The sequence below is a fragment of the Manacus candei genome, unplaced genomic scaffold (assembly GCF_025592945.1).
Source record: "Manacus candei isolate 608988 ecotype Guabito, Panama unplaced genomic scaffold, ASM2559294v1 h1tg000008l, whole genome shotgun sequence".
In the NCBI taxonomy this organism is placed as follows: Eukaryota; Metazoa; Chordata; class Aves; order Passeriformes; family Pipridae; genus Manacus; species Manacus candei.
In genome coordinates, this window is record NW_026138056.1 from 23,605,564 (window position 1) to 23,727,459 (window position 121,896).

At 39.3% G+C, this 121,896-nt stretch overlaps 4 protein-coding genes and 1 non-coding gene across 20 annotated transcripts; 2 read left to right on the forward strand and 3 right to left on the reverse strand.

Moving 5' to 3' along the window:
- The first annotated feature begins 10,244 nt into the window (after positions 1 to 10,244).
- Positions 10,245 to 66,183, forward strand: SGK3 (serum/glucocorticoid regulated kinase family member 3). Of its 3 annotated transcripts, none has more exons than XM_051768883.1 (17): positions 10,245 to 10,382; positions 38,520 to 38,724; positions 43,491 to 43,574; positions 46,010 to 46,082; positions 48,862 to 48,937; positions 54,430 to 54,517; positions 56,357 to 56,406; positions 57,521 to 57,578; positions 58,390 to 58,473; positions 58,570 to 58,701; positions 59,898 to 60,010; positions 60,217 to 60,253; positions 60,358 to 60,444; positions 62,131 to 62,226; positions 63,036 to 63,191; positions 63,942 to 64,031; positions 64,521 to 66,183. In XM_051768883.1, exons 2-17 carry the CDS (start codon positions 38,647 to 38,649, stop codon positions 64,689 to 64,691), a joined length of 1,473 nt encoding a protein of 490 aa, XP_051624843.1. In that variant the 5' UTR covers positions 10,245 to 10,382; positions 38,520 to 38,646; the 3' UTR covers positions 64,692 to 66,183. The 3 variants fall into 3 exon arrangements, with proteins under 3 accessions (XP_051624843.1, XP_051624854.1, XP_051624834.1); XM_051768874.1 differs by lacking the exon at positions 10,245 to 10,382 and adding an exon at positions 31,080 to 31,315; XM_051768894.1 differs by lacking the exons at positions 10,245 to 10,382; positions 56,357 to 56,406; positions 57,521 to 57,578 and adding an exon at positions 31,079 to 31,315.
- A 1,321-nt stretch (positions 66,184 to 67,504) lies between these two features.
- MCMDC2 (minichromosome maintenance domain containing 2) lies at positions 67,505 to 79,653 on the forward strand. 11 transcript variants are annotated; one of them, XM_051768494.1, is made up of 16 exons: positions 67,601 to 67,626; positions 68,872 to 68,960; positions 69,637 to 69,778; positions 69,867 to 69,997; positions 70,091 to 70,150; positions 70,466 to 70,661; positions 71,586 to 71,708; positions 71,868 to 71,975; positions 73,031 to 73,159; positions 73,667 to 73,898; positions 75,655 to 75,860; positions 76,611 to 76,777; positions 77,116 to 77,292; positions 77,997 to 78,139; positions 78,642 to 78,751; positions 79,260 to 79,653. In XM_051768494.1, the coding sequence occupies exons 3-16, from the start codon at positions 69,679 to 69,681 to the stop codon at positions 79,424 to 79,426; spliced, it is 2,049 nt and encodes a 682-aa protein (XP_051624454.1). In that variant the 5' UTR covers positions 67,601 to 67,626; positions 68,872 to 68,960; positions 69,637 to 69,678; the 3' UTR covers positions 79,427 to 79,653. The 11 variants fall into 11 exon arrangements, with proteins under 11 accessions (XP_051624539.1, XP_051624500.1, XP_051624454.1 ...); XM_051768483.1 differs by lacking the exon at positions 67,601 to 67,626 and adding an exon at positions 68,124 to 68,150; XM_051768513.1 differs by lacking the exon at positions 67,601 to 67,626 and adding an exon at positions 68,307 to 68,339.
- Positions 79,654 to 80,888: 1,235 nt separating this feature from the next.
- Positions 80,889 to 80,968, reverse strand: LOC127465516 (small nucleolar RNA SNORD87). The gene has a single exon (XR_007902246.1). It is a non-coding gene; the product is annotated as a small nucleolar RNA SNORD87 (small nucleolar RNA).
- Positions 80,969 to 86,296: 5,328 nt separating this feature from the next.
- On the reverse strand, positions 86,297 to 93,357 carry TCF24 (transcription factor 24). 4 transcript variants are annotated; one of them, XM_051769287.1, is made up of 4 exons: positions 93,037 to 93,357; positions 90,922 to 90,996; positions 89,628 to 90,037; positions 86,297 to 87,310 (listed from the first exon to the last, which is right to left on the reverse strand). In XM_051769287.1, exons 3-4 carry the CDS (start codon positions 90,009 to 90,011, stop codon positions 87,197 to 87,199), a joined length of 498 nt encoding a protein of 165 aa, XP_051625247.1. In that variant the 5' UTR covers positions 90,012 to 90,037; positions 90,922 to 90,996; positions 93,037 to 93,357; the 3' UTR covers positions 86,297 to 87,196. The 4 variants fall into 4 exon arrangements, with proteins under 4 accessions (XP_051625247.1, XP_051625238.1, XP_051625257.1 ...); XM_051769278.1 differs by having other exon boundaries at positions 90,922 to 91,000; XM_051769297.1 differs by lacking the exons at positions 90,922 to 90,996; positions 93,037 to 93,357 and adding an exon at positions 90,852 to 90,864.
- Positions 93,358 to 99,542: 6,185 nt separating this feature from the next.
- PPP1R42 (protein phosphatase 1 regulatory subunit 42) lies at positions 99,543 to 121,138 on the reverse strand. Its single transcript, XM_051769081.1, has 9 exons — positions 120,918 to 121,138; positions 119,553 to 119,753; positions 117,494 to 117,660; positions 116,919 to 117,057; positions 114,185 to 114,301; positions 109,082 to 109,199; positions 107,671 to 107,799; positions 106,339 to 106,490; positions 99,543 to 99,693 (listed from the first exon to the last, which is right to left on the reverse strand). Exons 2-9 carry the CDS (start codon positions 119,679 to 119,681, stop codon positions 99,655 to 99,657), a joined length of 990 nt encoding a protein of 329 aa, XP_051625041.1. The 5' UTR covers positions 119,682 to 119,753; positions 120,918 to 121,138; the 3' UTR covers positions 99,543 to 99,654.
- Between the last annotated feature and the right edge of the window lie 758 nt (positions 121,139 to 121,896).

Below are 121,896 nucleotides of genomic sequence, written 5' to 3' on the forward strand. Positions count from 1 at the left end.
TGAAGAGAAGGCAGAGGAAAGATGGTGTGACTTTACTATAGAGCACTGGATACGGAAGATTCAGGGAATATAATTTTAAGGGGAGGTTTTCAAATAAAATCATACTAAGGTCCTTCATTACCATCAAGTTCGCTACTCAGATTAAGAGATATCTGCTGGTAAATGGGTACAGTGGGAGAAAGCTCATTAACAGATAGAAGGTATAAGAGAGATTCTGTCAGTACAGAAAACATAAGGCATCCTATAGGGAAGGCTTTCTAGATTTGAATCTGAGTAAATCTAGCTGAGTAAACAAAAGTATCAAACAAGTTGCACAAGAAATCACAAGAGAGCAAAAGAAGAACAATTAACTTCAATAAAACATCTTTGAAACTCTCCACATTGCTAGATAATATTGCATGTGAAGAAAGTAAAAACCAAAAATCATTCCGAAAAAATCAGAGATTACATGTGCCCAAACCCTCCTGATCCAAGGAATAGTAAAGTATAGAAAAATCAGCTTGGTTAAACAATGACATTGACCTCAAAACTACAAAAAAAATCCAAAACAAACAAACAAACAAACAAACAACCGAAAAACCATCCCACAAACAAAAGAGGACATTCTGCAAGCTCTCTATTACAGTGAGGAGTGCTTGACAATGCCAGCCCAATATTTTCTCTCAGTGAGGGCAGGCCACAAACGTGAGAAGTGATAGCTGCCTGGTCTTGGCATTCATGAGTTTTGGTATCCTCTCACATTACACCTTACAATCAAGCTGGCAGAAAATGCACTGATCTGATACTGCTGTGCTAGATAGAAAAGCCATGATTGTAGCAAACTTATGTAACCACAACATATGCAGAGCAGCTGGTCACTACCAAACTGTAAAAGCATATCAAAATGAGGTTATGCAAGCATCTGTCCTCAGTCTGTTCATTAATTACATGCAAGATTATACTTATTAAACTTGTGGGAAACACTAAGCTGGAAAGAGTTGCAAGCACTTTGAGGGAGAAATTTATAGTTCAAAATTATCTTGACAATCTTATGAAATAAATAGGATTAGAAATCAGCATATATAATATTGTGTTCTCACTTGTAATCATAAGATAAAGGAGTAAATTTATTAGAAGCATTCTTCAGAAAGGATCAGAGCAACAGTGAATCACAAACTGATTGTGAGTCAGCCATGTCATATTGTTATGAAAAAGCAAAGCCTTTTAGAGGATTCAGAGAACGACTCTCACAGGTAGACAAAAGGATCAACATGGCAACTTGCAGCAAGCACAATGTGTGTTAGTACCTCATTTCATGAAAACCAACAGGGAAAAGTCTAAGCTAAATGAACAAAAAAATTACTCATCGTCTAGAAAAAAAAAAGGCTGAAAAAAAGAATGGATGTCCTCATGCAAGAGCTAGGTAACTGAGGCAGGTATCACACACAGACTGGAAGTAAGAATCAAGATCTCAGTAAAGAATGATGAGAATATGAGAAAAATATGTTAGAGATAATACTGCTTCATGATAAATAGCCTGCTCTACTCACAAACCTTTCCTATCTTTCTATTTGTGTCCATGATTGATAAATCCATTCCTCTGATGGTTAAATTTTGTTAACCTCCTGTTTATACCAGGAGCAGCCAACCCAGTGCTCAAGGTGAACTGTGAAATCTGGGGGAATGCTCCTGATGAAAACAAATAAAAACATGCTGACTACACTGAAAACTACAGAAAAAAAAAAAAAAGAGTTTGAGAAAAAGAGACCGAGAGCTTACCTTCCTGTATATGGGTTAGGAAAGCTGAGTTTCATCAAATCCCTATTTTAAATATTGTGCCTTGGTCACTCCCTAGGACTATAGACACTTCCCAAACAGACTTTTTGTGAGCAGCCATCTCCTATCATGTGTGCAAAAGGATTTCTCATAAACTTCCAGCAGCTGCCACCAGCAAAGAAGTAACTTCAGAAGCAGATAGCTACTGGTGTTTTAAACACGCTTTACTGACAGCGGATCCATGTACCAGCTAGTCAGCACACCTGGGGCAGCAGATCCTTGTACCAGTTAGTCAGCACATCTGGGACACTAACTCTGTCCTTCCTGCTGGAGGTCTGCAAGAGTTGATTACAGAATGGATGTTTTTAGAATAGAGTTACTGAAACCCCAGGGTTTGGTAACACAGATATCTCTTCTTCACTTGCCCAATTCATCCATCCTTTCATTGAATATCCATCGTATTTCACTCCACTTATTTCTGTGTGTGAGTTTATTTAAAAAAAAAAAAAAAAAAAAAAAAAGAGTAACTTCATGTCTTTCCCTTTTGTCCTACAACAGAATTTCATCCATTTCCCTAATTGGTTGTATCTGTATTGCATTACAGTGTGGGAAAGTTCATAGAACAGAAGACAGTAAAGATGAGAAAGCAGAACAAAACGGAAGGAAAACAAAAATTTTATTTAACTTTTAAGTTGAACTCACAGTATCAGCAGGGCTGAAAAGAGTGCCTGCATTACTGACGCGTGCACATTAAGTCAAAACACTTCCAACTGACACATATATGAAAGATTTCAGATCACTTTTGCAACCCCTCCACTTCACTTAGAAATGGCTAACAGCCTTCTACTCTTGCCTATTCAAAAGGCTTATTCTCTTCTTTTAAAGATTTTATACCCTAACTCCTGTATTAAGACAAATAAGAACACCTCTGTGAATTTGTGGTAGATTTTGAGGTTTTATTTCCATGTAAGCTGTTGCCTCATTGTTGCTACTTCCTGATAACTCATGGGAAACATCTGAGGCAGGGACTTTCTTGTTCCCCAAAATGGCAACCGCAGCTGGGATGAAAATGAAAAGGGAGAAGAAACAAAAAAACCCACTTCATTAAATAAATCTGTTTTCTAAATGGGGTATTTTCTTACATTGAAACTTTGGTTAGTTAATTCAATCTCAACTTCTTGGAAACTTTCATTGCTGTATCACATGATGCATTTTTTTCCTATACCACTAAGATTAAATCTCAATACCCTTTTACAAAAAAAATGAAAAGAAGCAAAAGTGGACTTTGGGTTTCACTTAGGGTCTCTAATTCAACATCTGTTTAATTATTATATCTCGCTTTGAGTAAGATGACTATTTGTCCTCTCATGTTTTCTTTGGTCTGTTTTTTGGATTTCCATTTGGAGGCAGCTTGTGTCCTAGTTAGGACAGCTGAGACCAGTTCATCACTGGATGGGTGTAACCCAAAACTGTGTATTCTATAGCCTTCCATGCCATTTCCCAGAAACTGTTATCAATGAACCATTTACACCATCTGCACATAGAGCCTGACTCCTCAGGCTATTAAACTAGGTGCTAAGAGGCCTGTGAGATAGGGGTTGCTCTTGTCTTCACACCCATTAAGGAACCCCCTGCCCTGAGGGAGGTACTGAGCATTTCTGCCTGAACTGGAAGATATATAATCTTGGAGTCTTGGGACCTTTTTAACCACTCGTGGGATCCAGAGCAAGACTGCAGACCACCACTCTCAACCAGACTGCAGACCACCACTCTCGACTGGACTGCAACCACCACTTTTCAACCAGATTGCAATCACCACTCTTGACCAGACTGCAACAGCACTCTCACCAACAGGTTTTCCCCTCTCCTTTTCCTTTGGACTCAGGGGGCCCAAAGAACACCACTCTGTTCATGCCCCAGGGTGCTGGGTTATACATTTGAGTTTTGTGGGTTAAAACCAATTGTTTGTCTGTATAATCGTACTTATTGTATTATTTTATTAAATTGTTATTCTGACTTATAATCTCTCTTTTGAGTTGAGTTCATTTCCCCTGCTGGTTTACCTTTAAACCAGCACATCTTGATACAACAATAATGGAGCACCCTTATAACACGTCATCTGCCCTTTTTCTTGTATTTTTTTCTAGAGAAATAGCTTCTAATTCTTGGCTGGATGCTTGAAAATTGTTATTTAATATATTTTAAATAAATAGCTTTAAAAATCTAAAACCAACTTAAAATTTAAAAATAATTTTTTAAAGAAGTTTACAACAGATTTAAAGAATATATTGTCTTCCATTATTTTAGTTGATTGTGCTTGCAGAGGTTGACTGTTAGATGCTGCAGCCAATGTTACTGGTGTTTCATATGACAAATAGCTCAAAGCAGCAGGGATCCTGAATGCAAAAATGGGATCTGCTTTGAATGCAAAAATTTAACAGGCTTGTGGTGTGAATGAATGAACCTTACAGTGTATCCAGTAACAAAAGCTAAAGGGCTTTTTGGTCTAATTAACTTTGAACTTTACAGAGAAAGCACTTAAAACGTTAAACAGAAGCACAATATGCCACAGCAGTTGAGTAAGAGGATATGATCAAGGAATAACAAATTTCCTTTTTGGAAGAAGGGAAGAAAATTATGTGTGATTACTAGCTGCCTGGACAGAGGATCCCATGATTAACTGCTTACCTCTCACCATTTCAGGAACAGAACTGTACTTACTTGAAAGTTGTTCCTAGTTAGGGGCTAAGCAACAGTGCTTACATGTTCTGAAATATCAGAAACTGGCAATATCTTCCTCCTATTCAATTCAACAGTATTCAATTTGACTCAAGATCAAACAGCTAATGACTATTATTTAATAACAACTAAGACTTAGAAAAGTCTCTGTTTACACTTTGGACTGGGGCACCTCACCTGAATATCTGTCCATGATGAACTCCAATTCTGCAAAAATCTGATCTAGATTTACTCATGGCACGGATAAGTACAAACTAAAGTACAAAACTCCAACAATGTAGGAAATATAACCAACTTAAAATGGTGGCTATGAGAAGGGTGACCTCCACACCTCTGTACCTGTTGTGATTTGGGTATTGATGTGAAAGCCTAATGGCAATGCTTTGGAGATCATTTTTTGGAGGCACAATGAGAGTTAGATAGGGATCCCCAGATGTGATTTTGCAACTAAGTTCCAGGAGTTCAACAAAGCATTTAAGTTTCTTCTTATTTAAGATTTCTGTTGAACTTTCACCTTAATTGCTGTAGACCATATTTCAAATGTTCAATAAAATGTGTTATACTACCTTACTGGAATAAAGTAAAATGAATACCTGTACCTTGTAAATCTCTATGCTAATTAGAAATATCACACAATCACAGGATATGCTGAGTTGGAAGGAACCCACAAGGATCACTGAGTCCAACACCTGGCCCTGCACAGGACCTTCCCCAAGAGTCACACCAAGAGTGCCTGAGAGTATCATCCAAATGCTTCTTGAACTCTGTCAGGCTGGTGCTGTGATCACTTCCCTGGGGAGCCTGTTCCAGTGCCCAACCACCCTCTGGGTGAAGAACCTTCTTCTAATATCCAACCTAAACCTCCCCTGACACAACTTCAGGCCATTCCCTTGGGTCCTGTCACTGGTCACCACAGAGAAGAGATCAGTGACTGCCCTCCCTCTTCCCCTCACAAGGATGTTGTAGACTGTGACAAGGTCTCCCTTCAGTCTCCTCTTCTCCAGGCTGCTAGTCCCCTGAAGAGGAACTTTACAATTCCTTTGTGACCTTGCTCCAAAAAAAATGGAAATTTGTGTGCCTGAAGATAGAAACCTCCTCATGAACATGGATTCAGTGGCAGATGAATGCCATGTCACAACAAGCCTTTCTCATGCTACGTAATCATTAATCTATTTCCTTGTTAGCATGTGGTTGTGGGGGATCTAACCAGCCTGAACGTGTCCTGTCAGGTCTGCTGAACAGACAGTCCTAGGTGAAAGATCATCTTATATAACTTTCTGCTCTCTGCTTTAAAACTTTCTTAACTTTATTTGTTCCACTTGCCCTCAGTCTGTTTCTTTCCTCCCTACTTTGGCTCATAGCCTATAGTCCTAGAAAGCCTGCTGTAAGTCTACATCAGCTAACGACCATTTGTCTTTGCATTTTCCCCTCTGAAGTTCAGCCCACACTATTATGGGGCTTCCTTATGTGGGAGGAGGCAGAAGTAGGATGCACGAAGGCAGAGTTGCTACAGGGAAAGAAGTGAAAAGGGAAGAAAGGCAGAGACATGCAAATAGGTGAAGCAACAAAGAGAATGGAAGAAGGTATAGCAAAAAGGGAGAAGTCATGGTGGCCTCGCAAAAGATGTTTCTACCCTTTGTTTGGTTTCTCTTTATAAGGTGGAGAATGCATCATCTCCACAACTACTGAGTTACTGCACTAAGGGTTTACTCTGACCTTAGTCTGTGCACCAGATTGCTGATACTAACAGGAATTTTGTTATGCTTTAAAAGCAGTATGTCATCATCATCTGGGTTTTTTCCCCCCATTTTCTCTTTCTGTGTTGCTGGTGCTTCTAGGTGTGCTGTTCAGACATTGGCCTGTGTCTAGTTAAATAAATCAACCTGTCTGCAAGGAAATGCCTAAGAACAGAAACCGAACAATGGAGCAAACATGAGGGAACAAATGAGCACATCTATTAGCTTTGTTTGCTCAGCAGCAGGCCTGAGACTGACCTTTTAAAGATTTTCTAGATTTAGTGCTGCCTAGTATGGATGACATAGCATTAGGGACCTTGAGTGTGTACTTATGTCCTCCCCGCAGAATACCAGAGCAAGAGGAAAACGTGCCATTCTTACAGGGAAATTACAATGGAAAAGAAGGCAGAATGTACCGGCAAGTAATTTTTCCCTTTGTCCTTTTTTTTTTTTTTTTAAGAGGCTTTTACCATAGGTGAAGTTTGCTTGCATTGAAGGGAAGACAGTTCAGATTCTCTTTGGTATTTAGGTCTTCTGCTCTGGCTGTACAGTAGGACAGTATCCTGAGTAGCAACAGAAGAGTCTCTGGTGCAGACAAATGAACATGGAAAGAGCATGAATTTACAGTCACCCAGGGACTACACCACTATGGCAATGTCATGGAGGGGCCAGGGCTGCATCTGCAATTGTGGTCTAAACTGGAAGCTTTTCCCCAGGCTGTCAGCATGACAACCCAGCACTTGCAAGAGGACTATGTCTTTCTCAAGCTGCCTAGTTTGTGCCAAAGAGCATGTGAAGCAGGAAAAAAAATGGATCATATCAGGTCAAAGAAAGATTTGTGGTGTTTTTATACACATACACACACAAAAAAAGGACGAGAAGAGACTTCCAGTGGTTCAGACTCCTCAACTGATAAAATGCTGCTATTTATAGCTGACCTTTTGTGTTCCTTCCTACCAACTCTGTGTTTTTTTAAGTGGCAGGAAAACTCTAGAAAGAGTTGTGTATTATTATTAGCTAACTGAAGTGGTTTTCACTTTAAATTGATGTTTTCCACAATTTTTAATTTCAGATAAGAAATAAACAATACAAGAATACCTGGATAGACCTTTGGTAGTAGAAATCCCAGTGACAGTAGGCACTTTATCCAGTTTTTAAGAAGTAGAAGTATGTTGTGATAATACATCAGGTTATAACCTACTTTGGGGTAGATCTTTCCTTTTTTAGGGAGGGGAAAGAAGCATTTCTTGTTGTGTTTTTAATTTTGCCCTCATATGGGAAAAAGACCTTCCAAGATTTTTTCATCATTCCGGTTATTTGGAAGAGAAAGGAAAGGAGGAATGGTTACATATATTATTCAGTCTTGCTCTACTAATTTAATCCAATGTAGAAATAGGTGAAAAGATGAAAGAATAATTCCTGTTAAATATATGCAGACTTAGGAGGACAGAAGGTTACGATGATCATAGAATCACAGAATCATAGAGTAGTTTGGGCTGAAACGGACGATTAAAGGTCATCTAGCCCAACCCCCTGCACTGAGCAAGGACATCTTCATCTTGATTAGAGCCCCATCCAACCTGCCCCTGAATGTTTCCAGGGATGGGGAATCTGCCATTTGTGGGCAGCCTGTTCCAGTGTTTCTCATCGTAAAAATTCTCCTCCTTATATCTAGTCTAAATCTACCCCCTTTCAGTTTAGAGCCATTGCCCTGTGTACTATTGCTACATGCCCTTGTAAAAAGTTCCTCTCCAGCTTTCTTGTAGCCCCTTTAGGTACTGGAAGACTGCTTGGTGTCATCTGTAAACTTGCTGAGGGTGCCTTCAATGCCTTTGTCTGTGTCATTGATGAAGACATTAAACAGTGCCAGTCCCAATATGGACCTCTGAGGAGCACAGCTTGTCACTGATTTCCACTTGGATGTTGAGCCATTGACCACTACCCTCTGGATGTAATCATCCAACCCATTTCCCATCCAACGGACAGTCCACCCATGAAATTCCCATCTCTCCAATTTAGAGAGAAGGATGTTGTGGAGGACCATGTCAAAGGCTCTACAAAGTTCAGATAAATGACATCTGGAGCCCTTCCCTTGTCTGCTGCTGTAGTCACTCCATCATAGAAGGCCACTAGGTTGGTCAGGCAGGACTTGTTCTTGGTGAAGCTGTGCTGGCAGTCTCAAATCAGCTCCCTCTTCTCCATGTGCCTTAGCATAGCTTCTAGGCAGATCTGTTCCATGGTCTTCCCAGGCACAGAGGTGAGGCTGATAGGTCAGTAGTTCCCATGATGTTTAAATGTACTTCAACTTTCTATTTTAAATTATCTAAATAATCTGGCAATTTTCCGAGTTCATATTTTTGACCATTAGCACAGTTTTAAAGATGCTGTCAGTCAGAAAGAAAAATGTTTGACACAATAGCAGTTGCAGCAGTTCAAGTGTACAATTCCAGTGAGTGGTGGTAGACTAAAGAAAAGACAAAGACCAGAAGTGAATTTTAGGTATGGTCAAATGACTGGGCATAATTATGGGTTAAATCAGCATTCCCACTAAAAATGTGCTAGCAAAATCTTTAAAATTAAGAGAGTGAAAGTGAAAGCTTGCATGAAAACATATCACCTTGGCAAGAGCTGTTTATTCCTACCTTTCCTCAAAGATGTGGCTTTTAGCTGTAGTTTTTCATTTCACTCCTTTGCTTGGGAGTCCTTAAAAGCTGGGAAGTAAGGTACTATCCAAACTGTATTGAACGGACACTGTAATGTAGTGATGATTCTTTTAAGATATACTATGACATCAGGTTAACCATACCAGACCATCATATTAAGCTCTTTGTCTGGTATTCACTTTTACCCATACTAAAGTCTGTTTTATTTCCAGCATCTCAGGATGCAAGAGCTGTTACTTTCTCAGTAGTCTCTTCCTCTTACTGCCGCTCAGCAAATTTCGCCTGCGCCCTGAGTGTGCTTGGAACAACCTCCCTTGTCTCACATCCCGTCTCTGAGGCCTTCCTGAAATTCTCCTTGTTTTGTGAGGCCTCCAGGCTGGTGCCATCTTCTAAGGTGTGCCACATGGGAACCGCAGCTAGCCATACCCAGAACCATGAATCTGATAGACAGAAGTGTTTTGAGGCAGAATTGCACAAATTAAGGGTGGGGTGGGTTTTAGTGTGCTGCACCCTGTGGTATTATGTGGTGAAGAAAGTGTGTCAGGAAACACAGAAGAAGCAGCCAGAAAAGAGACAGCAAATGTTGCTTCAGACAAACTGATAACTCTATTTTTACCACATCCTGCTGTGAGAAATGAATACTGAAAGCGATTATTGAACTAAAAAGGCAAAATAATGCCTAGAAGAGAGAGGGGGGAGGATACTTCTGCACCCTAGATGACGTCTCCGATGTTTCTTTCCTCCATCCAGCCCTATTAATCTACTTTTTTTGCCCAGATGGATGAAATATTGGCATCGAAAATCCATCCTCGCTTTCCGTGTCCGGCAGTGACAGCTTTGCAGGGGACAGAGCGGCTCGGTCCTGTGCAGGCTCCGTGTACGTCCCGATGAAGCACAATCCCTGCCCGCGGCCTCACAGCATCGCCAGCCCTCGGAACCCGCTCCCGAGGCGCGGCCAGCGCGCCCGCTGGGCTCTGGATGTGGGGAGGACCGCGTCGCCCTGGATTATCCGTAGGTTTAGCGGGAGGATCGCGCTAATCCGCCCCTGCATCCCACGTCTCCGCGTTAGCCGGCAGCCGCAGGCTCTGCGGTCCCTCAGGGAGCTGCAGCCGCGGGGCCCCGGGCGGGAGCGGGGCCGGCTGCGAGTCCCCGCCTGACCCCGCGCCGGGCGCGGCCCGGGGGCCGCTGGTCGGGGCGGGCCGGGGGCGGGGGCGGCGAAGCGGCTGCGACAGCGACACCGACAGCGACACCGACAGCGGCCCTGCCTGCGCCAGCGGGGAAGCGGCTGCCGCCCGTGGCCGCCCGGGGAGGGGGCAGCCCCGCGGCGGGACCGCGTCATCCCGCGGCCGCGGCGGGAGGAGCGCGGCTGACGCGGCGGGGAGGAGGAAACGGGAACTCGGGCGGGCGGACGGACGGACGGACGGACGGACGGACAGACACCACCGGCCCGCCCCGGCCAGCGGAGGGACGGGGGGTCGGAGGGAAGCAGGTACGCGGGGTCCGGCTGTCCAGGGGTCCGTGCCCCCCCCGACGGGCATGGGAAAGAGAGGCCGTCCGGCGCCGCGCGGTTCGGCGGCCGCGGGGATACGGGACACGAGGACGTTTTGTTTCCCTTTTGTTGCAGCCCGAAAACGCCTTCGTGCTTTGCCCGCACCTCCGGCGCTCCCGTGGAGTGTGTTCGGTGTGGCTCTCACGGGGGGGCTCCTGCGGAGGGGGACGGGGGAACTGAGAGTGTTCCGCAGGAAAGCGCTGCTCCCCGCGTGGGCGTGCGGCTCCAGCGGCAAGGATCCACTTACGGACACGGGGCAAAGTGCTCACAGACGAGTAAACAAACACGGAGAAACTTCTGCTTTTCTTTTTCCCCCAGCGACTATAATTTTAGATATTGTACTTGCAAAGAAGTTGCAAAGTCATTCAGCATTTCACATTCTTCTCTCCTGGTTTTTTTTTTTATTCCCACCCTTCTACAGTAGTGTTACTTGGCTCCTGCTAGTACTCTTGCCCGAATGTTTTTATGGGTTACTGCATGTATGTGTAGTTTTACTTATTATGCTTTATTTTGCATGGCTGGCTGGGTGTGGGAGGGTTTGATTTCTGGGTTGCAACCACAGGCACCACTAAACTCCAGTTCCACTACTTAATTCAGTAAAGACAGTAATGCTGTAGACTTTTAAGAGGTGAAGGATGGCTTGGCATTTACATGTAGAGCAGGTGAAGGGACTCTTGCCCAGAGAGCCTTTGCCCCGTGCCAAAGTAGGATGAAGAGATCTGACTCGCTTTGCTTTGTGCCTCACAGAGGAAAAGAAGTGGACATAGTTCATGTCTGAGGTCCCTCTTTTTAGTGGTCTGTGTGCTAGACAGGCAAGGGCTGGAATTGCCTCTTCCCCCTTCCTTTAAACACCTTCAGTATGAGAGACGGTTGGAGGCAGGGAGAGAATTAAAATGTTTCCTCCTCTTGTGCAGAAGGACTTGCAAAGTATTGGTACTTCCTGCACAGGTCTTTTACGGGAAGGTAAAATTCTGACGCAGACTTTGAGGATTTGCATTAAGGGGAGAACTGGTCGAGCTTGAAAGGGTATCCCATAAAATTCACCTGTGTGACTTTGTATTTGCAGGATGTCTTTGGCTCAGGGCTTTCATGAGCATTGGTCAGAACTCCTTGACTTCTCCTTGCTGACACTTACCTGCTCCTGCAAAGCTCTTTTTTGATGTGAATTCTTCCAGGCTCTTTCCCTTAATTTTTGAAAGTGTATGAAGAGCAGGAATATGCACTAGTTGGCGTCAAAAAACATTTGGTGATCTCTGTATTTCTGTCTAGTAAGTACTACAGCCCCTTTGTTACATACTCTGAGCGTTGAAATAGCATTGACATTTATACTGGGCACTCAAAATAGATGTTGGCAGCCCTTGCATTTAATTTCTTTCATGCTAATTTAATAAATTCAGTACCTATTATAATCTGAAAAGAGGATTAAACATTTCCTGAGGGAAAGGAGAGTTATGCGGACTGGTGTATACATGCTGCATCCAGAGTGCTGCAAGACTTGCAATGCATTGGTTATGCTGTTCAGAGTGAATCTTCATTCTGATAATCAACAGCTCATAGCCGTTGCTGCTTTTTACTATTGCTGTCTGCATTCTCATTCTCTAAGGACAGGTATCTTTTTAAAGAAGCCTGACAAAGCTGGATGTTCAAGTCTCATTGAACAGAAGTCTTCAAAGGACCTAAGAGGGGACATTAGTTATATGGTTCCTAGCCCACTCTGCTTATAAAAGAATGTATTGCAGGGAGCTCGTAGTTCAAGTTTTAAGATGTGGGCACTTTAAAATTACTACTCTCTGCATTTTTTGACTTGTTTAAAGTCAACCCACTAGTAGGTGGATAATTTGACTGTAATGGCATGTGTTTAAAATAGTGATTGCTGGTTTTTAATATGCAGAATTGCTTCAACCTAGCTAGCTAGAATAGCTGTAAGCCTCCAAAGCTGACCTGACCCACCAATAAGATAATTCAATTGGGTATGCTGAGGGCCAAAAGTAAAGTATATGAAATAAATTGTCCTAGGTATTAGCAAATAAAAATAGATGCAAAGCATCTCTTGCCTCTCCTAGGATCTAGGGTTTATGATGGAAATCATCTGTCAATCTATAATGCCACACATGCTAATTGCAGGTTCATGTTAATCATCACTCTCTAAGAGGGTATGTCAAATCTTATTTTCCATCCCATCCATATAGGATAAGCTTCTAATAAGCTGTGATCCTTCAGCCACATCCACACATCAGTTCTCTCCTGGGTTATCCTGCCTATAACCCAGATCATTTTCCAGATGGTTTCAGTTTTATAATTTGCATGCAAGTTACTGGGGCTTTTTTGTCCCACGGCTACAAGCCATTTTGTACACAAATGCCCTGCATTTCTGCATGGAAATAGAGCTCAGATTACACATATTTGCAGTTGCAAATTAATTTTTTGTTTCAACTGTCTAATTTGTCATTTAGAAAAATGTTATTTCAAAGGAGTGTGCACTTCCCAAAAGGAAAGTCACTATTGGTTGGTTTCGTGACTTCATTTTTGGACATCCTTAAGTCAGTGCAGACTTATTCTGCTATGAATTTTTTTTTCTGTAGACCAAGGAACTAGAAACTAGCATAAGTAATGTATGCATTTGTATAGACTGAGCTGTAGTAAAGCAATATGTTGTTTTTATTTGAATCCAGCTCTATGAGTGTTTATATTGAAGGATTCATTTTGTTCCAGTTTAAGTAGTATCCATATGCTAGAATATCCTGCAGAGCAAACACTTACACTTTCCAAAGTAGAACCAAAAGGCTTCAGCATACTGTAAGAACATTTTAAAATGTGTTAATCAGGTTCCTTCTTGCATTCCTAGTTCTCAAACAGAATTTATTCCCCCGTCTTCCAAACCACCTAACACTGTGCCTGCCTGACTCTGAAAGTGTCTTAAATGTATTGGATCTCCCTTTAAGCAGAAAGTTCTTAAGCGCCTTATCTAGAGCTGCTGCAGTTGAGCATCAAAGCCCTTAGGAGATGAAGAAACTAGGACACCTGGCAAGCACATTGTAAACACACACCCTGATGGGATTGGTTGTGTCTTGAAATGCAGTTGTTTAGGCTTCCTTTTTTAAAACATTGCCAGGAGAGGAGCCAGTGCTCACCTTTCCCTGAGAGCTCCTGGTGGTAAGACTTGTCTGAAGAGTAGACCGTGTTCTGGTAGTTGAAATCTGGGCTCCTGATCCATGTGCCCAAGGGGTTCGAGCCCACATCTTCTCCCACCTCTCTAGCTGTTGAATAGGCTGAAGGAAGCAAGTGAGAAGGCACATTTCTTTCCTTGTGTTCAACCTGGGCCCTTGTGTGGAAGATGCAGCAGGTTGCCTGAGGCTGACATGAGGGAGCACTGGAACCTGACTTTCTCGCAGCAGTTTGTGTGTTCCACTGGGAGGAGGGCTGGGATCTAGTGGTTGGTTGCTCATGATGAGACTGTTATCAGAGGTGAACATTTTCATGACATCCTCTACGTTTCAAGACTTGACTGATTGCTCTAGGAGAAAACTGGGCCTAGGAGAAGAATGGGCTCAGAGATCTGCAGTGAGTGGTGACATCTGTTCATAGTCCCGGTTTAGAAGTTTAAGCCCTCAAGCTGAAGTGGGGAAAGCGTCCAGTGTTTCCTACCAGAAAGCCCCATTTCCAGCACAGGAATTTTCACCTCTCTTGCACAGTTACACCTATCTGTATGGTGATAAGTGTCAGCCTGCCAGTTCTGTATTATGCAGATTTTTAGGTGTCATTGTAAGTAATCCGTACCACAGATTTGGGTGCTTGTGACCTGACCTGTAACTCAATTCCCTCATCCAATTCTGTGCTGAGAGTCTTCTTCCCTAACCTTTAGCAAAGGAAGAAGTAAGGTTGTATCTTCATGTGATCTTTTCACTAACATTTCTCAGACACCCTGCAAGCATCATCTGATGAGGAAAGGGAACTTCTTATTTCCTCGTATTTGAAATGCTTTGCTTTGCAACTACAGTCTTTTTTTGTTTTAGGGCAGGAAAGCACCTGGTTGAAGGGAGAGTGTTTATAAGCAAGATTGGTGTCTAAATTTGATTCAAAGCTCCTTTATTCAAAGAGATGTCACATCTTATTTCTTGGCAGTCTTGTTTGAAACTGTGAGGGCAACTGGCAAGCTGCTAGTGCTAAGTGCCTTGCCAGATACTATTGCAAAATGCTGCCAGCGAAGAAGTTGCATAACTTTACAGACCGTTATATTTCTCTTGGAGTAAACCAAAGGGGTACCAGCTTCTGAACCCTTGCCTCTGCTGAGAAGCAGGATGGACACGTTTCCATCAGCTTATGAGGCACCAACATGTTGCTTTGCTGCTGCTGTCTCTTCCAGCTCTTGCAATCAGTTTTCCTTCAGTGGTACTTCTCTGTCTCTTGTTTACTGTTGTGAAATAACCAAGGAAACAGAACTATTTAAAATATCTTCACTGTATTGTTAATTGCAAAATATTTTGGAACAGACATCAGACCAAGAAAAGCTTTGCCTCTGATTCTGGACCCAATATTGCTACTGTAGCAGGTCCGTCAGAATAGATTTGCAGTGCCCCACAGAGTTATAACTCATATTTCAGTGCTTATTGAACATCTATGGAACTGAAGTCATTCCCCAAGTATTTGTATTTATCAGTATAATGTAGGATGCAAAATCTGATGTCTAAATATATGCAAACCATGTGCCAATTTTTGAGAATTTGTAACTTTTCTCTTTGCTGTTAAAACAAGGCACCAGTTGGAAACACAGTTCTATTTTTCAGAAACTGTCTTGATGGCTATTTCAGAGCTTGGCATCATTAATCGGTGCTCAAATTGATATTTTAATGAGAAAATATAAGTGCTTGGGAACTTGCAAGAATTGTTGTCCTGTGATGTTGCTTATAACATTGCATTACAGTGAAATTTCTGGATTCAGCTAGGAAGATAAGCTGAAGGGGTAAGTGCTGCTTAGGGCTAAACATCTTAAATCATGCTGTTATTCCAGTTAGAAGAAACCTTGGGAGGTGGCAAGTGTGACCCCCTGCTTGAAAGAAGGTTAACCCCAAGTTCAGACACGGCTGCTCAAGGCTTTGTCAAGCTGGGTTTTGAAAACCTCCCAAAGACAGAGACTCCACAGCCCTGCTGGGCAACCTGCCTCAGTGGTTAGTTATCCTCGTTGGATTTTCCCTTCTCATGCAATGCAACGTCGAGAGTCTATGTCTGCCTTGGTACCTTTCTTGAAGACATCAGGAGGCTGCTGTGCCCCTCAAGTCTCCTCTTCTCAAGGCTAAGTCCAGTTGCCTCCAACTCACCTCCTAGACCATGTGCTGCAGCCCATGACTATCTGTCTTCTCGCCTCTTCCATGCCCTGTGTAGTTCCTGCTTAAGAGCAGGAATGTTGGATGTATATATTTAGATTGAAGTGTGCTCGGTCTGCAGGACTCTGAACAACTGTATTTATATTGTGATAATTTAGGTTTAGAGGGTTTTTTTTGTTTGGCATCTTAGTGTTAGGTATTTATGAACTGGGATCACTATCAAGGCCTAAAATATATTTCATGCTAAGTTTAGTAAATAAGTAAGGACTGAGCATTCAGAAAATGAATGCTTTTACTCAAACTCAGTGGAATTTCCACTTTATGGTATGTGTTTTGCTTTAATTGTGGGAAGAACATAGAAGATGAACAGGAGGCAATTAAGGAAAAAAAATGATGGGACATAACCATACTTTGCAAAAGCAAGATGCATTAAGTCTACGAGTTTGGAAAGCTACCAAAAACTACAAACCAGAGAAAACTTAGGATAGTTCAGAAATAAAAGCTACCTGGCAAAAATACCCAGACTGTCAAAGGTCTTGAAGACAAATGCACCAAAGAACTAGAAGACTTCTGCTTCTTTGTTGCCGTACTAGTGGTGCATCTCGAATATATTAGGGGGGTGGGGAAGGGAAAAAAAAGAAAAGGGCTATGTTTTCATAAAAGGTAAGTAAAAAGAACATGTATTAAAGAGTATATAGCAGTGTTTTATGAGAGGTAAGAAGTGAAACAGAAGAGGGTTATCTGGAGTTATAGTAGATACTGACAACCTAGAATCCAGTTTGCCTCCTGATTATTTTTCTCTGTTTTTTTCATTTAAGCATTTAATTTAAATAATTAACATAATGGTATTAATTTATTCTCCTAGTATTTACAATAAATTTCTTGTAAATAACTAACTTATCATTATCAATTGATCTTTAAAAGGGGTCCTCAATTTTTCAGACTAGCATAGAAATGGTTAAGCACCATATTAATATTAAAGCATCTGAATTTCACATTCCCAAATTCTTAGTAAGAGAATATCTGGTGTCTTTGGAACTGTTGGGACTAACAACTCATTCCTGCCATCCTTTTGTTTTCAGAGCCCTGATAGAAAACATACGGAATTTCTGTCAGGGGACCAACAAAACTGTCCCTTGGTTGTGTCCCTTGAAAATAATGTCATACTTCCAGCTGTGACAGAAAACCTGAGAAATTACACTGCTATGGTGAGAAAGCGTGGCCAGTGTGCTCCAAAATTTTCAATTGTCTTGGTGCAAAGTGTTTGTATCAAGAATGAACTGTGCTATTTCCAATGCAGATTTAAGTCTTGTGTATGTGTCCACACACATTGCATGTAACTCTAAAGGCATATGCCAGATAGATTGGTTTAACTTCAATTTTATTCAGAATTTTTTGGAGGTTGGCTGTCTCTTTGGTTCTCTTTTCATGTTAACTAATACGTTACGTAGTGGATGAATAGGATTCTTTATAGAATTATCTAAAACCAGGCACTGATTTATTTGAAAACAAAGGGTTTCTTTAGAGCTAAGTTTAAGCTGGCATTGCCATGAATCCTAGAATTATTCTACATTTAAATGAGAGAACAGTGATGCACTTGTACTTGGGCTTTGAACAGCACAGAGCTGTTGACCAGAGACTCAGAGACCGCTGAGCAAATGTGTTTAGGTTCATTTGCTGGAGTTTCCAAGCCTACTTTTCTCTCCTTACACAGATGATGAGAAGCAAAGCTGAAAGGACACTAGAAGCTGCACTGATCAATTTGTTTGGAGGTAGACAAATTGTTCGTTGATGTGCGATCAAAAAATGTATAAAACCCTGCTCTGTAGTGATCTGAACACATACTTTTTCTCTGATTTGCTTTGGGGTGTGTGGGGTCTAGAGCACAGCAGCTAAACAATACTTCACTTGTTTATAAAAAACCTTGGGAAGAAGGGGTGAGAAAGAAGAAAATATTTACAACAGTTTTCCACCCAATTAAAATCAGAAGGCATACTAAAAAGGAAAGAGTTCATCTGTGGTCCAAGCCAATTAAAAGTACATTTTGCTGCTTGGATGTTAATTTACACATTCAAGGCAATGTAAATTTAAACTAGAAGTTTGACTTAACCTCACCAGTTCAGATGAACTTCAAATTTATGATTCATTTGGTTTTGGTCATGGCATCTGGGTGTTTAAGCACATTTTGTGTGAATTGACATTAGAAATTCATAAACTGCCTTAAAATGTTAAACTTGTGGAGTACTTCACCAGAATGTGTAAATAATGCCTGTCTCGCAGACATAGCTGTGCAACATGAGCTGGCTCGGATCCTCAGTTAAGATATTCTTACGTTTGATACCCTCAGCCATTCTTCCTGTTGTTTAATTAGCTGGGAATAAAACCAGAATTCTGTCGCTTCTCTCGTGTATTAAAAGGTATCTCAAATTTCTGTGCAAACATTTTAATTGTATTTGTTGGTATTAGTTGAGGTTGTTTGTAGGTTTTTTTACACTATAATGTGTGTTTATTTATAAAGAATTTGACTAGAGGTGGAAGGAGGACTCTCATAACACAGGGTTTTACTCAGAAATTAAGCTGCAAACTTGTCAATATGTGCAAAAATCACTTTAGTGTTTTAAGTAGGAGCATCACTTGAAGTGACCTGAAAGAAATTTTATTATCAACCACCCAGCCAAATCCCAGATGATTATTCAGGGAACCATGCTGGACGAGTGATGTGCACAGAGTAAGAAACAAAACCGCCCTTGACAAGGAATCTAAAGGGACTGAATATTTCAGAAGCTACAGAGCATAAGGAACAGAGGATGGCCTTGCAGCTCAGAATCTAAACAGGCACACACACAGACGTGCACAATTTGACACTTCTTTAGGAAAAGAAAGTTGACAAAATGAAAATATGTTGATATTAGAAACTGCCAAGGAGAAACTGGAACATTCTTTGTCTTGGTTACTGCTCTATTACTCGGCAGCTGGAAAAGATTGATGGCTTGGGTGCTTGGCCCTTTTTTTTTGGTTCTGCTGTTTTAATTTATGAGGCAGAAAGTCCCCAGACATAGATCCTCATTTAAAGAAAAGAAAGAAAAATAAGCATTGTTATTTTAAAGCAAATGCAGTTGAAATATTAAAACATTGTGATGATTTGTTACAGTTTATTTACAGATCTGCCAAAGATGTCCATATGTCACATCAGATGTCATTTAAAATGGTCAATATGTTGTCTTGAACCAGTCAGTGCCTGGTGCCCAGACACTTCACGCTGTCACTCCAGTCATGCTTATTGCTGCATAGCATTTAGATCAGTCTAACAGTTGAGTAAAGCAGTGTTGTTCTGGTCTGCTACAGCTGATGCCTCCTGCCTTGCTCTCTGCCATATGGATGCCACTGTTGGTCCCTGGATTCCTCTGGTTTGGCTTAGGGTGAGTCTCTGTTATTAGTTCAGTTCAGGAGCTGCTTTTGGAGTACATCTCTCACCATTCCCTTTGCTGGGTGATCTCAGGGAGCATGAGCTGGATTCCTTTCAGGTGAAGCAAGACTGGAAGATGTTCTTCTGGAGTGCTTTAAACACCCACTGACCATGTGGGTGTCCTACCCACAGGACGACACTGAGATAGGTTGAAGCAGAACATACAAATCCTGCCATGCCAGCATGGGTCATGTGAATGCTGCATCTTCAGCAGCAACTGTTTTCCTCTCTGTGGATATGCTTTTCTTGCACTGCATTACTTGCTAAGGTAGATGTTGGAACGAAAACTACAGCAAGGGCAGATTGAAGCAGCTGGAGCCTGCCTTTTCTCTTGATTTCAGGTGCAGCCTCATTAGTTGTTGCTCTTGAAAGCTAACACACCTCTGAAATGACTCTCCCTGCAAATGAGAGTCTCATTTTTTGTCTTTCTTTTTCTCAGTTTCCTGCCTGGCACTTGACTTCCCTCAGTGCTTCTCCTCTCCATGCTTTCAAAACTCTTTTCCTTCCTCTTACTTCTGGTTTGCCAGCATCGCTTCCCTCGAATATTGCTCCCAGCCATAAGGTCTCAGTCTCAAGAAGTCATGTAACTGTCTCTGCCCCAAAGATGTAATCTGTCTTTTATGAAGAAGTATTTGCTTCAGCTGTATTTAAAGTTCTTTGCTGATGAAGTCTCTTCCAGTGCTTCACTGACCATCAAATATTTTTTTAATGTTATCTCCCCTCCTCCATTGTTTAACCTGAACCTTTCCTGTGCTCATTTTAAACTCATTAGGACTTGTCATATCCATAGAGACAATTCCCTTCTCTTTGAAGCAATCTGCCAATGTAACAGCTTAAGTGGATTACCCCCTACTCCCCTCCCCTACTAACAACTAGGTTGTCCATCCCACTTCCCCCTAAGTCATATAATCTAAATTAGTTTGCATTCTCATTTCTCTTTCATAGACCCTCTGAGGTAGGCCCACATCTTTCATCTGTATTCAGACACAAACAGAGTCAAGTAGAAGGATTTTTTTTTTTAATTCATCAGATTATGGACAGGCTTTCCGCTCCCAACACTTTTATTTTATATCTCATAGTGATGTTTGTCTTTCTTAGAACAGCATGACATTTGTCTCTTGTGACTTGCTGTAGTCTGAGGCCTTGTTTCCTATCCTGTCTTTCTATATTAGGTGTTTCCTGCCTGTGGGCAGTATCTTGTACATAACCTGCTACATTTCACTCCATCCTTCCAGATCACTACTCCATCCTGACAATGATATATTTAACCTTTGTTTCTCACATCCAGAACTAATATTTATTCTTCCTGCATCTGTAGCCTGGTTGTTAAAATATCTCGAGGTGATTTCAAAGCCTTTCTAAAGAGAAGATGTGACATCTGTGATTTCTCTCCTACCTATCTGGAAGGCTGTCAGAGGAAGTTAGCAATGTGATTTAACAAATGTCTTTTAGCTACTACTTAAGATTATCTTCCAGGTGCTGCTAATTGATCTGTTCTGGATTGTTTTCCCAAGCAATTTGAAGTTAAACTGACTCACTGGGTCTTTAATATCCTTACCTGGTTTTTTTGTTGCTTTAGTTTGTTTGTTCGTTTTTTTTTCCATTGTGCACACATGCACACATTTCCATTCACATTCTCTCTCCCTTTCCCCTTGAAATTTTACCTGTCATTGCTGTTATTTGTGCTAATCACTGCTTGCATTTGACCCTTTTGGTGAAGACTGATGTCCTAACCATGATAGCTTTCTGGATGTCATCTCTCATCAGCTTTTCTTTGTGTTGTCTAGGGTAGCAAGATTTTCTTGCTCTTAAGCTATAAACAATTTTTTTTCAGTAAAATTCTAACTTAACCATTCTTATTCTCATAACTATGTACTTCTTACTGCTAGCAATTTGACCATGTTTTCACATTCTGTGTCTGTCATGACGAATAAATCTGCTGCACTGTGTTCCACTCCTGAGAGAGAACTGAACCTTTGCATATTCACCCTCGGTGACTCCAGTGATGCTAAAGGCTTACCATTGACTTTCTTCAAATCTATGATGAGTAAAAAAGTCCGAAAGTGTGCTCCCACCCTGATGTGGGAAGCCAGTCAGTGCAGCACATCCTCTGAATTAAAGCTGCGACATGTGCTGCCGTGCTTTGAAAAGAAGGGGATCTGGTTAAAATTCTTAAGACAAATTCCACAATTTATGTGTTCAGTAGATACTGACAGTTATTCTCTGAAATAACTTTTTGTTAGTATCCAATTTACTTACTGTCATACCTCCCTACCCCCATATATTCTTGGGGGTTTTTATTGGGTGTTTTTTTTTTCCTTACAAAAGAAAATCTCAAAATAATTATTATATTTTTTTTAGTCATAAAGGAGTGTAAGTTCTGCATGTTTTTCTACCTCCTCCTCCAGGCACTACAGGAAGTCATAGTCTCTGTTTCTCAACTTTCCTGGACATGCAATAAAAAAACTTCATATAATCCCTTGTAAATCTCACTAGATCCCTGCTTTCATACTCCCACAAATCTAGCAAGCACACAGGTGTAGTTTGACTTTATACCTGTTCACCATGGTAGGGATACTAATGCTTTCAAATTTGCATTTATGTGAAAAGTCCAAAATCTCTTTTTCTTTGGTATTATGTTGGTGTTTTGTTTGTTCTTTTTTTGTTCTCTTTTTGTCCTCTTCAACCGTTGGTCCTTTTGTTAGCTGATGGAAACTCTATTGTCACTCCTTTATGCCATGAATTGCTAAGGTAATCTGACTTGTGTGACTTGAGACATCCTTCCCTTAAAGCGGATTTGAAAATGTGGTACTAGTTTAACTGTGCAGAATCAGAGAAGGGTAAAACCCATAGATTGAGATAAGAACAGTTTAAGAATTGAAATGAAGTAAAATATAATAATAGCAACAACAACAATAATAATGAAAAAGGAGAAAACAGAAACACATGAATAAAACCCAAGAGAAAGAAGTGGTGGACAGTACAATTGCTGACCATCCACTGACTGATGCCCAGCCCATCCCTGAGCAGCGATCAGCCCCTAGTTTATATGCTGAGCCAACACCCTAGTTTATATGCTGAGCATGATGTTCTGTGGTACAGAATATGCCTTTGGCCAGTTTGGGTCAGCTGTCCTGGCTGTGCTTCCTCCCAGTTTCTTGTGCACCTGCTCTCTGGCAGAGCATGGGAACCTGAAGAGCCCTTGACTTAGGGTAAACACTGCTTAGCAACAACTAAAACAGCACTGTGTTATCAAGATTATTCTCATAAGGAATCCAAAACAGCACTGTACCAGCTACTAGGAAGAAAATGAACTCTATCCCAGCCAAAACCAGGACAGTTCTCAACGAATGCAATAAAATGTGTATTAAAAACTTTACTGAGCAATTATGCACGCTGGAGTGCTGGAGATAGGAGTCAGCAGTACAAAGAATCATCTTGCTTGCTCTGACTTGAAGAGAATCCTCAGTACTTCCGCATTTCTCTTCTCAAAATTAGGCATTATTCTTATAATAGCGAGAAATGAGCAGTACTTGTATTTCCTGAGTTTGGATGCTCTTCTGAATCAATCAGTGGAGGTAGATGGGTGAAGGATGAAAATACCCGTGCTTACCCCAACTTTATTTTAGTAGAGGTATGTGGTGAGGACCCCTTGGCTGGACATCTGCCTGCCACCCCAGGCTCCCTAGGGGAGGTGACCACGGCAGCAGCGCAGGTGTCCCCAAGGCTCTGGCCTGCAAACAACTGTGTGTGGGTAGGCGTAAACTGGTGACAAACAAAGGGGAAAAAAAGGAGCAGCGTAGGCCTGGGAGAACCACAGTTATGTAAAGGTGAACAATGAAACATTATTTCTGAAGTGGGTATTTTGAAGGGCTTTTACTGCAACACTTTTTATATAAATGAAAGGTACATTTGAATCGGAAGCAATTTGATGTAGAAAACTGCAAGTGACTCATCCCAAACCGGAGGGGAAACAGAGCTAGTGTGGCATGGAGAGATTTTTGAGTGCTTGCATGGTATCTGATTCAGACTCAAGTTAAATTTTCATCAGTTAATCTAATAGTGAGAGATATTAGTACCCTCCTCCAACACTGCTCCTTTTAGCATCCATTAGCATGGTGCATATTTCAGTTAGGATATCCTCATCACCATCACAGTTGCATCCAAAGAGAGATTGTTGTTGGTAGATTCTTGAAGGTTGCACAGATTCTGCACAGATCCCATATTTTACTACCAATGCAGTAACAACGTATTTATCAAGAGCATTAGTTCAGGAAGTGTACAGCATCTTGAGTTCTCATGGCTTTACAAAATCTTTATCTTCTTTCTAGAACAAACTTTTTTCTTGGTTTAATTCAAAGATTTGTAAAAAACATTTAATGAACCAGGCTGACACAAAGATTGGCATGTAATTAACAAATGTTGACATTTTGCTCCTTTGTGTTCTTGTGCAAGCATAAAACTGTGCTGTCATCTACGAAAAATAATTTGTTGGAGAAAACTGTAGATAGAATAAGATTTACTCTTGATAGATCCAAGAGTAGCTTTAATTGTGTGCAGGATCATTTTCATAAGAAACATTTGAGTAATTTGAACGATGAGTCTAAGAAAATACTATGTCTTTTAAATAATCTGGTTCTTATTGTCCTTTTTAAAATGACTGTGTGTACATCAAAGCTAAATGTCAATAGATACAATTTTGTGATAACTTCTCCTACTTAGCATTCATGTTCCATGCTGTAACCTACAATATCTTTCCTTGTTCATGTGGTCCTTACCACTCAACACCAGCTAATATCAAAAAATTGCTGGCCTGAAAGATTAAATACTGCCTTATTCCTTTTTTAAAACTGCATAATGGAACACTGGTCTTGAGCTAATATCGAGATTAGAGGGATTTATTTAATTGTTGCTTATGCTTCATACTTATATTTACAATATTCCATTAACTGGCTTCTGATAGATTGCCATGCTATAAAAAGAAAAGCAAGTTAAAGAAAAAATTAGTTTAGTAGAGTCCAGGAGTTGATCATCTCTGCTCTGTCCCCGCTTCTTCTTCTTGTATTGGTTTTACTTGATATAAGAGGATTGGATGTATCTTTATGTAAATGTGTCGCTGATGTACCTGTATATAAATCTATTGCTGAAACTCACTTAATAGTTCAGACCCACATGCACCCTTCAAGCTCCCAGGACTGAAAATTAGAGAATATGTTCTTGGAGAACAAAAAGCAGATTCTGGTTGGTAGATGGAAATACATCTCCTATGTGGATCAAGAATAGGTTGGGCGTCTGGCAAATGTGAGGAAATTACTAGATAAAAGTAAACAAAGTAAGGACAGCAAATAATAAATTCTTAGAACATTTTTCTTAAATCTGTGTCTCTTTTGGATTATAAGATACAGCTTCTTGCTTCGGTAGTTGTTTTTTTAATTGTTGTTACCTTTTTCTTCTACTCTGAGTTGGTGCATAACAGTACTTTAGTGAAATTCGCATGTCTTTTGCTGCACACAGTTTTTAGAAGTATTATTAACAGAATAGCAAAGCCAAATCTGGTCTATTCTGTAGATCTTAGACTGCCTTTAAAATGCTTATATTTTGGAAAAAGGCTGTGAGCCTTTTGTGAAGGGGCGTACACACCCCAAATCAAAGCCCTTGTTCAGTTTCATTGAATAGAATACCAGTAAATAGCTTGAAAATGCAAACATGGTCCTTGTGTTCATGCTCATCTCTACAATTTGAGGAATAACTTTTGACATTCTGGGTAGACCCCACCTACATAATATTGTGTGCCAGAGAACTTGTTTACCAAAGCATGTTTGTTCACCCCAGCCTGTATTTGCAATTCTGGTAGAACGTGCTGTAGCTGGGATTCGGGAGTCTGAAATAAGAAACATCCATACAGAATTACCACTTAGAGAGCTTTTTGTCTTTTTTACTTAGCTTAGCTTTGGTATACCGTCCTGCACAAAATACTCAGATCTGGAAACTCAGAGACTTGATGTATTTTATAGAACTGTATTTCTTAACAGAATTCCCAAAAGTCTTTATTAAGAGCAAAATGCAGGTTGTACAGTATTATCAGTTGGGAGTTTTTAAATCAATTTATACTTTATGAGCTGCAGTGTCTAACCTCAGGTTCACAGTGTTTAACAGTTTATTAGTGTTTTATGCCAGTCTGCTGAAACTAGTCCCAGAACATGACAGCATATACCAACAAGCTGTGTATTTGGCATGTCAAGCACTTCTCTTGCTATATGCCTATAAAGCAGCCGGTTATCTTTGTCTTTTTGTTATGTGGGTATCCACCCTTGGAGGACTTGGTGGTAAGTCTGGTCCAATGTATTTTTTTCCTTTGTATTCTTGGAACCCATGTAAATCTTTGTGCCTCCATGTAAACAAGTGGAGGTGTCTTGAGGCAGTATCCACACTGTAAATCTCCAAGACAACTGATAACTAAGGTAAACTAGGCTATCGTGAGTTTGCATTTATACTGTTGTTCTGTTTCTGGTAGCTGAACTAGTTTGTGGAAGTTTCACTTGGTACCTGCTCCAGCACACTTGCAGTGAGTGAGAGTAAGTGCAGGGCAAAAAGAGATATGGGCCACATGCCCTCCATGAGTGGTGCTTCTCCTATGGACATAGCTGTGTTTGGATGACGTCTCCTGTTGGAACCCTGCCAGCTATTGCCGTGATAAGTGAACAGGATGTAAACAACAGGGTTTGGGTCAGACAGTTCATGTGCACTGAATTCACCATTCACTTTAAATGCCTTGCATGCCATGTAATTTTTAGAAACTAATCTTAAGTGGTTTGCTTTATAACAGAAATACATTGCTCAACGTGCCCTACCTGAAAAAAGCACTCCGTGTTTGGCAACAATAATACATTTTAGTGTGCACATGAGGGAAACAAAGAAATTGAAGAGGATGAAGTGAGGAAAACAGAGATGCTTGTATTGAAATTGCAGATATGGTATTTCACTGCCTGACACTGCTTTTTTACATTGAAATTTCATCATGCTTGTGTACTAACATTCCTCTTTAGTATATGCTTTAATTGATCTAGACCAGTTTTCTTCTTAGCTTCTGTGAAGAATTTCTTTGATGTGGTGCTGCTGTCATTTTTCTGGTTCATGTTATATATACTCTTGTGATATTTGTGAAATGATGCAGTTTATTATGGTTTTTCTATAGTTTTCCATCATTTTGGATTGTGGTGTTTGCTATGCTAAGTGAGAGTCCATGTAGTGTTGTTGCAGATCCTGGTTTTGATCTTCATTAGCTTCTGTGCTCCTGGACATTCTTCTTGTAATATGTGGATCATGTTCTTTGTGTTTGGAGTGCTGGAAACTGGCAATTCACTATGAATGTCACTATGAATGAAGCTTCCTTTTACGTGTCAAGTTCTTACATTTCGTCAGGAGCATATAATATAAAATCTTTCAGTCGTACTTGTTAAAGTGGCTTGTGGTAGTTTCAGGTGGGTTGGTTAGTTTGTTTGGGAGAAGGGGTTGAAGGACATGTTTGCAATGAATCAGTCTTTTAATTATTCATTTCATTCTTTCAAACTGAAAGACTGTAATCTGAAGTCATTCTGTAGTTGATACAGTGTACCAAAAGAAAGTAGGGGAAAAAAACATTTCCCCTGCACAGCTCATGTAAAACAGAGCCATTACTCAGACTTCTCTAATAAGCCCAGGCACACAACTATGAAAATGAGTTAAATGAAAGCTATTAATATGCATACAAGCATTAAGTGTTACAAAACCAGCTTTGGTGAAGAACAGTTACCTGGTGATACTGTTACTTTCACATGCACTGTGAGCTTTAAATCTTGTCCATCTGGCATTTCTTCCACAGTTTTAACTCTGAGGCTTTCAGCTAGATCACCTTCCCACTGAGTGTTTTCTCTTATTTGATTTTGTCCATGGTAGCCCATGTGTCTAGGGAGTCTAACAGAAGACTGTTTTCTCCAGTACACAACTTCTGGGTATCACACTTTGTAGTGCTGAATGCCTGGTCCCAAACTGGCCCATTGCCAAGCCCCTTCATCACCCTGTTCCTAAGCAGACAGTGGGGTATGAATATGGATTAATTAGACTCCAAACAGGAGGCTGGAAAGTGAGGGTAATTGATAGAACAGGGCAGATGCGTATCTGTCTTCATACCTTTTATGAGGTCTTTGTGGCTGCCAGAATCCCAGGTGTTAGACAATATTTGCCCAGAGTTGCTCTACCTGCATGATTGTGAGGCCCATCCATTGCAGCCCGAGGCTTTCCAAAGAGTGATATCCTCAGACTGCTCAATGCTGTGTAGGTGGATACACCCTGCTGGGAATTGGGTTCTTTGATTAAAACAATGGGCACGTGCAAAGTTAACTACAGTGGCCATCAGTTGTCTCCTGAGTGCAGTCTGAGTTCAGGGCTTGATAGGCTAAAGGCTAACAATAATTATTTAAAAGATCACTTTGCATGTATTACTGTGTCACGTTAATGCCTTTTGGAGGGTTCTAAACAGACAAGCATTTTGTTTAACTTGAGTTGCCAGTTGGTGGGACACTGCCACAGAAGAGTTTACGAATTCCAAACATCATCTCATCTTAGTGTGCAAACCTGATGACTAATTAACGGACTGTTCTGGGGCAAGGAGGTTGTGTTGTCCTTGAGTGTGAGGAGTAGGACAGTGATAGGCTAAGATACTCCTTTGCAGATGTAGGAACTGAAACGGAAAGCTGTGGTGGTGGTGTTTGAAGCTGATAGTGTTACTCTGTTAGCTGATTTTGTTACCCAATGACCCACTATGTTTTAGCAGTAATTACAACTATTGGACTACTCTTGTCGAGTGGCTTGACTGTGCTTTTTGTGTGAATATTTGAATATATACTAAAATTTCCCAGTATATACATATGGAACAGTGTTCACTAGTAAAGGTACTGGCTACATTTAAGCAAGTTATCTGCATTCCTGCTTTTCATTGTTTTACAAATTTTTTATGCTTTATTTTTGTCTGTATAGTTCTCTTGATGTTATAAAACTAGACTTTTGATCTTTGGTCAGGGTCAAGGTTTTCATACTGATTTAAGGACATTTTCAGTAAAAATAGAACTGAATAGTTCAGATAGTTGTTACCCACTCATGCTGGGCTTGGAGAAACATGTTAAAGGTACTGTGCATTTCTGTGACCTCTTATATTTGCAGTGGATTGAGACAGGTCCTTAATTTCTCTTCCCTTTTTTTTGTCTTTTCCACCCCCACCACCCAGTCACTGATATTCCTCCGCAAAGACTTAAAATACTTGGGATGACAGCGCAGTACGTGGATTTGTAACATTCTTTAGAAGCAAAGTACTGCAAAACAGTGGAAATGAGATTCTCTGTGTGTATTACTTGCCCAGGAAATGTAAATGGGGAATGTAGGGGAGTTCCTGGGGACAAAAATGTCAGAGTGAACGCTGACCTTTAACTTCACTAAAAGGCAAGTTGAGTTCCATGCATTTCTTTTGTGCTATGCAGTTAACCACCAGGTATCCACCTTGACATTAGAATATTAGCCTTTAAAAGCTCATCAAGTAAATCTGTAAATCAGGATTTATTTAAATTTTAGGACCTTAGCAGTGTTTTGCATAGGATGACGCACCAGATAGATGAACATGCTGCAGATTTTATTCAGGCAAATTACAATGTAAGGACCACATTCCTGATCACTAGTTACTTACTCCGGAATAGCGAGAGGAACTGCATAAAATGAACCACTTGACAGCTCAGTCTTCAGGGAGATTTTAACTGTGAGGAAGGGCAAATAGCCGCTCTTTAGTCAAAGGTTTAGGGCTTAGACGATGTGGCCAGGTAGACAAAGTTAAATTATCTCTAGGCCAGGGTCATCTTCTTAGCTTTCCTGGGTTGAGGTCTTTTCACTCACTGTAAATCAGTCCAGTAGCTCCATTCAACTGATCTACTGGCAAGTGAATGATTAACCAAAAACTATCAAGCCGAACACTGCTAAACAACTGCAACATAAAATAGCTCTTGAGTACAGATTACCTGATTAAATTATTTGCCGATGAGTTATTCTGACTGAAGTTCAGAAGCATTCTGCTCGGGTTCACCGTGAGAAGTGCTAACAAAGCTTCTTTCAAACCTCTCTATGAATGTAAGGCAAATACCTTGCCAGATCTGAACAAGCAAGAGAAGGCTGTTGCTACAATGTAGAGCCTCAGGTTTAGCAGTGCCTACCCAAAAATACAGGTAAAAATACAAAACTGAAAAATCAGGAAAGGGGAGGGTAGAATGAGAAAATTCCTCATTTCTTCCTGTGCATACTCTACTGAAATGGAAGCTTGTGATCCAGTTGACTTGTAACTTGTGCGTACACAGTTACAACACACTAATCCAAACACTGACGTATTTTAAAAACTGCCAGACTGCTTCTCTGATTTGTTTTTGGAGAGTGCTTGGATGACTGTCAGTGCCTGACACATGAGTGTAGTATTATGCAGGAAAACTTATGCAGCAGGAGTGCTCAGAAACAGGATCTTCGGAATCACTCCTTGCCAGATACTTGCCAATACCTGTGACTGTTAAAATGAGCATTGTCATGACCCGTCAGGCCCAAATACAAGTCTTGCGAAGACAGGCTTGTAGAACATGAGGCTTCTCCATAATCAATAGAACAATTCCTGATGAAAACCTGTGGGGTTCTGGAGGCACCCAGGTGTTACATCAGTTAAGACAGTGAAATGGGCTGCAGTGTTTTCATACTTGCTCACTCTTTACATGGCAGTTGAAATCCCAAGAAACATTTCAGGTATTTATAGGGAGGAAGCTAAAATGGCACAGGCTTTTAACTCATCCTGAGTGTTACCATTTGTATTAGATATTCCCTGCCTCTGAAGCCCTGTCTGAATGTTTGAAAGCATAGCAGATCCTCAGTAAACATGAGGTTTTAAATTAATGGGTGTGGTGGTCTGTTCTGTTAAACCGAATCCATGCTAACTCCTGTCTGTGCCACACTTCTAGATATAGTTAACAGAATAAAGCGTGAGTGATACTGCCATTGAAGGATCTTTTTTTTTCCTGGAATTTTTATTTTTATAATTGTTTTATGGCCTCAGTTTGCTAAGGAAAAACTTACCAAGTTACACTTTATTGTAAGAGGTCTAGTTGAATTTTAACTGGGGCATTGAAACTTATCCAAAATTTCAGAGGGTGCAGAAATAGTTCCCTAAATAGTGCTAGATATTACACATACCTATCTCATTTTTCCTGTGTCATTCCTTCTGCACTTACAGAGGCTGGCTGGTTTAATGACGGCCTTGCCGGTGCATCGTGGGCACCCCTGAACACGTTGAAGAGTTAGACTGAAACCCCTCGTGTGCGCAGCGATGTTTTTAGGTTATTTTTACAGGAGTGCTGCTGATTTTCCAGAGTTTCTGGGGGGAGCCGCCCAGCAGAAGCAGGAGCATCCCCCAGGGACTGGTGGGAAAGGGGAGGGACTGAAACCTAGGGACTGGGGAAAGTGGAAACTTGCCCTTAAAAAAAATATATATCTATTTTCAAAGGTTTTGGTTTTTGGTTTTGGGGTGTTTTTTTTAATATATAAAGGGCTGGAGGGGGGGAGAGGACCTCGCCTCCTGGCCTCGTCCTGCAGCCCAGGGCAAGCCGGGGTCTGGGCTCCGCGGAGGGTTGCGCGGGCGGGCGGGCAGCCTGGCGCCGCGGGGGCGGAGGGGCGCGGGAGGGGCGGGAGCCGGGGCGAGAGGGAGGGAGGCAAGGAAGGAAGGAGGGAGACAGGCAGGCAGGGAAGGAAGGAGGGAGGGAGGGAAAGAGGGCGGTAGGGAGGAGGGCGGCCGCAGCCTCCGCGCCCGGGCGGAGCTGCCTTTCCCTTCCCCTCGCCGCCGAGCCCCCTGCGCGTTATCCTGCGGGGCTCCGGGACGGGAGATGGCCGCGCGGGGCAGCGCCGGCCGGCGCTGGACCGGCAATAGGAGAAGCGTTTGAACTTCCTAGAAGTCGGGGAGCCGAGAAATTGTGGTTGGGGTGAAGGTGAGAGCGGGTTGGTTTCGTTCCCGAGGACCACGAGGAGCAGCGGAGCCGGTAAGGAGGAGGAGGAGGAGGAGGAGGTGGTGGTGGTGGTGGTGGTGGTGAGGAGGTGGGTACGGGTCTGTGGTACCCGGGCCGAGGAACGGCCCGGGGCGGCCTCTACGTCGTCTCGTTCGTCCTTCCCCGAGTGGTTCGCAGCCAGGATATGCTGGTTTTTCGGGAGAGCAGCACTGAGGTCTGGTCCTGGGAAACTGAGGCTTTTTAGGCAGCGGTGTCTTGTCGGGATTCAGGTACCCTTGAGGAATTTAATTTTGTGGAGGTTAATTAAAAGGTAGTTGTAAAGTATTATGGCTAAAGCTGTTTTGACAGCTTATCCTTTTTTGTTTTTTTTTTCTTTTTCCCCCAACCCTTCTGTGAGTTTTCCTCCTCTTGCGGCTCATAAAGGTGTAACTGTGCTGCTTCTGGACGCGCGGTAGTTTTGCAGGATGGAATGGTGCCTTTCTTACTCCCCTGTCAACTTAGGATACGTTGTCGTGCTGGTACTGCATTTCATCTCAACACAGCAGTGTCACCTGAACGCCCTTAGCGGTTCTTCTTTGTTAATTGGCACTGAAGATTTCTGTGAATATCCCTTGCTGCAGTATTCTTGTAGCTAAGTTTTTGGGGTTTTTTAAAATTGCTTTCAGACATTTTAAGTGTTTTTATAAACAGACAGAGAATGAATCTGTATTTTTAAAGGTTGCTGTTGCTCTATTTTGGAGTCTTTTAATATTAGTGTTGTTTCAGTCTCAGTGTCTAAGTATAGTTCTGTTGGGTTTTTTTTTTGTTTTGTTCTGGTCTTCACCTGCACATCAATCTCTTCAATGACTATAATAGAAGCTAATGGTAAAAACAGAAGCTGCACGTGGAGGAGTGTTCTCCTGAAGGCTTTAAGATACTTTAGATTTCAGGAAAAATTGTTACTAGCTTTTGGAAAGCATTTTGGAAAGTTCACTGTTGTTAAGATAGTCTCCGTGCATGGTATTTCTAATAGCTTAAAGTTAGAAAACTGACCTGTTTCTTAAAAGATACTTTGAGATTGTCCTGGAGATCAGAAATGCAGCGTGATTGATTTGCCCATGTCAGTGAAAAATACTGGTTGTTTTAACAACCTCGACAATCTTAAACCTGAAGACACAGGCACCTAGCGGTTACATGATAATGTAACATAATAATAATAACAACATAATGTGTTTAAATTGCTTTCTAGCCTGAATTCCCACCTGTGATGTAAATTGCAGCCTCACCACATCTGACATTGTTGCACCAGATTGTTATATGTGCATAAACAACTGATCTCTGAATCCTTGTGGAATTGAACCTTCTCATTCTCTGTGCAGCACAGAAATATGTGAGAGGTCAATGTGTGTTCTTACCTGCAGGAATCTCTAAACTGTCCTTGAAGAATGGACATAAAATACGAGTAGTAATTCCACTGATGTAACATGATGAATCAACTGGTGGTGAACTGGATGTGCAGTTTGTATGTTGCTAAAGACTCTTTCTCTTAATTGCCTTTTATATTCCAATATTTAAGTTGTTGCCTTTTCATTCCAACAGCTTTATGGTTCTAGGCAGCCATGAATTCTGTAAAGCACAGACTTCAAAAGTGTATTTTCTAGATTACAAACTCTAGCTTGGATTTTCATATTTCATTATGTTATTATCCAGTATATTCTATTGTGTGTATTTTATCCTTTTGCCAAGTATAGAACATAAAACCCAGTAACTCTCTGCATGTTCAGTGTGTTAGCAATAACGTCAGTCTTAAATAGATTGGAATTCTCCTGTGTTTATGTAGTGAAACAGGGAGAGCAGTCGGTGACTTTTGTTGAAGGTCATGTAAAAACATGTCCAGTATACCTGGAATTGAAATGTGGTGTACTCTCATTTAATTTTCATCAAGAGGGGTAAAATGAGGCTGGGATTATTTGCTTTGTGTTTACTGAAGTCTGACTGCCCTCTTATGTAGAACTGACTGTGTTGCAGGGAGCAGCTGTCAGCTGTCCTTAAGACCTCTTGAAAGTAGCTCAGAGTGCTGTTGCTACAACCTTTGAGCTGTGCTATCCGTAGGCATCTACATTTAAACTTTAATTGGACCTAGTGTGTAGGCAGGCTGAGGAAGCACGCCAAGAAATGTGCAGGTAGCAAGTGTAATGCAGACTGGATTTTTTTATGTGCCCTGTTGTTTAAGTCATACCATCAGAGGCACATGGTGACCCTTCTGGATACTGTGGACGCAGGATGAAGTTGAAATTATTATGGACCTGTGTTCGGACAACTGCCTCTTATTGGCAGTATTTGTTCTTAAGAGCCATTTTATTATTCAGGGTTTTCTTGCCACAGCAGAGAACCTGTGTTCTGCATTGTAATAAACATAAATGCAAATAGGTCTAGTCCAAGGCACAAATCTTGTTATATGTCAGTTAATTTACTGGAGCTTCTTTTGGGAGGTGGGGCAGAAGGGATGTTCTTGTGTGCAGTAGGATTGTGGGAAGGTAATGCTTGCCGGACTTCTTCAAAGTAAATTTGATAGAGACAAAAAGAGAGTAGTTACTTATTTCTTTCCCTTGATTGAGTTTTCACTTTACCTGCTGTCTTTTTCTCTAAGTAGAAAGATTCAGTTGAATTGGACTTTGCCCATGTTGCTGCAGAGTAGTGGTTTGCTTTCCCCAGTGGTGCTACTAGAAATTTTTAAAGCTGCTAGGTAGTGGGTGGATGTGTAAACAGGGAGCAGGCTTTTTTTTTTTTTTTATACCAATGGTTGAATTCTCAATTCTCCTCTGAAATGATAGTTAGAAGGGACTGTGGAGATAAGCCAAGGATTGATTAGAGTATTTTGGTTAGTGGTCTCTTTTTTTTCTTCGGGTGGAATATTAACAGAGGTGTTTAGTGTCCCTGTATTAAAAGTCAAATGGATGTAATATTTAAAAAGATGGCCTTTTTGAATGAAACCTGTTTTATCTAGAACCCAGTTATTCAACTGCTTCTGGCCATCCCTCTCTCTTTTCAGATTAGCAACCTGTATTTTACTATTGGCTTTTTCTAAAGTGTCTGATCCAGTCCCTGGATCTCCTCATCCTGTATTTCTGTTGCATTGGATTCTAAATACGTTGTCTCCTGTTTCCTTTGTGTCAGCTGCCTGTCTGGTAACGAGAGTGGGACACTATTTCTTCATACACAGGTTGAGAAAAAGTTGACTTTCTGGGTTTTCTCCAAGATTGTGTAAGGTCCAGTGATATGTTGAGCTATTTATTACAAGGATATTTGTGGAGAAGACTGAGGAAGTGATGAAAAGTGTGCCAAAGTTGATACTTTCTCTAAAGTTAGAGGAAATAGGGTGGTGTTTATAGTGAATAATAGGACTGTCTCCTGTATCTTGATTTCTGTTTCTTTATATGCAGGTTCCTTCTGTAACTGGAATCAGGTGGGGTTTTCACCAGTTGCTTTTACTGGTTACTCAGTCCCAGAGTAAGTCTTTCTAGGCAAATAATTAGTGTATAGGGAAATGCCTGTTCTGATCCAATGGGTGATTATGGATCCCGGTAATTCCTCCAAGTGTGCTTGTAGAGAGACAGTCTTTTGGGTTTTTTTACTATTCTTGTCTCTGCTTCCCTTGTGTTACTCACAATCAGAGTATGATAGCTGATTTGCACTGGCCTTAGAGGCATTTAAGGCATTTTGTCTGCAACCAGAGAGGCAGCAGGTGAGTACACAGTTTCCTAATCTAATTTTGAAAATTCTGGGCAGAGTTTGAAGCATAAGCACCTGTAACAGGGGTCTTTGGTTATGCAGTGGTATCATCTTCAGGCCATTACCACTGAAAAAAAAAAAGGTTTCAGTGCAGAATAAAATACTCTGATTAAACTTCAAAAACCTTTTTAAATACAGTTTGAGCCAAAATTATTTAGAAAGGAGTAAAAAGAGGTTGCCACATATCACTAAAGTACGTAATATTTTCCTGTTGCATGCAGTTATTATGAGGCTGCAGAAAAAGTTTTATTGTAAGGCATTCATTTTTGGGGGTAGTAGGTTGGTATATGTTCTTTTGGTGTCAGGGTTCTGTTACTGCCATGCTCTTGCTTCACCAGAGGCAAGGGTCAGCCTGAAATTTAATGTTGTTGTGGCTTCCTGCTGGAAACAGTGAAAATACTGCTTGCATTTTGACAGCCTCCATTGGGAGAGTGGACAGAGTAGATGTTGATAAGCTTGAAACTGTGCCAAGAGGACTAGCAGCTTCTGTTCTCCTCTAACTTTGTCCCTTCCCCTGTTCCAGGCCTAGATACTGTAGCAGCTCAAAAGTTTTAGCTGTTTCTAGACAACAGTGGTCTCAGCATTAACCTGTCTTGCATAATTTACATGCTCTTTCACTAGTGCCCAAGCATGATTTGAGGGGATTTATTTTGCTACATGGTTTTCTAAAGTTCCTTTTCCTTTCTGCCTGTTGTCAAAGATGAGGGCAGGAGCTCCTTGTTCTTAGTTACAGGAAAAGCAATAACCAGAGGTAGAGACTTCTCAACTGACAGTGTCTGTTAAATTCACTGGTATCTGGCATCCTCCAGGACACCACAGTTTTCACTTTTGAAGCTGTGGATAAAAATATATTTCTACTGTTTTCTCTCTGTTATTACTTGATGTAGTTACCACAGCATTTGTGGTTTTACCTGCTACTAAAACTACAGCTGTCTTCCTAACTACAGCATGGTAAAGATTAAGCCAAGTCTATCCCTATTTCTGTAGCCAGACTTACAGTTCACATATAAGTAGCTCTCAAGAACTGATACGCTCAAGGCAAATAGAAATTGAAAGCAAGTTCTGATCCACTGGAGCTTAGTGACAAACTGAAAATGCATTTCTTCCAAGTTTGTCAGTTCAGCTTAGTGTTGGTGACCCAGGCACATATCAGAGGAGATGCCTCAGGGAAAAAATAATCACAGCCAGTGATCTTCCAGGCAGCTTAAAGAAAGAAATACGAACATTACAGTTTCGGCTCCTTGGATGATTTATTCTTCTCCACAGTAAGATGAATAAACCCTTCCTTGAATTAATCTGTTTGACGCTTCCTCCTTTTGTTTTTCAGAGATATTTCAACTTTAGATCTGAAATAGAGCTCAGTCTTCCAAGACTACAACTTTTAATCCATACTGCTCCTGTACTGTCATTTAAAACTCTGACACTAAGAGTGAAAAATGGAAGGGATAAGAGGAATACAGCCTATATTGTGAGAATGAGTGCAGGCATGCCAGGAACCTTTGTAACAAATGTCCGTTTAGAAGAGGAGAAAGACAGTGAATGATGTTAATCAGGGAACACCTAATCCATTTTAAGGCTTTACTTGTTTTTCTGTGATGAGCAGGAAGACAGATAAACACAGCGACTTGTGCTCACTTCCTGACCCTGGACCTGAAGTGGCTACAGATTGACACAAGTGCTTTGTAAAGTATAAGCTGAGTGAAATACTTACTGGAAGTGGTGCCTATTGACAGTTTTAGTGGATGGAGAAGAGCTCAGTTAACCTTCATATCTCAATTTTAGTGTGTGGCAATGGGTGAAGAACGCTCTTAATGTCATGCCAGTATAAAATTGTGGAAAATGGGAACTGTGCCTTGTTGTAATAAAGCTTTTAACAGTGGCTTGCCAAAGGAAAAGAGAAATCAATTTGAAGCTCCACATCTGTGTAACTGGCTTGGATGAGCTGTTTTGTAGTCAAATAAAGGTAGGGGAGAAGCTTAACCCTCCTTAACCCTATATTTCACCCTTGGTGAAATAGAGAACAATTGAATTAAGGTAAATGCACATGTCACTAAAAATAATTTCCTGAATGTGTTGCAGTATGGATGATCTATCACTTATTTGTGATTACAGTGGGTTTAAACATTCCTTTTTTGTTTAGAGTCACCAGATCAATCTTTGAAAATCACTCAATTTTAAATGGCTACAGGAGGAATAACAACATGAAGTTTGGTAACCTGGCTTTTGAGAGCAAGAAAAATAGTCATTTGACTGACTGAGAGTGGTTGGGTATCAGGAACAAATCTTTTTACTGGATTCCAGGGGCTTTGGCCTTTGTGCCAACGTAAATATGGGTGTCTCTCTAATGGCAGAATTGCAGTGGATTAGTTTGTGCTTTTTGGAAATTTATTATATAAAATATAGAGTTCACTTTTATACTTCCCTGTTTTAAGAAAATAGGGAGTTAATGTTGATTTGGGCACTCCTTTTTCCTCTGGCTATTTTGAAGAGAACTGACATCCTCTCTTTCTAAAACAATTTTCTCATGTTTGTAAGTTATCAGACACGTATTGTTCTGCATTCAGTAAAGCACTTCAGGTGGCTGTGCTATGCAGGCCTGGACAGAGGGTTTGAACTATGTAGCATTAACTTCAGCTGCTCTTGGGCACTGCTGAAGTTCCTGTTCTTTGCACCGGGGTCCAGTGAACAGTTTTTGTGTGCTCAAGGCAGGTGTGGAAAGTACTGTCCCTCAGTGAGTGAAGAGGCATCTAGTTAATACAAGCTCTCTGCCTTTTTGATGGCTTTATTCTCAGCCTCTTGTGTTGTGCCCTTCTCACACTCTGCAAGGAAACTTAAGTGTTCCAGTGAAGGGGATGGATGACCTTACACCCTGTGTTCTGCTAAACACAAAGTATGTCAAGTATGGGGAAAGAAGGGCAGAGAAGGTAAATATTAAGACAGGCACATGATGCTCCCTGTGTTCCTCTCTAAAATTCACATGAAAAATTAGTTTTTCTCATGTTGTCTTTAATCTCTGATGTGATATTTAAGTGCCCTCAGCATGTTCTGGCAAATCCGAAGTGCCCTCTGGTACACACTCATGCAGTTGAAAACCTTTTGGTTTTGAAGTAAACTGTTCTGAATATACAAGTTGGTGGCATTTGTCAGATGTCTGATACCAGGTTGTCATCTTCAATTATTTCTCCATACCCTGTCTTTGTTCCTTTGAAGTATTGTCCGTAGTGGGTCCAAATCTGTTTCCAGTATGTCTACACAACTCAGTGATTTTTTGTGTTGTTGAAGAATGTGATTTCAGTGAAACAACAAAGGACTACAAGCATGAAAGTTTACAAAATAGTAATGATTGTGGTTTTATATGTGCATATTAAAGTGCATTTCCTGCCAGGGAAAGTTCTTGTCACACAGGTTTTTAGCAGTGCGAGTTAAGTGTTCCTGCACTTAATTTTCCTTTTATGTTCACTTTAAGATTGCACGATGGAAGTCACGTTTTCTCAAGAAAAGCTGCGTTTCTTGGATCAGTACCGTTGAAGATACCTTCTGATTGCAACACCCAGAACAGGGTCCTGTAACGAATTTGTCAAAAGAAACATACAATGGATCTCAAGGAAAGCTGCCCAAGTGTTAGCATTCCCAGCTCTGACGAGCACAGGGAGAAGAAGAAAAGATTTACTGTAAGTATATAAGAGCATAAGCACTGTGGGCAAATCCATAGGCTGTTGGTGCCTAGAAGTGCTGCTTGCTTTTTTTCCCCCACTCCTGAGCTTGGTATTATTTTCAATAGGTTTATGGAAATGTTTCCTTGCTCTTATGAGTACTGACCATAGTCCAGAGCGAGAATTTGTGAATATTTTACAGTGTTTACCTGTGTTGCTTTCTGCAAAATGAACTTTGCTTTACAAGTTTCTGGTATTTTTACCCCTAAATAGCGGCATTTCTCACATAAAATACCTAAGTGTCCAAATGCAGGGAAAATATTGTGGTACCAGTTTTGGCATTTTACATGATTTTTTTATGACAATGTGTATTTAGTAAAGGAGTAAAGTATGGATTTGGGTTTTTTTCAGAAAAATATAATTTTTCATAAATATCCTATTATACTATTGTAATTTTTTGTGTAAAATAAAACAACTATAAACCATCAAATTTTTTCAAAACCTTTTTTCTGTCTTCCTTCCTGTTTTCTGATTCTAATGCCTATGAATTTTTCCCTATCCTGTTTCCATTTCCACTCCTTGTCATTCCATTCCCTCTTCCTTTCTTTGCCTCCAAGTTTGACTTTCTGGTTGTGAAGTCTTTCCATTGTGTGCGAAATTCTTTGCATTGCACACTGAAAAATAAAGTAGTGTGGTATGGATTTTTGTTTTGCTTACGTATAGCCCTAAATGACAACATCATCATACTTTCTTTAAAAAGTTCAACTATTTCATTCCTCTTGTGCAACTTCCTCTAAGCTTTTTTTTTTTTTTTTTTTTTTTGCCGAGTGAATTAGTCACTCTTCAGATGTGGAATGCAAACACCCTTAGACTGAGTTGCTGTCTGAAGAATACAACAAAAGAGAGGTTTACTATGAATTATGCATCTACCTTTCCTCTTCACCTCCCTTCCTCAGAGAAGAATAATGACATTTGATTCTTCAAGTGTATCAAGATGTAATTTTGGGAAGGATTGTGCTGGTAAAGGGAGCAAACAAAAGAGAACTTTACTAATACTTTAAACTACTGCATGCATGTGAAACTCAAGTGAGCAGGGAAACCTTCATGAAAGTCTAAATTTGAGCAAAACAAGTTTGTTTCATTGCCTCAGTGCTGACAGTAATGCTGTTAGTAAAGGCCAGTGTGTTATATTGTGATATGTAACTAGTGTTGTGATTGCCAGGTCAGTTTACCCAAAGATCTGTGAGACAACCTGAGCAATGCAAAGGCACTTTGTTTGGCTACATGAGCAAGAGTAGGAAACTTCAGAAACTGGGGGGTGAGGGAGGAGGGGAGCAGAAATCCAACCCAGTTTACACTGTGCAGAGCTACACTTCATCTTGCTGGCTTCTGCTTTCTGCATCACGGAGCAATTAGCAGCTTGACAAGAACTGCTTTTCACAACCAAGCTTTTGAGTACTATCACATGTATTTTAAGATTTGATAACAGAAGTGAGGGTCATACTAAACTTCATGGTAGGAACTGTGAATTCCAGCATGTGTCAGTGCTTTTACTGTGTCTGCTCTTTTGTAGCTGTGTTGTAATGCCTGGATCCCATAAGTACTTTGTCAGGGAGAGAGAGAGAGGTGTGGGGAGAAAGAGTTCTTAATAAATTTGTGGCTCTTTGATGGCCATACCAGTGCCATTTCCACAAAGAGCAGTAAGAACCTTAGGGTGAAAGGAAAGGTTAAAGTGAAAAAGGCTAGGAAAGACTTCAGGTGACTGTATAATCTTCACCTTACTGTTGCATACAGTGTGTATCACTACTGCTTCTGAGACTGTTCTAGAATAATATTACTGTTCTGAATAGAAATTGTGAATTCCAGCTCAAACCTTTCAGTGTCTCACTCAATGCTGGCATGGAAACAAGACAAATGTGTGCAACTTAGTTTTTGCTAACTCTTCTTTTTCTTCTCACACTTGCTCCGATAAAGCATTTTTTAAAAAAAATCTTGACTCTGCACAGTCCTCATTCTGATGATTAAATCAAGCTTTTTAGTTTTGTCTTTGGAAGTGAAGTCTTCATTTCTCCTGAGTGTTTTCATGACCTTTTATTGAATGTTTGATTTGGTTTTGTTAAATACTGCGTACTTTTGATATATACACCACCAATTTTTTTTTTCTTGACAAAGGTTTGAATTTTTCAGGTGTTCTGGCGGGGGACCTTTTTTGCTTCCACTTAATTCATGGTAACCAGCCTCTATGCATATCCACACTAGTTCACTGTCCTGCATTTTTCTGAAGATTCAACATTCACTTTCTTCATAAGAAGAGCAAAATCTTTGCTTGTTTTGGACCATATCTAGGCTATATTAATTGTTGTTCTGTCCTTACTGCATAGTGGGTCATTCTTTTACCTGTTTTGACAAATAGCTTTGTTTTGGATTTCTCACTTTTATCCCTATGCTATTTGATGTCTGAGGTCTAATCAAGACATCAAATTTTCTCTGTTCTTGTCTCCCTTCACTCCCCCATCATATACAGGCTTCTTAAAGAATCTCTTTCAAGGTTGCTGTTTGTCTAATTAAATCTGGAAACTTCATCTCAGACCCATAATGTATATGATTAATCCCCAGCCCTGTGGAAACTGTGTTTTGGTTTTTTTTTTTTAACTTGTTGACACATAATAAATAGCTTCCTTACTTTCTTGATACTTGTTCTCTTGAAATGGGAAAACGGCGTACTTTTTCATATCTTTGTTTAGTTAAAATTTAATCTTTAATCCAGGAGCATGAACTACCACAACAGAGTTGAAGCCTTGTAATTTCAGTGACGTTTTTTGTGAAGAAATCTGTCACATCCAGAAATATCTAGACTCTGTTCTATCTGTATCTGGAAGATAATTTATGGTGATGTTTTCAGGAATTCTGTTTCTTCCTTTTTCCTTTCTTAAAGCCTTGTGTTATTTATTCACATATTACAAGTTTTGAATGCATCTTATCTATGCTTTAGGAGTTTTCTAAGACCAAATTTAGATTAGGAATAATTAGATTTGAAAATGTTATTATCTAAGTAAGGCTAGATTCTTCCCTCCACCTTTCTAGAAGCGGACATTGCACATCTCTTTAATCATTACATAGGTGTAGCTGAGAGTAGTAATATAGCCCAAAGACATGCTGTGTTTTTAGGTTTTACCAGTTCTTTGTGGATGTTGTATGTGCTCTTATCACTCAGTGCTTCAATAACTGTTGAACTCGCAGCTTTCCCTTTGTTGGGTGTGCAAGATCTTTGTTGGTGGTGTGAATCGAATGACCTCCTGTGGAGTTTTTTTATTCTCTCTCGTGTGAAAAATGTTGATGGTGGTGTTGTTCTACAGCTACTCTGAGAACAAAACTGTTTTAGTGTTGTGGTTGCCATGGAGGTGATATCACCTTGTATCCCAAGTTGTGCTTGCCCGTGCACTTTGCAGTCTGTGCGTTCTGCCTGGCTAATTTAAGAAATCCATGGCCCGCTGCTTGAGCGTATTGGCATTGATCTGCTGTGCAGTCCTGGGGAGTGAAGATGTGTGCTTGAACATCAGTTGCAGGGCTTGATTGCTGTATAAGGTACCCAGGTCAAGGGGACAGTGCTTAAGTCTTCACAGCTGAAGCTTTCAGGGTTTGCCATGTAGGGAGGCTCTAGAAGTGTGTAGGTAGGTTTTACACTAACGCTTGTTTAGCAGCGTAAAGGAAGGCTAGTTTTCTTAGAAGGGTCTCATCAGCATTCTGCTGGGTGCTTCCATCCAGCCTCCCAGGGACTCAAACTGAGAACAGCTTCTTTGAGCAGTTAACATTGCATGAATGCAGATCTCAGCCTGAGGAGCTGATGGTGGTGGCTGCCACTTCCACTGTGAGAGTTAAATGAGAGAAGTAAGAAGCTGTTGCAGGGCAAATAGAGACTGAGGCATTGGTCCAGTTTTCTACGCTGGGAATTAGCAACCTTCTGCACTCATTTCCTTTCTGTGCCCATCCTTTCCAGTGAAGGAATAGCTGGGCTCTTTCTGGAAGTACAAGAAGGTAGAAAAGCAAGGACAACTAATTGCCTAAGAGATGGGAGAAGCCTGCTGGACACCCAGCAGTCAACCAGATTTATGAATCCAGGCATTGACAATCTGTCTAGTTACTGAAGTCTTCTGCTGACACGGGATTTGAATGGCCAGAACTGTGCAGCAGGTTTCAACTGTACCTCCCTTCATCGCGGTGCTGTATATTAAGTTATCTGTGCTATATTTCAGCCACAGCACCATTTTTTTCTTCCCTGAACAATTGTCATCTGCCAGGATCCTTCTGTATTCAAGGTGTTGGAAAGAACAGTTATCTTTGTAATTGCCTTCAATATGTACTTTCTCTTTAGGTTTTGATGAAGGCAATCTTCAGTATTTAAATGTTTTACTTCTTTAATATTAGTCTTGTTATGGATTATCAAGTTGCTAACAAATTTTGTAGTAAATTTTAATAGACTGCTATCTGACAGCCAGACGTTCTTGTTGGATATGGACTAATTTACAAAACTCCATTAAATCAACTTTGATGTTAGTTTTTGCTTACCTGATGTTTAGAAAATTTTCTGTAAAGTACCACATTCTTTCAATTGTTCTTTTAATCATTTCTGTTGATGTCTGTGTGGCTTAGCTGTAAGAAATACATAGCTCAACGAGTGCATTTACACCATACTTTTAACAACCTGCCCTTATTTCCAACACAGGATTAAACCTTGGATGTTTTACTAGATTTTGTGGGCATTAACTTTATGTTTGCTACTACAGGTTTACAAAGTGCTGGTCTCTGTTGGCAGAAATGAGTGGTTTGTCTTAAGACGGTATGCGGAGTTTGATAAACTCTACAACACGGTAAGCAAAAGGCAAGCTATGAAATCCTGCCAGAATAGCAGAGTAGCACTTGTTTGCTGTGTTATGGTTTGAGTTAATCCCCTCTTGAGCAGTTTGACTCAATAACCATGGGACCCCTGATTAAACATAATGATTTAGTGGGGTTTTTAAGCTTTGGTTTGTTTGAATTTCAAACTCAAAATCTTCTTATTTGTTACTTTTTTCCTTGTTGCTTGGGATCATAACATAATGAGAAACTTCCAATTTAGTGGTTGTCAAAACATCTGAAATGTGCATTTGTTCATGATAAAAACCCCACAAAACATCTAGATAGGTATGTTTCTCCTAAAATAAGCATTTTACTTTGAAGTACTGAAAGCCATGAACAAGTCCTTGTTTCTTAATATAAATTTTCTATTAAGTCAATTATGGCAATTCATACCTGCGGTTTAATATCAGGTATGATTTTTTTTCACAGAAAAATGTGGTCAGTGCTCCACATAAAATAATCCTCTTCAGCAACCAAGTATGGATTTCTTGGGTTCATTGCTAGAAGAGGATTTTGCTCCTTTTAGGTAGTGGGCAAGAAGGGCAAATACTTGCTCGGATATGCAGTCTGTGTCCTGTGTCATAGAATCAGCCGGGTTGAAAAAGACCTCAGAGATCATCAAGTCCAACCCTTGATCTACTACCACTGCAGTTACTAGACCATGGCACTCAGTGCCACATCCAGTCGCATCTTAAAAGCCTCCAGGGAGGGAGAATCCACCACTTCCCTGAGCAGCCCATTCCAATGCCTGATTAACCTCTCTGTAAAGAATTTCTTCCTAATATCTAACCTAAACCTCCCCTGGCAGAGGTTAATACCATGCCCTCTTGTCTTACTGATAGCTGCCTGGGAGAAGAGACCAACCCCCAGCTGGTTACAACCTCCTTTCAGGGAGTTGTAGAGAGCGATGAGGTCTCCCCTGAGCCTCCTCTTCTCCAGGCTGAACAACCCCAGCTGCCTCAGCCTCTCCTCATAGGACTTGTGCTCGAGTCCCTTCACCAGCCTTGTTGCTCTTCTCTGGACCTGCTCCAGCACCTCAGCATCCTTCCGGAACTGAGGGGCACAGAACTGGACACAGTACTGGACACAGTGTCCATACTTTCCTCCAGTTCTTCATCCCACAATTTTTGCTTCAACAGAAGAGGAAGTAATTCTCCTGTGATCCCCGTAAGAAAAAATTACCAGCTGCTTATCTGTGCCAACATTTCCTTTCCATTGTCTCTATGAGAAGAAGTCGAGCTTTTCTCCCTTCTGCTCCACTGTATGTGGGTTTGCATGTGGCAGTGGTCTCCAAATGTAGGCTGTGACCTTGGAGCTGAGCTTGGAGGGTGAACTTAAGTGCCCCTGGATAGGCCATCCTGTGTTTTGCCTGCGTCTTTCAGGGATGTAGGCTTGGAAGGAAACAAAGTATCCCCTTTTCAGTACCTGCAGAGGGGGTGTTGGTGATCCCATTCCTTTGCCACATTCCCTGGCCATTCGGATTAGCATTGCTCTGCTGAAGTTTGTTCAGCACTGGGCTCTCAACTTGGGCAGAGAGTGAGGTCCTGGGGAAGCATAACCAGGAGGGCATTTAGATCAGTTTCTATTCAGTGTAATTCATATAATATAGCACACCAAAAAACTTGTGCTGCTAACTGGAAGAGATACTGTTGTTGCTAAGGAGGGAAGAATTGCCAGCTACTCTATTAGAAAATTACTCTCTTAAAGAGGATGAGAGTAAGATTGCTCTTGTGGAGCATTTGAAGTACATGTAATCAAGGCTTAACTTATGTCAGGTTTGGGTTTTTTTTTAATATATAATTCAGTGTTGTTTTATGCTATCTTCTGGTCAGTTTATCAAGTGTAGAATATAATCAAATTATCAAATGCAGGATTGCAAAACAGACTGTTCATCTGCTTGCAGTTCTGACTTAAGGGCAGACCACATGGTTTCTGAAGTTAAGAATGCCACTTGGTCAAAAGCCAGAGACCTGTATCCCCAGCCCATCCTAAACCTCATGCATACAGCCCTATGCAAGCAAGCAAGAAAAAAACAAACCCAAAAGAGACAGAGAATTGATGGAGGAAGGGAGAAGAGAGGAAAATAAAAACAACACTGAAATTCTAGTCTATGTGTTTTAACCTAGGGCAAGTGGAAAATTGTTTTAGCACTATTACTGGAGTAGTCCATAAGATGAAGATGAGATTGCCTTTGAATTTAAAAGGGTATGTCTGGTGCAAACAAGCTGAGTACAGATTGTTCTGGGTTTGTTTTTCTTCCCCCAAGTATGTGAGTAGAGGAGTTGACATAGCGGAGCAGAATTACTGATAATCAGGTGTTCAAACTGTTCATCAGAAAACAAAGTGCAATTATTTCTAGGTGCTTTGATGTCTAAGCATAAACCACTTGTATGTATTTTGTTTTCAGCTAAAGAAGCAATTTCCCACAATGAACTTGAAGATTCCAGCTAAAAGAATATTTGGAGATAATTTTGATCCTGGTAAGTTATCATCTTGTTATTCATGTTGTCAGTTTCTTTATATGAAAATTGATCCATTCCAGCCTACAAGCAGCTATATTAGATGAGCTTTACACCAGTCCTCAAAACAGTGACTAAACCAAAGTTTAGTCATGCTTCAGTCGAGCAGGAACTAGCGTAGGTAGGTATTCTGCCATGTGATAGTTAACAAAGTATTGCTTGGTGGCCCAGCGCCTCTCTTGCACTGAAGGCTACAGCTCCTCCCAGCCCTCCGCTGTTCAGGATTGTGACAGATTATGAACTGTCAGGTGTAATCTCTCTCCTGTAAATGCTAAAGCCAAACCTCTGACTCTGCTAAGCATGTGCCTAGTTAGTTTTAAATTTCCTTCATATGACTTCCCTCACGACCAGCTCTGAAAAATGAAATAATTAAAGGATTTATCTTTGAGGGCTTCGGAACTCTCTGTGTCTAAATGTGCTTCTTTGTATACTTTAGATTAAAACGAATCTCTTCTGTAAAAGGAACAACAACAGGAAGCCTGTCTGATGTGAACATATTGTGATCCAATTACCAATGATAAGTCCCAATTTAGTTTGCTCTGTACACAGCAAAATACTAATGAAAAAGTCACTTGTAAAGTGCATTGAATTAGTCTAGGTGGCACCACGGATAAATAAACAAAAAGGCAAATGGGAAGACCAGGCCATTGCTCTGTGTATTTATATCCTTCATTCAGGCTGTTTTTACTTAAGGGTTTTCCTGAAGGTCATTGGAACCCTTCCACCCTCCCCTGGCTTGCTGATGTTGATCAGACTGTGTTTGTAGTTTCACCTTCTCCTGCACCTCTTTCAATCATTTAATTTTCTGCTTTGCTGAGGAACAAATGGGTCCAAAGCTGTTGAACTCTTAGGATGTATAGTTTTGGGTGTTTTAAAGTTCTTACAAACAAATCTGATTTTTGGCAGTTACAGTTAATCATCTGGATCCTGATGTCAAATTCCTTTTTAATTTTTATTAAAATAATCAAATACAAGTATCCAAGCTCTGCTGTTCTCTTCTGATTAAGATGTAAATGATTGCTAAAAGTTCTAAGTGTATCGTGTCTACACATCTGCTGAAGACCAGATAACGTCATGGAGTCTGGTTTGCTGTACAGCCAAATGTGCAGGTGGATTTCGAGTCAAATTTAGTAAACTGGAGTTTTAATGAGGAAAAAAACCCTAAACTAAAACTTTATTAAAATGATATATGTAAAACAAAGTCCTCAGACTTGTTTTAAATTTCGGTGAGCTATGCTGAAATCCTTGAAGCATGAGAAACTAAATAGTTCTCAAGATGTGTCTTGCTGGGAGGCAGGGTGGAGTTGGAGCCATGATGCTCATGTAAATTATTCTTTATCTTAACAGTGATTTATTGAAGCTTTGATGTAATGTTTCTGCTGACTTCTGAAACAAGTCACATATTTTACAAATACTGAAAAGGTATTTTACTTCTGTAATGCATTCATGGGTATGCAGCACTGTGCTGTTTGACTGGAATGCAGCAGAGTGAAACCTTTATATCCCTTTTCCCAAAATCTACCAAAAATACTGTCATAGCATACATTGTTGTTTAAGGGCTCAATTTTTATTGACACTTAGGTTATTTCAAAATTAATCTTGTTTTAACTTGGAAAAATGGGACAAAGGAGAATCACTGAAACCAGTCAGAATACAGAAATTGAAAATTTAGAGGTGTTTTACCTTCACCAGCATGGATGGCTCTGTAGGCTTAGAGTGACTGATGACACAGTGCACCTGCCACACTGAAACTACTGATGTTGGTGACTCACACAGCATCTGTATGAAAATTTACCTTCCTGTTTGTTGTCAGTAGTTTGGGATTATTAAATACCCTAGCAAGGGCTTAGGATTATATCCCTGAAACATTATGAACATTTTTCCTTAATATTTGAAATACATCTTTTAATCAAAACTTAATTTTAAGTTATAATAACTGGCAGTAATCTGTATGTGGCAGTCATTTGAATGCTTTAAAAGTTAATACACAAGTTAAATATTCTTTTTCCCTACAAATTATTGTTGATATGAGTAATGAAAGACAAGATTATTCTGTTTTACGTTTTATTTCATGTTAGAACTCTCTTTCTATTCCAAATCCTTTGTGTATCTTTCCATATTGCTACAGAACAGTTATGTGTCTTAAGCTTTAGATGAAGGTGGGGATTCTGAAGATTATTTTTTTTAACATTAGAGATTATGTCCAAAACTTAACTAAATAAAATACTTTCCTTTATCTTTGATGCCTGTATCTGAGTGCCTGCTGGCAGGATGAATTGTGCAACTTTTCCACTGCCACACATATATTATGGAAATATGCTGCTTGGTGGGACTGTTCATGTAAAAACTTGACTTGTGTAACTGATGTCAGGTGTTGCCTGTGGGTCGTTGGTTTTTTTGCTTTTGTGGAATCAGGTCTGGAAGGGCTCACTCGTGCAAGGAAGGCTGCACAGGTGAGCCCACTGTGGTTACACACTGTTCTTGAAGCACTTTACTGCACTTTTAATCCACCTGGCTTTCTACATTTTCAAGAAGTGTTACAGAGAAACTGAAAACTGTTCTCTCACCTCAGTTGAATGTTTTAAGCTTGCAATTTTTATATGTAGAACCAAACCTGTTTTGAACCAGTCATGGACCACTTTCTTTTTTAACTGCTGTTTAAGTCCTAAAAAAATCTAAGTAAGAAAATAAGTCTTTTTCACAAGCTGACTGATGATTCTAATAAATCTGTTTTTTTCAGATTTTATTAAACAGAGAAGAGCAGGACTGAATGAATTCATTCAAAATTTAGTTAGACAGCCAGAGCTATGCAACCAGTAAGTAGTTTCCTTTCTGTTTTTTAAGGGCTGTTGAAAAGACATGTTAAATACAAAATTGCAAATTAAGTATTTAACCAGAAAACTTATTTTACCCGTTCAGAGCTCTTCAGTATAAAAGATAAACTTTAATATGGCTATTTGTTCAGGAAAAATCTACAGACTGAACAGTGTAAAAATGTTTTTTTTCTGAAAACCGATCTACAAATCAATTTGCAGGCAATTAACTAATCTTAATTCAAGGGGTGCAGATTCCACTCTAAACTCTGTTGCTGTAGGGCAGTGTTTGTTTTGCTGATGGCTGTACTGCTTGAGAACTCTGCTGTCACTTGGTACTGCCTTGCTGGCAGTAAGTCACTGCCTGTATCCTTTTTGTTCGGGTGTGCACTCTGGCACTGGTGTTAAGCACGTTAACCAAGTAGCTTGATTAGCTTGCTGAGATGGATAACCAAGATGACCTGCCAAAAGCAAATGAATAAGCTTTGCACCTGAACTGTTCTGGCAGAAGAACCGCAGGAGTGTTCCCCACCATCGGTGGGACAGTGGTGAATGTGGGATAATGGCTCGAGTTAAATCTGGAGGACAGCGCTTTGTGTGTGAACTGACTGGGGACAAAATCTCTTCTTTCAGTTGAAATACGTAATCAGTTTAAGCTAAATCCATGCAGTTTTCCATGTTGCTTGAAAAAGTAAAATGGTAAATCTCTATGCTTGGCTTTAGTGTTAATTAAATGCTTTTTATGCATATACTTTGTTTAATTAGCCAAACTGTACAGCCTGTGAAATTGCCCGTTTCCCACAGGAAGAAAATAACTTACAGAATATTGCTGCAGTTTGCAGTGTGCAGTCAGATTTTCTTTCTTCACAACAAATGAACTATTTAATATCCTGTTAACCTGAAATATGTGCTTCCTTTCCTTTTTTTTTCTTTTCTTTTTTTTTAAAAAAAGACTGTTTTATGTATACTTCCGTATGATAAGTGGAAAAAAATTAGTGGCAAATTCTTTGTGGTAGGATACTTTTCCACCAGAACAAATATTATGAGGTTTATGTCCATAGTACTGTTCTTTGGGAAGTAATAGAAAGCCCTTTAATACAGCAAATTATTGAAAGCTAATGTGATTTGTTACATCAGGAAGGGATACTGGTTTATTTAGCATAATCTCCTCCCCATTTGCTTGTCAGTATGTCCAAGTATCAAGTATTTTTGTCTCAAACCAATACTATATTTGTTCTCCAGAGGTAAAATGGTACCTTTTTCTATGCACAGCACAAAATGGTGTGCTTAAAAAAAAGGCATCAAACCTCAAATCCGCCTGCCTTCTTAAATTTTTGTGAAGGTTTTGAAATTGTTTTATGCTCAAATACATCTGTATCTGAATCTCTGTTCTTTAACGTGGCATTTAGCTTGTCTGATCCATCAAAACTGACTTAAACCAGTATTAAGAAATAGGTCCAGTTGTGTGGTACTGTTGAAAGTGTGTTCAATAATAAGCTTTTTAAGCATAGTTCCACAATAAAAACAAAATAGATACCTCAATTTGTCTTGTGCTATTTTCCCAACCTTTAAAGAAACAGTAATGTGGGAGAAAAAGCAAGCCTCTAATTGACAATTTAGTGCAAAAGCATTTAATTTTATAGTTATTTCTGTGTTGTTTCTCTCTTACTAAATGTAAGGTAGTTTGTTTTTCTGAAGTTAGCTTTTGTTTTATTTTATGCAGTGCTCCATTACAACAAATCATATAACTATGTAATCTGTCACCTTTTTGGTGCACTAATGAGTGTTGTTAGTGAAGAAATACCAAATCTTTGATCTTAGTGGTGTGGGGATTCTTTCGTAAAATTTGCTAGAAACTATTCAAGGAATATGTAGTGACTGTCTTCACAGATAGTCCACATCCTTGTTTTCTTAAGCGGTTTTACTTTAATGTGCTAATTAAATTTGATATTGGGTAAAATAATTTAAAATAACTTAAAGTTAGTGATCTACAAGGAATACTTAATGAGTTATGCATTCTCACAGAACTATTAGGAAGTCCACCTTCCACTGCATCTTTTAAGCATTAAAACCAGTATCAGGATGTCATATATTTTAAGTCCTGTATAGAAAAACTGTTTCACTGAAAGCTTAAGGATGGTTCAAGATGATGTCCTTATTTCTGGATGGGAAGGCACTTGTACATCTGAATTGAAAAGCACAAATGTCAGATTCAGTATGTCCAAGATGGCAGTATTTACATTAATAATACAAAGATACAGCACTGTGTTCTCATTTATCTTGAGTGGACTTTGTTCTTGGATCGGCCATGTTTCTTGAATATTGTATCAGAGCCAAACCTTTTTGATAAATAAAAAACCCAAGAAAAACCTAAAGTGTGTTAGAGTGATTAGAGACCCTGTCTATGTTAGAGGTATAGACCCTGTGACTGTTGACAAGGATTTTCCTACGGTCACTGTCAGGTGGAATACAGGGTGAGATTATTGGCTTAGTCCATACTGGGAATTAAATTATCTACAAGCTGCATTTCCTCAGCTAACTGAATGTGATAGACAACACTCTCATTGATAGAATGCAGATGTTCCAAGAAAAGATGGCAAAAGGGATAGAGATCTGATAATGTGTCTCCCTTGCTGACTGATGTCCTTAATGGGAGCTGGGAGTTTGTTCCTTGTGAGCACTTAGAGGCTCCCTAAATCACTGCACAGCTATTGAAAGTGGGCTGCTCACCCCCTCGAATGTAGGTCTTCACTGAAATATTAATGCATTTAATTGTCTATCAGAACATCTCCAAATAAAACCTGTTTGAATCCAACTGTAGAGTAGAAGGTGCATTAAAGATGTAATGTAGTTATTTTTAAGCAGTGCAAAGTAGCTCCTTAATGAGAATGAGAACATTTGCATAATGCATGGAAGAAATCAAGGATGACAATACCCTACAGCTGGTGGGGAAATGAGTTATCTGTTCTGTGAGAGGCCAGGGGTCTGCACTTGTTCCCTAGAAGAAAATCAAATAATGAAGTGTGTGGAGAAAAGGGAGGAGGAACTGGGCACCATTATTTAAATAAAGTGTGCCTTAAATGTTAAGTTTCTGTCACTGGCTATTAATTTTACCGTTTTGCTTCAAAATTTGTGTTACTTTTTGGGCTTGTCCATATTTCTGTGTGTGTCCAAAATTTTTGTGTGGTAGCATATTGTTTTTGCAGGAAGACTAATGTATGACAAGTATTACAGAAAAAATTGTATTGAAGCAGAGCTTGACACCCCTTCGTGTATTTCAGAGATAATCCATAAAATAAACATAGTCAATCATAAAAATCTAGAAAAAAACAACTTTTGCTGATAGTTTATGTAAAATGTGTATTGAGCATTCCTTTTTAAATGGTTTTCTCGATCCTTTTAATTTCATAGGTGAGGTTATTTTAGGAATAGTTTCCATGCATTTTAAAATACACTGGGTTAATACATGTGAACTAATACATCCTATCAATCTGTATAGCATTTTGCATAACGTGCTGCAATTCTGGCTAAGAAATTGGTACATTAAACTTTTTATTTTTAATCACTGGTTCTTTGCAGTGCTTTTAGAATTGCAAATGTGAACACTGTAACATTGCACAGTTACAACTCTGGCTGCCATGGATTGTGGAGACTGTGGAGTACCCTGCAACTGTAAAGCAGCCTTTTCCTGTGAATTGATTTTTTTTTAATTTATTTTTTCCTGCTGTGATTTCAGTCATGGACAGAGTTACTATAGTAACTATTTGAGATGTATTACAACATGCTCTATTTAATCAGCCAGTTGTCTAGATTTATGCTGAAAGGTAATTAAGGTCTGGTTCTGTTGTTCTGTCTAGTGAAAAGCACTAACCATAACTCTTTATTCTTGATATTATGATATCCAAAGATTCTGAAACCTAAATTGTTTAATCTTGACCCAATATTACTACAATATTCAAACCACAGTGATTTTTGTCTTCCTGGACCTCAGGATACAAGACAAGACTCTGAAATAGATCAGAATTTGGAGTTCATGTAAGATGGGAAGAATTAAACTGAAACAGTGGTGGGAAATGGTGAACAGTCTTGTTGCTGTACTTTAAACATGAAAGGCTGAAGATAAATGAAACAGGTTTCAAATAGGGCATAGGAATACAGAATGTGAGCAATGGAGACTGGGAGCCTGAGATAGCATAGGACATGAGGCAGGTTCCATAATGCTGATATGAAATACAGGAGCTGGAGAAGTATCAGAAACAACTCATCTCTTACTTCTGATCCTCACTGTAGCGAAGTGTGGAGGGTGAAATGGATTGAAAATAGCAAAGCAAGTATATCTATTTCTTATGGAAACACACCCTATTTTATATATACTAGGGACAGGATAAAAGAGCAGCTCTGTAGGTCAGTGCTTTTTTTTTGTACTGAACGGCTTATGTGGAGTTTCCTGTCAGTGACTTGCCCCAAGTCCTTCCCAGAGAGTTTTATCTGTGAAATTTAGGTAAGATTTCTTACTTGATAAGAAGGTTCCCTTTTAGTGAACTGAAGGAACTTGAGAGATTCAGGTCATCTTTTTAAGTGGTATTTAGGCTACACATGATACCCCTTTTTTCAGGAACTAATTTTGCCTCAGTTGTATTACATGGTTAAGAAAGACGTGACATACTTTTGAACTGTTGGGTAAGCCTTGCTTCCTAGGAGTGGGTTCTCAGAATTTTCTTACTTTCCCATCTTTCTTTTAGTTCTCATCCCCCAGCCCCACTAAGACAGAGCTAGAAACTGGTGCTGAAGATAAAATGCATCTCCTTAGGCACTGTGGGAGGTCTCTAGGTTCCTGAAGCATTTGTGTCCTGCAGGTGACTGGAAGGATTTGTTAACACTTATCTTGTCACTGGGTACCTTGTCTTGGCACTGTCAGTGCCCAGCCAGAATGCATTCTGGATGCAAGATCACCATCTTCTGCTTTAAACTGAATGGGGACAGGAATGTTACTGCCATGTATCTCTTGGGACATACGTCTTTTTTTGGGATACAGATGAGGTATTTCATTCTGTATTGTATTGGACTTGGTATTTAGTTAATTTTAGAAAACTCAACAGAATTTTAAACTCTTAAGTTTTTTGAAAGAAAGTTGGTTTCCTGGTAGTTGCTAGCCAGTTAAAACTCATGCTTTCTTCTGATAATTACCTTTTAATGCAGTTCTGCAGAGTATCTCATTATGAAGTCTTCATGTACACATACTTTAACGTGTCAGGTTTTTGCAAGTGAAAAATTCTATGTGCTGTATGTAGCACGCTCAGCAGTTAAATTATGTTGCTATAAAAGCCTTACTTGCACTGTCCTTAAATCTAAAATATAAATATATATTTATGTATAAATACAAAACCTTGTGATTAGTAATTTCTCTGTACACTGCTGTTTAACCCTGTGCTCTCTGGTTATGGCTGGAAATCATGTAGATTATTGGTGTCTAATGAAGTTAACTGTGTTTCTAGTCCAGATGTCAGAGCATTTCTTCAAATGGATAACCCAAAACACCAGTCAGATCCATCTGAAGATGAAGATGAAAGGAGCAGTCGGAAGGTAATAAAACAGAAAAGTCTTCTAAATTTTAGCTACTTAAGAGCACTCTTAGGTATATTATTTGCTGGAAATTACTGGTAGGTTTTGCAATAAATACCTTCCCTGCTTTTTTAAACGACTCAGTTCCACTGTGGGCTGTAAGCTGTTTTTCTGTCAGATGTGAATTGCAGAGGGGTAAAAGTGATTGCTGGCTTTGTCTTGCTTCTTCCCCACTTGCTATATGGGTTAAAGAAACAAAACTTCAGTCATAGCTTAGCTGTCATAGTTTTTGCAATCTCTTCAAAGACTCTTGCTAAAATGATCTGACAAGGAGCAGGGAAGATTAAATGTTTAATTGTCTTTTTGTTTGCTTGTGCGTTGTTCTTTTTTAAAGAAGAGGAGAAATAGAATTCTCTCAGGGGAAAAAATGCAGTCTTTCTAAAAGTCACTCAGGAGCAAGGATGGATTTGATTTCAGTTCACATATAACACTGTGTGAGGTCTGAAGCTTCTTTTGTCACAAAAGCCACTATTATGGCCAGGGGTGGATTCTCTGAAAATTGGTTTACAGCCTTCAGAAACAGTGCTGTTTGAAAAAAAGCAGTATTTCTAGGAAGGCAGAAGTGCCATATTTAAGCTTGTTTTCTCAATGGCTTACTACTTGGCCAACAGATGTGATCTTAGTACTTTTCTTATTCAGCCCCTGTTAAAGATGTAAGAGTTGTTTTGGTTTGTGTGTGATTCAGAGCAGATTTAGTGTGTTCTAAAAGTTTTGATTTCCAGAGACACTTTTAAAATACCGTTTTCTTCCTCCTTTGAAAGGTACTTTAAGTAATGTGGAATGATCATAACCTTCTGTGGAAAATTACTAATGTGCCATGCCAGAACAAATTCCAAAATAGGAAGAGAGCTAATGCATAGTGGCCTGGACCCCATACTTTTTGGTAGAAAATTCACCTTCTCATAGTTACTGTAAATGATGAAGCCAAACAACAAGGAACAAAAACAAGCTTTAAAAAAAAGTAGCTTTTTTAAAACTGTCCAGTACCATTGGCTCTTGTTAGTGAGTAGAAGCATCCATTTCTGCTGTCAGGTAGAAGCATCCTACTCTCTGCTTCTGTAGGAGTTCTGATTTTGTGCTGCCTACCAGCCTGGCACCAGGTAACTTGTATTTGAGTGCAGTTTACCCTTCTCTGATAAAAGTCTAGAACCACAATGAGGGTACAAGTACTGCTTTTTTAAATCAAAAACAAAATGGAGAAAATTATCTAAATGACAGCGGCTTCCTCTGCTCCCTGTAGCTTGCAAATTCTGCCTGGGTGTGTACTGGTAAGATTCATGGCGTTCCAGGAATTGAGTTATTTAACCTTTTGTGTCAGGATAGAAAAGGTTGGTAGTGTTTTTCTTGGGGGGGGACAAATGTTCACTTCTGTGTTTTTAAAAGCACTGTGTCTGTCATTAATTATAATACAAACAGTGTGGGTTTAAAATTATTTTATTAGTAATATCTTGGAAAATTTGGAATAAAAGGCAGAAAAAATATTCATAGAGCAAATACACACAAAGCATTAAGTTCTGAATGGGGAACGAGTTGTTTGTTGAAACACTCTTAAATTTTTATTTCTGATTTTGTCCATTGTGGACACAATTATAATTCATGGCAAGGTGATGATGGCCAAATATTTCAACTTAAAGTTATCCAATCTGGATATTAGATCTCTCTAAATGTTTAATATAACAAGTGTAAAAGTATGAATTGAGCAAATTAGTAGAATATTTTGAAATAAGTATTGGTTGAAATATAAGAGAGAATTTAAAAAAAAAAGGGATTACAAATAAACCTCTTTGTCTCTCCCAACAGTTAAACTCTACCTCACAGAATATCAACTTGGGACCATCTGGAAATCCTCAGTAGGTTTCAATTAAATTGAATTAAAACATAATTCAATTTACTGTAAATGTTTTATTTTGACTAAATTGGATTAAAATTAATTTTAAAACCTGAAAAGTTAGACTGACCTTGGGAACAGTCCCATATCTTAAGAATGTGAACAGCTTCTGAAAACAAGTTTGTTTTAATAATGGCAAAGGACCAGCTTGCTTTGTTGATGTTACAAACCCACTTACTGCAATGGTAACTCGATTCTCTGTTTGCTGTCTTCTGTAGAGTTTCTGTTCTCAGTTCTGTGTGAATCTGCTTTCCTCATCTAGGAGATGACTGTTATTTTGGTTTTACTTTCCTCACAGATATGTTCTGGGCTAGCAGGAGGAAGTGCTTAATAGATTGCAGTAAGAAATTAATTTTAAGAGTACTTCCCTTCAGGGACAATAAATGGAGAGGTGTATGGTGATGTAACTGTTGTTTTGGAGTTTGAAAACATGGATAATTGTTTTGCTGACAGAATTGTATTCAGGAAAGAGTAAAGGAATCCTGGGAAAAACTGAAAGGAGTAGTGATCTGGGAAGTGGAAAAACCGAGACTGAATTCATACATACACACATAGAATAGGCAGGTGTTAGGACTTCCCTTCTCTTACTGAAATTTAAAATGAGGGAGGAATGGGTGGAGGGAAGAATGGAATAAATAAGAGGGAATAGATATCAAACTTAGTCCTTCCTTCCCTCATGTAAGCTTGAGAATCCATTTGGACTCTAGAAATAAGAAATGAGCTGCAGGAAGAGTCATGGGGAAATGGAGACTTAAGAATTACAAGAAACTAGACTGTGGAGAATAAAAGAACAGTCTTGCTTCTCCTTTATATCTTAAGGCTAAACTTACCAAATAAAATAAGCTTAAAGGATGCAATTTGAACTCTTTCCCTGGAGGAAAATGGAATTGCAAAATGAAGAGGAGGTGTTGTCTCTGAGGGCAGGTCTGCAGAAACCTAAGTGTTGGGTGGAATGAGGAAAAGGAGGGTGCTAGCAGGCTGTTGTCCTCACATTACAACTCGAGTGCTATAGTAGACTGCTGTACAGCTTGTAATTTCTACCCAGGTGACCTATCTCCTTCCTAAATATCTTTCAGTGCTAAACCAACAGACTTTGATTTCCTGAAAGTTATTGGGAAAGGCAGCTTTGGCAAGGTGAGCTTTTGTTTCTGTGTCTTATCCTGGTGCAAGGATGCTGACTGGTTTCTCATGTATAGCAACTGTCAGCTGGAGACCTGACCAGAGGTTTTAGAAGTGGTGTCAGTCTAGGGTAGCATGTAAACTGTTGTTCTGGATCCCTGTTGCTGCTGCTTTATGGCCCTGCCATGTTTTTTTTCCCTGGTGTGGCTGTTGGCTGCCTCAGTCACTTGTTGGGAGTAACAAAAGGGAGTGTTTCCTTTTCTCATCAAGAGCAATAGGGATCCTCTGTTTCCCCTCAGAGAGGAAGGGAGGTACCACTGTGCTTATGCAGCAGCTGGAGTACGAATCATGTTTTTCCTCATGTTGTCATGGACTATTTTGTGAAACCCCTGATGCTGTGGAGCAATATGAGCCAAGAGCCCATTGAAAAGTGACTTAAATATTGATATTTTTACAAGGTGCCACAGAGAATCCCTCTTGAACTCTCTGCCTGTGGATTATTTTTCAAGTTGTTGTTTTTCATTAAATTATCTTTAAAATTTGTTCCAAAAAAAAGCTGAAATTGGTCTTGATAGAGATTTAGCAGGTCATGGAAAATAAATGTTATAATTCAGTCTTTCATGATACCACTATCATGACAGATTTTTACTGAACTGTAAGACTCTATTTGCAGTTATATTGTTGATTGACTATATTAAAAGCAAAGAAACTGTATTGTGAAAAAATAGCATGAACACTTTCTAGTTATGCTGAAATGATGAAATTATTACTAATAGAATGTGAACTGCAACTATCACATTTCTGCATCTTTTTTTTAATTTCGCAGGTTCTTCTTGCAAAACGAAAACTGGATGGGAAATACTATGCTGTCAAAGTGTTGCAGAAAAAAATTGTTCTCAATAGGAAAGAGGTTAAGAAAAATACTCTTTCTCCACCTACCTCCCTTCTTTTTTCCCTTAATTACAAAATTATTCCTGTTTACTTATTGATCCTTTACTTCTTACAGCAAAAACATATTATGGCTGAACGTAATGTGCTCTTGAAAAATGTGAAACATCCGTTTTTGGTTGGATTACATTACTCATTCCAAACAACAGAAAAGCTTTACTTTGTCCTGGATTTTGTTAATGGAGGAGAGGTATGTGGTGGTTTTGTTTGCATTTGAGTCTGTCTATTCTGCTAATTCTAGGTGGGAGGAGCAAAATGATCCTTTACAATGGGCTATGATCAGCATTCTCCTGAGTTTCAAAATCCTGTTATTATCTGCTGCTGCTGCAGACTTCTGTAGCTGTACAGACTCTGTTCCTCTTATTGACAACTTTAATCCAAATTTATTCATGGTTGTCAGATAAAAACAATGTATTCCACAGTTACATAAATTTACCTTTATTACAAATTAATCTTATATTGACATTTTTCACCATGTAACACGGTCTTTTCCTTGTATCTGCATTAGCTGAGATGCTTATGTTTCAAAAGAGGAAGGAAGGAAACTGACAGCTGAATTTATTACATTGTGTCAGAATTGGGACAAGATGGGCCTTTCTCTTGTCTAATTTACTGTCATCTTATTTAGACTGCATTAGCAAACTCCTTGTTTGCTCTGCTCTGAATTCCTGGCCACAACTTAGTTTTATATTGTTCTGGGCAAACTAAAATACAGTTCAAAACAGCTTTCAGATTTTAATGAAGTGCTTGGAAAGAGAGGATGGCTTTTTAGTTTTTCCCAAACTTTGTAGGCAGAAAACAGAAAACTTCAGTTTTCTTAAAATATCTGGAAGTTGAATTTGTAGTATAGTTTAATCTTTATGTTAATTATTTAATCTTTGACTAGATTTCTGTATCTGCTCAAATTATTTGAAGCCAGACAACTCTCTGTAGCTGACAGAATTTGTGGAATCAGCTTGGAATATACATCTCCCAAAGGGATCTACATTTAGGTTTTTTCAGAATACAATTTTATAAATAATTATACAAAACTTTAATAGAAGCGTTAACAGAAATGAAAGATTATTTATTTGACACCAGGTTATAGTCTGCTAGGAGGTCCTCTTGCGTGATTTAGTCTTGCCATCTTCTATTCACAGCTTAATGATTTGTTCTAGTTCCTTTTGACTAGTCTTGATTTGAGGAGAATGTGTTTGAGTTACTTATCCATTTCTGAGCTACAAAAGAGAAGAGAGAAAGAGAGTAACATGCAGCAAAACCAATTTGATTTAATTTTACATTTAAAAAAAGCAGACAGCAAAACAAGTTATTTCTTACTGTTAAAATTGTTAGAACCTGATTTTTTTGTCTGTGTAATATTCTTATTTACTATTTGCATATTTACAGCTGTTCTTTCACTTACAAAGAGAACGTTCCTTTCCTGAGCACAGAGCCAGATTTTATGCTGCTGAAATAGCCAGTGCACTGGGCTACTTACACTCCATAAATATAGTGTACAGGTACGTTTCTGAAATGTATCCTTGTCCTGCAGAAGTTCAAATTAGTACAAATTACCAGATAAAAAACATTTCATGAAATCATCTTATGGGAAACCTGAACTTGACAATTTGATCAAAACTTGAAGCTTTCAGCTGAAAAATAAAACTCCTTGCCTCCAAAGCTCTTGTAACTGCTGATTTGAATTAATACTTCTTTTTTTTAATAGGGATTTAAAACCAGAAAACATTCTCCTAGATTCACTAGTAAGTATGCAAGATTATTTTTGGTTTTCTATGTTTGCTCACAAAATTGACACTTTTGTGTATCCACATGTTCTCTTTTTAAAATACCCCTCTTTCTTAAACAGGGTCATGTTGTGTTGACAGACTTTGGACTTTGTAAAGAAGGGATTGCAACTTCTGATACCACTGCAACTTTCTGTGGGACCCCAGAAGTATGTTGACAACTTTTGCGGGGCTTTTTGTAGTAATTAATGGCTGTTGACTATTATTAGTATTTGTGTAACTGGAGGATCAAATATTGTGGTTTGTACTGTTGCATTCTTTTAACAAGCTTTTCCATGAAACCAAACCAAAGACAAGCTTCCTGAAGATCTATTCCTTTTTCTTTTCACTAATACACAATAATAATTGTCTACTGTGTACTGCCTGCATCACCATAACTCATCTCTTCCTTCCTCTGTTTTTCCAGCCCTTTCCAAACATTATTTCCTCCCATGTCTCCTAAATGCTGGCTAGACAAAAGACAGTTAGCTTGTGTAACAGCTGCTTCAGATTTGTCAATATGAATCTACTTACCATATCCTGCCACTGATTTTTAATAAGTTTATAGGGAATTAGTATCAGTGACTCCTGAGCAAGTTATTGCATATGCGTGAAACTTTGAACTTGCTGACTGAGTTATTGAACTCTCTTGTCTTTTTACTGAGAAAACTGTACTGGAAAACTTAGACTCTGTAAGTCTTGAACACATATGAGGGATTCACTGAAATATCAGCATTAATAGCTTTGGTAATTTGATAAACATACTTTAAATTACAGAAAAGATCTTTGCGGGCAGTGAAGCATGAGTGAGTATTTAGCAGAAACATTTGAACTAAAAAAAAAAAAGGTCAAGTAGTTGATTTCAAAATACTTCAGCTGCTTTTCTTGTTTTTCCAGGGTCACCGATAGACAAGTGAGTTACAAAGCACTCACATATAGAGAAAGTTTGGGAAATACTGATCTAATTAAACTTTGATCTAATTTCAGTCTGTGCCTTTTTGGACAATGCTATCATCTATTTGTAAATCAATTTCAGAATTTGAGTACTAGAATAATAGAAGTAAGCATCCTCTTGTTTTGAGAGGTTAGAAACCATGCTGTAGATAAGGACTCACATGATGCTCAGTAATAGTAATTTTTTACTATATACTCACAAGTAATGATCTTGTATTATGAAGTGGCTGTCCTTGTGCTGTAGGGTTAGTAAACTCTGAGAAACTGAGCAGATTTTGTGCAAGGCAGATGGAAACCAGTTATCATAGTCATTCAATGTGTGGTGGATTTGATATTTATGACAAATCAGTCAAGTGCTACTTGTTTGACAAAAATCTGTAACTCAGCAACTCACAACTCATGCTCTCATCAAGATTTACAATTAAACTTAATATAGGTCATATAGTTTCTCATTAATTATAGATTTGAGGCAGCATTTATATCTTCTCGTTTCATTTTTATGTACTGGATGGGGGAGCATACAGGCTTAGGATGGCAGAACAGGCATGGCTAGTCACCCACCTTGCTGAGAGATGTTCCCTCTGCAACAGTGCAGCAACCTATCTGAAATGTAAAATAAGTTTCATAAGAAGTGTCAAAGTAGTTTGAAAAAACAATAGTGTGTGGGAAGTATCATTTCAGTTGGGAAAACTGTTGTTCTACTTGGTAAACAACCAGATGATGATGAAGTTATTTTCCAGGTTTGTTGAAGGAGATAAATACTTCACAGACTTGCAATTGTTATGATGAAGCAGCTTTTCCTAAAGGTGTTTACTGTGGTGTGACTAAAACCTAGGTTTTATTTGTGCTGGTCTAATGCTCTGAAATACTTCTTTATATTATTTTTTTTATTTTTTTTTTAGTATCTTGCACCAGAAGTCATTAAAAAGCAGCCCTATGACAACACAGTAGACTGGTGGTGTCTTGGCGCAGTTCTTTATGAAATGCTTTATGGGTTGGTATGTACCTGATATGTGGGGGGTAGGAGTTGCTTTCCTCCTCTCTCCTCCTTTATTTGAAGTAACCCTTGAGTGTTGTTAAAGATGCTAACTTTTTGCATAATATTGAAATACTCCACTTAAATGGATGAACAGATTGTCTTGCACATGTTTTTCTCTTTTGGATTTTATGTTATCTCTTGGTGTCCAGCAGTTCACCAAAAAGCAAAATTGTAGACATCAGCTCCGATGAAGATAGTCATCTCTTTGAGGCAGTGTGAGAGTAAACTGAATTAACAGTGATAAGGCCCTATTAAAAAACTTAGCTTAAAATTTTGTCAAGTACTAGAATAAATAAAATTTAAATAATTTTTCTTACTTGGGTCTCCTATGTTTTTTCCTAGCTTTTGATGCAGCATTGGAAGAAAAAATCTTACTATGCTGCTTCTAGTCATATGTAATTACTCCAGTAACAATGTGTTCTTTTCTTGAGTTTTATCTCCTCTCATAGGACCTTAAATAGGGAGAGAGATTTTTTTTCCCGCTCTCATGTTCTTTTCAGGCAAGTTCAATGGGTGCTTTGAAGTTGGATGGCACCTATGCCTATTTATGAGTGTGAGAATATGTTAGGAGGAGAGGAGGTGGGTGGGTGGGAAGTTATCAAGTGTAAAGTTGTGGCAATGGTGATGACTGAACTATAAGTTAGCAGTACGTGAGAAGAAGTAGATTTCCCCACTGCTAGCAGCTTGTATGTCTTATAGAATCATTTACTGATCATACAACACAATTTTGTGTGTGAGTTCAAATTCATGTAAACTTGTATTTTTTAGCCTCCTTTTTACTGCCGCGATGTTGCTGAGATGTACGATAATATTCTTCATAAACCCCTGGTTTTGCGCCCAGGAATCAGTCTCACAGCCTGGTCTATCCTGGAAGAGCTTTTGGAAAAAGATCGACAAAGCAGACTTGGAGCAAGAGAAGATTTCGTAAGTGATATCCTATCTTATCAAGCCCTGTGTCATTTAAAGGGCCATCACCAAATTCACATGCGCAGCCCTGGATTAATAGCTGGGGATAGAGATTGCACTGCTATGTGTGTCTCTGTTTTCCCTCTTTTTATTTCTTTGTTTTTAAGAAGTTGATGTGAGAAAGTATAGGTGTCTTCAGAACGGTGTGATGAAGAATGATCTAGAAGGAGATCTAGAATCTCCGTCCATTAACTGTGAAATCTTTGTAGTCTTCTATTTGCAATCTTAATGTTAGATATTCTGCTGACCTTAGATTATAAGCATTTAGATTATATCATTGTACCTTTTACGGCGTGGAGCAAGATGGAATGATTTAGCATAGCTGTTTGCTGCTTCATAACTAGTAAGCACATTGCAGAGTTGTTGAAGCAACTGCTTCTCAGACAGTGGTATGCTCTGCAAACACTAACAAAGCTTTAAGGCATGAACAGATACCAACAGAAAACATCCTTGCTCTATGGTAGACTTCAATATTGTTGTTTTTATGGCTTAAAAGCAGGAAGTATGATCTTAAAAGGAAACTAGTTTATAGAGGCAGGCTAAAAAGTTTTAATTCCTCTTCACCAACTACAGTTTTTATTGCAAAGTAAACTATGAGTAAACAAACTGATAAAGCACTTGCTTATGGGCATGTAGTCTGAAGTAGTAGTTACTGTGATGCACAGGATGGATTTCCGAAATATCTAAAATCTTTATTCCTTACTGCAGCTTGAAATTCAAAAGCACCCGTTTTTTGAATCTCTCAGCTGGACTGATCTTCTTCAGAAGAAGATTCCGCCACCATTTAATCCTAATGTGGTAGGTGCCTGGTGCTGGTTTAGTGCTAAATTTTTGCTTAACAGTACCATTGCTAGAATTTAGCACTTTAAAATATTATTGGTGGAAAAGGGAGAAAAAGAATTTGGTGTGGTTTGGGATTTTTTTTTTCTGATGGGTTTTGGGGTTGTTGTTACATTGGTTGGTTTGTTGGATATGTTGTGTTTTGGGTTTTTTGGGGGGGGTTGTTGGTGTTTGCATCTCCTTAACAATCATTTAAGAAAGAGACATTTCTTCATATTTTCTAGGTTTGTCAGGTTTGGCCCAAGCTCCAGCCTAAAAGAAAAAAGCACCCCTTCAATAGTTATGTTCAGGGATGCTGCAGTGTACTTCCTTAAATTTCCTATACTTAAATAGGAAAGAATGACATAGACTAGACAGCTTTGAGAATTAAGTTTGGAATCTAAAGGACAAGGACAAGTTTAAAACACCGTATTAATATGACAGCTAACAGATCTTTCTGTTTTCTAGGTTGGACCAGACGATATTGGGAATTTTGATGCAGTGTTCACAGAAGAAATGGTCCCGTACTCAGTTTGTGTTTCTTCTGATTACAACATCATTAATGCCAGTGTCCTAGAGGCAGATGATGCATTTGTTGGATTTTCTTACGCACCACCTTCTGAAGATATGTTTTCCTAGGAAGTTATAAGCGAAGAATGTTTTGGAAGTCTTGGAGTGAACTGAAATGTTAGGCTTATGGACACATTCCAAAATAGCATAACTAGTGCCTCGTTTTGTATGTAGGTTTGAAACCTATGAACAAACTTTCTCTGCTGTATAGGAGGAATTTGGGCATTTTGGATGGCTTTCTTTGGGATTTGAACTGTTTGTTCCTGCTGCAGAAAATATTTTTTAAAACCTTTAAAAAGCATTCTCTACATATTTTTTAAGCAAAAACACTGACTGTTCTCCTCAATCCCTTCAAGTTTACATTCATACCTATCTAATTTGCCTGGCACAAACAGCAGCAAATTTAGTAAATTTATAAATGCTTTTGTACTTATTTACAGTGACTTTGTGCTTGAATTGTAACTATGCAAATTGTCTTTTGTATATCCTGGTTTAAAAAAGGTAAATGTTTTCCCTGTTAACAGTTGGAAATGTGTTAATTTACCTGTCAGCACTTAAATGAGGGGTTAATATAAGTTAAGGACCAAGATTCTTAAAGGACTTCTCCAGAATGAAAACTTGGTAATGTAAAACTGGATTCTTGCTCTTGCTCTTGCTGAAGTACCCGTTGGCTCAACTGGATTATCTGAGGTATGGGGGATTAACTCAAAGCAAGGATGGAACAAATTAACTGGATTGACTGATAACATTACTTATTATGTGTTCCACTTTTCTTCCTGAGCTAAATATGTCTATATTTCAACTACATTAAAAATATTTTTGGTTAAAATTCTGCTTCTCCAAAGATATAAAAATATGCAATAATCACCATTACTTTAAAAGGCTATCTTGCTTTGATGTTTTGGGTGTGGGTGGTGAGGGGATCATGCCAAATATTAGGGATTTTTCTCATGGATTTGTAGTTTAAAACACTAATGTGTTCCAAATTGATTGTATTTCAGCATTCATAGCTACTTGTCTTTCTGTTCCAGTTTGCACCATTTTTAAATCTTCACTTGATATTGGGGGGGGGAAATGTAAATTACACTGATAATTTTAAAAATGTGAAAAGCTGTTGTATTTCTCATAACATACACATGTATGGACAAACAGATAATACTGAACAATTTCTGTTTAAGGAAATTTTTTTAAACAATGCAAAAATTGACTGCAGTTACAGTGTATAAAGGCCTATCATGGTAGTTTATTATATATATTACTTGTAAATAACAACTTATTTTTGTCTGTTACTTCAAAAATGTTCTGTGGTTTTTTGTTCATAAATACATTTAGTTAAATGCCTTGATTTGAGAGAAGATACTGATGTATCATAATAATACATAAATTGAATGAATGTTACATGAATTTCAGTATCTAAATCATCTTGTTTTTGACAAAATAAGCAGTTAAGATAAATACTCTTTATATTCCATCGAGATCAGATAAAAATTGAGAACTTAGGGGAAAAGAGTGTATTGAATTGTAATTCTTTTGAAATAAATGTTGTGTCAACAGTGAAAAATTAGGTAAGTGGAAACTAAAACAGGATTCCTTGCTTATCTCAAAGCGTATCTCCTATAGCACAGTCTCCTGCATAGTGGTTAAGTGATGCTGAGCAGTTGCTATGTGACGTTTTGGAAGCAGTGATTGGGTTAAAGAAGTAAAAATTGACGTCAGCATGGAAGGTCGGAAGGAACTGTAACACTTGTGGGAGAGGAGTGGTGACTTGGCACTCATTTTCCATAGTTTTCTTCTGCAAGGATTGGAAATAGCTATGTGCCTGCTCAGGACAACTAACAACTACATGAATAGTGTTCTTGGAGTTACAACCATTTGGAAGCAACAACCTTGGTGTTATTTGGTTTGGTTTTGGGGTTTGGTTTGGGTTTTTTTAACATATATTTTTAATATCAGTGTCTGATGGACTGGAGAGCAGAAATTGATGATACGAAAGGAGGTATCTGTTCTCATACTGAATTTTTACTCTGTATGCTCCTGAAATTATTGTGGCTACTGTAACTACCTTTCCTTTATGGCAAGGAGGTACACTACTCTAGAGAGGTGGGAAGGAGAGGGGTTCATTCAGAAGTTGTTGCTGTGGGAGATAGCACTCTTTTTAATTTTTGTCTTGTATTTCCAAAATGTCCATACCTAGCTGCCTGACTGGGTGAAGGCTTTTGGTTTTTTCTTTTTGGCCACAAATTTGGGGGTTCTTTCCTTCTTTTTTTTTCCCCTTTAAGAAAATATTATGGCAGTGGTAGTTGGAGTTACTTCTGGGAGAGCAGCTCAATAATTGCTTATTAAACTTTTTAATATTGCTTATTAAGCTTTTCCTTCAGTAGATTTTGCCTTTTTGGTGAAGTGTCAACATGTTAAATGCATCACTTGCAATACTTAAGTTCTTTGAATCAGGACTTCTGAAGATTAACAGACTGTGTACAACATCAGGCAGTAAAGCCTTACAGTACTTCTGCTCTTGTTCTACGTTTCTGAATCACATGAGAGTGGTTTCCAAAGTAAGACAGATGGGTTTGGAGTGTTCGTAGCCACTTCACCCAGGACTGAGCTGAAATGTGACATCTGAAGCACTTGGTAAAGCCTAGAGAGGAGACCAAATCTGCACAGGAAACCACCTTTGGGACTCCTTTCCTGTTTGGGCATATAAGTAATAAAGGAAGGTAAAGTTTGCCTTTTTGTGACTAATGCAGGTCTGTAGTGAAAGGGGATTGTTCCTCCCCTTCCGCAGAGAGAACCCAGGCACCCCATGAGGAGCAGGCCTTTCTGCTGTGGAGGTGCTGTGGAGGCCGAGGAATGGTGCTGCCACTGTGCCCTCCAGTCTTTTGGTCCAGAAGGGGGGAGGAGCAAGAGAGACCACAGGAAGATGGACTGAAGAAAACGCGCAGTGGTTGTAAAAGTGTGAAATGAAATACAACAGAAATAGAGTTCAGAAGTGCTCTCTCAGGAGGTAAGTTCGTGGGTGGCTGGCATGCCAAAGGCAAGCAGTTAAATATGCAGTATGTATTAATGGAAGAAAATGGCCTTGTAAGTACGTTGTCTTTTAGTACTTGATACGCTCTCAGTGCATGACCCTTGTGCAGTGCCCTGCCTGGCCCGTGGGTGGAGGCAGTAGCCATGTGCTCCCTGGGGCAGAGTCACCAGTCCCGATGGTGGCAGCGAGGCTCGGGCATCTGTGGGCGTCGTATGCGCCTGGGTTTCCCTTCCCTGAGGCCTTGGGAGTGTCCACAGGCGCTCCTCTTCGGGACGTGGCCCCGGGCGCTGAGCCCTGCGGGCTGTGCCGCCGTTCCCGCCCGCGGTGCCGCTGGCTCGGGGCTCGTTCCCGCCGCACGAGGGGCTGAGGGAGCGGCGCCAGGAACCCAGTCCTGCGGCTGTGGAGCCCTCGCTGCCGCCCCGTACCCGGCCCCGTTCGCCTCCCCGCGGGCACAGCGGCGCCTCGCAAGGAGCAGTGTCAGGGCTCGGAGCCCCGCGGTGGTGAGGGCGGCCCGGTCCCCTCGGTGCCCAGGGCCAGTGCCCATTGCTGCCGCTCCAGCAGTGCTTAGGAGGGGGCATAGGAAGCCTGGAGAATACTTTGGTGGAGGTGTTTGTGGGGAAGGGGTGCTGATGGCGGGAGCCTGAAGCCAGATGAGAGATGATGGGTATCCACGCCAAGTCACAAATAGGGTTAGCTGGCTGTGGGGACGCTGGTGAACACGGTCATCCTGGTAGTGGGAATAGTCAGACTTCATTTTTTGAAGCTTAGGTGATGACTCTTCAGTGCACACTGAGCTGGGCCATAGCTTAATCCTTCCCAGTTGTTCGGTGTCCTGTTTTTCTGGGCCAGGAAACAGGGGGTCCACGGTGCTACAGTGTGTGTTTCTTTAATCCCTTCTTGCTGAAGATTTGTGCAGTAGTAACCCTAAAGAAACTGGGAAAAAAATAAAATCCCTATTATAAATTCTATTTCAATTTGTGCTTATCATTTGTTACTTCAGGCACTAAACACATCTCAGCCCGCAGCATACAATTCTCAGGCCACAGGGTTTTACATTGCTGCCACACTGACACTGTGCTGGAAACCAGCTACTCCTCTATTAGATGTTGATCTGTTTGTCCTCCTGAAGCCACTTCTGTGAACCCCTACAGGGGATCTTCCATATGCTATGAGCTTTGATTCCTCATCAGCTCAGTAATTCTGTGTCCTATCCTTTACCAGGTAGCTAAATCTTACTTTTGAAGATTTGAATGGCATTTCACATTGGTCATCTACAGAGAGGACAAAGGACACTTTGCAGAAGAAAATCTGTAAGACAGTAAAACAGATGCATATATACAAAATGCCATATTTTGACCTTAGTAATTCTTCTAAATTCTGCAAAACAGTGCTTCGTGGTATGAGACTCTACACTAAAAAAAAAGTAGATATGTGGGTAATACACAGTGAAAACAGCACTGAAGATCATGGTCAGCCTCCAAAACAAAATCATAATTGTAAAAGTTTTGTCTATGGGAATCAAAATTGATCTTCTGTGTACATGGCTGGAAATAAGCATTTGCAAGATCAGCATCTGGGCGCTACAGGAGGTAACAGCAGAGTAGGAAAGATTTTAAAGAAAAGAAAAGATGTTTCCCAATTTCACACTTTTAGCAGCTATGACAGACTTATCAAATAAGGGAGATAAAATTTTAAGTCTTACTTTTGATAGACTGATTATATCTATAAAATAAACAGGGGAGGTTAAATTAAATGCAAGCTTTAATTTCATGGGTTAGGGAATTAGGAGAGTGAAATAATTCACGGGGGGGAGGGGCGGGGAAACACGTTAGACCATTCTTCAGAAATTCACTCTAGGAATGGAGTATGCTTCAGCCACTGGAAACAAGACTATTTTAATTTTGTATAGATTTGCTAATATATACTACTACTAGTAGTAGTAGTAGTAGTAGTAGTAGTAGAAGTTCTAATATAATTTTTTCACAGTTTATACGCACAGTTTGAGAAAGAGTGCAAAAATCTTGGAAGATGCATCCTGAAATACAGAATATGAGGGAAGTTGCCCTTGTTTACCTTGACAGAAGTGGTGGTCTTCAGAAATTTGTGCATGATTGCAAAAGATATAATGGTATAACTCACTTAATACATAGTCTGTTGAATTGATACATAATGTTACGCAAATCTCTGTTATTTTAAGATGCTTTTTGCTCCTGCAGATTCAAAACAAAGTTATGCTGTTTATCGTTTCATTATTTCAATAAATCCTTCTGACATTGCTGAATTGGATGCAACTCTTGGAAACTATATTCTTCATAATCCCCTACAAGCTGCACAGATTTTTCAGTCAGTAAGTGTATATTTATAGATGAGTAGACAAAAGTATGGCTTCAATATTTTAACAAGACTTCCATTCTAAAATGAAGTTATTTTTCTCTCATAGGTATGCTTCATAGCTATTAAGACATTATCATTAATTGAACAATTGGAGACAGAGGCCCAGGTGAGTCTGCATTGGTTTTCTCCGTTTAGATCTGACATCTTCTAAGTATAGTGAAGTATTAACAAATGTTTTTGTATTAAGTTTTCATTTTCCCTTTGGCTGTAGTATTATTTCTAATTAAAAATAGCTGGAAGTTCCACCCAGCCATATTGCAAGAATTTTGAGATAATTAATACAAAACCTAATTATTCTTCATGTGTTTCTGAAAATACTTTTAATATTTAGATATCATGTTGTGTGTTTTTCCATGGAAAGTAAAGTAGTTTTAAATAAAAATATATTTTATTATATTAATGCAATTGTGTCTCTTGCTAGATCAGTATACTGCTGAAACCAACACATTTGCCACCTTTACCAAGTTATGTTCTGAGTCTTTCTGCATATCCCTTTAATTACACATCTCAAAGATTTTATATGTCTGAAGGGATAGTGATCGCAATGGGAACCGTAACAAAATACACACAAGGAGCAAGATTTCTTTGTGCTGAGGAAACCTGTCCATTCTCTGAAGGTAGTAAAAAAAATAAATAAAAATCAGTACTATTTCAAAAGCTTTTTAATAAATTTGGTAACGAGAGATTAAAAGCCTAACATAAAAAAGGTATTTTCCTATACAGTTTTATTGTGCATATATTTTTGTAATAAGCACAGTAGGATTTTTATTAATCGAAAGCAGTGGACCTTGTCCAGCATTATTAAATGTTTCTGGAGCATAGCTATGCCAGCAATCCCTTTTGCTAATGCAGAAGATAGTTTATATGGGAAAAGATATGTTGCCAAAATATTTGAAAGTAAAAGAGCTAAACTAGTAAAATACCTTTTCCCTTGGAAACTGTGTTTCTTATTACATAAAAATACCACAGAACAATATGCTTAAGTGGCTGGCAAAGGCTTCAAGCACAGAACAAGTTTGCTTTAATGAGTAGCTGACTTCTGTGGAACTACTTCTTGGAGTAATATTGCTGAACTGCTTGTACCATTGTGGGGTGAGGCCTTAAGTATTTTTAAGGCTGTTTTGTTTGATTCCTCCTGTAACAGAGACCATACAGTTATAAAAGAGATTATAAATCTCAAAGTTTGGAGACTGCAGAATAAATCATACCGATATCTTTATGAGGGCACGTACCTCCGTATCCCATGTCATTCCCACGCCAGGCAGAAGCCGCCAGGGGCTCGCTCCTCAGAAAGCCTGGCCAACCCGTTCCGCTTGGGAATGTGCAGTAGGAAATTCTGCCATCTCGTGGTCAAGCCACAACAAATTATATCCATCACTTTAGTGGAAGCAGCGTATATGAAGGGAGGCTCGTCTAAAGAAACACATGATAAATTTGGAATTTCACTGTCCAGTATTCCAATCGCTTCTGTTCTTGATGAGAATTTTAAAACTAAAGCTATGCCCTCGAAATGTTTGGTAAATTGGTTACTTCTTTTTTAGGGTTTAGGTACATCAGAGTGCATTGTCCTGGAGCTACAGAGTCTGCCACAGTTAGGACTGATTTTGTGTGTAGCTTGTGTTCTTCACCACTGCAGGAAGACATGAAATTTAGAGTACTTGGTGGTAGGATCTATGTAATCTTATTTTCAGATCTGGTACTTTCCTATTTCTGTTACACAATAAGTAAACAAAACAGTTAAGTGGAAAAAGCCCCGGAATAAACCAGTCATTAAAAAAAGTTTTCAAGAGAACTAACTTTTTTCTGTGCTTTTGTTTTGAAAGATAAACAAATAGTTGAAATGATTGATGCTAAAATTCTGAATGCTTTGAAAGGATATTCCAACAATAAATCACATTTTAGGATTCAGGCATTTACAGTTTTCTTGAGAGGTAAGCTGAATTTTAGAGATTTGTCAAAAATGTTTTAGAATCGAACTGCAATAATGCCTTGCATTTTACCTGTAACTCCATTTCTCTGGATAGAATGGTGGAACTCAAAATTTACATTGCAGGTCTTTATGTATTCCCCTCCCTTAATTTTATTGAAATTAGGTAGGTGACAAAAAACAGTATGCACAGGTGATTGCAGAGTGCACAAAGCAAAACTCTCATGTTCACTTTTGTACCTCCATTTAAAGAAAATCTCCTGGCCAGCTCAGCAGTGCTGCATTCTGTCATTTGTTTGTTCCTCCTTTCTACTTCCTTTGGTAATGTTGTTCTGTACTAACTTCATGCCTTTTTAACATCCTTCCTCAATCTAGCTGTTTTCCACATTCCATCACGATTCTTGGCTTCTATTACCACTACCTACCTACTACTAAAAAACAATCTGTGGGTAAGATACCATGAGTTGCATGCATTAAATTTCCAGTGGCTTCAGTGATCAGTGAGGCTAGACAGTGTCTCACAGGCTGATTCATATTTGGTTGGACTTAGTTCTCATTTCCAAAAAAATAAATGGATTTTTTTAAAATATGCACAAAAATACTACGGTTCACAAAGCTATTTGTGAGTCTTTTTGAAATCTGTGTAATCTGTAACTACTCTTTATTGTGTTGGGGTTTTTTCTGTGACATTTTATGGAACAGTTACTGAAATGATGTTGCCAGAAATTTACAAGTAGAAACACATACTTGCAAACAACTGTCCATTTCCTTTTTGATGCAGAACTAAATGCATCTATTTCTTTATCAGGAAATTATTTTTCCTCACCCAGTGTGCCTTCCTTACCTTTTGCCCTAATTAATTAGAATCGTATGCTTCATTTTATTCTAGTCCATTATGGTCAACCTGGCATCCAGCTGTTGTTTTCTGCTGATGTTAAATCATAAAATCAAACATTCAGACTGTGAAGAAGTTTTTTGACCATGTCTTTAAAATTATTTTTATGCCCTAACATATCTGCAGGTCCCCCTCCCCCCCTTTTCTTTTTTATTTATTTCTAGATGAACTGGCCAATAAAATGACAATAGGAAACCACTACAGGATTATAGGAATTCCAGCTTGTGTACAAAATGGCTTACAAGCTACTGCATGTATAGAAGTAAATAGCATACAGCTCTGTAAACCAAATGGTAAGATAGTTCCTTTAAAAATTGACTGAAAAAAGTTGCAAAACCTTCTGGAACAAAATCTTGAGAATTGGTATAGTTTCCTATTCCCTAGAGGTCCAGATTACAAAACCACTCAGGGACTTTCCTCTTGCAGGCTGAAATGTGTACTTGCTGCTATTTGATAATATCTGCTTTTGCCCGCTTTCCATGCATTGGGAAACTACCTAATTATTTACTGCAGTTTTTCAACTTCTCTTTCCAACTTCTCCTATCCATTGGAAGGCACTTTGAAATCATGTTAAATGAACCTGATATTTGAGTTTGTTATTCCCTTCAACCTTTTTACTTTTTACCTTTACTACTTTTTAGTAGTACAGTTGTCAGATGTTTACATTCTGAATTTGTGCTTAATACAGAAACATATTAATTAAGTTTTGTATCAAGACTAGAATTAATTAGTGATTTGTTCTAATATATCCGCATAAGTCTCTCTTAAGTGTTTGTTAACCTCTACTTTGTTTCCATTAGGTCCTTCTTTTCTCAGTGACAATTTTAAGTATCTGCTCTCATTGACTTCAAGTTCATGCTGGAGGTTTACTGCTGTCTTGGCCAACATCTTTGCTTCTCAAGTTGTTCCACCAGGCACTTACAATACTCTTAAACTTGCAATATTGCTGAGTCTAGTACAGACATGTGAAAAAGAAAATGCAGATTATCTGGATCTGTTGATTGTGACAAGTGACACACTAGTAATTGATAGGTAAAGAGATTCCTTATTTTTCACATAAATTAGAATTTAAAATTAGTATTTTTAAAGACAATAGGATCGGTCTTACATGAAAAGCTAGAGACTATATATTAAAAAAAAATGCAAGGCTCAAACTTAGTAAAAATAATAATTTTTTTTCCCTGAGACATTTTTATTTCTTTCAAATGATAAATGTGGATCACAACTTTACTGATAATAAACCCTCTTACCACTCTCATAATGATAGCAATAAGAATTCAGCCCTAGCACTGTTCAGCAGAGCTCAAACAAAACATTATTCTAAAATCAAAACTGAAGACTGTCCCAGGAGCTGGTAATGATAAAAACAAAGGACTAAACTTTTAAAATCTTGTGTCACTTGAAGCCTTTCCAGCACTGGTTCCCAGCCATCAGCATTTTCAGTTAATAAGCCGTGTGTAAATCGTTACTCACATTTTTATCTCTCTTTTTCATAATAACTGTACTGATAAGGTATCACAAGTCACACACATCTTTACATGTCGACCATAAATCCAGTTATTGTTGCCTTTAACTAAACATTTTTCTATATTTTCCCATTTTATGTATTTACCTCTGAGTACAACTATAAACTGTAAACACAATTTTATATAAACTGCTGAAAAGCACAATGTGTTCATCTTTAAAATTACATTATCTTAAACAAAACTGCTTTCTTCTTCCCAAGATCAAAATAGGGCTTCACTTTCATTTTTGAAAAAGATTTTTGAAAGTGGCACGAACCTTATTTTAATTTGGAAATTCTTAAAAAAATTCATTAATATTTTATGTTGTAGGAAAAAAATACTTAGACCATTTCAAAATTTAACTGTAGAAAAACTAGTTCAAATTTAAAAAATGTGGGCTGCAAGTTTTTTTTTCCCCAGGTTTAGAGTAAGATTTCATAGGAGAAGCAGGAGCTCAGAGTGTTTTAAGAATCAAAACATCTGGTTAATATTAAAAGAGTTGCACACTGTAAATCTTGATCAATATTGTAATCTGTACTGTCTTGCATGTGCACAGTATTTTACCATCAGCAGCCTGTCAAAGTAGCCATTTCCTACATCATATATCTATTAGTGTGATACTCTGTTTACTAATACTTACCAGTTTTGCTCAATCATTTTCTCTCTGGTATTAACAGTAGGATAAACCATGCTCTGACATCTTAAAATCATTAGAAAGCTTTGATCGTGGAACCAGACAGACAATTTGCAACATCTCTGTGCCAAGGAACATAGTACAGGGGATGAAAAAGATATTCTATACCTTCTTTCTCCAAAAGAATTGGGGAGGTGGGGGTGTAAGCCAAGAAGGCAGAGCTTAGAAGTTCCAGCCTTTTCATTTTTCCCAGATGGCCAGGATTACTAATCCTCTTACCTTTTAAATCACTGGAAAAGTATCTCTAGAATAGAAAGAGGAGTTAACAATATGGGGTTATTATGAGACTTCTTTGACTTCCTAGAAATTACTTATATTGCAAACCATGGTTTGCCTCATGTTTAATCCATAAGAAATACCATCCTGTTGGCAGCTGTTGGAGAGAAAGCTTGGAGCTCTACCTTTGCATTTGAAGTTAAACATTTAGTTTTGACACTGGTTCCATATTAAGGGGTTTTTTCTTGTTGAATCTAAGTGAGTCTTAATACTTTATAATGCTATTTATATATATTAAGTATGGTATTAAGTTTTTTTAAAAGTGAACAATAATTTAAGAACTTATGACTGACAGCATTATTTAATCCTGCAGGCTTCTGAATTACAGTTTATGCCTTCTGCCTCGTGGCATACGACACCCACCTTCCAGTGAAATTTTTCCTTCTGTGTCCAAAGATAAACATGGAACTGGAAGTGCCAGTATTCAAGCCTGCAGCGCTGTGCTGGCCAAGGGTGGTATCTGTTACATAGGAGACTTATCTTCATATAAAAAGGATAAACTTGAACTTCTACAGTCTGGTAATCTCCCACCTCCAAACAGATGAGGGGAGAGAACTAAACAAACACAGAAATTCACAGCTGGGTTTGATCCCCAGCTAACAGGCCTCAAATGCTTCAAAAATCCATAAGCTGTTTTTAATGAGTCTGTGCAAGAAATAAGGACAAAAAAGCCAAGGTCCTGTAAACTTGTATTTGCTGCACTACCACGATCCATTAGTCTTGGCAATTCAGAGAAATGAGGGCAACAAAGATGGTGAAGGGCCTTAAGGGGAAGCCACATGAGGAGCAGCTGAGCTGACTGGTCTGTTCAGCCTGGAAAAGACTGAGGGGAGACCTTGGCAGTCTACAACTTCCTTGTGAGGGGAAGAGGTGGGGCAGGCACTGATCTCTTCTCTTTGGTAACCAGTGACAGAACCCAAGGGAATGGCCTGAGCTGTGTCAGGGGAGGTTTAGGTTGGATATTAGAAAGAGGCTTTTCACCCAGGGGTGGTTGGGCACTGGAACAGGCTCTCCAGGGAAATGGTCACAGCACCAAGCCTGACAGAATTCACAAAGCATTTGGATGCTATTCTCAGGCATGTGGTGTGACTCTTGAGGATGGTCCTGTGCAGAGCCAGGAGTTGGACTTGATAATCCTTGTCAGTCTGTTCCAACTCAGCATATTCTGTGAAATCATAATCGTGACTGGTTTCCGATAATGTGTGTAGTACTACAATTTATAGTCAAGCTAAATCGATCATGTAACTGATTAGTTTTATCTTATCCTAGTACTAGAGAGCAGAACAACAACAGTATTTATTCCTGGGAAGAAGTACGGAGAAGAAGCTGACCAACAAGTTACTATTTCAGTTCAGACCAATTTTTGGTCTTTTGTGGATGTGGATTCTTCCTCAAAGAAACATATACAGAAGGAGAACTTTTTAATTGGACAAATGGTAAAGCACATGCCTTATTATGACAGGAACTGTATTATAGCTGTTATTTGTGTTTATTATTATTTCAACTGATAAAATAATGAAAACAATTAAACTTGTTAGTATTTCCAGGAAAGTCACAACTTTAGTGACTTTAAATCAAGTATCTTCTAAAATGAGGTAGCTTTCCCAAACATAGGGATCAGTGAAACAAAATTTTACTGTTATAAGTAAATTCATTGGATAATCTTGCAGTATAATGAATATTGAATATTTCAGATGGAAAACACTGCGATGTTTCTACAAGTCAAAAGCCCAAAATAAAGTAATTGTTTTTGTTCTCTGGGTCTTCTCTTTAGGACATGAGTTTGATTCCAGCTAACCTTGTAGATGTTTTTGGGCTCTTGATATACAATGAGTTTCCTTCGTGTCGACTATCTTCTCCTCTTGTACACCATATCTTAAAAAAAGCCATTAATCCTGAAGCCATGCTGTACAAAGTCTCACAGCAGTTCAGAACACAGGATTATGAGGAGGTAACAGATTGTACACAATAATTTAGACATGCATTATATTTGGGAATATCATACTGGTTTTGGCATCAGAGGGTTCTCTCTGCACAGTCTGATTACTTATTTTTGATACTCACTTTCTGTCCTTTCCCCCTCCCATATTCTCACTAGCACTAACAGGATCATCAAAAGAAGCAACTCCAATTCTTTAAAAGGGTCAGCATAATAAATTCAGTTTGATCATATTTCTGGAAACCATACTAGGTTAAGATTCATATGAGAACAGATCTTCTATGGCTACTTTTGACAAGAAAAGTTTATAACCAGTATTACAAGTTAATATTCCATTCTACATAAATTATCATATCTCTAGTATAATTAAGAGATGATTCCCTCAAAGTGTTCGAGGCCAGGTTGGATGGAGCTCTGAGCAACCCCATCTAGTGGAAAATGTCCCTGCCCATGGCAGAGTTGAAACTAGATGATCTTTAAGGTCCCTTCCACCCCAAACCCATCCTATGTTTACTATCCTAGATCTATCCTTATTATGTTAAATATTTTCCCTTTTCAGCAGTCAAATGGTGACAACTGTCTCTGTTTTCTACCAATAGTTTTTATAATACTGTACAGCCTATATTACTATGCCACTGGTATGTTAAAAGGTGTGAAAAAAATTCAATTTTTTTTTTTACAGTTAAATATTTTCACTGTATACCCTCTCTCTCTAGTTTATTTTGTTTGCTAAGAATCTTCACGTTGAACTGAGTTCAGAAGCAGAGAACCTCATTCAAGGCTACTATCTTGCAAGTCGCAGGGTGAGAAGGGATTCCGTTCATGGATCAACATTATCAGCATCTGCACTAAAAATTCTGTGAGTCCTGCTTTTCACAGTAAGGGAAACACACCTGTGTTTCAAAGAGAAATTGTGCTAATCTGGTCAAGAGCTTGCTTAATAAAAATCTAGATAAGACTCTTATGTTTTGAAAAGGTCAAGCATAAAGGATCTTATTTATTGCTTATGAATGCCAAAAGAAATCCAAGTTCAAAGAACTTTTCCAAGCAAAAAATACAACAGTGATTTACAAAACAAGTATTATTATTGAAGCTATCTAGAAAAACAAAAATGGGATTTAAATATCCACAGCTTTATTATGGGAGCAAAACAAGTATTAACAATAGATAATATGCCAACTTCTACTGCTTTCATAGCATAATGTGTATATTGTCAGTGGCAAGTATAACTGCACAGCTGAAGTATGAAAACACTTCAGTGTTAACTTTTGATTTACACAAGTGCTTGAAACAGGGCAATACACATTGCATTCACTTCTGCAGTATTTTTTATTTCTGACATGCTTATATTGATCTCTTAGGATTTCACTGTCTAAGGCTCATACCAAGCTAAGTTTAAGACACACAGTACTTCAGGAAGATGCTTTGATTGCCATCTTGTTACTTGAGTCATCTCTTACCCTAAAACACGGTAAATAATGCAACTCAGTCTTTAGGTTATTCATGTTTGTTAGTTTGAAAAACGTTTGTATCAATTGATTGCAGTAATAGGTCATTTCAAATCAAAATCCAGAGTTTCCACTGTTGAAGTTGGTATTGGAAAAGTCTGTCAATTGGCTTCCCTGCTGAGCCTCAGCGCTCTACATAATTAGGCCACAGGCCAGCACCAAGTCTGTCCTTCATGCTGGTTTATTTGAGGTATTGCTCCTCTAACACTGGTCAGGTTAAAGGATAGATTTCCCTTCTTGGAGAAGCTGAAAACAAGGGTTGGGATTTTTTAGTTTGTTTATCAAGCATCACAGTCACAGTTGTTCACACACAGCTTTAGAAACAAGGTTAGAATTATGATGTAACAGTTAAAAATGGTAACACAGAAGACTGCATTACTATAGAATCTGTGTCACACTTTTTTCATCTCAAAGTACTGGCTAAAATTTATCAAGTCTTTCAGCCTAAGTCTTGATTTCTTCTTTGCTTAGGCACATCTGCATTATGTGTAGCACCAAATTCTGTATTTCCATTTGACCTCAGTGATGAAAACTCCCTGCAACAGAGAGATATTTACCTCATGCAGTGTCACCATGAACTCCTGAAGTTTATTGCTGCATATGGTCCAGGAATTCACATCAACGCTAATGAAGAGTAAAAACTCCTCTCTGTGGAGTAAAGCCTGAAGCTTTGGCTTTTTGAGAGACTATTTTATTGAGCTAGAAATACAAAAATATAAAAAACTTACCAGCTGTCTAAGACAGTTCAGTGCTGTTTTATAAGGAATAAAGCATATCCAACAGGATTTGAATTGCTAGTTTTTTGACAGTGTTCTTTGAAGGCAGGAGGGATGCCTTCATCCTGGGAGGCCATGGCCCCAGAATATAGCCATAATCTGAACCTCCCTTCTGGCTACAAATGTTCATTCACTGTTAAATGAGGACTAAGCAGGGTTTTTAGTAAGACAACTAAAATTTAAACCCTAAATTCAGAATCTAATGTTGCGCCTTTCAACTACGTGAATTCACTGCAGTTTTTCTTGTTGCTTCTTTTCAAGTGTATCACCCAGAGGGTTAAGTAGTTTTAAGTACATTAAAACTATTCCTAGTTTAAGCCAACTTTCATTACTCACACTGTATAAATTTTGAAATGTATAAAAGCATCACCATACTGCTTCATGTTTTGTGTCTTTTTTTACATTACAGCAACATAGTATTAGACAAGGATGCCAGTGTTGTCCTGCAAAAAAAAAAAAAAAAAAAAAAACAAAACAAAAAAACAACACCTCCCCACATGTTTCCACATCATTTTATGCAGGCTGCAGGGGATAGCAGAATGCCACAGGAGAGTGAAAGGTAATATTAGACAACCTGGTAGGCAGGTAGCTCAATGAGTTCACCTCTACTTCACTGCAAAAACAAGTGTGAAGAATGGTCTGGTAAAAGATGAGGTGTCTGAGGTACAGTATGCTTCCCCAACTAGGGGCTTTTCTGTATTTCATCTTCCTAGAAAGGATATAGCACTAGACAATCCTCAGCAAGTTTTACATCCAAGAGATATATGTTAAATAAAAAAGCAGCAGTAAAATTGTACAGACCTCCTGTCAATCTGGACAAGCTGAATATTTAAGGTTTGTGTGAATCCTACACAGAATGTCATCCAGCGGTATCACAGTGCTACTGTTCCCATACCCTCAACAAAAAACAGTCACTGAAAACAGAAATCCAAGATTTTATTCATACCCACTACTAACATTGTAAACTAGCCAAGATAATGAGTTTTCCTACATGTTTTAACCTTTGCTGTTTTCACTTTTAATCCATTTATTTGATACACTCAAATATTCATACCAAGTTCTAAGGTCAGTTCCCTTTCCAGAGTGATGCTCTCACCTGAACGTCATTCCAGGATTATTCAGACATATTCAGCAAACAGGTACTTCTCTGCAATATTATTGAATCAAGCAGTATTTCTGAGAAGCAGGAAGGGCCATGGAAGCATTTCCAAGTGCATTAGAACTCCACATTCCAGGCTGCTCTTTTCAAGCTAGGAGCAATAATAATTTTAAAAAGTTAGTTTTCTGTACCCTTAATCCATCTTTATACAAAGTTATTACTTTCACTGGCATTTCAGATTCAAAGATACACATCAAAAACCCTTCAGATGGGTAAACGGCAAAGGTTCTCATCATTATGCCAGCAAAAAATAGACTGAAATAGAATTCCTTTATAAATCACTAGTTTTGAGAAGCCATATTAAGGAATGTGTATTCGTCAGAAAAAAACATCCTGCAAAAAGAGCACGACATTTTATCCTTACCTCTCCACAGTCTCTCCCATGATCTCTCAAGCGAAAATGGGAAGACTAGCAGTGGACTCTACTGTTGGCTCTGAGTGCATACACAAGGTTGGGAGACAGTGGAGATGGTCATCTGATGTCACCTTTAAAAGAATACGTAACATCAGAAATGATGGAGCAAATCAAACTGTAAAAATCCCACAACTGGCTGGCCAATCAGATACACCACTGCTCATCACAACATTCAGCTGGGTAAACGGCAAAGGGTCATCATCATCATGCCAGCAAGTTCCTGCCCCTGGTAAGACTGGTGTCATTTTTCCAGGTATCAAATACAAGGGAATTGGTTATGTTTGTCTCAAGGAGTGTGCTTCCATAAGCAGAAGCAGATCCTTTGTTTTAACTGCTAACCACAGAACGAATTCAGGATAGCCAGGAACAAGACAAAAAAAGCTCTCTTTGGGCACAAAAATCCATGACTCTCCCTGTTGTTACATTCAAGCCCCAGATGCCAAGTATCTTTCTAGAGGTAAAGTTCAGTACCATAGTCGCTTTTCCCTTTGAAATATATTCCAAGTCTGACATGGGTAAGTGCCAGGGATGGTGATCTGAACACACTGTTCTTCACTTCAGTCTCTCACTTCCAACTAGCGTCTGTTACTGCCTCAAATCAGAACTCATGTTTCTCTCCCCAGTTAAAACCAAGTTTCTCTGATATTATTACAAAACTCTCTGATTCCTTCAGGATTATTGGATTGCACCTGCTTTGTTCTGGGGAGCAAGTCTTAGAGATTTTATAGCTGTCATAATACCTTTTGTTAGACTTTCAACCTCAACCTTACTACATGCAATCATATGTAGTTCTGTTCCATCTGTCAGAGAATTTGCAAGCCATTAAACAGCTTCAGAACTCTAGATCTAGAAGCTTCTCTCAGTACCTTTACGTACAGTACGAAATATTTACTTCTGTAGCTCTAGAATTCATGTGACATCTTTCTGCTTGCAAGGCAACAGCGTGGCAGAGTCCAGACTGAAGATTCCCAAAGCCAGTAACAAACTCATGTTGAACTTCACTTGCTGCCTAAAACAATGAAAAGAAGCAGATGTTTGATTCAGAGAACTCCACTGCTGAGCCAGTAGCACAAAGCATTAACACTTCCTTGGGGACAGTAAGCCAGACAAAGAAATACCAGCCACATGCTCCCTTTATAATTACCTGGGGAGAAAACTACAGAGAGCATCAGATGAGATCAAGGTTAAGCAGAGGCACAACCGTTTTCCTAAAGCAAGCTGCAGTGTGAGGAATGACTGATTGCAGGACAACTACACTGCTCCTAATGAAGAGCCATGGCTGGGGAGAGGAGCACCTTGGCAGGTTACAGCCTTTAACCTCAGTTTACGTGCCACACTCTGGGGAACTCACTGATGTTTTACCACCAGTTGAGTTGAGGTCAGTGCTCGCACTGCAGTCCTGGTAGGAGAGCATTACCCCAGAGGCTGCCGAGACCCCTGAGGTCCTATCCCTGCCAGAACCCACCATTCTGGATCTGTGCCTACAACCCAAAAAGGGCATGGTCAGGGTCACCATACAACACTTGCCAAATTCCCTAAAGGAAAAAGAAGGTAATTTATCTTTAGAATGAGGACATGCATTTGCTGATGAGAACGGTCTGTCAGCAAAACCAAGTGTCTTCAGTTGTCAAATCTGTCATTCCTTTTAAGACTAGATGAGCCAAGAGGTAACTTGAAGTAACCACCAAGGCTTTGCCAGGGGAGTGGCACACACTAATTAGGTGCATCTCAGTCTCACATGCCTGCCACACTCCTGGGAAGCCTGTGTGGGTGGAATGTCAGCACGAGCAGAGCCACTCCAGCACCCAGGCACGGACATGCTCACAACAGCATGACAGTCACTCCTCTTTCAAGTGATGGCTTTGACTGTTTAGAAAAGCACCAGCAAACCATCCCTGCAACTCTTGAGATTACAGCCACTGCTCTGGCCTGCCAGGACGGGATTTCTCACATTAAACAGTCGGGGGCATTTCTATTTCCTTTGAAAGACTGGAGTGTCTGATTCCTCTGAAAAGACGAGCTGTTGTTCTGCTGTTCAGACGAGCATGTGCCCGGACTGCCAAGCCGAGGAACTGCTCGAAGGAGCACAGCAGAGCTCGAGTGGCTCTCACACCCCATGGGCAGCGAAACAGCACCGTGCGGCTGCCGGGGGGTCACAGCATCACAGGATGTTAAGGGACTGGGACAGACCTTAAAAGACCATGTAATCCCAACCGCCCTGCCATGGGCAGGGACACCTCCCACAGGCAGGGACACCTCCCACTAGATCAGTTTGCTCAAGGTCTTATTCAACCTGGCTTTGAACACTGGCAGGGTTGGAGCATCCACAACTACCGTGTTCCAGTGCCTCACCACCCTACAGTAAAGAATTTCCCTCCAGTATCTAACCTAAATTTCCCCTCTTTCAATTTGTACCCATTTGTACCCTCTTTCAATCTGTATTCACCAGACTCGGCTCCCCAGGCTGCCGCTCCCACGCCGGAGGCCGAGGCACAGAGGAACAGCTCACAGGCCGCAGAGCTGCCGCACACGGGCAACCCCCGCCCCCGGGCAGCCCTCGCCATCACGGGATCCCCGTGGAAGGGCGCTCCCGGGGGGCACGGCCACCGCAAACGCGGGCCGGGTCCCGCCGCGTCCATCCGCCCTTCCACCCACGCCGAGTCCCGGGCGGGCAGACGCGGTCGCTCCGGTGCCGCTCGGCTCCACTCCCCTCCCCGGGTACCGCGGGCCGCGTGGAAAAAGAAGCTCGTGTGGCGGGATCTCCCTAAATACTCCGCGCGGCGGGGGCGGGACAGGCGCGCGGCGCTTTCCGGCTGCGCGCGCACAGGGAAAAGGGGAAAGGCTGTGACTGGCGGGCTCTGTGTGTTGAGGGAGCGCAATGCGTGACCGCAGGGCACGGGGCTGGAGTTACAGCCGCGAGCACTAGGAAAAACAGGTCCCTACGCAGCCGGCTTTATACGGGCAGGGTGTTTGCGTGTGGCCGTGGAAGTTCACCTTCCCCATCCCTCAGAGGGAAAAGCTGTGCTGACAATAACCGAGGTCTTTTAGGTTACTCCATGAAAAATGCCACCTTTTGATAGCAATGTGTAAACATTGTACACTTTTATTTCTAAAGCCTTGCATATTTCCAGTGCTAAATGCCAAACTCCTGTATTTCAGCATATTAACTGTTCCTAGGAAGTGTAATATTAGAACCAAACATGTTTTAAACGAACAGGCTTAGGGGCTCTGTTGTGATCCTGGTGTGTAAATTGGTGGTAGACAAGAGCTCTCGTATTGCTCGTAGGGAGTGGGTTGCCTTGCCTGGTGTCTTGGTTCTGGAAGGAAAGGAATAAAATTCTAATGCAGAATATGTCTCAGTGAAAAAAAAAATAATCCCAACTCATTAGTATGGGGAGCTCTTCTCAAATGAAAAACTGCTGCTGTAATTCTGCATATTCTTATTGGCTTTTAATAAGTCTATAAAACGCTGGTAAGGTCCTACAGATGTGGCCACAATTTTTGCAAATGTTGTGGGTACAAAGTAGCCACAATGTTTGCTGCTCCGATCCTCTGGCTGTCTTCTGAGCATTGTAAATACTCCATTGTGAATACCGCAGGGGTGGTGGAGAGCTCCAGATTTTACCATATGTTTTTAGTGAAAGTTGCTCTGGCTATGTTTTTGTTTTCCTTTTTTTTCCTAGATGTCATTTTAAAATTTAAGCTGAAGTCTTCAGAAAGAAGACAGCATCTATAAATTCAGAATATTATCATGTACGATGAGAAACTGATACTGATCTTGCAACTCGGTGATAAGTGTCAGAGTAAAGATGTGTTCTCTGTGCCATCCATTCTTAACTTTCCATGTTTTTGACCTTTACTGTTGTCTATTTTCCATGCTTAATCACAGGTCAGAAAAGACCGAGTCCAACCTTTGACCGATCACCACCTTGTCAAGTAGACCATGGCACTAAGTGGCATGTCCAGTCTTTTCTTGAACACCTCTAGGAATGGTGACTCCACCGCCTCCCTGGGCAGCCCGTTCCAATGCTTAACAACCTTTCTGTGAAGAAATTCTTCCTCATACCCAAGCTGAACCTCTACTTCATGGATAAGCAGTGAGAATCTTTCAATTACATTTAAAGGAAGAAGCCTTTAAAACCAGGGAGCTGTCTTTTTTTTTTTTTCCTTTCTTGAATTCTGTCCCTTCCAGGTGTATTATTTAAGAGCCAATGAAGTAACCAGCACCTCTGGGCTAGGTAAGCACATGCAGCTGATGAAAAACATCATCCCTCTTTGTGTTCTCCCCACACCAGTCTATTATGCACAATTCATCCACAACTTGTTTTTACTATCAGATGGTTGCTGCACAGAGCAGCTCAGGTTGGACATGGACTGCCGGCTGAGATTTCACTTGCCCTTCTTCCCCTGGCCTGAGGCATTCCTTTACATCTCAGTGACATACAAAACTGGTTTGAATTCTCTGTGCTTCTGAAGCGCAATCTGTGTTTTACACCCTCGTCTTGTGCAGGGTGTAATCCTCCTGGAATCCCTCACTGTCCTCTCACACCTTCATCTTAATTATCACCCCCTTTGCCACTCCTTCCCATCTCCCTGTTAATAACTCCAAGTACAAACAGCTGTCCCACTAACAAGAGGTAGTGCTAACCCACTTTTTACTACTATGGAAAGTACGTACAGTTCTTGAAAGTCAGACATTCCTCTGAGCAGATTCTTTTCTATGCAAAACTGCCCTTTTGTACCTAATTTGTTCACGAAATGCCGTACCTTTTGTATGGCTTGTAGCTCTGGCTATGTAATAATCATCTTTTAATAAACCACTTACAATTGTAAATAATATGCCTAAAATAAATATATATATTGAATGTATTCAAGATATTAAAAGTATGTTTACCATTTAAAAGAACAATCTTCTTAAAAGCTCAGAACGCTGCCGGGGTGCTGGAGAGCTCCAGATTTTACCATACTTTTTTTATGAAAGCTGGTCTGGCTAGTATTTTTGTTTTCCTAAATGTCATTTTTAAATTTAAACTGTAAAGCCCTCAGAAAGAAGACAGCATCTATAAATGCAGAATATTACTATTAGAAACTGTTGGTCCTGTACAATGAGAAACTGATACAGATTTTGGAACTGAGAAAATATATAATGTTCATTGAATAATATTTAATAAAATGTTTACCTCAGCAATAACAAACCATATGAGAAGTACAGTGTTTTACAGAACAGATACATCAGATGACATATGTGCATATAGTTTCAACTTTTCTTGCCTAAATATAGAAGATATTTAAGTGAACAAGTGTGCTATGAACAAGCCAGTGCTTTGGGCTCATTTGCATCAATATGTGAACCCACTGAAAGCCATGGTATTGTGAGCAGACACATAGTGCCAGGGTAACAAACACACATTAAACCCCATAACATGCAGCACAACCCTATGGATGGGTACAAGCAGTGCCCAACACACAGCTGCCACGTACAGCACTGTGTGCAACGCGGGTTTCATTACATTTTTACTTGAGGTGAACATGCATCCACATTTCCAGCAATAGCTACATACATGTAGGATTATCTGAAGGGTAAAGCTCTGACCTGATGGCTGTGGTCAGGGGGATTTCTGCCCCCGGCTTTAGGCAGTGGAGAAGGTGCATGTGGGATTGCAACTGCTAATTCTAGACTTACCCTTTGCCTGTCACCCAAGCCTCTTTGCTCTCTACTTGGTCAGTACCACTGCTCCTTCTCTCCTCTTTTCCTCAGCACTTGTCCCAGAGGGAACAAGGATACCTACTCTGCTGGCAGCTCTGCCTTTGGGCTGCTGCTCGTGTTGGTGGCTGCAGTTGCCGCCTCCAGATCCCATCATTCAGATCCCAGCAATGTCCTCTGATAGAAATACATCACGTTAACTTAATGAGGTATTAATTACATTTAAGAATCAATTCATTCTCCTCCACAAACAGTATTTCAGGAATTATAGTTTGTCTATAGATATTATTTTTTAACTTAAATATATATATAAGGTGTAATAAATAACATTTTTTTTAAAAGCAAGAAGGGAGATTAGATTTGTGAAGTTGTTGATGTTTCCCCATGGTTTGCGCTGTCTCCTTGTGCCGAGTGAGTCAGAAACTGTCCTGTGGCTCCAATGTATAACCTGGAACGCATGGGCCACTTCTGTAAGAGAGGAGACAAGCACAGAGCTGAGATACCTGGGAGCTTTGCACTCTGACTGCAGTTCTCAGCACAGCTGATGGAAAAGTGTTGATGGAATCACAGTACGAGAAAATAGGAAATTGTTGCTATCACCAGACATTTCCCATTTTGTCATTTGTTGGAAAATATTAGGAGCTTGGTAAGGAAGCCTCAGCCTGGATATTTGCTTTGGTAATTAATCTCAAGGCACAGCTCCCAGCCCCGCTGTGATCCAGCAGACAGGAGCAGCCTGTGCTGGTCAGTCATCCTCACACAGTTTGTGTTGTGGATGTTCTGTTAGAGTAAAACAAAACATTCTTTTTCAAGGCACCAGGGATACTATGGGGATACACCTGCACCTGCGGGGATTGCAGCCCTATATGCACACCTATCTGTGCCAACTCCCACAACACTGACCACAGCACAGGGGCTGCTAAAAACTGTGTGGTAAAGGGAATTGAATGTGGTTGCTCCTTGGCAACACTGACAGCTTCTTGTTCAGCTATTTCAGATGCGACAATTAATCTTTCCACTCACTGATTTTTGGAATCATCAATTACCCTGGTGTTAAAAACTTACTCTGACATCTTGAGTTTCTTAACCCCCAGCAAATTATTTACTGCAAACAGTCCTGCACCTCTGGGTAAGAGAAGCTTAATACTGCAGTTACATCTGAACTCTTTTATTTAAAGACTAAGCAGCAGCATATTCTGACTTGGAAAGACTGTACGATCTCATTTAGTAATTTTGTTTCAAGTATGATGTTATGGGTTTGTCACCAATGAGACATCTGAGTTTAGTCATTAATTATATTTTTCATTTGGTGTACACACAGCTGTACTTGAATATTTTACTTTTCTCACTAATTGCATTTACTGTACTTGGTATATCAATGCAGTTAAAGTCTTTATCTGTACAGGTTGTCTCATAACCTGCACTTTGGGGTTTTTGAAGCACCTGCTAGGATTTGTTTGTGACACTTTCATCCAGTGCCAACTAAAAAAATGCACTTACCACCAGGAATAGTAGAAATATTGGTTAGGCTGATAGAATCTCAAAACTGGATGCATTTAAATGAGATATAAATAAAATTATAAAAAATAATTGCTTAAGTGAATCCAATATTGCTCTATTCCAGTAGCCTGGGAAATGTGCATCTGGATCATTTAACTGCTGCAGCAGCTATTTAAGAGTATTTTTCTGCCATTAGTAGTCGGCAGCTGACAAAATGTACCTGTGTCCTTTCACTCTGACTGAGGAAGCTAACAGAAGCTATTTTGAACTTATTTTGAAATACATAATAATATTTTTTTACTTAAATTATAGCCATCTTCTAATTGATGTAGAGGTTTTGCTTTCTTAATGAGCCTGCTAATCATTTAAATGGCCCCAGAAGCCTGCGTTCACATCATGCTTTTTACAGCAACCAACACTGTGAACAAGGAACTCCCTGTGAATTAGGCACTTTATAGAAATTAGAGATTACTTCACAAATTTAACTTAATTAAATCATTCTGAATTCAGACTCTTAAAAAAAAAAAAAAAAAAAAAAAAAAAGAAAAGAAAACACCTCAGCACTCTAAGTCATTCCCTGTGACCAGTGCCAAAGAAAATATCCCGTGGTATTTGAGCCCCATCAGTCAGTGAGCAATGCATTTGGAAACAGTTTCCAGCCCCAGGCCCTCTCCAAGAGCAGTTCCCCTTTCTCATTACTTCTGTATCACTGTGATTTTTTTTGACGAAGGGAAGACTATATACCAACTAGACAAAATAAATGCTTCATAAAAGCACTTTTATGGAAGGAATTAACACATGGCTGGTAATTATTACCCCCTTCCATACTGTGGCTGCCTCAGCAGGGGAAGAAGAGCAGGCTCAGCCGTGGCTGGGGTCACTGCTGCGGGACCGTGCATCACCTCACCACAAACACACACTACCAGCAGAATCCAGTGGGTCTGGTGGGAGACCACCAAGGTTTCCATGTGGGGAACAAGGAGGTGCCAGTACTTCTCTGGTGCTGCCCTCTGCTTTCAATTCCAAGGGATCAAGTCCCACTAGGTTTGGATCTACATTATATTTGATATTTTGGTGTAAAGTCCCTGAAGCCAGAGGGACAAAGCTCCAAAATATTTCCATCAGGCCTCTAGCACCTAAGCACAATGGTTGCTCCAGGCAGGATTTTCATGTATTACCTCTACCAACAATACATGAGTTTGAAATCTTTAGTTTCATCTACGTATCTAAGGCCAATATCCTTCTTCACTGACAGAAGGTGGTAGCTGCTGCTCATCTCCCCTACCTTGACAGGGTGGAGGTATCCATCCCCTCGCAGGGTGCCCAAGCCCTCTCCCGGAGACTCCTCCTCATCCTGCAGGCTGCGAGTGAGGTGCGCGATATAGGTGGTGGCCAGAAGGAGCACATCCAGCTTGGAGAGCTTGGTGTCGGGCGGCACCGAGGGCAGAGTCTTCTGCAGCTCGAGGAAGGCGTGGCGCAGGGTCTGCACCCGGCTGCGCTCCCGAGCGGCGTTGGCGGCCGCGGGTCGGCCCGGGGGTGCCCCAGCCCGCTGCCCACCCACCAAGGGAGGGCAGGAGTTGCCGCCGGCAGCAGAAGGCAGCAGGGAATCGGGCTCTACGCCCGGGCTGGAGATCTCCTCGCTGCTGCCAGCTAAGTGTCCACAGTCCATTGGTGACTTCCCTGGCAGGGAGGGTCCTGCAAGCAAGAAAAGCATCTCTAAGGGCAGCTGCTACTCTGCGCCGAAACTCTCTAAACACTAAGATGATCAGAAATGCAAGCGCTGCCTGTGCCAGCAAAAGCTGGGATGCAGCTGTGCGAGCTGCTTTTCTACTGGCTGCTTACAAATTTGATTTCACACAGGCAGAGAAACAGAAGTTAAACTCTTCAATGATTGGGATTTAATAATTTTTTTTGAAAGTATTACACTGAGCAAATTTTTTGTTACTCGTAGCCCAGAAATGGCTTTTGAGAAAATCCAGCAGGCACTGCTCAGCAGCACTGACACAGTGGTTTCCGTTTACAAATTACTAAAAATTAGGCTAAATGCAATTTTTAAAACATATTCTTCGTACGGTTTGGGATGTGGGACTATTTATATATTTTCTATTTAGCTGCAATCATTTTATCAACAGTATCACAGGTGATCAGTGCTTCATGGATTACAGAAAGAAAAATATCATTTTCAGATGCAGCAATAGTGGAGCCACAGAGTGCGGACTCAGCTTTTGAAAGGCAAAATTTGGTCCATAATTTTAAAGGATCAGGAACTGACTTTTCCTGTTGTCCCACCCCTAATGTTACTAAAATAATTTCTGTGCTTTTTTTCATCTCCTTTTTCGAATTTCAAAAGAATCTTTTAACCTCTATTATAGCCATTGCAGGGCAAGAGAACCTTTTGAAAACAGTGACAAAAAACTTATTTTGAGCAAAGCTGAAAATAATGTCCACAAGGTCTTTTCCCAGCTTTCAGAAAAGCTGGTCAGTCAGTTCTGCCTCTAATACAACTCACAATCTTTTAATTAATTCAGTTCCTCGATCAATATTCCCCAAAGTGTAGCACTTCTTAGCTGGAATAATACCCGATCCTGTTGTCCTCAGTCAAGCAGCCCTCCTGGTAGTCCCAAATTTCAGCTTTCAGGTGTTTCTGTGACAGTCTGGCTAGACAAGGGCAAGGACAAGTTATTAAACCTTTTAATTTCATAAAAAAACTATGTAATATTAAAATTTTAAATAAAATTGATGCACATAAATTAATGAAGATCTAAATTTACAAGAATTGGGTCTTGATTTTGCAAAGCATTTCAAGCACACTCTGAAGTCAAAGATTTCTAGCAAAAACAAGGAACAGTTTCTAAACAATCTTTTTTGCAATACTTTGATGGTATTTAAAAGATATTATTATTGTTATTATTTCAGGTGTTCTATTGTGATTAATTTGATGTTAATCTGGTTCACAGTTTTATCATGTCATGATCTCTTCAATATCAGTACAGGTTAGACTGAAATTATTTGTGAAATATTCTGTGCACATTGTAGCTGTAAACCAAAGAGAAAAAATGTCACTCTTCTTTTTTCTTGTAGTATTTATGATTGATATAAAATAAAGCTCACATTAAGACCACATGAGCTTGTCTAGAGCAAGGTCTGAAAAATGGTCCTAGCCTCTAGCTTAAAATAAAAAAAAATCCTATGTGCTTTTTTCTTGGTGTTTTCTCATTGTGTCAGGCACAGTCAGATCTGGATGCATTTTAGTTTAAAAAAAATTATCATTGCAGAGATGACATCAAGACAATCATTAAGACAATCATGAAAACTGGCAGAAGTTTATATTTGTCAGCAGGACTTTTCATTTGCCATACCATCTAATTCCCACTGATACAAGGAAATCTTCCCTGATTGCTGGAGAAGTCCAGAATATCCAAGGATATGGACAGACTGAGTTAGTAAAAATACCTGCTCCTCCGATTAAATACATGACTAAGGCTGGTTTACACACAGTTTTGATTTCGCCGTGCTAGTGTGTAACCAGATTTAGAACTGGAATACTACAAAGTAATGCACATACCTAAAAGCCTCATCTCCTTGGGTGCCCCTGGGAGTAGGAGTTTCTGTTTTAGGAGATTCACATCTACATCAGATGAAATCCTAGGCCTATATTAAAAAAAATGTAAAAGGCTTCATCTGTGGAAATCAGAGATTTCATTCTGAATTAAATTTCTCCACTGTCAGACTTCTCATCAAGTACAAACAGCAAATGGTCTGTGAAAATCTGCTACGCAGAAACACAGGATCTGTTGTAGGTGTGTGGATATGTGTAGCCAAACCACGGTGATTCCTGCACCAGGATCTCCTCTGTTGCACACTGGGACTGGGCAGCATCACTCTTCTCCCCGGTGTGATCAGGACACACACTCTGGGTGCTGTGCTCACCACAAACCCAGGAGTCACCAGAACCTCATGATCCAAAAAATGCTGCTGAAAACTAAAGTAAATAAAATGCCTCTGGGCAACAGTCATCTTCCCTTCAGAATTTTACAAGAAAGAGGGTAATTTTTGCAAACACCCACTTGCCGCCTGATGTGCAGAGAGAACTGGGGTTGTGAAAGTAAGTTAAAGTATTTGTATTGTTTCTAAAGCATTTCTAGTGCAGTATTTCTAATGCAGGCAGACGCATTGGTGTTTTAACATGACATTACAAAGACATAATTAGTTTAAAATCTTTTACCAAAACAACCGGCACGACACTTATTTTAATCTTACATTCCATGTGAACGAAACGGCAGTGAAGGCGACCTGCCCACACAGACAAGGAAAAGATGGAAAACGCCAGAGCAGAGCACATAGAAAAGAAACGGGTGGAAACCTCGGTTAAACTTTTCCGTTGTTCCTTGGGGTGAGGGGGAATATAGTGAATCTGAATTATTTTGCATCGGTTTTAAAATGACCTTGCCCTCTGCATAACTCTGGTAACAGGTAAGGAAAATCCTTTCTCTGGCGCAGGGAAATAGGAACTTGCCTGTCGATGTGCGAGGGTAGCACCGGCGCTCACCGAGGAGCTCGCGGTGACCCTCGCCGGCCGCCCAGGGGTGCGGGACGCGGTGGCTGCTGCGTCCCCATCCCGCACCCCGCCGGGCGAACCCGGCTCCCCGCGACCTGGCAGGACCTCGCAGTGCCCGGCCCGGGGATGAACTTACCGTTCCCGCCCAGTGCGGAGCGGGACAGCCCGGCGCAGCCCGTTCCGCTCCGTTCTTTCTCCTCTCCTCTCCCGTCCCGTCCCGTCGCGTCGCGCCCCGTCCGGCCCCGCGGCGCCGCTTATAAGCCGTCGCGGCGGTGGATGCGGCGGGGCTGGGTCGCACCTGGTCACCGGGCTCCCCCCGCCAGCCCGGGCGGCAGCGACCGCCCCTTCCCGGGCGGGTGGGTCATCAATCACGGAGCTGTCGGGGGGCGGCAGCGCCCCACGCTCCCCTCGCTCCCCTCCCTCCGCCGGCCCGGCCCCGGGTCCGTGCGGGTCCCGCCGCCGCTCGCCCCGTCCGCGCTGTTTTTCTTAGGATAAAGTAACGGTTTTGCTGGAGGAGAGAAATTTAATCTCTGGGCTGGGAGCGCGGGCGATGCCCTGTTAAAAGCAAGTCCTTCCTCCCCGCTCTGCCGCCTCTTCTCCGGCTCGCAGAGGTTCCCGGGGCCGAGAGGGTTCCCCCGGGTGAGACGCGCGGAGGGAGCGGGGTCGTGGCTGCCCAGGCACCGCTCGGGGGCCCGACCCACACGCGTGGGTCCAACGCGGGATGGAAACACGAACGGGATGAGGCGAGCCCGGGCGGGCAGAGAGGGGGATTTAACAGGGAACGGGGAGCGAATAAAAATCAGTAACGCTAATGAGAAGGGACAGTCAAAATAAATACCGGGATATAGAATTAGCTCAGAATAACATTTGGAACGAAGCCCGATTGTGCGATAACAGAGACACAATAAATCAAGCCTCGGGAGCAGTGGAAAAACAAAGTCTGAGCGATTCGTTACCGGGTTTGCAGCCAAGAAAATTAAGGACTTAAGCTTCAGCGATAATTGGAAGTCCCGGTAAGGGACAAGCCCGGTGAGGACCCGGCGGGGGCAGCCGCGCAGGGGGAGCCGGACACCTGCCCTCAGCCCCGGCCCCGGCCCGGCAGTGTCCGGAGAGCTCCCGCCGCAGCCGCCGGGCCGTGCCAGCAAAACGCTCCAGCCCGACTGTTCCGCGCTGAGGGGTACGAGCAGGGGCTGCCCGAGGGTGGGACCCCTGCCTTGCCCGGCGCCCACCGCCCCGCCCAGGCCCTACCAGCCTTTGTGCTCTCGGGCTGGTACCCACAGCACCGCGGAGCCGCGTCCGCCGGGCGGAGGAGGCTGTCCGGGGTGGGATGCTGTCGGGCTTTTCTAAAGGTTCTCAATTTAAGTACTAAATTCTAAATTAAACGGAACTAAAACTGAAACTGTGTGTCAACGTTTACCTTTGCCTGACGCCGGCAGCCTCGGGGGGGGGGGGGTCCCTTCATCCATCACGGGCTACTCTTTCAAAAGCTACTCTGTCGGTATGTGCAAGACCACGATGATGGACTTCACCTGCACCACAGACCGTTCTTTGGCCTCCTGGGGCCCAAAAGAGTGAAGGCTGGGGTTCCCTGGGTGACAGGGAGGCATCTCCAAGCAGCTGTGCTGAGCCACGTTTTGGCCTCGAGGCTTCCAACACTGCCTCCAGTCCAAGTGAGAATTGCTGAATCCTCTCTGCAGCCAGACACCTCTATGCTCAGCCAGCCTCTGGGGCTCAAGCAAGCTTGAACACGTTCTTAAAATTATACTCAAACATCCTCACTGTGGTGTGATGTGGGAGAACTGACCCCAGACTCCCTGGGGAGCAGGGAGACTTGCCCTCCAGCCCCAGTTCCACTGGGGCTCCTCTGTCATTCTGTAAGCATCGAACATGCACTGACTGGGTCCAGCACACAAGTCTGGGGTACCCCAGACCCATCCCCCAGGGAGGTGTCCTCAGTTTGCCTGCCCAAGTGCCTCCCCACAGAGGTGTTCTCACTAGGCTATGGGACACTTAGCCGTGTCACTGACAGAGAACTTAACAGCAGGTGTCCCAACTGCCCAGGACTTCCCAGCCACCCTAAATTAGCAGATCTCTAGTTCTGTGCTCTTCTTCTTTTCTCTGATGTAATTGATGACACAATATTATGGTTTTTTTTTGTTTTCTCACTGTACACACACAGTGTTCTGCCTCAGTGCAGGAAATCCAATGGAAGGAGCTGGAAGAAAAGTGGTGATGGAATTCTCATTACCATCCTTTTGACAGTGCCAAAAACAGCTTGCTGCAGAGTGCACTTAGGGAAGTGGCATGGTGAGATTTGTGGTCAGAGTTCAGAGACACCACCCTGGTTGCTAACCCTGTTACCATAAAAGAGGTGCTTTAGATATATTTAAAAAAAACCCCAAGGGCATATAAAGGTAGAAATAGTTGTTCTTTGGTCCATGAAGATTTTCTCCCACCAGACAACTCCACCATTATAACCACAAAGACATCCAGTGATTTTCTTCTATCAACACACTATTTAAGTCTAAAACTGTAACAAGCTGCTGCAGCTGTTTCTTCTTCTTTTTTCCCAAATGACTGAGAATTACTTTCCTGCCATACCTTCAAAAGTACATTTCAAATCTGAGAAATGCCAGAGCCACAAAAGAGCCAGATTTTCAGCGTGATTTAGGTAAGAAAAATTTCTACCAGAGACAGAGCGATATTTTTCCAGGTACACTCTGCTCCCTTCATGTCAAATTATTCTCTGGTTTTATAGCTACAATTCAGCATGAACATTTAGGGTATTTCTTTCCAATTTGTTCATTTTATCTCATTCCCATTACTGTATAAGGGTTTTTCAAGTGTATTTGCCTACTGGTTATTGGTGTCTGATGGACTAGTAGAAATGTCACTTGTCCAAATAAAACCATTCCCGCACGAAGCCACACATGGACTGTATCTGGTCAGGTCCCACAGATTCCAGCTCTAGCCCAGGAGCAAATAAAAGGCAGGACACAGCCACAGAAGAATAAAAATATGTTGAAATTCAGAACTTCTGCTTCTTGGGGAAATCTCAATGTTTATAATGGGAATGCAATCCAAAACCAAACAAGTATTTTGAACATTTCCAATTATATCCTTTTTCCTTTTGTTTCAAATACCATGTTGATATTTGAATTGTAGAATGTGGTGTATTGTAGAACCATAGCATATTCTGCAATTGTGTTAAATACATTACATCACAGTGTAGCAATAAACCTTTTATTGTATTTTCTCAGTAATAATTACTTTCAAAATACATCTAAAATATATATCAGAAGGGCTCCATTCTATTGTATGGGTGTGTACATAAGTGTTAGAGCATAGTATCAGGGGATTTTTTTAAAGATTTAGAGTTACTGAGATCCCACCATAATTCCATTTCAGACCCACACATATTTAAGGAAATACTTCTAAACTATTCCCTTGTACATGTTCAATCTGGAAGGGTCTCTGTAAAAGTTGTTCTCACTCTAAGAAAAGAGAAAGGAAAACCAGGGTAAAGAGAACCCCAATAGGTCTGGCCCTCCATTTTCCCTTTGGTAGAAGCCATGTGAGAAGCACAGTATTGTAGTTGGTGTGAGTGAGCAGTGAGAGCTGAGCAGGCTTTACTGGAGCTAGAGAAGTGTGAATATTTATGCATCAAATGACAGTGTGGATGATTTTACTCAAGGGCAATTGCAGACTTCAGATGCAGGGGTTTAGGGCAGGCCAAAGTATAGGCCTGATGATACATGTATGCAGCTGGGATGTAGCCAAACTATTATGGAATATAAAAAGTGAGAGGGAGAGTAGATCCAGAGTGGAAACGAGACCCACTTTGATGTTTCATCAGAGGAATATTTTGGTAGGGTTTGCTTTAGCTGGATGTGAGTTGCTTGGCTGTGGGATTCTCTGTGTGAAACCCCATGGCCTATGTTGTATCAGAAGTAATTAATTCAAGTCTTCAATGTTTTATTTAACATATAAGAAAGTAAAATCTTTAATCCAGAAATACTCAGAACCTATGGAAAATAAGCCATACTTTTTAGATGGCTTACACAGCATAACCCACATTAAGAAATACTAATGATCCATTAAACAGTTTTAAATGGGTGTGTGTAAGGCAGAGGGAAGTGTAAGATGGAAAGATAACTTCACACCATAGAGATCAGGAGGCAACTTCCCAATGTGCTGCATTGAGTCAGCAATCGAGCAGCTGCCACTTTGAACACACTCACTGAAAGTATTGACATTCTTCTCTGGGAATTGCTTAAACAAGAATGAACTTTTTTTTGATGTATGCTTTTCTGTCTTTCTTGATCTGAATATCATTGATGACAACAGCTAAAACAAGAAGTATCATTCTCGGTTAGTATTAATTTCAGGACTAACGATGACAGCTACACATAAGAGCTTTATTTAGTGTTTTGAATTTTCTGATTCTGAAGGCAAATGGCTCACTAGCTTTATGTGCTGCTTTTGGCCGAGGTAGAGTTCATTTTCTTCACAGGGGCTGGTAGGGGTTGCATGGGGGTTGCACTGGGGGTGCATGGGAGGTTGGGACAGGTGACCCCAACTGACCAAAGGGACATTCCATACCATATGACATCATGCTCAGTATATGAAATGGGGGAGGATGTTTAGATGTTTGGCATTTGTCTTCCCAGGTAACCATAGCATGTGATGGGACCCTGCTTTCCTGGGGATGGCTGAACACCTCACAGCCCATGGGAAGTGGTGATTGAATTCCTTGTTTTGCTTGTGTGTCTTTTGCTTTCCCTATTTAACTGCCTTTATCTCAACCCACTAGTTTCCTAGCTTATACCCCTTCCAATTCTCTCCCTAATCCTATTGGTGTGGGAGTGAGTGAGTGGCTGTGTGGGGCTTAGTTGTTGGCTGGGGTTAAACCACAACAGTTTAACAGAAGCATGTGGCACCTCAGAGTTACAGTACCACTCACTTACTACCTCAGCTTTGGAAATCTGGTTCTTTATAATGAAGATGAAGATCTTGTTATTCAAGGGGGAAAATACATGCAAAAGTTAAATTTATTTGAATAAATTCTATCAAATTATATTTATCTTTATAACCAATAACAAAATACACACAACATTGCATGCAAAAAGATAGATCCTGATTCTCTTATTCAGGAAAAAATCCTTTCTTATTTCAGAGAGGGTCTTAAGTGTAAGATGCTCAGCCGACATTTATACAGAGAAAGTGCATTAGGAAAGGTTTCTTTTCCAGGGGCAATTTGTAAACTGGGTTTTCCTTTCCTTACCTGTAGGTTTGGAATTTTCCTATATCAGAAGTCTTGAGCATTCATTTAATTACTCAAACTAGTGCAAAGAAGCCAAACTCAGTCTCAGTTACTTAAAACAGAATTTTAAGTTAATGTGTAATACTCCTAATCCAAAAATTAACCAGCACCAACATCATTAATCTTCTTGTGTCTTCTCTCCTAATTGTTCCACATTATTCACCAGAACTTGGAAAAATCCAAGTGATGGAAATTATTTATTAGGACTACAGATCTTCTCAAAAATCATGTGGTAATAGCTCCTTTCTGCTTGAAGGGAGAAACCAATGGTATAAGGTTCAATGAGACCAAGCACTGGGTCCTGCACTTGGGTCGGAATCATCCCAGGCAGCACTACAGGCTGGGGACAGAGTGGCTGGAAAGCTGCCCAGCAGAAAAGGACCTGGGGATGCTGGTCGACAGCTGGCTGAACATGAGCCAGCAGTGTGCCCAGGTGGCCAAGAAGGCCAGTGGCATCCTGGCTTGTATCAGAAATAGCGAGGCCAGCAGGACCAGGGCAGTGATTGTCCCCCTGTCCTCAGCACTGGTGAGGCTGCTCCTCAAATCCTGTGTCCAGTTCTGGGCCCCTCACTTCAAGAACACTGAGGTGCTGGAGTGTGTCCAGAGAAGGGCAACGGAGCAGGTGAAGGGTCTGGAGCACTAGGCTTAGGAGGATTGGCTGAGGGAACTGGGGTTCTTTAGTCTGGAGCAAAGGAGGCTCAGGGGGCATCTTATCACCTTCCACAACTATCTGAAAGGAGGTTGTAGACAGGTGGGGGTTGATCTTTTCTCTCAAATAACAAGTGATAGGACAAGAGCAAGCAGCCTCAAGTTGCATCAGGGGAGGTCTGGATTTGGCGTTAGGAAAAATTTCTTTACTGAAAGGGTGGTCAAGCATTGGAATAGGCTGCCCAGGGAAGTGGTGGAATTACCATCCATGGAAGTGTCAAAAACATCTGCAGATGTGGTGCTTGGGGACATGATTTAGTGGTGAACACAGTAGTATTAGGTTAAAGGTTGTACTTGATCTTAGAGGTCTTTTCCAACCTTAATGATTCTATGACTCTACTATGCACATGCCTCTGTGCAATGGCTGAGTATCATATATGGAAAGAAGCAGCTACTAGGTAAGGCACTGGCTAAAACCAGCTCATTTTCTGAGGAATTTTAAGAACTAGGCAATCAGTTTAACCTTGCACTTGCAGATGTTTTTTACATGCTTTTGATACAAAGTATTGCTTCTAAATAAATAACTAGTCCCCTTATTTTTCCGAATGTTCTTAGAAGGCAGTGTGAAGTTAAACATACTTAATTTTGTCTGGTTTTGAGGTTAAAAAGACACAGATAACATATCCATAGAGACACCAGTATCTTTCTTTGTAAACTTTGAAGGGAAAAAAATCCAGTAATGGCCAAATCTTCACATCCTTCATAACTTCTGGCTTTTAGAATTCAACTTGCTTCTGCCTTCACTTTTGATGCCTCCTCAACCTACATCAGAAAGATCACAGAAGATAGATGAGATCTTCATATCAGAAACACACAAAAGCCCCCATTGCTCCTGTTGTCATTGGTGCTTTCTGAGACCACTCAACATTTCTACAAAATTTGTAAGCAGTGTTATGAAAAGCTGCTGATGAAAAAAAAAGGCCTTTACCTATTGCAAGGTTATTGGCTGATGCAGTGAAAACCCTTTGTTGTTTTTTTTTCCAGTGTCAAACCTGGGGCCAAGTTATTCTGAATTGACATAATCTGACCATCTGGGGTATTGTACATTCCTTTATTACAAAATTGACTGACTTTTTCCACAGACAAAAATGGTGATAGTTAACATTTTTTCCACATAAATTTGTATCAAATACTTACTGATAATTTTCAAGTTCCATAAGAAACAAAATCTTAGTATTAATCAAAGTAATTTCTCATATAAATGAAACCAGATAGGACTCGGTCTTTTATTCCAAAACATTTTTCTACAAACTAAGTGTAACTGATTATACCCAACTTTACTGGACATGTAATTAGTGATTACTGTGGCAGTCTAATACATTAACTCTTCAAGAAAGGCTGAGCTTATTGCTTCAAATCTCCTTCTGAGTTAAAGTATTAGCCTATTACATGGCTCATTTCACGACTGGCTTGGATTTACCTTGTTTTGATGCAGCACTTAATTCTGCTCAGAATTAAGAGAATAGAAAGATGTTGTCAGTCATTTCTGGCTGTATTTTTCCCCTTTCTGCCCCTATCTCAGAACTTTTGAATTGTGTGGCTTTTGTAGATTTATAAAAAGCTATATACACAGGCAGTCCTGTGTACTGCTTTATACCTGCATATATAAAAAAATAATACCACATTAAATTAACTTACACCTTGCACTGTTTTAAATGTGATAATTAAGAAAAATAGGATTTTTTCATTGGTTATGGTTCTAAAGTTCAAATGTCAACTTTAGATCAGTAACTCAAACACTGTGGGTATACACAGTGATTATAAAGCTTATGTATCTATCCATATATTCTGATTTTGATCAGAGCAGTACCAAGGGGAGGTGTTCAGGCGCTGATGCCCTAATTTTTTTTCCTTTTGGTAATTCTAACACACCAACAGTACCATGGAAGCTCTAAAGCATCAGAATCTTTACTGGCAAGGCTTACACCTCCTGGGTTCTAGGAACAGTTTTTGGTAGAGAGAAATACTACCAACAGTAGATGATGATCGATTTAGGAACCACTAAGGCAAATCTGACATTTCCAAGTCTTTGCAACTGGATGGGATAAATCCCAAGGTGATGGAAGTGAATTTGAGGAGCAATTAGTGACTGTAATGCTGTCCTCCAAAATGTAGCAGCTCACCTTGCTCACCTCAGGTTTATTAAAGCAGTTGCTTTCAACTTTTCAGACAAGGGAGTGTGCCTACACAACATGTGACAGAATACAGGAAGGCAAATATTGAAACAGTATTTATATCATTACAGTAAATTAAGTTAGTGGAACTGACTTCACCTGAGTTACACTGAAATTATTACAGAAGTTATTTATATATCCCTATTCAAGCAGCAGTCTTTATTTTAGCCTCAAATTACTTTTTAAATCTCCCATGCAGGCATGTATTCTAAAAACCTGAAAATATAGCATTACTTCTTTGTTTATTTTCTTCATATGTGTGTTTTACAAATGTGATTTTTATAATTTTGTAAATTGCTAATGCAGCAGAGCAAAAACATTATGAAGTTTTGAGGATTTATCTCAACAGCAGTCTAAAAGTACTGACTTATACATATAAAGATCTAAGGATAGGAAAGAAGTAAACACTTCATACTGAATGCTTCATTTGTATAGTTAACTACTAGGGTGAACAAGTAACACTTGAAAAATAGATATCCAAAGATTTGAGTCTGCTTTTCATTTAACATCCTAAAATAGTATTTCATTCCTGATACAATTTTGATGGAGCCAGTTACAAGACGCAATTCACTCTAAAATCACTGAGTAGTCCTCTCTGCATTCTGTTTAAAATGTTAACGGACCTACATTTAGACTTGATGATCTTAAGGGGCCTTTTCTAATCTAAATTATTCTAAATATTCATGTATTTTATGTAGAAGGTTTCAAACAGAAAAAAACAGAAGGGTTTCAATGTTCTTGAAAGTGTATGAGAGCCTGCATACCCACATGTGCCCCAGTAATTTTTTGACCTATTGGCTGACAAGTCACACATGCCATTTGGTCTTCTAAATGTCTAGGAAATAGTCCATATTTCCTGGAAGAAGGAGCTGTCTATTGCAAGCAAATGTGTTCCTGCCAGATTGCCAGTCAAGTGGCAATATATCAAGTGTATCTGATATATATGGTCACCAGACATGTAAGAGTATGTGTGGTCTATCTGCTCACCAGGAGATGTGTGCTCTCTCTCTGCATTTTGAAAAGCATTTATTCCTTTCAAGGGTGCAGGGGGTCTATCAATGCATGTCTTGTGTGTGTTTACATCATTTTTCCTTCTCAGTTTTGGGCACAGCCAGCAGCATGGAGAACTGGAGTGTGGAGGCATGGGCATGGGCAAAAAGCGATGCCTTTTTTCACTGCCTTTAGGATGCTGAATGATGTGGCAGTGTTAAGTACCACAGATTTGGCGTATATTAGAACTACTTTTTCTCTGTTGTTTTGTTAAATTACCACTACCAAAAGTTTACAATGCCATTTGTATATCATCTTGCATGTTTGTGGTAACAACTATATTTTTCCTTGTATATGAAGAGTATGAATGATCATGGGCAGAATGAACATGGGTCCTGCATGTGGATACGAAACATGGATACGAAAATACCATGAAGATACACATTATTGTAATGTCAATTCTGGTCCTGTGAAAGCACTTATACTGACCTTTACAAGTAGTGCATATTCTCCAGAAAGAAAAGGAACCAACCAATTGGCTGAATTGCCTGCTGAGACCTTACATGAGTCACAGTAACCAGAAACTGCTAATACTTGACCTTATTCAAATGGCTCTGCTTCAGCAACACTATTTAATTTCAGAACTTCACTTTATCTCTTTATCCTTACACTTTATTAAGCATTGCAGCAACTCCTTCCATATCCTATGTCATGGCTGAATAATTCAACGGCAAGTAAATTCCTTACATTTCTCTTCCCCAGCCTTCATCACTAAATGCTGATTGATACTTTCTAGACCTCACTAAGGAGATGTTTACATTTTTCCTTCAACACTATCACCAATGAAAGGCAGTGAGATGGGCTGTAGCTGCTGGAAAAGGCACTCCATGTCCATTCAAAACATGCTCTAGGCTCTACCAAAGCACTCCAGCTGGTATCTCCAAATATTTAATGCACCTAATTCTGAATACATTTGGAGTGCTTGTGGGATACTCAGCAGCTAAAAGGAGCTCCAGGGTGTGGAGGTAAAACTGCACTGGTTTGTATCTTAACTCTGTATTTCTCCTTTTCCTGAAGCCAAGGCTGAGGATACTTTTTATTTTTGAATTTTCAGATTTGCTGCAATTGATATTCAGTAAGAGAATGAGATTTATTTCCCCACTGCCCTCTCAAATGAGAAAACTATGTTCTGTAATGTGAAATAAGCATACAATTGTAAATCTTTTGAGTATACATCATTAAAATCTCAGTATCAGCCCTCCCCAAAAACCTGTCATATAACAGGCCTTAATAATTCTATTTATTATAATGCTGGTTAGATTCATATAAACAAAAGCCCAGTATACATGCAGAACATGTACATAACATTGCTCACTGCAAGTTCCTTTCATCTGGACTAGAACTATGCAGGATGTGTATGGTGGCAGCAGAGTGGCTTATGATTAGCTGACACAATCCAGTGTCCTCATTACGTGCTGACTATATAATTTAAAGATATTACCATACTGCTAATCACATAACATATGCTGGAGAGACAAAAGGTGACTTTCCCACCACATTCTGAGTTCTACGAATACTTACCACAATATTTAATTCCATGAGTAAAGAAATGTGGGCAGAAACTGCTGGTTACAGATTAAGTTTACAACATCAAAATTTCAACAACTTCTCTACTCTGGGAAAATTTATAATGGTGTATCTCATTGCAAGGTATTAGGTATCTTTAAAATAGTTAAGTGATTTGTTTTCTTTTAATTACTTCCTGCCAATATCCATAATTTTCTCTAAATGTTCAAAACTGACTTAAAATCCAATACTACTCTTGTTTTTATATTATAAAAAAAGAAAGATTAATGACACATTTCAGTAATCTGGTAATAACTGGCTTTTTTCATTGCTCAAGCGATATGCAATCCTCAGTGGATCTAAGATGTAGGTTAAAAAGGTATTTAATGCCTGTTTTTCAGTTGCCAAGGTCAAACATCACCTAGCATGTATAGGGAAAGAGGAAACATCTGTTCAAATAATTTATTTGACTAACATAGAGGATAAGATTAAAATTCACTGATTTCTTTGGTATAATACTGAATTTCAATTAAACAATACAGGTATTTGTTCAGTTTGACGAAATTTCCTTCCTTTACATATGGGCACATTTATGTATATCCCTAATTACTGAATCTGACAAGGGAATACTGTGATTTGTCATTTTTTCATACATGCATATAATCTGAGAATGAATATTTCTTATTTTTTCTTCCCAAAAACATTCTAAAGAATTCAAAAACCTTTAACTAAATCCCAAGACTTCTTGGTTTCCATGGAATTCCTCTGCTAACAAGATTAGAATACATCTCAGGATCAGTGATTATACATGAAATTGTAAGGTACGGAAACCTTCAGCATCTAAGACAAAATTCTCACAAGTTTTTTGAAAATACTAAATGCATGTCATCTGACTGTAGTTTCTCCTAACCTTTCTGTGAATCAGACTAAATATTCTAGACTAACAGTTTAAAAAAAATCACTAGGATAGTTTAATTTGCAAATGGAAATTAATACAAATATAGACATTTTATTCCAATCAAGTATGAAAGATGCAATCTTCACCTTCCTAGGGTCAAAAGGGATTTCAACAGGACTGTGCTCCAACTTTTTAATATGGGGGTAACTTTTGTCAAGCAAAGAAGCTCAACAACTGGACAGTTTTTCAACATTGTAAAGCAGAATCAGAATGATTTATCTCACAGGGGATAGCAGAAGGTCTTATACTGAAGAAAAGATGCTGTGCAGACATGTTCCATCCTTTTTTAGGACTAAGGGGAATGGTACATGAAAAGCAGTTTTACTCAGTCTGGCCCAAAAGACTGGATGCTAATAAAGATGACATGCAAGCTGACAGAACACTAACCATGTGGATAAACCCATAATGGAATTAAAAAAAACCCACAAACAAGTTTGTATGGCATGAGTATTAGTCTGTGCCCCTCTAAATCTCACAAGCCTGGACTATTCAGTATAGTAGTACTAATAGTAGTACTAATTTGTGATAACTGGTGCGCTGTTCCTGCAGGTCTTGTTTTTAAACTGCTCCACTGCTTTCTGAAGCAAGAAAAAAATTCAAGAATGGGCACATATATATGACAAGTTCAGTTTCCTTTCAGGTCAGAATGTATCCATTGCCATGTGAAGGACAAAAATGATCCTTTGAAAGAGGGCAGCTTTGTGATTTGTAATTCTTCTTCCCTTCTTATTAAGGGAAAGGCAGTTATTTTTAATCAGAAGGAAGAAAACTGATGGAATGGAAAGTGGTAAGTTGTCAAGAATAAAATAGCATTAAATGTTGCTCAGTTAAATTGTCCAACATACTAATAAAGTCTAATTTGAATGTAAAATAGAACACTACATTTAGTAATTTAGTTACAAAAGAATACTTGCGTCAGTTACATTTATTTATTTATTTTATCTACAGCACTGCATAAATGATGATTTTTTTTGCTGTTGGCCAGTTCAGCTGGTAAATAATAAAACAGTTAGGTTAAAAATACCATTAAAAATCTGGAAGGAGTGATATTAGATCCCAAATACCAAATTAAACTATTACTACAGGTGAAACTGCAAACACCTATGAGCAGATTTTATTCCCACCAACAGTTGCACTAGAGTGCACCAGGCTATGAATAAAGAATACATATCATAAATTCTGAATTGTTTAAATTCATGTAGTGTCTAAACGTCTGTAAGGCACACACATGAGTTTTTCTTTCTTGATTGTCTCCATGTTCTTGAGCTGATGCTACAGGAAAATGCTAATCAAATATATAATACACTGACACATGTCTGTTAGAAGTAAGTTGTAATGATGAAAAGTGATTGTTTCTCCTCTGCACAGGATCACCCTTCTCCAATAGTGCTGACACCTTAACTGTACTTCCAAGAATTAACTTCGATCGATATTAATCAAAATTAACTTGATATTATTTTACCTTTGTAGAAAAATAGTACAATCAAATGCATATGACAGAAATCAGTAACAATGAAGTTACTACTGTTAGCTAGTCTATGGATTTATAACCAGAAATTGAAATCTATTACCCTGTCTTTCAAAGAAATAAAGACAATAAATATAACATGGTTAAAAAAATTATTTCAGATTAAATTCTACCTTCCTGTACTCATTTTCCAACTGATTCAGCAAGAGCTGTACAAGCAATAACAGAAGTAAGATGTCTAAGGAACACACCTGAGCTTTCATCTGACTTTTTCTTTCACGGATTCTTGGCAGAGGTTTTCTTTCAATTTTTTGCTTCTGAGACAAAACTAAAAAATTTGGTTTTTCTTCCACAGAGTGACTGTGGTGAAAGGCAAGAGTAGGATGAGATGTTTCAGAATCAGCTGCAGAAAACAGAATGAAAAAAGGATTAATTTAATATCCCAGGTCAAACCATATCTATTTAATATTCAGTGTGATTGATCATAGGTTCCAATATATCTTGTTATAGAAAACAGTGTAATAAGCCTCAAGGTAAATTACTTTGCATTTGATAATTGAGAATGGAAAACTTTGTATGGAATCATGGAAGGTGCTGCAAACACTGATGAAGGTGAATATTAAAGCAGGTATTCCCATTCAGGTACAGTTATTTCAAAGGGAGTAAATTCAATTACATAGCATCTCTTTACATCAATAGTTACTCAGAAGACCATTTTAGAACCATTGCCATTCACATATGGCTTCCAAACACTGAGCAGATAACAATTATTTGGGGGCTGGGGCTGACAGTCAGAGTGTTTTCACTTCGTGTCTTCAAAATAACATATTAGTTTATCTTCCAAAAGCAACAGTGTAACTGTCGTCAGTTTTATTTTATAATTATGGTCATTCAAACCATTTTGAGTAATTTGAAGTCTAATGTCTCTTTCCAAATTCTGCAAGATGGCAAGATATGCTATTAAGTCATTTATGTTTTAACATGCAGTCAACTCTGTAACAGCCACTACTACACCACAATTTTAAAAAAATCTCATTATACTTCAGGTTTTCCTTCAGTTTCAAAACTAATCTACTAATTGGTTTTCCCACTTCAAAAACATGTTGCTTTTAAGCCCCCAAAAGGGTTTAAGGCTTTTTTACCTCCAAACATTTATTTTCTTTCCAAGTGTAAAACTTCTGCTAGTCATGTATCTCGTGAAGGCCTTTAAAAGGACTGGCAATTTACACAGATCAAATAAGTATCAACAAATAGATTTTAAAAGTCTGATGTATTTCATGCATATTTTCTTTTGAATGCCCAACACTTTCTTTAAATATGGAAAGCAAACTTAAGTATTTACACACTCAAAATGTACTAGCTCCTCCCTTCCATAATTCTGGGAGATTGGGATGGGAAGAAAAAAAAACCACATGAATTAGTGCTAAAATTAAATTTTATATTGGAAAAGTTCAATTTCTACTCCTGTGTTTTGGAGTCAGCACCGGTACAAGTCTCATTCTCAGTATATTTATTGTTAGCTGCTGTTTTATTATTTCTATAATATTGTAAATAAGCATGAAGTAATTGATTAGTTTGCTTACAAAATTGCACATAGACTGTATGTTCATCTGTCATTCTCTCCTTGCTTTTTTTCCTGGCAGTTTTGGAGGCTTGCCAGTTCATTAAGAACTGTCTTTCCATTTCTTTAATTTCTTTCCCATCAAGGGATTCTGTCAAAGAGAAGCGAACATTTTCTGTGATATAAAGTTAACTAAAGGGTTCTACAAAGCTGTATGTAATATGTACTTGTTCTATATATGCTCCCTTCAAATCTTTTTTTCTCTTTTTAGCATTCTGGTAAAGAAAAAAAATACCCAGTACAGATTGATATTCATATTCAAGTTGCAAGAGTGAGTTAACACGTCTTAATTACAAAAGAAACATCTATTATTTTTATAACTTTCAAGGGAAATATATATATATATATTTCAGATTTGGTTAACATGCAGCACCTTATAGAAAGTTCTGAAGAAAAGCTATGCTCTTGCACAAGATATAGATAAGACACAGAAACTCAGACTGAGAGGGAAACTACGTCTTAGCAATCACAGTCCTACTGCTCATGAAGACAGACACACAGATTTGGCTCTCTAAGGTTAACTTTTCTCACTTAGGTGCCATCAAGTTGACACTCTGTGTTTCATTGGTTGCATCTGCATTTTTTGAGTCAGAAGTACCTCACATGTCCACAAATTTTGGTTGCATTAGAAGTGTCCTAAGGCACTGTTATTTTGATTGTGCAGATAGGCTTTTTCTTTTTCTTAATGGATGATATTTTGTACTCTTAGAAAAACCAAGTTCTATAATTACAACTTGAAAGATAATTGCCACCTTTATCCAAAAAAGTAAAAAAATTAGCAGATTTTTTTAACCTATTTCTACAGTATGAATATTCAGGTGTAGAAGAATAAGTTTCTTCCTTTTATGCTAAAATTATATAAAAATAATAATGTAAACGGGATACATAAGGTTAAGATTAACAAATACACTCATAACATAAATGTAAATTGCTTTTAAGTTTAAGGACAAAAGTTATATAACAAATTCAAACACAGTAAGGTAGGATCTGTACAGCTGGCACTGTACAACAAACACCTAGGCAACTACTACAGACTGATAGGGGAGTAGATTAAAATTGTCTTTGAAAATCAGTTTCACTACATCTGGAATACTAACACAAAAAAAGTCTTATTGTCGTGTAACAATCTCACCAATCATCTATTGTAAAAAAAAATTACTACCACTAATAGCAAAAGTCAAACGACATGGTTTGTGAAGTTGATTATATAAAAGGTTTCAGCTTTGTACATAAATTAAAAATTTATCACTTGAAATAAATTTCTATAGCAGTAACTGTGTTTACATACATAGTGCAATTCAAGAACTATTAATGTATCAGTTGTTTTCTAAAAGAGTGGGGGTTATGGGTGGGCTATTGGTTTGATTTTTTACCTAAAGTTTGTGACTGTACTACAACCTTGTCCCTGTACTTTGGTTTTTGGCAGATGGGGTTTCCTCTAAGATCCATTCTGCGTAGTTTTGTCCATTTGTTTAACACAACCTTCAAATCCTGCAATTGATATAACAACAAAACAAAATTCAATAGTAATGTGATTTGTTCAGCCAGGCCCAAATTCTGTACACAGAAATAATTTCATTGAGACTATTCATATGTATGAATATGCACATTAAGAATGTACATTTTCAAATAGCGTGGTGCATAACATCCCCTGAATATATCATAATCACACAGAAGAAATGGTGATACAGTTGGAAGAAGCTGCATTTTTAAGGATACAGTTATGTCAGCTATGGAAAATGACCACTTCAATCCCTCTTATAAGCACCTAATGCTGAGGAATTACCAACCAAAAAATCTGTATGATATGTAATGTCTCTTAATACATCCCCATGGTCTCACAGAGCCCTTAGAGTATCAGCGTGTGGAAGAATAAATACTTTATACAGATAAAGAACAGACTGAAAAAAAAAAGCTACAGTAAACTGCCTCTCTCTTTATAGGTATGTATTTTACGGGAGAAACAGTAATCCCCCCTACATAACTGTGGGTGGTCAGTTACAGTACTGGCCTAAACAGTGAAATTTGTGAAATATACCCTTCTCCATCTGGCTTTCTGTCTGGTTACCCAAGGGCAGTGTGACCTACTCTGTCTTTTAAATACAATAAATTCACCTTAAAAGCATGCAAAGCTTAGCAGATTGGTCCTTTCTACTGAGATACCCTACTTTCTGAAATACTTTCTTTCCAAAATTTCATTTAACTGTCATTCTTGATAGGCTTTCCTTATGTATGTGAAAAGGTTAAGGAGGTATTCAAAACAATCTGTATAAATACAAGGAGAGAGAACTTTTGTTGCTGTAATAATTTAGAAAAATCTACAACTCATGCTATGACAGATTCTAAACTGCAAAGTGTGTAGAATTTTGCAGCTTGATGCCAATAATGAAGTACCTAGCAATGTAGGCATCTCTTAGTTCCTCCAAATCTAGAAAATTGCCTGGGTAATGCAAGCAGGGAGAATTCTGCTTTTGCAGGCTCTTCTCTCTTGGTAGAAAATCCTCCTAGGAAATTTCTATGGGTTATATAACATACGTTTAGAAAAATCACATGGAAGAGAAAGTGGCAGTACAGACTCACACATCCAAACCATTTAATTTTTGGTCTATCAATGATGATGGTGATATCATCATATTGTTATTCAGTGATAATAATGTCTTTTTAGTAAAACAGAGAGCAAAAGTCTGGTTCTGTGAGGATCGAGATTGATAAAACAAAGTAAGAAACTCTGAGGACTAGTCTACGTGAAGAAATGTTAATAATTCTCATAATGTTGCACAGTAAAGCTTAATCAGTACGCATCAGTACAGCAACATGATAACCCCTGTAGCTTAAGTGCTAACACTGAATCACAAACACAGTTTAGGGAAAAAGTATTTTAGGCTAGACCTATTAAAAAAGAAAAATAATTGAGCAAATGTATTTATTTATTCTTACCTGAGCCTTCATCATTATCACTGAAATCTGTAATATGTTCTAGATTTCACTAGAAATAATTTTTTCAAGTAATAGTTTTGCAACACAAAGTTGTCTATTACTGAAACAAAATGTATACAGTTTAACTTTGATGAATGTATACAGAATCCTGAAGATTTTTGTTAGCTGTTACTTACTTGATAAATGACCCAGAACATGCTTACTCCAGTGTATGTTTATCTAAGAGTGCACTAATCCTGTGCTGAAATATGATTACCCTTTCGATACGCTCTAGTTGTTCATTGCCTTCCTGTCTCTAATAAAGTGCTTTCACATCCCAGCCTTTCAATAAGCTGTACTAAAGGGACCAGACACTCTTCTGGGCAGGCTCCGTTTGATAAATGATCATGTCATGCTATCACTTTGAGGTCTGCTACAAAATACTGACGAGCAAATTATATTCCAATGGGGAGGGAGGGAGAGGGGGAAGGGCAAGCGCCTGAGTAGGCAGCTGTAGTGCTGGCAATTTCTTACCAATTAACGATGGTCAGTTAAGAATTGGTATCTGACCAGTATGCTCCATTTTTTATCGGAAACGTCTAGTCCAACTGCCCCGATACATCTAGAGACAGCAATTTGTCACCATTTTGATTACCTGTCATAATCTATTTGAGAAAATCTATAATTTTTCTCTTGTTCCCGACTCAATTCTGAAGCGAATGAATTCATCTTTTGTGATATCCTCTTGTCATAATCAATACCGAGCAGAGGTTGAATAAATTAAAGACTTGTGAAATACAGATTTTTACAGGTATTTCTAGATGTATTTTCTCTATCTATCCAAACACACAAGTCATAATGTTCTCAAAACTAATTTAATTAATAAATAAATTATATTCTGGCTTTTTGCAAACAGGAATAGTTGTGGGGTTTTTTTTTTAATAGATATAGTGTTTTTAAAAAATTCCCTTAGTATTCCAACCCAAATACACTGCAGTCTAGAAGACCTGGTGATCCTGACTAAAGTGAAAAGGATAAATAAATCAAGTAGCAAGCAATAGAAAATAAAGAAATGCCAATTCTATTAAAATCAATTATGTTCTTGATAACTGACCTAAGACACGCTTTTTGCATGTGGTAGCTAGTTATAGTTATTTTGCATTAATTAAGAAAATTTACTTGATTTACTTCGGTCTACTGTTCAGACTGCATTACATAAACTTCAGTCATGTGAAACAAGGTCATATGCCCTGATGTCTGTTAGTTATGGTAATAAAGCCCTGAATTGGCCAGAAGCTTAAGCAATTGAATTTACTATTCCTAATTTTCAACTACTCTGAAATCAAGGGGGCATAGTTGAAAAACAAGAGAATATGGGTTTTCATAATAAAGTGAAAAAAGTGAGAAAAATGTTTAGGTATAAAATAATTATACTAAATACACAAATGTGTGAAAAGTCTACATAAGAAGATTGCATTTTGTGCATTTCTTATGCCCTTCATGTTTTCCTCCTTTAAAAAGACTCCATGTTATTCCTGCAGCCATCTACCTCTGCTGCACAGGTCACTGCTGTTGACCAGCCCTACTTGGACGCGGATGACTCCTCTCCAGCTTCTCTTCCCACTGGGTGCAGCACAGCAGGGTACAGAGCTCTCTGACACTTCCCTGTCATGCAGCACTGCCATGATCTCTGATCAATGCCAGACATTCCCAGGGATGTTCTCAATGGCAGCGATGGGACAGCAGGAATGGGAAAACAGTGGATGCAGAGCTTTTGGCATGAGAAACAGGTACACATCAGAGTTTTGATAACAGAGGGGCAAGAGGGAGGAGAGTGGAGGCAGCCTGTGTGGGAGTGAAAGAGCCTTTGCTCTGTGTGACAAGTTCAGCCCACAAAACCAATGAAGTGCATAGAACTGTACACCCCTCAAATCCTTTCAGCCTTCACAGTTGTAGAATAATGCAAGCCATGGAATCATGAAATTCGGGGTTGCAAAAATATTGAAACATACTCAGAATTTCCCTCAGCTATTTTTTTTGAACAGTCAGTGGCTGTATAAGACTGTTCTCTTGCTAGATGCCTACTGTGAACTAAAGACTTACATTACACAGAGCTAAAACTGACTTTTTAAAAAATACTTTGCATGGCTTAATGCTTTTTTTCAACAGTTTGGTCTTTATTTCTTTAAGAATTTATATTAGTGATAAGTAGAGCCCACTCAAATGTGATCTCTTAAAACACAGTAATTGTTTTAATTAAAGCTGGATATCCACGTGCGTTACACTGTATGGAAAATACATTTGATATGTTCATTAGTTTTACAGGTCTGCAAACATATGAAAAGAAATATCCTCTCTGTTCCATATGTTTCAAAACTTGGAGATTGTTTAGAAAACACACAGGACAGTAATTTTGAAAATATACCAGAGCTTGATAGTGTAACTGACAGCAGCAGCAAACTCAAATGCTAACCACATAATTTTTCAAAAGCTGTGACCATATAACATAGAAATCTACATGTCTAGTTGATTTGGGCAAATTTAACTCTGATCTTCCTGATGATTAAATAATGAAATTTAATAATGATTAAATAACACATACACAGTTACTGAATAGCGCAGTCTTCTTGACCTCTCCTTATTCTGTTTCAGAGCATACCGTTTTTCCCTCTGAGATACTGAAAACACTGTCTCCAAACTGGCATCCTCATTCTTAAAATTAATTGGTTCTTTGCCTAAAACAATCTTCTTCTAAGATCATCACAACTGAAGTATATTTATTTATACAAAAGAAAGAGCCAATTAAAAATATTTGTAATATGTTTTATTTAGAAAAGGAATCCTTTTCAAAAGGGAAGCTTTGGAGAAACTGTCCATTTGAAAAAGCTTACTGTTATTTTGATACAATGTGGTTTTAATTACTCAGCAAAAACTTACACAAATTGTATTTTGACGTGAATTCAATCACAACTGCCAGCCAGAAACACAGGTTGAAATAGTTCTCTAGTAAAACAGAAATGCACCATTCCACATTTAATATTAAAGTATAGAAAATAAAGTCCAAATAAAGTATATTGACCTAGATTATTTATAGGTTATGCACACCAAATACTGCAATCTCCTCATTAGTAAACAGAACTGCCAAATTCTGTTACATTCTGTTAAAAATATATTAAGTATTCTAAGAAGTAATACGAACAATTTTTTAAATAATTACTAACCAATGAAAGTTAACTTCTCTAAGGAAATGGAATGTAGAAATAGTAATGAAAGAGCTTATTTTAATCAAGGCTTTGTCTTCGTGATTTGGGTTACTATCTAAGCCAATTCATTTTAGTATTAATTAATAAAAATATAAATTTTTATATCTTACATTAATGCTTCTCCATTTTTAATCTCAATAAGATTTCTGGATAAGAAGAAACAGCATCGCTTGACAAGTCAAAGGTTCAGTAACAGCAGAAGTAAAATTTATTTTTACTCTTATATTTAGTGATAAAGATGAATGTGACTAATTTCTTATCACCCATACTTAATATAACAAAGATTTATTTTAATACCTTCATATGTTGAAGTCGATTGTCAACTGCTTTAAGATAAGAAAGATTTTCCAAAACTGCCAGATCCTCTAATTCATCAATGTTGTTATTGCTGATATTCAATACAGATAAAGATTTCTGAAGAACGAAAAGCAGAAAAAGAAATATTTTTTTAAGTCATATGTGAGTCAAGTTGTACATTCTCACAGAAAAGTATTGTAAAGGATGAACAAGCATATGAAGCAGAAACATGCAAACACAACTATCACACACCTCACAGAGTGTTTTATGTTGGCTATCTTGTTGTAAAACGCAATTTATTTTGGTTTTGAAGTCAAACCAAAGTAAGATTATTTCTCAATTATTTCAGGAATTCTCAGTAAATACTGAATGCTTGTTATACTTTAAACATGTTCAAATGGTTTCCAGAGTTCTGCAAGTGCTACTAACCCTATTTTTGAAGTATGAAACAGACATGGAAATCGACTGCATTTTATAGAATTAATGGTTTGGGTTGAAAGGGACCTTAAAGATCTGGTACAATCCCCTGCCATAAGCAGAGCCACCTTCCACTAGATCAGGTTGCCCAGGGTCCCATCCACTAGGCCTTGCATATTTCCAGGGATGGAGCATCCACAACTTCTCTGGGCAACCTGTTCCAGTGCCTCACCACCCTCACAGTAAAGAATTTCTCCCTGATGTGTAATCTAAACCCGCCGTCAATCAGCTTAAGACCATTATCCTGTGTCCTATCACTACATGCCCTTGTAAAAAGCCCCTCTCCAGCTTTTCATAAGCCCCCTTCAGGTACTGGAAGGCTTCTACAAGGTGTCCCCAGATCCTTCTTGTCTCCAGGCTGAAGAACCCCAACTTTCTCAGCGTGTCTTCACAGTTGCCCAGCCCTCTGATCCTTTCTGTGGCTCTCTTCTGGACTTGCTCCAACAGGTCCATGTCCTTCTTATGTTGGGGGCCCCAAGACTGCATATGAATTGCATAGAGCTGAAGCTTGTATCTGATACCCACATAGGCTCATTTAACACCTGGACTACACTGTTTTTCTTTCAGGTTTGATCCTACAAACCTTTGGGCATACATATCTCTGATCCTTAACTTTCTTTGGAACAATAGAGAGTCACATAATGCACTTTGCCTTTTGTAACAAGCAATAGTTACAGATATCTTTACATTTTAGATAAAAACAAAATGTGTTTCAGGTGTTTATCCCAGGACATATTAAATTAGGCTTCACATAAAAGAAAGAAGAAGTTTATACCTCTAGGAAATGAAAAGGGACACCTAATACAGTGAGTTTACAATTATACAAGGTATGGGACTTACCATTAGTTGGAAAATCTCTATTTCAGCAGCGTATACAGGAAAATAACCCCCTTCAAAAATCTGACCAAGATCTACACTGCAGACAGAAATTACCAGTATCATCCTGATACACCCAGTTCATAAACCTAATCTCCTCAGATTCATGACATTGTCATCATCAAAACATTTGCTTGTGGTACAAAGAGAGCTATATGGCCTCATGCTCTTGGCTCTTTCATCTCTGACAGCATTAAGAGCCAGAAACAGACAGAAGAAGATGAAGTAAAAAGTGATGTCTTAAAAAGGGTCTAAACACTTAGCATTCAGAGGATAAAATAGAATTCTTCTACATTTAGCCTCCACAAAGATGTTACATGGTCAAGAATGCAAAGTGTTTCCTAGAAAACAAAACAAAACCCACACCAAAAGGCCTTAAGTAAAAGCCATAAAGAACAAAATGCAAGTGACTAGGCCAGGATGTTGAAAAACATGGATGAGTTTATTATAAATTATTATCCTGGGAGGATTATTGCTATATAATCCCCCTCTTCTTTGATAATTTCTCCAATGTAGTACAAGTGCTCTCACAGTAATGGCTCATTTCTATGAAAGAAAAACTGCAATACATGTCTTGGATTACTTAATCTCAAAAGAGAAGAAATTAGAGCTAGGCCAAATGTTTATGATATACATGTGAACAAAAAAACTCACTTTTCAGTGAGTTCTTTATCTTCACAAAAAATGCTCATTGAGTACTGACTACACTTTGAGAAATAGAGCAAGAGGAATTTTTTTTTAGTATAGAACTACATCCATTAGCAACTAAAGCCTCCTCTTTAACCTCTTCAACTGTACATTTTATGTTTTCTGAGCAACTAAGATATTGAAAGACAACTTCAAAAGCTGACTTTCCTGAAATCATGACATACCACAATATAGAAAAACTGCAGAACTAAAACAGAATGCTTTTGATATGTTGTTCTTATTATCCAGGAAAAAAAAGCTGTTTGAGCTTTTTTTTTCCATTACATTCTCGAGAGGAATACAAAAGGCAGTAAATAAAATGTGTAACAATCAAATCGGAGAAATACCAACAAACCAATTCACTACAAACTAAATAGACTAAGAAAACTAAGAGTGATAAATTCCTACCCCTTTTTTAGTTTATTCACATTCTGTTAATATAGGGTATCTATATACTTCCTTATTTCCTCTTTCTATTTTCATTTTCATCCTTCATAATAAAAAAACGAAGAAGTAGAATCTGCTGGACCACTAGCTTTTATGAGAATTGGTGTGGGATCTCCTTGTTAGAACTTGAAAGAATGCCACCAATTGGCAGAAAAGGAAAACACAGAGTGATCAAGTCCTAATCAGTTCTTCTAAAAATACTGATCCACTGATTAATGGCTCATTGAAATTCTCAAAATGTACTTACTGCCAGGGACCTAAGAGATACCGGATCAAACAGAAGCTTTTCACCAACAGGGAGATGTTGACTTTCAATATGTAGCTCCCTTATTTCTCCTATTTTATCCAAACCTTCTACTACAGTGATGTAATTGCCTCCCAAATACCTGCAGAATAAAACCCAAAATAGATTTAATACCCTTTGAAAGTAAGAGCAAACACAACGCTTCAATATATTAAGAAAAATATTTTTAAAGTATTATTGAATAATACTTGGAAATTAGAAAAGGAAAGAACCTAGCATACGAGTAGAACATTCAGTTAACTGAACCAAGGGTTTTTTTAGCAGTTTTATCTATTGCTATTATTATTATTATTGATCGAAAAAATAAAATCATTTAAATGCAAATATATATGTAAAGATGGTATGTCGTTACTTACAACACAGAACACTTAATAAAAAAATAATAAGCAGTTACTTTTATTTGAAAAGCAGAATTCAAGAACTAAAAGGATCTTAACAGCTACATAATTTTTTTAAAATTTCTTAGTGAAATAACTATTGTTTTTACTAGTAAAAGAAATACATTATTTTCAACTTACAGTTTTTCAAGCTTTTTCAGTGATGAGAGATTTTCTATACTTGAAATACAATTGTTCTGAAGGTAAAGGTGTGTTATATTTGAAGCAAAGTCCAAGTTCTGGATTTGGCTGATTTGGTTATCATATAAATATAGAACCTTTAGATTTTTACAGAAAGAGAGGACACCCTGAAATAAACAATTAGAAATTAATGCTACATAATGTTCACTCAATGCCTGCTTTGGGAAGCTTTTGATTGTTCTTATATTTAAGTTCTGTTGCACGATTTATAAATTTTCACCTTTAACAAACATTTTTAAACACTATTTTTCCTGGAAAAACTGAGTTAGTGTCAGCAATCATCAGCCTTAAGACTGAAATTTGTCATTACTTTTCTGCCATACAGAAGCTGAGGACTACAGGCATAACGAGCAGGTACACCACATCCTGTGTGATTTCATTACCTTCCCAGCCTTCATAAGGTGGATTTCAGAAAAGCATAGTTGTTAGTGTAGTTGTCTCCATCAAACCTCATTGATGTAATGGAAACCAGTTCTTGGCAAAGGAATACTGATTTATACAAAACCCTTGTACTTCAATGTATTTTGATATGTTTCTGAGCTGAGTTTGCACTCAAATGTTGAGTGTCTTTGAATGTATTCCTATTAAACAACTAAAAGGTCACACCTTTTATGAAGGTTTCTGTAAAACTTCACTGTGGCATCTGATGAGCCAGTCCTCATCAAATGATCTGATCCAATTAGTAATTTGCTGTGGCTATCCACATTCCTAAGAGTGAGTTGAACAAACCCATTTGCTTGCAGGGATCTGTTCATACAGAACAAATGATTTCTTCTTGACTGAAATCACACTTTTAAAGCAGAAATTCACGATACACAACAATGCAGTTGTTCAGGGTTCAGCAGTTTCAAAATGCACTCAGTATCTTGAGGCGATTTGAATTAACTCGGGACCTGTATAAATTTCCTATTATTAAACTCAGAGGAAGGAAGACTGGGTTGAGTTTGTAGGTTTAGTCTTCGAAAATGAAAAGTTCATGGGTTATTTTTTAAATGAGTAATCCCTAGGGAGCAATTAAAAAAAAAAAAAGGCAGATTTTTAACCTGACTAATTTGAAAAAGCCACTACACCAGTTCAAATTTGTTAACCTCAGTCAGGTTATATCCTGTTCCTGAATTTCCCTTTCCTTTCTCAGACTTCCTCTGAAATCTAAGGAATAAATCACAGATAGATTGAAAAGATTGTGCTATGAGTTAACAACTCTGTAAAATTCCCAAGACTACAAAAATAATGGTGTTAACAAAAATAAGTGTTGTGCTTAATAGTATGTAATATCATTACTGCTTTCTTTAACAGAAAATCTGATCTGCAAAATTACTAGTTCCTTACATCTTTTCTATTCCACAGATCATTTTTTTATAAAGGTAATCATCAATAAATAGGAATTGTACAAAATAATCAAAGTAGTAAATTGCTTTGTTTTTTTTTTGTTTAAGAACTGCATATTTATATAATAGTTCTGTGAAATACTGCAAAAAATACTTCACTTTAACACTTCATCTCTCTTGTGTAATTGCTTTAGTGGATTTCTATTTTAATTAATTAATGGCAAAAACAGTGTACTGATAATATATATTTCTGCAGTTTCAAGTAAGTAAAATACTTCAGCAAGACTTGCCACATAAAGAAACAAGTGTCATGTTGATAATAAGAACCCCTGCAGACTGTTGGAGTTACAGTCACTTTGATGTTTTATATTAAAAGTTACAGCTAAAAGTTTATTTTCACATTTCAAATGTCATGCATTTCATGTTTCAACATGTTACATATAAGCAGTGTTCCACACAGTAGGAGCAGTGAATGCTGAAGCATGCTCCCAAACAGATGCATTATTAAAGCCTAACTGAAAGCCAATAGAAGTGTTAAAACATACTATAGCTGCTATAAAATGGAAACTTGGCTTTGTTTTTTTGTCTCCCCAGCTATAACCAACTCAGCATAACAGTAACTACAAAACATTTCAGTAGCCAGGTTAAAAGGAATGAAAAATAAATCTTACAATTGTGTCTATATTTTTATCTGACAAATTCAGATGAGTTATTTTTTGCAGATACTGTCCAAAGTCGTCTTCATTGCGACTCTTGTGACCAACATTTTTAGCAACGAGGTCCAGTGTTAGTCGAACCATAGTTCTGTAACAGGTCAAGCTGCTCTACTGCTTCTTCTAAGACGTGCTCTTATAAGTTGTTTTACAAAATGCCTTAAAAACAAAAAAGGAAGATGGTTTACTACTTGTATCCCAGATCTTCAACAAAGCTTACATGGGTACTTCAAATCTGATGTTTCCTCACCCATTCATTCCCTTTTTGCTTACAGTGACACATTTATGTACGCGCTTTGCTGCTGTAGAAATCTACCCCTTTTTTTGCTGGCAATTTTTCAGACTTTTGGTGGGTTAAAAAGCATTTAATATACATTGTTATATTTGATTGGTTGTTTCAGTTTGCTTAAGTTTACTTAAGAAATATGTAACTAGCTAATTAATGGAAGCTCATAACCTAATTATTTGTCAGAAAATACAAGACTCTCTATAGCAGGTTTTAAGGCTGTGAGAGGTGATATTATGCTACAATACTCTTTACACATCTGCACAGCACTTTAGTCATGCACACAACTGCACGTGTGTTTGTTCTACACAGTGAAAAACTGAGTTTTTCCACACTGTAAAGGCTCTTATAACAACAACAACTTTTTTTTTTCATATTTTGTCTATGGTTCCAAGTGAGCTTATAAATCAGGGCATAGAGGAGAGAGAAGGCGGCAATATACTAATATTGAACTGGATGCAGAAACAGCCTGGGGATAAAAATACCCTAACAAATATAAGTTAATAACTCAGAAGAAAAACGTTGCCTTTTTAGCCAGTACATAATCCAATGTACATTATATATTTTAGCCAATACACGACACCCTACATCAGTGTATTAGAAGAAACGAGGAGACGGCAAAAAACATGCCAATCCCAAAAAGCATCCCAGTGCTAAACCTCATGCAGCCACATAAGTCAAGGGACGGAGAATCCTCCTTGCCAATATTACTTTTAGAAGAAACTGAGGAAAAGCCGAGATTGAAGCTGCAAAGGCAGAAAAACTTCCTTGCTTACTAAACAAAGCTGAAGCTCAGCAGCTCCCCTTTATCCACGCGGGTTTTGCTTTTTACTTTTATTTTAAAAGGGGCTGAAGGAAAGCTGAGAGGACATTGTGGGGTTGCTTGTTTTTTTTACTGAGAAAAGTGTTTCTTTCTTGCTTTTTAAATAAAAAATACCTTTCAGAGCCCTTTCTTAGACCTCCTTCCAAACCCAGCAGTAACAACAGAGGGAAAGGCAGGCAGGTTTCCCTCCCTCGGTCCCCCAGCTCCTGCCTACCTACAGCCGTGCGATTTCACACCGCTCTCCCCGTCCCGTCCCCACCACCAACCGCCTCCCAGCTCGGCCGGCGGGAAGGCGGCCTTGATGGCAGGTGGGGGACGGGATCTCCTCCAGCCGTCCGTCCCAGGAGGAAACGCTCCCGGCCCGGGACGGCGGCAGGCGGAGGAGCGCGAGCCGCTGGCCCCTGGTTGCCGCGACAACCGCACGCCAACGGCCGAGGGGGCGGGGCGCAACCCCCAACGGCCGCAGCGCGCGCCCTCCCTGCTCAATCAGCGCCGACAAGAGGGAGCAGGGGCGGGGTTTTTTGCGCCTGCGCAGTCGATGCCCTCGGGCCGGTGGTTTTCTGTGGTGGCCGTGTACGTAGAAGCACGGAATATCCCGAGTTGGAAGGGAGCCACAAGGATCATCAAAGCTCAGCTCCTGGCGCTGCGCAGATTACACCAAGAATCCCACCATGTGCCTGAGAGCATTGTCCAAACGCTTCTTGAGCTCTATCAGGCTTGGTTCCGTGACCACTTCCCTGGGGAGCCTGTTCTAGTACCCAACCACCCTCTCTGGATGAAGAACCTTTACTGACCTAAAACTCACCTGACACAACTTCATACCATTCCCTCTGGTCCTGTCATCGCCAGAGAGAAGAGATCAGTGCCTGCCTCTCTGCTTCCCCTTGCAAGGAAGCTGTAGGCTCTTAGGAGGTCTCCTCTCAGTTTCCTCCAAGCTAAACAAGTGACCTCAGCCGCTCCTCATAAGGCTTCCCCTCCAGACCTTTCATCCTCACGGCCCTCCTTTGGATGCTCTCTAACAGCTTCATGTCTTTTTTATATTGTGGTGCCCAAGCCTGCACACAGTACTCTAGCAAAATGTGAAATATGTAAGAATTTTCTTAAGAAAGAATGTTCTTTCATGTTTGATATTTGTATACTTTCAAGCCTAATCAACAAGAAGGGAGATTTAATCTGTGAAACGGCAGCTAACA

Excerpts from the sequence above, each read along its gene's own strand:
- SGK3 (XM_051768883.1), top strand. The coding sequence starts at position 38,647 with ATGGATCTCAAGGAAAGCTGCCCAAGTGTTAGCATTCCCAGCTCTGAC. Across the intron at positions 60,254-60,357 it reads ACATTCTCCTAGATTCACTA|GGTCATGTTGTGTTGACAGA; the intron begins GTAAGTATGCAA and ends TTTCTTAAACAG. Across the intron at positions 63,192-63,941 it reads TTGGAGCAAGAGAAGATTTC|CTTGAAATTCAAAAGCACCC; the intron begins GTAAGTGATATC and ends TCCTTACTGCAG.
- MCMDC2 (XM_051768540.1), top strand. The coding sequence starts at position 69,679 with ATGCATCCTGAAATACAGAATATGAGGGAAGTTGCCCTTGTTTACCTT. Across the intron at positions 71,709-71,867 it reads GAAATTTAGAGTACTTGGTG|ATAAACAAATAGTTGAAATG; the intron begins GTAGGATCTATG and ends TTGTTTTGAAAG. Across the intron at positions 73,899-75,654 it reads GACACACTAGTAATTGATAG|GCTTCTGAATTACAGTTTAT; the intron begins GTAAAGAGATTC and ends TTAATCCTGCAG.
- TCF24 (XM_051769269.1), bottom strand. The coding sequence starts at position 90,056 with ATGCTTTTCTTGCTTGCAGGACCCTCCCTGCCAGGGAAGTCACCAATG. Across the intron at positions 87,311-89,627 it reads GATACCTCCACCCTGTCAAG|AAGTGGCCCATGCGTTCCAG; the intron begins GTAGGGGAGATG and ends CCTCTCTTACAG.
- PPP1R42 (XM_051769081.1), bottom strand. The coding sequence starts at position 119,681 with ATGGTTCGACTAACACTGGACCTCGTTGCTAAAAATGTTGGTCACAAG. Across the intron at positions 114,302-116,918 it reads TATCTCTTAGGTCCCTGGCA|AAATCTTTATCTGTATTGAA; the intron begins GTAAGTACATTT and ends TTCGTTCTTCAG. Across the intron at positions 99,694-106,338 it reads AAAGTCAGATGAAAGCTCAG|GTTGAGGAGGCATCAAAAGT; the intron begins GTGTGTTCCTTA and ends TTTCTGATGTAG.